Consider the following 139,205-nt stretch of genomic DNA (forward strand, 5'->3'; position numbering starts at 1 on the left):
CTTTCTCCCTTTCCTTTTTCTTTTCTCCCTTTTTGCCCTTTCCTCTCCTTTTTTTTTTTTTTCGGCTCTCACTCGCCTGGCCCGGGGAGGGGGGCCCGGCGACCCTCGCCTAAGCAAATCCTCGCCTAGGTAGGGCGACTCTCGCCTCGCCCGGTGGCTGGCAAGGGTCGCCGAGCCCCTCGCCAGCAGGCCACACGGGAGAAAAAAAAATGGGAAAAATAATTTAAAAAAATAAAAAGGATGCAAATGCCCTTGATCAGCTACTGAGGTTAGTGCTTCTTTTTTTTTAAGATTAATATGGCAACTTTAAACCCTTATTTGAAATAAAAGTCCACTTCGAGGCCTCAGTTGAAATTTTCCCTGATCAAACGTTACATATAATTTTATCGAATTTTACGGCATCTTATTGTAATGAAATTCAACGTAAAATATCTTAAAATGTGAAAAAATTGCGCAACCCTATCTAAAAAGGTTACTTTCCCTTCGTGAGATGTGTATCCCTAAATCGAGGGTCGAGATTTGGATTGAAATATCTTAAAATGGTTGTTCAACTTTGAATTTATGGTATGATGAAGTGGATCCAGTCATGTCACATGCTGTGTTTCACTAGTGCTATAAGATCGTTGAGATATTTAACTTAGCTACCAAAAAAATCTTCATGTACTAGAAAATGTCCATAAATGTCCTTTATGCCTATTGTGGTTCCGTTACCTTTCCTGGGGTAAGAAAATGGGGGCAAAACTCCAGTGTTACCCTCTTTACTTTTCGGACTAACGTTAGATCTACTCCGATGTCCTTGTCAATAAAAGAAATAACCTTTCGGTGGCCTATTGAATGCTTTAGCATCGCTTATATCACGGGATTCAATGACCAATTCGTGAACCAATTCGTGAAGAACCAACACGCACATGAATTCCCTTCCCTAAAAGTATATACGGTTTTCGATCTATTGGAAATACTCTCAGCAGCTTCCAAGCTCGAGAGATGAGTTGTAGTAATATAAATGGCTGATCCGAGCGGAGTGTACGGCATGCGGAGGTGATCGTGAGGGGGGCCTCGAGCCGGCCCGACTTGAATTTTCGGTCGAACCCGCCTTCATAATTATTAATTTTTTTTGCACGTAAATTTCGAGATCGGGCCGGGCCGACCCGGGCCTGGGGTGGGCCCACCCAGCCCCAAAGATCGGGTCGAATGGCAACGCAAGCTAAATCGTATCATTACCGAAGTTGCTATATACAAATATCGTGAAAGGTGGCACGCCAGAGTCCCTATGCTTTTTGCCCTTTCCCCACTAGAACCAAAACGTCCTTTATTCACGTGACTGTAGATCCACATCCATGGGATCGCACGTGGAGGGAGAAAAAAACAAGATTAGCGATTATATATTTTAATATTTACCAACTATTTTCTGTAAAATTAATAATAAGTGTCACGGACGCGGGTGCAAAAAATTAAAAAAGGAAAATTTGGTTTAATAGAGACATTTCTTCTTGTGCAACGGGTAAAGTTCGAGCCAGCTTCCGCGCGCTTCATCGGGTGCGTTCGGGATTTTAGTCCCTGAGTGTTTCGAACGAGCTATGGAATCACGAATGCAAGGAGAGGAACTAGGTATCTTACCATCTAAGCCAACGACTTATCAATTCTACGAGAGACTTAGGTGATATTACAAGATTTACGGGGACTTGATGAATCGCTATTTTTACCCGTTGTTGAGCATGTACAGCGTTGTTTTAGGCAGGAGATTTCATTGGGAATTTCGTGTAAAAGTTCGAGCACGAAATGGGCACGTTAGCACGTGTCTGCTAGGGGAATTTCTCCTTTTTGTTGGGAAACCATTTTCTTAAATCTTGAAACAAAGATGTGTTGGTTGTATTGCTTTCTTCGTAGTCCACGATGGTACCACATTGCGATACAGAGGATTGGCGGGCAACTATGTTATTGACTTGGAATAAGTCGATAAGCCATACGATAATGCCTGCCTCGGATATCTCGGAGCATGTCACTACAATTCCTTGCGGTAGGAATATGCGACTAGACCGGTTTACTCGAGAATCGGATTGGACCCCCTGAAAAACATATCCGAGCACCGGTTTCCGATTAGAACTGATCTGGTTCTCGGTTCCAAGTGTAGACCCAACTAAGATTATAATAGGGTAGGTTTTAGATTTCGAGTCTGGAACCTACCTACCCAGAAGCCGATTACACCTACCCTACGGTGCCATGACCCTTCACACGTTGAATCAAAAGGGTACGGAACGTCAATCATTTGAGTGATAAAGCATTCTTCACCGTTAAATGGAAACGCTTTTAGTTTCCTCGTCGGACCTTATGGACGTCACCAGGCCATGGCAGAAGCCTCGCTTTCCCTGTACAACCCACCCCATCTCTTACGAGAAAGTGCTCGATAAACGTCCAATTAATCTCCCAAGAGCTATGTTTTCGAATAAGAGAAAACCCCCTCCAATCATGCCCCCAATTGGTGGGTCGTAAATGTGGATATCATCGGCATTCAATTTCGCTTAAGTTTATATGTGGGTGATATCCAGAAACTTAACCCACCAATCAGGGATCGGGGTTGTTTGGAAAGGATTGCCCATCTCGTGATTCAATATGAAAAAAACAGAGGATAAATGAATATGGCCGACTAATTGCAAAAAGCATTAGAAGCCCGAGACTTCACATTAAGGCTCTTTTGATTTCGTATCAATCTATGAGATGTCTTGAACTTAATTATTTTATTTTGTGGCAACGTGCCTCCTCGAGCATCGCCTTCTCGTTAGGAAAGCCAATCGGTATATCCAACGTATAAATTTCGTAAGAATACAAATAATATAAAAATGCTTGACGTGAGATAATTGATTTTGAACGGATCTGAGGACCGACGAGCTGGACCAGGGATCCGTGCCCCAACCATGAAATGCATAACATGCGATGGAACTCGCATGAACATACACCGATACGACGATACGATATGACCACGTGGCAAGCCTACGTGGCCCCGGAAGACTCGTGTCCCCGTTCTGCTCCGTCGCCGGGGTCCACACCCAGCTTAATTTCCACCTGGCAAATTCCAAATCTCACAGGTAACATTAATTTAATTGCAGATATTTTTCTGCCATTATGTTTCAGCATCGTGCTCGAATCTTTTCTTCAATTTGATCTTTTTTTTGCTTGCCATCACGTGCCTTCACGATGAGTTGCCCATCCGTCGTTTACATCGCCTCCTCAAATTCGATCCCATCGACGGCGACTTCAGTTTCGTCTCGTTCCTAATTTTGCGCTCTTGTTCGCTTTGGTCTTTGGGCCATGTGGGGGGAAAGATGCCTACATCATGGACCCTTCGCTTTGATAATTGAGGTGGAATGTGACGACGCTTTGTCTCGATCGGATCTCCGCCACCATTTGCGCATAAGATTAAGGGCGATATTTTTCGGTAGAGCATCGCCACGTGGAGACCTGGCTATCCGGAGGCCCATGGAATATCCAGTCAAGTAGGGGTGTGCACGGTTCCTGATTTTAGGGTGAAAGATTCCGGTTTCAGGAACGGAATAAGGAACCGGAACCGGAACCGTCACTCTCTCTCCTACTAAAAACCCTAACTTTCCTAGTTTCTTCCCAAATTTCCCCTCACTCGGTCGCTCCTCTATTACGCTCTCTCTCCCACTCCCCACACCCACGAGTCAACGAGACCCTCTCGCCTCTCCTCGCTCCATTTGGCGTCCGCCTCGGCTCTTCCTCTGTCTTCATCAACCGCGGTCCGGCTCGTCCGCGGTGGAGGTGGGCTTCGCTTCAAGGCTTCAAACGACGTCCCCTGTGTTCGTCTTCGTTCGGGCTCACGCACCGCTGCATGCGGTTAACGGGATTGGAAGAAGCGCCTTTCAATTCCCGAGTTGAAAGACCGAACATCGCGAGGGATCAACAGGCACCTGTATGGAAAAACTTAACTAAAATCAGATGTATGTGATGTCCATATCGGCAAACACCCAATCAATCATAGGTATGATTGGAGCTTTATTTTGCCATTCCTGGTCGTACATAAACCATATAGAAAAAGAAAAAGAAAATCATCCCGGGGATCATACCATCTGGGCTGGCCCAGATGCAGCAAGTGGGTCGTTCCGGCCCAACGTGGCGGGCCGGGAAGATGGGCCTAGCACGAGTCCAAACCCAGCGGCTATGGTTATATTGAAGTAAGCATGATGAGCAGTAGCCAATAGCCATCATCGATCAATGGCCTGTTGGCCATCCTTTAAAAAAAAAAAAAAACGGATCGGGCTTGTCGATATAGTAATCAACGGCCTCGATGACATGAAGTGCCGACCCCGACTCGCTACACAAACGGGCCCGCCCAACCCGCTTCGGCACCCAAACGCTGGGGGCCACGAGCCAGCCTGCGTGGCACATGCAGTCTATTGCTTTCTCTTTATATTTCAATTCAATAAATATAATACGGTGTGCATCGCCCATTTCTCGTTCTCACTTGGGAGCTGTTATATGCAATTATTGCAAGATAATTATTAGGTTGTCGCCGTACATAATACCCCCGTCGTGTAACCGGTTATGGATAACATTATCCTTAACACATTCTTGAATACTATATTTGAATCCATATGATACCATTGTGTCATCAGCTATTTCAAAATATTTGAATATAGCATGGTACACACCTCATGATGTGTTATAACTCGCATGAATACGACATGTTCTATAGCAATTAATCATTCATTCTCATAGTTGTACAACACGCGATCATCTTACCATAATTGCTGGATTGATAATTTATTGACAATGACTCTAATCGGTCCAGTTTCAAATACCATCCCCTCTTTTTGGTATCCAATATATATTCTCATAATTTAAATATTCCACGGATATGTTAAATAGGAAAATTAGTTTATCATACACGGTATCCAACCTTGACCAAAAAAAAAAGCTCTTATGCTACAAAAAGGGCAAGTTTTTAGACTCTCTCCTACCGATATGTATAATAGGAAACATTAGAAAAGAAAAGAAAAAAAGAAAGAAAGGAGAAGCCATACGGATGCCTAGGGTGCGTTTGGCAACCATTCTGTTTTCGAAAATTAATTATGCTAAAAAATGATTCTTTTTTATTCCGTGCCCAAGAACAATTTCTAAGTATTTGAAAGCATTTGGTAACTGCCCAAAATTTCTATTCTTGGAATAGAAAAAGAACAGAAATACGTTTGGTAACCGCACAAAATTTCTTTTTATTAATAATATTTTAATAATATTTTAAATTTTTTAATATTTCTTTCTTTCTTTCCCTTCCCCTTCCTTGGCCTTGGCCTTGGCCATGGCCAGGGTTGGTGAGGGCGGCCCTCACCCAGGCCGTGAGCCGCCCTCGCCGGATATGGCAAGGGCGGTGGCAAGGGTTGCCCACGCCGGATCCGGTGAGGGCTACAATGCCCTTGCCAACCTTGGCCTGTGGCCAGTCGCCAGCGGCCAGTGACCAACCACGGGCCAAGAAGAAGAAGAAAAAGAAAAAAAAATTTCTTTTCCATTTCTGATTTTAAGAACAAATTTTTGTAAATTTGTACCTAAGAACAAAAAATTTACCAAACGGATTTCTGTTCTAAAACTGATCTTAAGAACAAAAGAATAGAAATAGTTACGGTTTGACCGGTTGCCAAATGCGCCCTTATATGGCACAGAGCACTCTTAATTAGGTGAAAAAGATTGTAAAGAACGAGAGAAGAAAACTCCGCCTAAAAGTCAACTGAGTAGATGCTCTTTCCATATTCGTCGATCGAATGACTGAAGCTAATTGCCAAAAGTCGAGATATTACTCATCCAAGGGTGTGTTTGTTTCAGGGAAAGTGTTTTCCAGGAATCCGTTTTCTAGACTTTTACCCGTTTGGTTTACCGAAAATGATTAGTCAACAGAAAACACTTTCCGGAATTGCTTCCCTTTACTGTTTTAATATTTTATTATTTTCTTTCTTTTCTTTTCTTTCATTTTTTTCTTTTTCTTTTTATTTTTAAAAATAAAAATATTTAAAAATTCGAAATTTTGTTTTGCTTGAGATAAAATCATGGGATTGAAATCATTTTCCAAATGAGATCCAAACACCAGAAAATATTTTCGATCACATATCATCAAACAAATGAAAACTAACTATTTTCCTGGAAAATGATTTTCCGGAAAATATTTTCCAAAAACATTACATTTTCCGCCAAAAAGGTCAACTAATTAGATGCTCTTTCCATATTCATCGATCGAACGAATGACTCTGATCACCAAAAGTCGAGATATTACTCATCTAAGGGTGCGTTTGTTTCACGAAAAATGTAACGTTTTTGGAAAATGTTTTCCGAAAAATCATTTTTCAGGAAAATAGTTAGTTTTCATTTGTTTGGTGATATGTGATCGAAAACATTTTCTGGTGTTTGGATCTCATTTGGAAAATGATTTCAATCTCATGATTTTATCTCAGGCAAAAAAATTTTCGATTTTTTAAATATTTTTATTTTTAAAAATAAAAAAGAAAAAAAGAAAAGCAAGAAAATAATAAAATATTAAAAAAGTAAAGGGAAGCAATTCCGAAAAGCGTTTTGACCTTCTTAGATTATGGAATTCACTTTCCTAATTTTATACATGAATATTTTCCTTGACCGGAAAGTATTTTCGGTTGACTAATCATTTTCGGTGAACCAAACGGGTGAAAGTCCGGAAAACGGATTCCTAGAAAATACTTTTCTTGAAACAAACGCAGCCTAAGCAGCATTTTGAATCGCTTAAAACACCTCTCACTCTTCACACTTGCGGGGTTAATAAGAAGGTGGGTGTAGGGGCAAAATCCTTGATTGAGCAGACACCCGCTTTTTCAGGCAATAAGCTCGAAGCTTGCACGTCTCAAAGCGTGAGTGTGAACCGCACGCCACCCCCTAACCGGGCCCAAATTTAGCAACACTTTGCAAGTTTTTGCGAATGGGATGTTGGGGAATTAGCCTTTGAATTCGAATTGGCCCCCCCCTTTATCGCCTTTGCATTGCATCCACTTACAAGCCACGCATCTTCACAAGGGTCCTTTCACCCCCCCTCCCTCCCCAAATGTTGACCGCTTAAGACAACGACACCTCCTTTCTTTTTTTACACAAAATCGGAAAGGAGACAAATAGCTTATTTCGAGATAATTGCCCCGGCGATTAAACTATTCGATGCATTAACGAGAAGGGTTGGCCGAGCGATCCAATTGAGGGTTTGAAAGATTGTATTGGGAATGGCATTGGACTATGCAGCTTATTTGCGTCGCGGGGGCTTCCGATCGATTGGTCCGTGATTGGGGTCGGGTCACCTTCGGGTAACTCTAGGGAGGAGAAAACGAATGCGCAAGAATACAAAAGCCAAAAGGGTGACAAAAATTAAGCGAAACGGGCAAAAGGTGTACGCTTCGCCCACCGCGGAGCTCTTTAAATTTACCGTCCCCTTGGGTTGTACAAATAGGGCCTCGCTGCTTTAGTAAAAGGGTCACTCGTATGCCCTCATCTCAGGTTGGTGATCAGTCACAGATCTCGCAGCTGCTACTTCTTCTAGGGGGAGAGAGAGAGAGAGAGAGGGAGGGAGGGAGGGGAAGCGATGGAGAAGATGAGGGGGCTGAGCCACCTGTTCATGACCATATACCTGCACAACTTCTCGACGTTCATGGTGATCCCCGCCATCACCGACGTCACGATGGCGGCGATATGCCCCGGCAGAGACGAGTGCTCCCTGGCCATTTACCTCACCGGGTTCCAGCAAGCGGTACGTGAACTCTTCTTCTCCGGCCAAGCGCCATCTCTTCTCCGTCTTGTTCGATGCGCATGAATTTAGCGCGGTTTGTTTTGTGAGTGGAACGGCGTGTTTGCGATCTGTAGATTAGCATCCCCCCTTTCTTGATTTCATAGTCATGGTTGATATGGACATGAGAGGAAATGCAGTTGTTTTAACCTTTTCTTTTCCCCTTGAACGAGTATGTTCATGGCCTTCTAGACCCTACTAGTTTCATTGATCATGTTAAGTGCAACAACGAGTGAATGACCTAAATATATAGTTTATCTACTCACGAAAGTGAGAAATAGAATCTGTTTCGCACCCGTAATCAATCCGCACATAATTTTCGTACCCCTCGAAATTGATTTGCTAGGAAGAAAGCATCTCTCCTTGAGATAATATAGACATGAGAGGAAATGCAGTTGTTTTAACCTTTTCTTTTCCCCTCGAACGAGTATGTTCATGGCCTTCTAGAGCCTACTAGTTTCATTGATCATGTTAAGTGCAACAACGAGTGAATGACCTAAATATATAGTTTATCTACTCACGAAAGTGAGAAATAGAATTTGTTTCACACCCGTAATCAATCCGCACATAATTTTCGTACCACTCGAAATTGATTTGCTAGGAAGAAAGCATCTCTCCCTGAGATAATAGCTCTTTCCTTTTCCCTTCAAGATAATCCACCTTTACGTATCTTGATTTCTGTTGGCATTTGTTTTCGAAAAAAATCACGGGCTGTATTGATTGGATGCGCATTTCGGTTTTTATCTAAGTCATTGAATTTGACGGGTCTCACGTGTGAAGAGGGCGAATCCTTGCTATTATTAAATGGATCAAGTGAATGCTTCCGATGAATGGAGCAATGTATGCCTTTTGGGGTCACATCGACGCTAAATTTTAGCCACAAACTTGACTAAAACCGCATCAAGTTCATGTCCAAATGTGCTGTTTTCCGGATGGTGATCGCGCCTTTAAAATCACTGCTGCACTATTCCAGTCTTTGGACAAAACTTCTCGCACCAGCTAATTGGGGGACAAAGCTTGAATTCGTGAGGTACAAACGAAGCATCTCCTTGAAAATCTTGTCGTGACCCCATCTTTAACTTCGAAGCTTCCCAAAAGTTCGTATAAGAACGGGACAAGATTATATCAATGTCACGGGTCGAACGAACGTCTTTCCACGATCCCAACTCGGCTCCAACAACATCCGAGTCATTTTCGTCGAATCATACATCCGAACCGTCCCGTTGGGACAGTCGCGCATATTGACTTCTCAGACCCATTTCCTATCATCAGACCAAATCTCTGGTGTATGCCTTTTTGGGACCTAATACAAGCTCGTGGTTGATGGGACGACGTGCTTTCTTTCTTTCCAACTAGTGCACGTTTGGCGTGCTTTTCGATCTCGCTACATGTCACGTAGCGAAACTTCCTCTTCGCTTCGCGCGGTGAGGCGCTTTGGAGCTCTCTGTTCCCAGTTTGCATCGGGTACCATCATCGTACCCACTTTTCAGGGCCCGCAATGGCATCTTCGTCGACCTTCTTCCCTCGCTCTTAGTACGAACAGTTCGAAATCTCGGGAAGTGACGAAGTAGCTCTTCACAAATTGACAAACCTCCTCCAGCCCACGACTGAGGCCCAATCTCCAAACTCTTCTCAGCTTCAACATCCACGGGCCTTTGTCCTTCAGTTGTCGCCAGTTCTGTTGAGTATAATAAACTCTTTCTCTTGCTTCCAAGCATGTCTTGTCTCGCTTCCAAGCGCCGGTGTCTCCTCCTGTGGAGCCTTCTGTTGAAGTTGACCCTGGCTTAGATCCAGACTACCCCACATGAAGTGATCGACAATGGATAACCTAATCGCCCGCTAGAGCTATCTTAGAAGTCCTCCCCCAGCTGGTTTTTAACCCAAACGAGCGAGCCACGGAGGTAGACACCGAGTACAAACTCCAAACGGGCCGGTTCTTCGAGTGAGACACACGTTTTCGTTCTTGCTCGAAGAACTCGCAAGCTGCGTCGACATCGCTGTCTCGGCGACCGACCGCGAATTAGGGCGAAGTGCGTGGGGAGTGCATGTGCTCGTGCGACCATTGGCATATGAATCCGAAGCGTGTCCGAGGCCAATAACCTTTTACCACTTCGCGAGTATTGATACGTCAAGAGCAGTAAGGTTGGGACTATCTTTAATCCCAGAGTGGCTCTCATCAAACTGTCGACTCGCATTAATTACCGTAGAAGCTACCCCCGTCATTATCCACTTTGCTGAAGCACTTTCGAAAACGACGCGCTGAATAAAGAACTCGCCGGCGATCGAGTCCATCTTTTTCTTCCTGGTTTAACGGATTCTCGCAGCTTCTTCAGATGCGTGCCTATAGCAAAAGCTAGCTCCTTTCACTCCTGTTCCGTATCTGATCTTGATCACCACAGTCAGTCACTCACTCTTCTGCTCGCGCGCGCGAGAGAGCGAGAGAGAGAGAGAGAGAGAGAGAGAGATGGAGGAGGGGGTGGCGAGGTTGAGTCATCTGTACATGACATATTTCCTGGGACTATTCTCGGCGACCATGGTGTTTCCGGTGATCGCCGACGTGACGGTCTCCGCTCTCTGTCCCGGGCAAGATCAGTGCTCGCTCGCGATTTACCTCTCCGGGATCCAACAAGTGGTAAATTCTTTCCTTTCTCTTTCGTTCTGCCCTCCACTTTCTTGGCTCTCCCTGTAAAAATACCCAATCTTTGAATGAATTTCCTTTGCATTCAAAGCCTCTAGTATGTGCAAGTCGGAAAAGTCGGACCCGCAGCTTAACAAGGGGTGTTGTTGTTCTTCCATGTCCAGGCCATTTCTTTTCTCTTAACATGACACTCGGTTGCTTCCTAATATTAGTCTAGCAAAGTATATATGTTATACCGTTGCAGGTGAGATTTACGGCATGTATGATATTTGCTGCATCACTGGGATTATTCGGTCATGAAAGCTTATAAGGGTATTTTTTTTAAAATGTTTGGAATAACTTCTTGAGCTGAGCTTTGAAACCCCATTTAATATCTCTTTCTCTCCATTCGCTGAATCCGATATTCTAAAAAGCTGTTCGTGAAAGATGTTCGGTATTATAACTGTGTTGTGTGATAACTTATGTGATTGACAATACATAATATTTGAATACGGGTTTTTCTAAAAAGCTGGTATAAGCGATGTCCCTTCTTTTTTTTAACAGCTAGGAAAGCTACAATGACATGGTTTTAATGTACATATCATACTCGATCACCCATCAATTCATCGTCTCTCTCTCTCCCTTCCAAAGATTTCTTTCCGGTGTAAAACAAGCAAACATTTGTACGATCGGTGCGAGCGCGACGCGACTGATCTTAATCACCAAATCACGTGAATTAATGAGATCCACGTGATTTAGCGGTCGAGATTGACCCAAACAGCCGAGCTTGTATGAACTCGGGGCATGTAATAATTGTATCCGTATCTTTCTTTCGGGGCATTTCAACGAGGGCGGGGGGGGGGGGGGGGGGGTCCCATGGTTTAGAATATCGTATCTCCTACCTCGGTATGGGTGGGACCCACACTCACATCCCACGTGTCAATTCATTCCTCCCGATGTGGAGCCCACCCCCCACCCTCAATGGACGGTCCCCCCCAGCTTTGGGCTTTTGGTCAACCATTTTGTTTTTGTTTGATGGTCCATCGACACCCTTCTTTTCAACCACATTAAAGCGCTAAAGACCAAACAGGTCTAAAAAAACAAGTCGCGAAATGACGATATTAGCCCCGCCCTTTTGTGCCACTTGTGTCTTGTAAATGGTTGGTCCTTTGCGACCGTTTCTTCTTTATTTTTTGACTTTTTTTTTTTTTTTTGGTTTCGATCCAAAAGAAAAAAAACAACTAATCCTTTTGCAAATTTCTTTTTTCTACACATTTTTTTTTCGAGGAAATAACGAATTGCTTTTTGCAAGAGCGGAAAATAATAAGTTTATTACTCCACGGGAGTTGAAGTTTCGTTGTGTGGGCATTTTAACTGCACACGATACTCTTCCTAGTCCTCTTTGGTCGTGACATTATTAGGTTCTAGAGATAATGTTTCTCAATGATTAGGAAGTCGGTTCGTACTTAAAAATAAATATTACTCCAGACGAATCGAAAGTGGGAAAGCTTAAATTTTTAGCGTGGCAATGCATTGGATGTCATCCGGTAACTCCTTAATATATACCCATGAATCCGTGGCAATGTATTGGATGTCATCTGGCAGCTCGTCAATTTTTAAATGCATGAAATCACCGTTCCAAGTGTTGTTGTTGTTGTTGTGGGAATAACCGAATTTGAGAGTATTTTGGGTAAAATTGAGGGGAGGCACCGATTTTAAAAAAGTTTTCTTTATAATAGCATCGACATATGTAAGCAACTATAAAATGCACTCGTTGAACTACATCCGTGCAATTTAGACGCAACATGTCCAAAGAATATCATCCCACAAAAATTTTTCTTTCATCATTTAATAACTTAAAAAACTAATTCTCATTCTCTCGTGCATGAGCTTTGATTGATCTATGCTTTGACTTGATATCTCTAGTGATAGTGCCCAGCTATTAGTATTTTGTGCATTTATTTGGTTTGAATCACTTTGTTTATTGGGGTTGCACTTGCAGATAGTGGGATTGGGCTCACTGGTGATGATGCCATTGATAGGGAACCTCTCAGATAAGCATGGGAGGAAAGCTTTGCTCACCATTCCCTTGGTCTTCACCGTGCTTCCCTTGGGTAATGCTCCATCCCTAAGTTTCATTCCCATAAAATTGCAGCTTCAATCTTTGCTTATAGACCCATGAGGGTGGATGAATCTAAGGTATCTGCACGAAATGGTCACTTGATATAATCGTCGATACCGACGATCTAATGAAGTGGATTTTCGAGGTGCCTTACACGTGACAATTTCCGGGTTGTAGCCATCTTGGCTTATAGCAGGTCGAGGAATTTCTTCTACATTTACTACGTGCTCCGGACTCTGATCGCCATGTTCTGCGAAGGAAGCGTTCACTTCCTGGCCCTCGCTTATGTGGTAAAACTTCTCCTTTCCCTTTGAGTGCACACATTACCCGTAGCTCCATATGTATTTGCAAAATCAGTCGTAAGGAAAAGTTGGTCATGCCCAATGTGTAATTCGGTTTATTTACAAGCTGGCCCCTTTAATATTCTGAATTTTGCGCATATGAGTCCTCAATCCCTTTATATCTCAATTTCAAAATAGTATACGAAAAGAAAGGGTAAAAATTACTAAAAACTCTAAACTATGCTCACTGTGACACTTTTATCATGAACTTTTTTTTTTTGACGTCCAAAACCCAAATTATGCCTACCGCGATACATTTACCTTAAAAAATTCCAAACTTGTACCTATGCGACACATTTACCTTCCGTTAAAATTCCGGTGTTTTTATTTCATTTTAACTCACGTGGGCGTTATATCAACACCGTTTGCCTTCCGACATTCACGTAATCAGATTTTTTAATGGTACTAATTGACAGAATCTTGATAAATGGTAAATGTGTCGCGTAAGTAAAATTTCAGGATTTTTCGTTAGGACAAATATGTTACCGCGGGTATAATTTGGTATTTTGGGCGATTTTTTTTTCCCGAGAAATGTCGTGTCCCCTCGGTTTTCGTATCGCGCATCGAGTCGCGAAGCGCTGTTTTCCCTCGCTTCGAGCTTCGTTCATGGCGGCATCACGCGTTCCATTGACCCCCAGGCGGACAACGTTCCCGCCGGAAGAAGAGCCTCCGCCTTCGGCATCCTCTCCGGCATCGGATCCGCCGCCTTCGTCTGCGGCAACCTCTCCGCTCGCTTCCTCTCCACTCCCTCCACTTTCCAGGTCTGTCGGTCCCTCCCTCTCCCTCTCTCTCTCTCTCTCTCTCCGCTCGCTTCGATCTTCGAGTTCGATCTTCCTCACGATCGCTCGTCGCCGGGCAGGTCGCGACGGCGGTGGGGGTGGTCGCCCTGGCGTACATGGCGTTCTTCCTCCCCGACTCCGTCGGCGGCGGCGGCGGCCATCCTCTGACCGCACCGATCGTCTCGAAGGAGGGGAAGCTGGACGGTGCTTGCCCCGGCGGCGATTCGGCAGACAAGGCGCAGGCGTTTAAGAAGGCGGCTTCCTTGGGGGACACCGTCTCCTTGTTAAGGAGCAGGTCAGTTGAACTCTCCAATCTCTCGTGACTCCTCTTACTTCGATGTTGAATTCCTAAGCAGAAGAATTTGAGGCGGCGGAAAGAAAAGAGCATCCATCTCTGTACTTGACAGACTTAACGCGAATGGTTAGGGACGTAATGTGGTTTTGTGATCAAATGCCGCAGAAATTCGCCTACCTGTGCTTCATGATGTATCTCTGTTTTGCAGCTTACAACATGTAATGGTGTAATTAGGTCCATCTCTTGTATAACCGTGCAATTGTTTTGCAGCCTGACGTTTTTGCAAGCAGCAATTGTCGCCTTTTTTGGCAATCTCGCCGATGTTGGTCTTCATGCTTCGATGATGGTACTTCTCGGCTTTTGTTTATCTTCAAGTGTCGATTTTTCTTATTGTCCATTAACATACATTGATTTTTCCATCTGTTTGGTCAATTGTGACGAATTTAATACAACGGCGCGAGATTCAATCTAATGTCGAATTATCCCGTCCTTTGAGTGTGTGGTTGAAGAATGAGAATAACGAGTACATGAGTAGTCGATGCTTGACTTAACTGGTAATAGCAAGACCTTTAATTTGTCACGGGCATTTAGCTCACTGGAACAATTTTATTTTTTGGTCACGCAGTACTACTTGAAGGCTCAATTTCACTTTAACAAGAATCAGTTTGCCGACCTAATGGTGATATCTGGAATTGCGGGTACTATTTCTCAGGTATTTCTGGCTCTAATCTTTTGAAGAATTCGTGCGCGTCACCCTTATTTCTCTGCAATTTTATGGTCAATACTCCCCCTTTGGCTGATTTTGGTACTGTAACAATTCTGCAGCTGCTTATCATGCCCCTTTTGGCTCCTGTTATAGGAGAGGCAAGACTGCTTTCGATAGGGCTATTTTTTAACTGTGCACATGTACGTACCTCTCTCTCTCTCTCTCTCTCTCTCTCTCAGTCTTCATCTGTGTGTGTAACTGCATCTTGCCGAGTTATTGAATCTCTGATACATGTGCGAAAGACTTGTATTGTGATTGCTAACTCTCCTTCCCCTGAAATGTGTTTCGCATGCCATGATTGCAGATGATTCTTTACAGCGTCGCCTGGGCTTCTTGGGTAATCCTGTGCCTTCTCTTCCTTAGTTAATTGTATGCATTGTCTGACTTTGCCAATGGCGAAATGGGGCTGACACTTTGGAAATTGATAGGTTCCTTATGCTGCTGCTATGTTCTCTGTTCTGTTCGTCTTCACACAACCTTGTGTGAGTATCTTATTTCATATTCCATAGCTCTTTAGCAGATGTTGAGTGTTAAGTGTTATTTCTAATCAACCTTTAATGATTGCAGATGCGGACTATCGTGTCTAAACAAGTTGGTTCGTGCGAGCAGGTAATTTTAAGTGGAAATAATGTTTTCAAAATTTTTTCTCTAAACTATTGTAGGTGCTGACACCAAAATGTTACTTAATTTACATGTGAATATTTGCGTACCTTCTCTCACTTTGAGTGTTAAACACTTTCTTTTGGGATGAAACTCTTCAGGGTCCGTTGGTAACGACGGGATGCCATTTTACATAGGAATGATGAAGTGTGGGATACGAGTTTGAATCGACATACTTCTTTTCTTGTGTTTGATATGGAACTTCGAAGAATAGAATGAAGATGCAGTCATAATGTTCAAAAGCTGTGTGTTCAAACATGAAAAAAAATCATACATGTTATCTTTATGTGTTTTTTGTGGAGTTGGGAGGAATAGCCATTGCATTGGTAGGTTGCATGACCATCGCATCAGGAACTTCCTCAATAGCTAACCAATCATGGGATGGGAATTTGAGCTAGAATGATGCCTTCATCCCATGTACCAAATGCAAAATTGGGTCTTGTATACAGAGTGCCGGCAGAAAGTTCAATCTTGAAATTCATGAACATGTTAGAGTATCTAGTTACCTCTTAAAAATGATGAAAAAAAGCTCATCACTTGTTATGTCCATTGGTCCTAGTATTTTTTTTTTTCACACATTGGTCCTAGTATTTGACGAGTCATATATCATTTGCTTAATTATAGGGCAAGGCTCAAGGATGCATTTCAGGGATTTGCCAACTTGCCAATGTCGTCTCTCCCCTGGTTTTCTCCCCATTGACAGGTAACCAGAATATTCGAGGCTAATCCTAATGCCTCAATGATATGCTAAGCTAACTAGATTTTATTCATTTGTTGTGCCAGCTTTGTTCCTCTCCGATAGAGCACCCTTCCATTTTCCTGGTTTCAGCATTATGTGCATTGGATTCGCTTCGGTAAGATCGTTAACTATGATTCAACGTACCTACAATGAGGATTCATCTCATCGCCTTATATTGTGAGCATAAGCTCGAAAAATGAGCAAGAACGAGCTAGCCAAACAATCTAATGTGGATCAAATTAAACAATTGAGCTTCCATGAACAGCACAAGAAGTTTTGCAATACATCTTACATGACAAGCTCAGTTCCTTTGAATGTATATGTATTATATACTTTATAGTTGTCACACAATTCCCCAATTTTCTTGGAATGAATGTATTAACAGTAGCCCAAAGGGATCTTGCTCGAGTTCTCTCCAGATTATGGTTAGGCGAAAGTTGTTCATTTGATATAAAGTTGTCTATTTGACTTGGGTGACCTTTAGTGAGTCAGCTTATTATAATTAAGTGTGCGGATAATACTTCCACCTCAAGTCACATGCTAGTCCTGTTGAAAATGAATAAACTGTTAATGGTTGTCTTTTGTCCTATGAGCTAGTTAAATTGATTCCTGATGCTTATTTCTGCCGTACATGTGGTGTTGGTTAGTACTAAGTAGTAACTAAATGCCTGTTTGGTTCTTTTCGATAGCTTATTCTACATTTCAGCATCTCCATCTTGTGAGATCTACATGAGTTGGATTTAAAACACAGATGGTCAGTTGCTTAACATGCCATGCTAAAGCAAGGAAAGGAGAATGCTGTAGAACTTGCTATGATATTGCTGAACCCCTTTGAGCAATGTGCTTGATTTGCTGTTATTTTGCCTGCAAAATTTATGTTGAATCTCATTTTTGTTGTAGATGATAGCCTTTGTCCAGAGTGTCATGATGAGAGTGGCTCCTCCAATATCAGATGGCAGAGTTAGCAACTGCCATTTGCTGGCCTAGATTCTGAAGATCTGAATGCCCGGTAACGAATGTCCTTTGGTCAATTCCAGGGTAAGGCATCAGTCCATGTAAGTTACACCTGGAAAATAGTGTCCTAGGGTCAAGAGTATGTATTTTTTCTGATGGGGGCAAGTTTTCTGCAACACCGTTAGCGACATTGCGCTCATCATAGCTTTTAATCTTTAGAGTTAGTATTAGTTGGTGTTTGAATTCGAATCAGAAGGTATAGCTGTGCCTTAAGGGGTAGAGAAAATGGATCTAACAGCATTATTCTGGTCACCCATGATTGACGGCAATCGTCGATGAAGTGTATTTCTGGGAAGCAAGCTGTTGGTTTATATATGGTGGAAGATGGGAAAGCTTTGGTCTCCAACTTACAGATGAGATGTGGCAGTATCTTGTGATCATATTTTAGCACTTTTACCAAAACATCAAGACACGCAGGGTATCCTCAAGGACGATTCTGATGATCGCTGCGGGAAATCACCGATTGAATATCCGTGATTGGTAAAATTCATTGTATGATAGCAATTTGTTGAACGTATTAGTAAGTATCCGGGTGGATTGTTTGGTCTATTACGTGTTAAGAGGTTATTGGCTTCCATTTGAATTTATCAATTTCTTGAGTACTTATTTGACTTTTTACCGTGGTTATCAAATATACTTATCGCTATATACGAAGGTAGAGCTATGAATAGATAGAGCACGATTAGTCTTTGCTTGGCTCTTTTTCGGCAAGGAGGACTAAATTAGCAATATGAAGATACTGTAAATGTTGGAAGAAATCTCTAGCTTACATTATAATTTATCAATGTTTGTGTTACCAACTTACTTCTCAATTTTGTCAACAACTTAATATACCTGTATTAGAAATATCAAGCTGTTGTATGTTTTTGTAAGAATACAATTTACATTTGAATTTTACCGGTGGTTATCAAAATTTATTAGTTTTATCGACTTTAAGCTACTGGATGCGTTTGTTTTGTGAAAAATGAATGATTTGAAAAATATTTTCCTAAAAATAATCGTTTGTATCGTTTTAAAAAACGAGTGAATGAAAAATATTTTCATCGTTAACAAAGATATCGAGAAATAAATTATTATCGATAATGAAAATATTTTTTATTGATTAATTATTTCAAGTGATATAAATGATCGTTTTTAGGAAAATATTTTTCCGATCATGCATTTTTCGCAAAACAAAGAGAGTCTATGTAGATAACAAATATAGCAGTTTACATTCAGTTTTCCAGTATTATGTTGCTGAAAATGTTTGAAAAAGTTATAACCAATGTGTTGTGATGAGTATGTTACACCTTATATGTAAATTATATCAGAGGATTAAAATCTATAGTAATATTTGGAAAGCAGCCCATAAACAGTGAAATTTTCCAAATGCAAAATTAACACGTGAATTTATCAGTGTGTATTGTCAGTGTTCATTGCCAAGCTACAACAAAATGTTTGATAAGATCACCTTCATTCAAATTTGACCATACAATCCTTAATTTTCTAATTAATTTTTATAGTTTGATATCGATAACCACCAAAAGGTTTTGATAGCCACTGGCAAAGTTTAAATACAAGTTGGTAAATTGCCGATTATATACATTAGTAAATTCGAACAAAAGTTGAAATTTAATGAAATACTTTCGGTAGCTTAATGTTAGATATGATCACGGGCCTAGTGGCCCGTTGGGCTTGCCTACGTCTGCTCGAGCTAATAAGTTTCGAAGCACAATTTGGAAGGTCTATTTCTTATATATGTAGTTACAACAATTTGAAAGTGCAATTTACGATTAGGCAAGAGAAAAAGGCAAAAAGGCACTTTTTTTTTCTCTTCTGCTCGAAATTCTTTATAAAAAAATCAATATTGTATTGTGAAAATATCATATGTGAAAATCTACTGGTCTAATATGTGGATGTCGTGAAAGTGTCAAGTATTACGAAAGAAAGTAAGTCCTAAAAAGGTATGATGATGCGGTTGGCATATCATCGCGTTGAATTATTTGGATCATTCAACAAAAAAATCAATCAAATCTCGACGTCAAATTTTAAGGTTTTGTCGAGTTCTTAAAATCTTGAGGAAGTGGTCCACCGCGAGAGCATAACCATCTCCAACGAAGGTTATAAGTGGCGGCGATGTTCAGTCGTGGCGTCAAGAGAAGGTTAAGCAGGGTTCGTGGCCATGGCGTTTTGGTACTTCAGGCGAAGAAGATGGTGACTGATCCATCCTCTCCTCTCGTCTCCTCAACCTTCTAGTTTTCAGGATTTTCTCAAAACAACCAACTTCTTTCAAATTCTGCGACATATGGTATTTTAAGTTATTTCGAAACAACTCTACGATTATGGCTACACAAACCCGTTTTTCCCTTGCCCAAAAGAAAATAATACAAAAATCCCGTGGATCGAAATCAGAAAGAAATCGGCCGAGCAGTGGCCGCTTGCATTACAAAAATTTACAATTTACCTATTACACCTTTGTTCTGGTTCGGGTTTTCCCGACAGTCCTTGATTCCTTCTTGCTCTCGTGGAGAACTTATACTCGGTGGACAGTCAATCCTGTGCGGTCTTTGCTATCTGCTGCAAGATTTCCACAATTTCGGAAAACTCGGGTCGCAGGGATGGCTCTCGTTCCCAGCACTCGTTCAGCAGCTTCTCTAGGTCCGGATGAGTATGCTCCGGAATAGTAGGCCTAAGACCCTGAATTGGAAGCTCAGTTGTGAACATACGTTTGCCGTGAACTCTGAGAGAGACTGACTAAAATTTTGCCATCACAATTTGGTATTTTCTGCTTCATTTAGATTTTGTTTTCCTCCAGATTCGTATTGGTAACTAGAATAGGATTAAGAAGATGGGCAATTTGTTGGGGTGTCTTAGATACCTTGTGCACCACACCAATTGCGGCTTGTAAGGGCGTTACGTCCTCGTAAGGAAGCTGCACCAGCCAACAATTACAGTAAATAGTAGACCTTGAACTCACGAAGAAGAAATATCAGGCCATCCCTCGAGGACCAACGTAGCAGAATAACTGCTCATTGTTTGTGAAGAGGGAGTTGAATTGAAGTGGCATCCTCTGTGGAGGCCACTAGGTCAAAGTTGATAAGAAAATATTTGCTCACGTGCATCTGCGAGCCCGAGTTCATGCGAATAAGGCAAAAGCCTGCTATCATTTATTGCTTGAACTTGTGTTAATCATGTTACCTTTCCCGTAAGCAGCTCCCACAGCACTATTCCGAAGCTGAAGACATCAGCCTTGTGATCGTATGGTCTATGTTCGATAACCTTCCAAGTATCAACACCAAACATGGACATGTCACGGGTGCAATGCACAAAATACTTGTGAAGAGTATTAAGACTGATTTAGAGATCCCTCCGACTCATTACCATGCTTATTACACGTAAAGACCAGCGACACTTTGTGCTGTAATGTTTTGTAGCCACTGCTCACATCTTTAATGTTTTAATTTACTCCCGTACTTAAAAGCAAATGAGTACTGCAGTAAAATGTAATCAAAAGAAAAAAAATGACAAGAAAATAAAACTTATGAGCTTGCATTATTTTTCAATCATAAATGAACTGTGTTCTGTGAGATAAACTAAGAGACACCTCCTAGCAGCTTGAATGAAGCAATTGATGGCATTCTCCCACCTACCAACCTTAGAAAAATACTCTTACAATTACCGATCATACATATGCTAGCACCTTTGAGACCCATCTACATTTTTGCATGGAGAAACATATACCTGTTCCTCAACATGTCTATTTATATAACTCTCTAACATAAAGCTTGCCATGATAAATCTGTGACAAAACTTTTACTGGGCATAAGTAACTGGATAGATGTTAATATGATAAAAAAAGGAACTCTGACTTTTAAGTAGGTATTTTTTTTTGGTCGAATTTTAAGTTGGATTTCATTAGCTTGCATATATATATATATACATGGATCTAAATTGACATTTAAAGTGAATGATTTGAACAAGATAATGACATTTTAGGACATTTTAAATGAGTAAAAACTGTATCTATTATTTATATAGTTGGTTTACATGTATCGATGCACAAAAAATCAAATAATCTGGCTCTTATGCCGTCTCCAACATCAGAATGGTCCTCCATAGGATGCTTCTTTTGAGGATCTATTTTGCCTACGGATACAGAGTGCGCAAGGAAAGGTGGCAAAATAGTGGCAGCACTAGGAGGGTGGCAATGCACTCTTTCAGGCAAAGTAATGATGTAGTCAAGCTTCTGTTGGGAAATTAACCACAAAAAGCTTTTTTGGGAAATTGAAGAGTACTTTTGAGGGATGGTTCAATATACAGTCCAGTTCTTTCACTCCATTGCACAGATTTCTATCAGAAGAGTCGCAACATGTCATTATCTGGTTATTTTAATCATTTGATTCAAACACTTCTACTTGATCGTTTCCTTCAAGTCACAAACACATCCTCTAGAAAAATCCATATTAACATCTAAAACTTGTTTTAGTCTCTATAAGGGATATCCATATGTGGTCCCGCATCAGAACTCCATTTTACTTGGTGAGAATTCGAGTCGTTATTTATCAGGACTATCGTTTTTCCAATAATAACATGCCTTCTGGCTCTGAACTCTTGCGGTACTCTCTTTTGTGAGGCAAAAGGAGATAAATTCTTTTCCCTTGACAATGCAAGTTAATCAAAATCAATTTCGATCTCTACCCAAGGGAACCTTTTTTCTCGATTAATATCAACTTCTCATATCCCAGCATCAGTAAAGTAGAAAATGCAGTCCTCAATGTTGTAGCTAATTTTGGAGGAAATGGCCTCAACAAAAAAAGGGAAGGTACTAGAAACAATATAAAATAATTATTTTCGCTAAATGCCTACCTCCGGAGCCATCCAACGGTATGTTCCAGTTTCAGCAGTCATCACGCCGGACTGAGTTTGAACTCGAGCAACACCAAAATCAGCAATCTTAACTACCTGCTGCAGCAGTCATTTAGATACTCACTTTGAGCGAAACCTTCAGCAACTGATATAAGGTCTATAACAAAATCTCTTGAGGAACCAGTGATATAAAATAAGTCATGCACAGAGTCATCCAATTGCCCCTCAAAAGCAGGGTTTACATTGCTGTGGGGCCAACCCCAGCACTTGCCTAAACACCACCTTTACTTAACAACATGCTAAATCAAAAAGCTAAGCACGCATGACAAGTCATTATTACGATGCAGTCTCCCTGAAAAACCTCCACAATGTAAACATTTGACACAATGTTAGTTACAACTGGGCTTCGTCATCCATGATTCCCATGCACGTTGGTATCTCTGTCAATTGGCTTAAACATTTGCTGAATCATGACAAATTTCATTTCAGACCAGACCTGTTATAGTTCATCTCATCTGATTTTCCTGAGTGTGACTCTATTTCTGCATATTCACTTTTACATCACATGATAAGCAATGGTGTAAGCAACTTTGCATCTTCATCATCCAGAACCCAATCTTGATCTTGATTTTAGTTTTCTTTTGCATGCTAAAAGACTTCAACAGTAAAAAATGGAAAAAAAATAAATCTCAACATTCAACATGGAATAGAACTGTATTATGACAAGAAAGAAAGTAGCCCAAAGGAGAAAGTGTCGAGAAAATGAGGTTTGAAAGATAAATATCTTACCTCATTTTCATCCATCAAAAGATTAGCAGCCTTTAGGTCCCGATGGATGATATTGTTCTTGTGCAAGTAGTTCATTCCCTTGGAAACATCAATTGCCAGTCTCAGAACAGTTGAAAGTTTGAGAACATCATTTTGCTTATGTAGAAAGTCAAACAGACTCCCACCAGACATGTATTCTGTGAGGAAAAGGTAGAAAAAAGACAGCTGAACTTCGAAATTTCAGATTTCTTATTGAATTTCAATTCTAGCTAACAAAAAAATGGTGCTTTACTATTGCATATTTCCATATGCGGAACTGAAATAACCTGTCACAATGCACAGTCGTGGAGGTCTAGTGCATGCACCAATGAATTGCACGATGTTCTTATGCCTAATTTTCCTGCAAGCATTGGCAAAGAATGAACAAACGGCACCTCCTAATATGTCAGTGCAAGAAGATGACAGGTCAGGACAGTAGAACAGTAAATAAGGAATTCGATGACTCTCGAAGAAGCAAGTTTTATTCTCTCTCTCTCTCTGAGAGGAAGCAGTTGAATCGCTGCATATCAGAGAGCACATGCGTGTGTGCACGTGACCGTGTGCACCTGCGTGCATGTGTTTCTACATGTGTACGTGAAAATAAAGTGGGAAATGGAAGACAGCAAGCCTTACTTGCTATTCATAGAGAAAAAAGATAAACAGAAATAATAAAGGCGATGATTTTGATACATCACTAAAGTATGTTCGCTAATTCTATGTTGCACTAACGAAAATCTTCTGATGGACAACACTCCTAATAACTAATAAGAATGCGCAACTTAATAAATCAGACAATGTCCCATAATAGGAGAATGAACACTGTAAAAATGGGTGTTGTCCTAAAAAATGCTTGAAAAGGAATCAATAACATCCCTGCCAAATCACGAATATTATGAAAGCAAACCTCATTATGTAGACTTCCTGGGCAAACTCCTGCTGCATGGTTTTGTTTAGATGCTCGGTCCTAAGAAGTTTAATGGCTACATCTTGACTTAGAAACATGCCTTTATACCTATATCAATGAACTAGTAACACTTAATAACCATTTATAAGAGATGGAAGAATGCAGTAGGAAGATAAGTACTCACAACTCGGCATATGATCCAGATGCAATTTTCTTTTCAAAGCTTAACATGTTTACATCAATTTCCCAGACATCTTTTCCTTCACTGGAGACATTTACATGGTTATGGTTGGACTTGATTCCATTCTGCTTTTGCTTGTCTGTGTCAGAACTACCATTGCATTTCAGCTGCGGATGCTTCTGCACCAATATTCAAGAGATCACTTGATGCTAAGATTTGATAAATCAAGATTTTACAGAACAGCAGAACTTGGCAAACTTCCCCCACGAGAATGAAATCATGTATGCTTCTTAACCAAGAGCCTAAACGAAAGTAGATGAAGAGAAAGCTTGCAAAAGAAAATACTTCTGAACTAAACATACCATGTCGCTCCTAAGAAAGATGGAAGCAAGAATACTTTTAAATTACCAATGCTGTAGGCTGTAGCTTTCCATACGTGGTGTAGCAAGCACATAACAATTGCTTTATTGTTCAACGTTGATCAGTTCAAAATTTTCACCACAGACTCAAACCAGTTCGAGCATGAACAGCGAATTCACCCACAAAAGTAGCAGTCGAATGGATCAAAATATTCGAGTCACAATGAGCAGGAACATAAACAGCAATAAAAGATCTTTCAAGATGGAATATATATCCCTAAAAATAGCAGCCAAATGTGTTACCTCAATCTTCAACATTTTCTCTTTCAGTATCTCCTTAAGCTCCTCGGTCTTTGTTAAAGACATAACACATAGGAAAAGCAAGTTAGATTCGATAAGAGATGTTCATGACCGAAATTTTTAATATCAAAATGAATAAGAGTACCTCCCGTTCCCAACCATCAACAGCAAAAACGTCCAAGGAATAGCCATCTGTAGTGGAGAAGGCATGTGCTTCTTGAATGTTCAGCCCAATCTCAGACATCAAGGATGTCAACTGAAATCCACAAACAAGCATGAGAAGAAACACAAGGCAGTGAACAAGCACTCTTCTCCTTATGAAGTACTTTTCTCAGATTGTAGCCTGTGCTGGAGTCGATCTCACTTATACCTTTATCCTTGCTAGTAGTTTAATCTCAGGCAGGCAATAGTATGAATGCCAATATAAAGTAATGACGCCCGCGTAATCTTTGAAAATGATGAGCCTTCTTTTTCTTTCTTTTGGTCGATGGTATAAAATATGGAGGAATGGCAATATTCAATTGTAAATAATCACTGCTCTGACAAGTAAATCATGATCTATCCCCTTGGCCCTTCTCAAGGTACAGGCAGTTCACTCCTTGGTTTATTTTATACCTGATTTGTCCAATTCTGATTTCAATCATAAACTTGGTAAAGCATCATGAATATTTCTTTACACATGTCAAAATGCAATACTACTCCAAACTCTATTTCTTAGTAGCGTGCTCTTCCAGAGTGATCCTTCGATCAATTTAATATTTAGTTAAAAATCTGGATGCAGTAGATTCTCTTGCAGAAGAGCTGGCGGTATTTAGCTACCTGGCTGAGAAATTTCCGCCTGTCATTTGTCGAAATCGTCACTTCATGCATAGTCCTAAAGAATTGATGAAATAAGAGCAGAATATCCCAGTAAGAAAGGATAGCATGTTTTCAAGACCAGACAAAAACAATTTTGTTTGTTACACAGTTAACAAAATTCTTTCAAATAGATGGAATGATCACAAACCGTCAATTTTCATTGGTAAGGGGAGCTCGTTCATAACAATTAAAGAAAGACGTACAAAACCACGTTCTCTCTACCATAAAGAACGAAACCATCACCCACCATACACACCCATATATATCAGAAATTCTTCTCTCGTGTAACCAGGTCCCTTCTATAATTTTCAAAAACAGCTCCAGTAAGAGAAGAATGACGAGGGATAAGTTTGGCTTCAGTCTAATTCCCTCGAATGGGAGCGGCATCATTCCCTTAATTAGGAATTATCGGGGTTTGCTCTCCTCATGCTGGTTATAATTTAAAGCTGTCTCCGACCATCTCTTGAATGGCAATGAAAAATTTGCTGAACTGATCCAGTGTAATCCGGAATCTTCTGAAAGGGTGTTGCTCCAAATTTTTATGGCCGTTCCACAAAGTAGAACAGGAACATGTGGCATAAACAGAAAAATGCAGATGGCATTTGACATCCTCGATTCCCCAGATTAAGTAGTTTAGCAGATAGTTCATGTTCAAGCAAACTTAGTGTATTTAAAGATGGTGAATAAAGGGACAACTAAATTAAATGCTACCGAATATCATCTTAAGTAAGGTCGCATGCAGATCTCGCTAACAGTAGCTAAGCTTCCAGGCAAACTCACCTAATGACCGAATGTTGAGAACCAGAGGTGGGACGATCCCAATTTTGAGTAGGTAAATCAGTGCCTTCAAATTCGACTTCCATTTTAGGGGACAACCCAAAATCAGGAAGTGGATGGATACTGAGGGAGGAAACGTAGGAAAGATCATAAACGGAAAGGATCTGACATAAACATTTTATTGACTAAACAGTGGAACTTTCTGCTAAAGGCCATTTAAGCAGACCTCTGTCTTCTTTTGTAACAAAAGAAATGTGCATCAACATTTCTTGGGGAGGTTGAATGAACAGAATCGCCACAGCTATCACTGGAAAGAGAAGGGACCTGCATAAAATATCGTGAAGAGCATGAATGTTCCGGCTTGCAAGATGCTGCCATAACTGAACAAAATGAATACAATAATTGTTTTCGGACATAGAAAAAGTGAAAGATGCAGGGAATGAGAAGCTTTAGACAGAGAAGCAACACAAGTAGAATTTAAGAATCCATGACAAGATTCTTGAGAGGTTCTATAAAGACCAGGTCAGAATTGTGCCTATTTAATGATTTTTCAAAACTCACTCCAAAAGTGATAAAACAATGTGAAAAAAGGAGCATGTTGTGATATAGGTACTTGCTGTCAACCCTAAGCAAAGCTCGGCTTTTCGCTAAATGCATACAGAGTGGCACCTGCTAAAAAAACAAGGCAAACACGCGTTCCAGAAAACGATTTTATCAGTAACTTAGAAACGCACAGGGATGCAGCGGGATGACAAATATCTGCTTTCTTATTGATCAAATGACCGATTGACATATGTCGTAAATGACATTCAAAGAGCTATAAGACCCATATTTACTTTCCGTAACGAAAGCATATTGGATAAGGCATCGAGGTGAAATGTAAAATATGATGAGGCATCGACTTGATGACCTTCAGACAATTGACTTTGTGAACGAAGCCTGTGACTGTCTACAGCCTGTTACCTGCCCAAGGCGGACTTCGATTGCTGGTCGAGTCGCGGGATTCTGAGCCATGTGAAGCAACTCTTTATGCAGAAGGACATCTTCTGCCGTTTCCACGTTCACATCCAAAGCATATCTACAAGCAACATATCAGATTCCGCCAGAGGAGGCGTCAGTTAACCATCGCCATAAGAACACGAGGAGTTCGTTGAAGATCCTCCAAGTAGTACCAGTCAAATTGTTCCTAACCGAGAAAGCAGTCAGGAGAGAAAGAAAACGGAAAATATACGATGGAAACAGAGAACACACGGGTGCACTCCAGTCAAGGGACCGGGAACCCACCACCCCGTCAAGCTCACCCATCAAATAATTCACAATACAGAGAGCTGGTCCGAGTTAAGGCAAGTAGAGAGCAACATATATTCGTTGAAATGTGAAGTTTTCGTTCACTCCACATGATTCATCGTTAAACTGATGACCAAGAATCGTGAATTCGACACTCAACGATCGCGAAACGGGGAATCGGTCTCTGAACAGCCGGTACGAAGAAATCGTAACTCGAAATGGCGCACGGAAGGAAACGAACAATCGTCGTACGAACAAATTTCGCCTAATTCGAGCAAGAACACTCGAGTCCACTCGTCAATCCGTCCATCTCCGGCTCGCAAAAAAGAAATTTTCCCCTCGCTTTCTCGGAAAAAAGAAAAGGAGAAGAAAAAAAAAAAGGACCGGAAAAGCGAGACCGAAAAGGAAACAAAAGAAAAACTTCAAAAAGCCGAGCGTTGGCGGGCACCTGATCGGCAAGCGGCTGAAATGAGCCCAGAGATCCTCTTCGAACCCGGGGCGCGACGCCTCCTCGTGTCCCACCTCCCTGAGCCGGCGGAGCACCTCGCTGTACACATCCACCTTCCGCCGCCGCCGCCCGCTCCGCCCCCCCGGCGCGCACGAGTCCGCCACCCTGCTGCTGCAGCTCTCCGCCGCTCCCCCGCCGCCGCCGCCGCCGCCGCCATCCTCCTCCTCCTCCTCCTCCCGCATCGACTCGGAGGAAGCGCGCCGCGAGAGCTCGAATCGGGGCCGCGGACGCTCCTCCTCCTCCTCCCGCCTCCCCGGCGCCCCCGCGCGATCCCCGGGCTCCGAATCGCGGCCGCCGCCGCCGCCGATCAGCGACATGCACGCCGTCGGTCCACGCGTCCCGTCCCGCCCGTCCGTTCCCGCCGGAGAGAGGCGAAGAGAGCGAGAGATGAAGAGAGAGAAATTACTAGACCGAGAGTCTGTCTCTCTCTCTCTCTCTTGGTTGCATGTTATTATAAAAGAAAACAAACGGCCCCTCTCTCTCTCTCTGTGCAAAGCTTTCCCACGTTTTTCTTATAAGCGTGATTAGTTTGGAGAGAGAGAAAGGGGGGATATTAGGAGCGCTTAATTAAAGTGCGCCCCGGGGGTGTGGGGGGGTGCGTAGTGCGCACCCCTTGCATAAGCAACCATTTTGCCCCCTCTCCTCCCCCCCGGGCCCCCCCAATGCTTGTCGACGTGGAAGGATTTTAACAACGCTGCCTTGCCTCGCTTATATCACCACCACCACCCCCCCCCCGCCTTCCTTTCCCCGCCTTAATTATATCTTTATCTTACACGTCCCCTAGCGGGATTAGAAGATGATTAAAAGCTCCTTGACTCCCCCGCGGTGGTTGTTTTTTGTTTTTTTTTTTTTTCTGTGTGCTTCTTTTTGTTTGGTTTTTTTTTTTTTTTTTTTTGTCTTTCTAAAACCCTTGGAGAGGAGATCCCCGTCCAATCGCCGTCGGAGCAAATGCCTTGCTTGCTTCCTCGCCATCACCCACCACCTTTTCTTTTTGTTTTTTTTAGAATGACATATCATTTTCATTTCCATTTTCATTTTCCCTTTTTGTATTTTCCGGGGAAAGTCCGACCGAAATCCTTGGAATTACGTGTTGGAGGGGGGCGACCCGTGTATACTAGAAACATATGAATCCCGTAGAAAATTAGCTCGGGAGACTCTGGAAACCTCTCTCGTGTGCAAGGCGGGCTTGGGTCCGGGGTTAGGGCTGCAGATGCGAAATAAATTGGGACCGAACCGGGTTTTGATATCATGTTAGAAACTCTCGAACTTTCAAGTGGGGAAACACAAGTGTATATAAAGAGTATATGAACTCCGAAGAAAAGCGACATGATAGTCTTAATGAACATAGGAAGTGTTTGGGCCGATTGAGCACACGACTGATTTACCAAGAAGGAATATGTAGATACGGTAAAGTAATTTCTTTTTCGGATTTTTTTTATTTTGCGCGAATAACTTACTCATCGACGTGTGACCTCGAGATTAAAAAAAAACGCGTAAATACGGTGATTTGTACACAGCTGTAGAACGAGGTGGGACCCGTCAAATGCACGGCTTTTCGGGTAATTCTTTTTTTTTCCGAAGAAAATGGATTTTTTTAAATAAAGTCCAATAGGGAGTTCCCGTTGCCTCATCACCCACTTATGATTATTTAATTTTATTTATTTATTTAAGGGGGAAATTTATTTTTAAAAAAATGGGGGGAAAGCAGATATTTATGTCACGAGTTGCATTAGCGAGGAAAAAGTATATTCTCCCATTGAATCTAGCAATCAGCTTATCCATATGTGGAGATTCTTTTTCCCTGCGGCGATTCCAACATGTCCAACGTGGATGCGTCCAATCAGAAAAAAAAAATTATTTTTTATTTTATTTTATTTTATGTCGCCTAGGGCCTATCTGGATAATCATTGGCTCTTATTAATCCCGTCTCTTGCCTCCGACGGATCTTCGGAATCAATGCTAATTATTGTTATCTCTAGAAATAATTAATTAATAACAAGTTTTTATTATTATAGATAATAATTTATGTTTAGATTTTTTCGCGGACGATGAAAATATTTTTCACTTGTTCATTTTTATATTCCAAATCATTCATATCCCGCAAAAAAAACGGAGCCTTCATGTCGAGACCTTTTTTTTTTTTTCTGCTTGACCAACCAATACGGAGAACTAATTGCGTAATTTTGTCTATTATTTTTAGATATGATCAAGGTATTAGTCATTTCATTATCTCGTCGAGTCAACGATTAATATAAATTTTATCCTAAATTGATATGGTGATTTTTCGCCATTTATCAAGTTATTAAAAATCGGATACCATTCTGTCATGTTAAAAAAAAAAATTCATCGTCATATGATATACCAACGACTCCAAAAAAACGTTATTTTAGGCAAGCTAGCAACGTCGACTCGTGCGACATCATTTAGGATGTCCACGTGAATTGGTTTTTAATTAAAAAAATACCAAGTCAAATTAAAGCTTTTATTGTAAAAGCCACGTAATATTTTTTGTTGGAATTTCTTGTCGAAAGCGCTTAATTGATTATTTTTTTCTCCAATTTGGCACTTAAGTCCCAAAAAACTTTTGGCATTAAAACGAGCATTATACGAAACTTTTGACACTTCATCTCTCTCTATCTCTCTCTCTAGTCAGCCTTTTGCCCATTGTCACGAGTCCTTTGTGAGCGTCTTTATTCAGGCTTGTCTAGGGCGCATCGACCATGGCTGTTGATGTCAAGCACGCATCCATGAAGCATAAGGGCATTCTAGACTGTTCATATTTTTTTTCGCACGACTCCCGGGCGAAAAAAATGACACCGCACTCTTGATTCTCAAAATAGGCGTCGTTCGTCACCGTCGTTTAACGCTTGAGTCCCACTGAAAAAACGACTCCTTGTAACTGTTGTTTTCTAACCGTCACCGTCGCTAGCTAGCCTTCACTTGCTTGCATACCGTATATGTTGCTCTCACTCAATCACTCGCTAAAGGTTCATCATCCTCTCTCATTCACTCAATTGGCTGGAAAAATTAGGACTCGGTTCTTGGTGTGACTATGGGAACCTCAATCTGTTTAATCAATTCGATGCTAGCTTTGTTGAATTGGCGATTTAGGGTTTATATTTGGGGCAAAACTTGTACACGATATCGTGTTTGGTATATATGCTAATTGGGCACGCCGGTGAGCCACGTCGGTCGAACAAATTAATAAAATACGGCCATATTGGATTTCCAGCGATCCAAATTAAGATTGGCATTTAAGTGATCGTTTTTTATTTAAAGTGGTATTTAAGTAATTCGAAAAACTCTTTTGGCATTAAAGTGAGCATCGTATAAAACTTTTGATACTTCGAATGTTCTTATGCTGTTGATTTGTGCTTGTTAGGGTTTGGGATTTGAATAAATGGTATTCGTGTATTTTAGGGTTTGGGATTTCATTGTGTAGAGAAGAGATGAAATGCGATAGGCACAAATCGGCACTGGGCGAAGGGGTAGGGATGAGAGCATAAAAAAGGAACTCCATCCTTTTATTGTGAGGATGAAAGAACACATCTCAACCATTGAAACTAAAATGAGTATTTCGTGTCATTCATTAAATCGAATGGATTTAGTCTTGATAGGCAAAAGGGTGGGAAAGAATGACCAGTGTTAACGTCCAAACATCATGTCACTATTATAAGATTTCCATACCCTCTATGAAAAGCTTAGGTAGAGCTATAGTTATTGCGAACATCCCGTGACACGGAGTTCAAAATTGATAAGCCCGTCATCAGAGCCCCATCAAAATGATAGCAATTAGGAAGTCTCTCTACACAGGATATGTCTAGTTAGGCGGCGTGGGACAGATCATTCGGTGATTCGCTCACGATGACAATCGAAGTCATGACCTCGTGAAAAGCGCCGTTCCATTTATTTGTTAAGCCAATCATTACGACGGCGAATCGAACGAAGTTATCACATCAATCGAAAGGATGTCCTTTCTTCCTAAGACGATAGAGAGAATCTCGGTTCTTCAACGATCATGATGTCCCTTTAATGGGCGGGAAAAAGATCCAAAGGGAAAAGAGAGAGCAAAAAAAGGTAACGAAGGGAAAACAGCGGTGGCAAGACCTCATTGGCACTCCCAACATGACGTTCCCATCAGATGTCGTCAGCAACCCAAAATGCTTTTCCCCAAAACGAAAATAGATTCCCCTCAGCTTCCTTGTAAAACGACATCGTCCCCGCCCCCTCCCTCTCGCCAAGCTTCCTCTTTGTCCAATAATTAATGATTTGAACGATATTTTTATAAAAACGATTGCTTGTATCGGTTAAAATATCAATCGACGAGAAACATTTTCGCCACCGACAGCAATTTATGTCTCGAATAGCTTCGTGGACGATGACAATATTTTTTGCCCGTTCATTTTTTGTATTTGATATAACCGATCATTATAAGAAAATTATTTTGCAAATCATTCATTTTCAGTGAGATAATTATTTTCCATTTATTCGGCAGTTCAGGGAATGTGACTCCCTCCTTGCCAGTCGGGGAACGTCGTCTTCCCCTAATCTAAACCCGCTGTTTTCAGTCCATGGACAACGTTTTCTGTAAATCGGTTAATTTTCCGTCGTCCAGACACAGAAAAGTCAAAAAATAATTTTCCCGGAAATCGGTTTCCCGTCGAACAAACGGACCCTTAATCTTTAAATTAGAGAGTTAACCGCGGCCGGAGGCTTCTATTCTAGGGGCTAGCGTGCCGGATCGCAATTGGGGGGGTCCAAAAAAACGAAAGCGATGTTGGACCATCCCGTCATCGGCCGAATTGGCGAATTATTTTATGTTGAACCCTCCCCTGCTACGCATGACCTCTCCGTCGCCATTGGGCCCAATTGGAAATCGTGTCATTGGCTTTACCCTTACTTCTATCATCTTTTTCCTTCCTGTTGGCTTCATTTCATCACCCATCCGCCCCCGTCCCTTTCGTAAGCCCCCGATTTCCATATCGTTTGCCCCTTTCGCTTAAATTATAATTTTACCCGTAATATGATATCATAATCTTAAATTGGACCGACCGTCGTTAAAATGCCTAATTCCAATAAAAAGTTCGGATCAAAATCGTCACTCGAGATAAAGTTGGTAACTTTTTTTTTTCGGGGGAATTAGCCCTCGTTGAAATTATGCACCGTAACCCGTGACCGGGAATTGGGTTAATTAACTTTCCGAACCAGAAGGATCTCCAATTTGTGAACTTTTCTTCCTTTGCCGGGTCTATATAAATATGATCAACCGAGCTTTTTTATATGCGCCAAGTAAAGTTTTGTCAATTTGGCCGGTTGGTGTGAATGGGATCTTCTGCTGTGTCATCATGAACCTTGACCAGATTGCCAAGAGACAACCGAATGCTTACACACGGTCTTTCGAATAGCGACGCGCTGCGAGCGATTGGTTTAGGCCGTCGCTACGGCAAACCGTGTGAATCGAGGCGGACGTTTCCAGGGGACAGGGACGCTCGTGGCGTCGCTTGCTTTTGGGGGGACGATCTTCCAATCATCCCGGGGCTTAAACTTCGCGGGATTTACGTTGATGTGAGCCTAAAGATTTTGATTTATTATAGACGATAGTATAAGATATTTGAGCTTCTAAAACTGAGCATGATGCCCTGATGTCGTGCGGGCGACGAGTTTCTCGAGCACGCGTTTTTAGACTTCGAAGTGGGTCGCAGGGAGTCGATTGGCCCGCCGACATGGGTTTTCATGTCGAGCTAGAGCCAATTTTGGCATTTACAAAAGACGGGCATTTTTCTTGGTGGGTCGAACTAAGATGTCTAGTATATTCTGGACAGCGCCTTCGATTTGGGCAAGGAAAGAAAAGGACTAATGTCGAAAAGGAAAAGTCACCAAGCAAAATGAAAAAGATTTCATTGCATTTTGTATATAATATGGAAGTTGCTTTTCGATATTTGTTATGCTAAAATTGTGATACATATATATGAGAAAAAGTCTCGAGTACTACCACAAGTTCTGAGTGGGAATTGGGACTCATAGGCCCGTCCTTGATCGGGAGACTCGGGCCCGGCCTCTAGGATCCTGTGCATGAGCGCTAGGAACTTGGGCTCGAGTGTGGCAACCGAGGATCGGGCTCGGCCACCAATGTCCCAGGCACTGCCGTCGGGGACTTGCACACGGATGCTGGGGACGTCACGGGCACGAGCGTCGAGGTCTTGGTCATTGCCTCAATAGGCAAGGGCTTGGCCATCGGGAATTTGGCCATGGGCACTGGGATTCTGGTCCGGCCTTGAGGAACTCGGGGCTTGGGTACTGGAGACTAGGGTACGGCCTCGGGATGAGACCTAGGCACGGGAGCCAAGCACTTGGCTGCCGAGATCCCCAGCATAGACGCTAGGGTCTTCGACTCTGTCTTAGGGGATCCAGGCTTCGAACATTGCGATCCAATCGCATGTTGAAAAGGGAATTTTTGATTTTTAAAATAGGAATTCATTTTCCTAAATTTAAACGTAGGTTTTTTATTGACTCATTTGCGCAAGTGATTGGAACACTGAAAAATGAGGGGAATACTCTTTCATAATAATTTTTCTTTTTGAAACAAACGGACTCTATCTCACCGGAGAGAAATGCCAGTTAGAGGCAATAGGTTAAAATTATTAAAAGAATACACTGATAGTATAATATATTTTTAATCACCTTTTATCGTTATTGATTTGCACGGTAAGTTATCAAAATATAACTATTTATATCGAGGATGATGAATGTAAACGTGTATATAATATTGAAAGGATAAATGCAATAAAAATCCTATAATTTGTAACAAATACAAGTTTCCCAAAAGTGCAATCAAGAACTTCCGTTAACTTCATTTAGTTCGAGTCATGGAAAAGGTTAACTTAACTTTTTTTTTAGTTCTTTTTCGAGGTTACGTGGTAATAAGAAAGTGGGTTCCACGTAAGGAAAAAAGAAGCCAAAAATAACAAATTAAAGGGAAAAAATAATCGAAGGCACTACACATTAGATCCGTTGCCGCTCGAGCAGGGGTGTTTGACTGGAATGGGGCGGCCCCGCCTCCCCCATGTTCATCGGCGAGGGCTCGTGACCCTTTCAATGAGAAGGTAAGGGCCTGCAAGCCGTCGCTAAGCATATGAAGAACCTAGAAGACTAAACGGACTTATTCGATGTTATTCTAGCCAAAGTTACACAACGGTGAATGAAGTAAACTACCAATTGGCCAAGAGGGATGAATCCTAGGCTACTAATTACTCCAGTAATCTAAATAATATCTCACCTTATGCTTGTTATTCAACTTCATTACGAGATGAAATAACACAATTCGTCATACGTTAACCAGTTTAAATTCGATCTACATTTGATCATGCAGAAACATCAACTAATCCATACATTTTCTCGAGCGCACCTATCTTTTACTCGACTCACATTTAGAGCAGTTTTGTGTTTCGAGGCAATTGCAAAATGCGCGAGTTCCTAGTAAATCTTAAAATAGCCCGGGAAATACCACGATAGTTTCATCAGACCGGGATAACCACGTTGCAAGCGTTTGAGCTCTTTGCTCGATGTCCTGCCGAGCACATGTTACTTTCTTTCGGCCACGGTTTCCAAATGGGAAAATAACACAAATAGTCCCTGAACTTTGACCCAATGTACAATTTGGTCCCTGAACTTTTAATTTGTTCAATGTAGTCCATGAACTTTAACCTAATGTTCAATTTAGTCCCTGAACTTTTGATTTGTTCAATGTGGTTCCTGAACTTTTAATATGTGTTCAATTTAGTCCTTGAACTATTTGAAAATATTCAATATAGTCCTTCCATTAATTCAAGTGCAGAGACTATATTGAACATTTTCAAATAGTTCAGGGACTAAATTGAACACATATTAAACGTTCAGGGACTACATTGAATAAATTAAAAGTTCAGGGACCAAATTGAATATTATGTTAAAGTTCATGGACTATATTGAATAAATTAAAAGTTCAGGGACCAAATTACACATAAAGTCAAAATACATGGACTATTTGTATCATTATCCCTTTTCAAATTTTGAAAACACGATTCAATGTGGTCGCTTCGTTGATTACAACTCCACGTCATATGCTCTTCACTCGCGTAACTCGTTGCCTCGATATATGTTGCGCATGGTCCCGGTCCTTTTCTGAAGCGCGCAAATCGACGCACGCCTTCCAAAATCTTGCTCGAGCCGGGCTCTACACGGATCGGATGAATCATGGCAATTGGATCACGTGAATCTCGATACGTGCGTGCGGCATTCTTACGTTTATGTCGCGTGCGCTTTTTCGACGGAGCATGTTAAGCGTGGGGGGGTAGGAAGGGGATGATGGGGCTTGAACCGAACGACCTTTTGCCTTTTTTTTTTTCCAAGGGTCGTGGCAGTAATGATCAAGGCATCGAGGTACGATAACGATGTCGTGCTGGCCTCGAGTCTAGCGTAGCCTTTCGTGGTGAACGAGGACTCGTTTGGTCAGACCCGGCGAGGCGAGATCCACGTGGAATTTACTCACGGATTTAATTTAGGATTGATAAAAAAAATTAAAATTGAGACACATATGATAAATTTATCTCAAACAAAAATCACAAGCGAGTACACATACGACAAATTCACCCTCCGTTAGTTTTTATTAGATTTTACCAATAAATTATTGAGTTGGAAGATGTACCGGTCTGAGGTTTTACCTTATATTTGTCACAAATGTACAAGTTTGTGATTTTTCATGATAATAATACAATTTAACTGAAACTAACAGATGGTAAATTTGTCACAAATATTTTTTATTGTCAAAAAATTAGTTTGGAGCATATTTGTCATGGGTGTATTAGTTTAGGGTTTTTTTTGTGTTAACCTTTAATTTAAGACATATCGTGTAATAATATATTTTCTAAAAATGAAATAGAGAGAGGATTCAAAAGTATTTGAATACGTGTTTTTATTATAAAAAATGACACAAATGATTCATGAACTTTGATCAAATATGAATGTTATCTGTGAGCTTTTAATTCGTTCAACGTAATCCCTAAACTTTAGCCCTATGTGTAATGTCGTTCTTGAACATTGAATCTGTTCAATGTTGTCCCTAAACTTATGGTATATGTTCAATTTAGTCTCTAAATTATATGAAATGTTCAATGTTCAGGGATAAGATTGAACATTTTCATATAATTTAAAGACTAGATTAGATATGAACCAAAAGTTTAGGAATCACATTAAAGAAATTAAGAGTTCAGAAATGACATTAATTACACATTCAAGGACTAGCTGTATCCATATTTTTCGCTTTTCATCTTTGGAGGCGAAAGAATGAAATGCACGTTCATTCCCGCCGGCGGAGATGCGATGATCCACGTAGGCCGAGCCCTTAGAGATACTTTACTGAGTAGCCAAACAAGGTGTTAACCATTTTGGTGTGGATGTTAGTTTATAAATTATTCGACGGGGTTTCTCCCGATCAACGTGGGTTTTGGCATGGGGCAGGAGAATGCCCGTTTTCGCTCGAGAGTCTCGCCACAACGATCGAGTCGGCATGGAAACCGAAAATGACCGCTCTATTTTGGCCCCTTTTGCGCTCACCATTCACGTAGTCGTGCGAAAAACACTAGAGATGCTAATCAGGTTTGATTAACATAGAATGCAATGGATGAGAGAATGGGATGAGGGATGAGATCAAAACATAAAAAGGAATTGATTGATTGAGGAAATGTAATAAAATGGGCTCAAAGCCCAGCCCATGTTCCTAAGACACAAACCTAGAGTGAAGCCCATTATTTTGTTAGTCTCAGCCCATGTAATTAAGAAACCATCAAGTCTTCTCCATTCTCTCCAGCAAGCTTCGTGAATTACAAAGAAAGAGAAAGAGATAGTTGGACGTTAAAACCAAAGGAGAGCGAGCTCGTCCATGAAGTGAAAAGGGGGAAAGGAGGAGACAAAAAAATCTTCGCGCGTAGCGATCTGGACGTCCTGACAAGACGAATCAACTGCAACTTACAATGACTTGCAAGTATTCAAGCATATTCTTTATTTAATCGGAATAATTTTCGAAATTAGGTTGTAAATCCGAAGTTATGTCAATTTTGGATTATGAGATATGATTAAGGAGTTGTCAAGTTGTGAATATATATGGAGATGATAGTTTCGGGCGTTGTGGAGCTGTAAGTTTGGCAAAAATTTATTCGGAAATATGATTTTTATTGGAACGAATTTATGAAGTTTTGCATCCAAATTATGCATAACGGAGAAAGATGAACTTTTGTTATAAATGAGTTTCTTTGTTAGCGCGTATGTGTCGTTTTGTCAATAGATATGCGTAGTTTAGTCGTATCATTGATTAGATTAGCGTAATACTCGGTTTTTTATATATATTTTTGAATAGTTAATAAGAATATGAGTGCGTCAGCTCGAATAACCATTCTAGGTTGGTTTTCAGCTTTCCTAAGTGAGTAATGCTATATCTTCTATGAATTTTTAAACTCGCGTCTTAAAATCTAATAAAACGATAGAGATTCAATATACTATTAGTTATGAAAGAGCATGTTAGTTGCATAAAAATATGGATCGGACATTTACTACTTATCGATTATTTGTGAATGGTTTAAGAAATGTTTTATAAAAGGCGTTGCGAAAGGTTACTGGTTTATGAGATGAATTCCAAGATGGTGTGAGAAATGTCTTGTAAAATACATATATATTATGTTAGTTGAACGGAGTTGAGAAAATTATATATTTTAGATTTGTGAAACCTTTTTGTGAAAAAATTACAAAAAGCTCTTGATTTTGAGTATGTTTATGAAAGGTGATACGATTCAGTTTGTGAAACCGATTTATGAGATAAATTATGTTTTGATTGTGGGATTATTGGAGAATGACGTTTATGCTTTTGTTGCTATGATTAGAATCCGTTGAGGGGAGAGTATGCATACTCTTGTTAGGACGTCCTTGTCAGCCAAACCACAGGCCGATACAAGTGGTCGACTTAACAAAGGGAGGTAAACTTGGTCACCTTTATCACGGGCATTAGGCATGACTATAGTTTGATATCGAGTATTAGAGTAGTCGATGGAATAGATCATTGACATTAGATTTGAGATTAGCTGATGAAATGGACCATTGACGTGTAAATTGATGAAGATTAATTAATGGACCAGGCCATTGATATTTATTTTGATATTATTGATGAAATGTGTATTTTTGCTATGAATATTTTATGTTGAAATAACATATAACTCATTTTGATTTTGAAGTTTGTTATATTCTGGATTTGGATTAAATGGGCGTGGTATAGTTTTGTAAATATGCAAAGTGGATGTTTAACCTGCTTAGAAGAGATGTATTACTTACTAAGTGCGGTTGCTCACCCATTTCAGTCTCAATCTTTTCAGGTTTCTCGTCTGACGGCCAATAAGTTAGAGCGATATTGCGAGGTGTTTTGGGAGTGGGACTTTGGGTATGGTTCGAGGGCGCGTCTTTTAAGTGAAAGGATGGTTGTGTCATTGCCCATGTTTCTTGTTGAGTTGAGGGCGTGACAGAAAATAAGGTAAAAAGTGGAAGAATAAAAGGGAAAAAAGACAAATGAAAAAAACATTTAAGCGAAGACATGTAGTTCAAATGGTATGATAGCTGAACGAATTATCGATATTGTCTTTGACATAAAATATGAGAACGAAGAGATGCGTTTACACTAGAAAATAAGTGGCACAAGAAAAGGGAAAAAAAACAAAGGATGAAATAACATCACGGTATCGTACCTTGTCACGGTTGAATTCTAATATTCTTCCAATCGAAAGATTTATTTAGTTATAGAGTGACACATCAGAGTGTCATATCTTATTGTACTAGAATTCCATGATTCGAGAAAATAAAATATAGAAGCCAAAGAGGTTATGAGCTAATAACATTATTATATATCTGGATTAAAATCGACGCACATAAACGTAGATTTATACTTATTTTCAGGCGCAATCCAAATTTTTTCTGAAAACTTTCTCATCGATTTTGAAGGCTAAAAAAGGTTCTTTTCTGGCTCCGAGGCTGCCTGTTGACTTTGTGTCCAAAAGAAGCTGTCTATTAGGCTCATTGACTCTCATGAGTGGCCATTGTACATCAACATCGTACCAACCCAATGTCCAAGAAATTGGGCTAGAAAAGAACATCACAAGGCCATGTCCAATCCTCACATTAGATTTTTGCTAACACGGGTTCCGGGGACAATATAAATTTAAAAAGCCCGGTGCGTCAATCTTTTGGCTTAACTTGGCTCGACCTGAAAAATCATATGCGTCTTTTTTTCTATGAGATTGCATCCTCACTAAAATCCGATTCGGCCCGCCCGGTTGATGTGATAGGATCGAAAATTCTACCGACTGAATTTATTGCAATGAAATTCCTGGGGTAAAATGAGCGGCACTTTCCTCGTCCAATTAGGGTGCGCATGGAATGCATTCCGGAATAAAAATTCTGTTCCGGAATGTGGAACAGAATGGCGTTTGTTAAAAAATTTCCGGAATGCATTCTGGAACGATTTTTGCATTATGGAATAAAAATGCGTTTGTTAAAAATACTTGATTCCAGAATGCATTCTTGATTCCAGAATGCATTCTTGATTCCAGAATGAGTTTTTGGCAACAAAAAGAGAAGCTACTTTTTGTAGCTTCTTGATTCCGGAATGCATTCTCCCTATTTTCTCACAAATTTTTTTTTTCAGAAAATGCATAAAAATTGAAAAATTCTAGAAAAATTAATAAAAATTTCCAAAAAATAAAAAAAGTCAGATTTCGGGAAAATATGAAATTTGGTGAATTTTTTTTATAAAAAATAAAAAAAATCAAAAATTTCAAAACTTCATAGAATAGCTTAAAATACATGTGGCCACCCACTTTGAGTGAAATTTAAATTTTTTGAGGTGCAAAAAAAAATCAAAAATTTTAAAACATCACAAAATGGCTTAAAATACATGTGGCCACCTACTTTGAGTGAAATTTAAATTTTTTGAGGTGCCCAAAAAAAAGAAAAATAATAAAAAATAAAAATTTTCAAAACTTCACAAAATGGCTTAAAATACTTGTGGCCACCCACTTTGAATGAAATTTAAATTTTTTGAGGTGCCCAAAAAAAATAAAAAAAATAAAAAATTTCAAAACTTCACAGAATGGCTTAGAATACCTGTAGCCACTCACTTTGAGTAAAATTTAAATTTTTTGAGGTGCCTAAAAAAATAAAAAAATTCAAAACTTCACAAAATGGCTTAGAATACCTGTGGCCACCCACTTTGAGTGAAATTTAAATTTTTTTAGGTGCCCAAAAAAAAATTAAAAAAATCAAAAAATTCAAAACTTTACTGAATGGCTTATAATACCTGTGGTCACCCACTTTGAGTAAAATTTAAATTTTTTGAGATGTAAAAAAAATCAACAAACCAAAACAGATTTCTGTTCCAGAAATCAATTTCTGGAGCAGAATTAGTCATGTTTTACCAAACAGATTTCTCCTCCAGAAATCAATTTCTGGCAAGAATTTGATTTCTGGAGCAGAATGGTTACTATTCGCACCCTTAGTGCTCGGTATGGTTTCTACTTTCTAGTGTACGCTGACTTGGCCCATTTGGGCAAAATACTAATATATGGTGCGTTTGTTTCACGAAAAATTCAAGATTTAGAAAATATTTTTCAAAAAATAAATGTTTATATTGCTTACAAAAATGAATGAATGCAAAATATTTTTATCACTTGTTGAGATAAACTTAGAGAAGTTCCACGTTGAAGAATTGATGTGAGGTGAATATATCCCGGTTGGTTTATAATTGATTAACTTAGTGAATGTGGGTCTAGTCGGATATGTTGACGGGTTCGGACTTGGGCTCCCTCTTAGGGGTCTTCCCGAGTGAAGGTATTGAGTTTTTGCTGCGTATCCCAACAAATGGTATCAAAGCCGATGGTAGATTGGTGGACCCTTCAATCTGCTCTGGTGTTTGGTGAATATCTCAATAAAGGAATCTGGTGACTAACGAGGTTTCTATGATGGATGTGAGGTGAATATATCCCGGTTGGTTTATAATTGATTAACTTAGTGAATGTGGGTCTTGTCGGATATGTTGACGGGTTCGGACTTGGGCTCCCTCTTAGGGGTCTTCCCGAGTGAAGGTATTGAGTTTTTGCTGCGTATCCCAATAAATGGTATCAAAGCCGATGGTAGATTAGTGGACCCTTCAATCTGCTCTGGTGTTTGGTGAACATCTCAATAAAGGAATCTGGTGACTAACGAGGTTTCTATGATTCCAACGAGGTTTCTAGGCAATGGGTGTTGTGATGTAGCAACGCGGCCCCAATGACAGACTTCATGGTTTGGTTTAGAGAGAGAGAGATGAGGGATGAAGTTGGGCATTGATGAATATTCAAGTTGAGATAAGTTGATGCAGTTGATGCAAAAGTATACTTGAATTAAGGGGAAGCATAAGTTCACACGTGAAGGGGAGATTGTTCATATACACGTGTGACTTGCGTTAAAGAAGTCCCACGAGGAGAATTGATAAGGTGTGGAACAGTTATTGACTTAAACTTTTGAGTAAAGGCGGGTCCAATTGGATATGTTGACATACTCGGATTTGGGCTCCTTTTGGCGGTCTCCCTGGGTGAAGGTATATGGTTTTTGCTGCGCGCCCAAATCACTTACAAAAGTATTCTCCATTGACTAATTTTTCTAAGCAATATAACCAATTATTTTTCGGAAAATGATTTCTGAATCGCGAGTTTTTCAGGAAATAAATGCACTCGAAGTATCACTTCATGGGAAGAAGAAAAATAAAAATGAATCGAAGTTGTAAAACACACGCGGTTTTACAAATTACGTCCGTGCTGACGGATGAAGCCCGTGGATCAGCACTTGACTTAGCAGTCCCCACAATAAAAAAGTTGGGACATCATTCTCCTTTCGAGTATTCTTGATGCTCATTCTCTGGCCACGTACCAGAGACTGCAGAGGAACAACGGAAAGAAGAAGAGAATCTCTTGAGATTGATGCTTGAAGTGCCTTATTATTCTCTCGAGACTCACGTTCATGGAACCACAAAAAAGTTTAAAAAAAGAAGGGAACTCAGCTAGACTGATCTGCATACTGTTGAAGAAATGCGCCCTTGATTTAGGATCCGGTGTGAAGCACGCATTGCGAGCCGAAATCGCACGTTCATTTGGCCTGGGATTGGTAATCTTTCTCTAGATGAGCGTAAATGGAGTCGTGATTCCACGTTTATGGCCATCGAAACTCGAAGCTTCGCCTGCTTGAGACCATTGACTTAACTGCTCAAAGATTTGCTTTCCCCACGCAGATCACGGTGCCGTGGTCGCGTGTTCTGTCAATCGATTAATGGGGCTCCATTCATGTCATGATCTTCTTGATGACACTTCAGGTTCTATTTGTAGCATTCCTTTTCATTGGAATCAATTCTTTTTGTCAAGTTCTTTGCTCTACAGTGTTGAAGCTCTGATTAGTGATCTCCTTTGGCGTGTCATTCACAAGAAGAACATTGTACTGAAATCAGACAAACACAGATGTTAAGGAAATGGAGCATATATACTATGACCAGAACAAAAATAATGGCGCATATATTCTCCACAAACGGTTGCAGATCACTTCTCAGGACTTGTAAGATCATTGTCACTTTCAAGGAAGTCCATAAAAGCATAAGCAAGAGCAGAAACTAGGTGAAGAGTGAAACAAGCACTTCTCTTGTAGAAATACTAGCTTTCCAGGATTTCACATGGCTCAGTCCATCAGTTTGCATAGCCATGGAGGAGAAATTGCAGTGAATTTCGAAAGCGGCGACAGCTCGAGTAAAGAAACCATTATGAATAAAAGCAACACTCCCGGAACATTCAAGAGACCCGGTGTCTCATTCCATGAAGTACTAACTGAAGTTCTTCGCCGACAGAGCCAAGACACGTCCGACCAGCAAAGCTTTCAATCAAGATCCAGTCCAGACGACTCTTCCCGCGAGAGCCCATGGACCTCTATCTGGAGCAAGGTGAAGTCTCGGTCAATTCACGTTCATGATAAGGAACCGTGTCAACCAGATGATCACAAGGATGATTGGGCCGAAGATATCCCCGAAGAACTGAAGAAGATGAAATTTGGCGAGTTAATGATTCTCCAATGCTTGATTCTATTAATTATTGTGCTTGCCTTGATTTGCAGCCTGAGTATTCCTAGTCTAAAGAGGCAAACCCTGTGGAATCTTCCGATATGGAAATGGGAAGCAATGACTTTGGCTTTAGTGTCAGGACGCTTAATATCCAGTTGTGTGGTCCGGGTTGTCGTCAAAGTCGTCGAACGGGTTTTCCTACTGCACAGGAGGGTTCTATACTTCATCTATGGCCTATGGAGGGCGGTGCGAAACTGCCTCTGGTTGGGCCTTGTTTTGCTCGTATGGCATTTCGTTTTCAATTCCGAAATGGAAAAGAAGGATGGCAGCAGTGCCTTGTCCTATGTGACCAAGGTTTTAGTATGCTTCCTGGTGGCATCGGTGATTTGGCTCTTGAAGACGCTCCTCGTTAAGGTCCTCGCTTCGTCCTTCCACGTCAATACCTACTTCGAGCGGATTCACGAGGCTCTATTTGATCAATTTGTCATCGAGACGCTCTCGGCGAAAGCAGCAATGACGTACAATGCAGGGGAGCAGGTATGTGGCAACGCTCCCAAGACAACAGAGTTGCAGCATGCTGCTTCAGGTGATCTCAGGGAACCACTTCTACCAAAAGGCAGCAGATCGAGGCAGAGTGGAAGATCGACAAACCGTCCCCAGATTGGAGGAAGCACAGATTTAGCTGGAAGGAGGATTAATCAGAAGAGCGCATCGGCTTGGTGTATTGGGAGGATGATGGACATCATTCAGCACGGGACTCTGTCGACTCTGGACGAGAAGATACTGGATTCAAACATGGAAGATGGGTCTTTGATGGAGATCAGAAATGTGTGCCAGGCAAGAGAGGTGGCCAAGAAGATTTTTCTCAATGTGGCCCAACCAGGGTCCAAGTAAGTGTTTTTTCTCTGGTCGCTTTTGCTTTTTTTTGTTGGGGGTAACATTCTGTATACCGCAACAACCAATTGAGGATGCTGAGTGATCATCAGTTCCTACTTTCACTTTACAGTGTCTTCGTTTTTTTCATCGACAGGCTCATTTGTCTTGATGACCTGACGTACTTCATGAAGAAGGATGAAGCTGCAAAACTCATACGCCGAGTTGCCAAAGACAGTGGTAAAATTGACAAGAAATCTCTAGAAATTTGGGTGGTGAGTAACATTTTCCTCCTATAAACTACAAAGGATAAGTCATCAAATACTATTGATATGATCAAGTCTCTCTCTCTCTCTCTCTCTCTCTCTCTCTCTCTCTCTCTCTCTCTCTCTCTCTCTCTCTCATCTTAAAGCCATGTGAAAATACTGAGAGTTTGCTTTGTCATAGATTAATGCCTACAAAGAGAGAACGGCACTTGCGCGATCTCTCAACGACACCAACACAGCCGTCGACGACCTCCACAACATGCTCGACATTCTCATCGCTATTATCATTGCCGTCATCTGGCTCATCATACTTGGGGTACCCATCATGCAGTTCCTGGTCTTCATAAGCTCGCAGTTCATTTTGTTGGCCTTCGTCTTCGGGAACAGCTGCAAGATGGTGTTCGAAGCTATAATCTTCTTATTCGTGATGCACCCGTACGACGTCGGCGATCTCTGCGAAGTGGATGGAATGCCGGTATGTGCCTAGGAACAGAAAGATCTGTACTCACCAGTTAAATTTTGTGACCATCTTTCCTGTTCTCACTTTTGTTCTGATTCTCAGATGGTTGTTGAAGAGATGAATATACTGACCACCGTGTTTCGGAAGTTCGACAACCTGAAGATGAGATACCCCAACAGCATCTTGGCCACCAAGGCTATAAGCAATTACAACCGCAGTGCGGAGATGCTGGAGACCATTAATTTTTGCCTGCACATCTCCACTCCCATGGAAAAGATCGACAAGTTGAAAACGAAGATTACGCAGTACGTGCACAACTTCATTTTCTTCGTCCTGTCGGGACTTTTACTATGCTAGTGTCGTCTTTAATCTGTATAATATGAGGTTGATCCATGCCAGAGCAGCAAAAACGAATTAGGACATACCCTAGATTACTTAGGAGTGCAGTATCAAAGCATTCTCTGCTTGCTCATGGTGTCCAATGTTGACATTCCTGATCTTGTGCAGTAATGTTGGGTCTAATGTTTCCTTGATGACTTCAACTAACCCGCGCTGATTTGTCGGCGGAAACTGCAGGTATGTGGAAAGCCGGAGCGACCACTGGCACCCGAATCCATTAGTCCTGATAAGGGACCTAGAGGACATGAACAAGATAACCATGATTCTGTGGCTCGTGCACAAGGTCAAGCATCACAACACCAAAGAGAGGTGGATTAGCAGAAATGTCCTGATCGAACACATGATCGAGATATTCAGACAGGACGGGATCGAATACCGGATGCTACCCCTCGACGTGAACGTCCGCAACCTGCCGAGCCCGACTTCGGACCGGCTTCCTTCCAACTGGACAGCTTGTGCCACTGAACATAGAAGTAACTAAAACTTGTAACGGCATCTCTTTTGTTTTGTGCAAGATGAGCGGTCATTTGAAGTTGGGATAGACGAGAGAAACTAATTAGACGAAGGCGGGATGCATTTGAATCGAGACCCATCGGACGGTTGACATTAGCTGTTTCTAATCTGACGGTGGACAATACTTACCGTCCAACGGACATTCATAGGACCACCGAACACATTTTCAACCAAATAAAATGTCGTGAAACTGTTTCTTGTTCTTGTTCTTGTTCTTGTTCTGCATGATGTTTGAATTTCAGTGATGGAACATGATAGCGAAATGCCCTCCTTCATCGGTCCTCTTCTTCAACCTCTCCCGCGTTTACTTCAGAACCCAAAACTACAATCACCCATTGAGGGCTCGAGATGCTCTCTCGCGCCCACCGTCATGCCGGCTTCATTCTTGTTCCGATGCGGACTCGCTCGTGTCGTTTCTGATATCTGCCTTGAGCAAATGCTCCTCCGCGTCTTGCTGCGGGGCGGTTCATGCTCGAGTCCTCAAATCGGTGAGTTACAGCCACGGATTCGTCGGCGATCAGCTCGTGTCGAAGTACGCGGAAGTGGGCTGTGAGGAACGTGCGGAAAAGCTGTTCGACGAAATTCCCGAGAAAGATTTAGTGTCGTGGAATTCTTTGATTTCTGGGTTTTCACGTAGAGGGTGCCTGGCTAAGTGTTTATATGCATTTCATAGGATGAGAAATGAGACTTTTATGAACCCCAATGAGGTTACTCTTGTGTCAGTCATCTCATCATGTGCTGATGTGAAAGCTCTGGCTGAAGGGAGGTCCATTCATGGGCTCTCAGAAAGATTGGGCATGTTGATGGAGGTAAAGGTTGTTAATTCTCTTATTAACATGTATGGAAAATGCGGGATATTGGGTGCCGCTTGTCTCTTGTTTGAAATAATGCCCGTGAGGAGCTCAGTTTCATGGAATTCGATGATTGCTTCATATGCTGAAAATGAGTCACCAATGGAAGGGATCAGTTGCTTTAAATTAATGAGAAGGAATGGAATTCAACCTGACGATGCCACTCTGGTGGCATTGCTTCAAGCATGTGAAAGTGTAGGTTCTATTAGACTAGTAGAGTCTGTTCACTGTGTAATATGTCGCCGTGGGTTCTATGGACGGATGTCGATCGTGACTGCTCTTTCGGATTTGTATGCCAAGACTGGGAGGTTGGCTGCCTCACACCAAGTTTTTCTTGAGATAAGAAATCCAGATAGTATAGCTTGGACTGCAATGCTTGCTGGCTATGCAGCTCATGGATATGGGTCGGAAGCAGTCGCTCTCTTTGACCTCATGGTTAAGAAAGGTATGAATCCTGATCGTGTCACATTTACTCATCTATTAAGTGCTTGTAGCCATTCAGGGCTAGTAGAAGAAGGAAAACAGTACTTCCGAACTATGTTTGAATTTTATGGGGTGGAGCCTACATTAGACCACTATTCATGCATGGTTGATCTCCTCGGTCGTTCTGGTATCTTAAAAGATGCGTACGAGCTGATCAAAAGCATGCCAATGGAGCCTAATTCTGGGGTCTGGGGTGCTCTTCTCGGTGCATGCAGAATTTACAGAAATGCTGAACTTGGAAAGGAAGCTGCAGAGCAATTGATTAATCTGGACCCTTCGGATGCAAGAAATTATATTGTGCTCTCAAATATATACTCAGCGGTTGGTCTATGGAAAGATGCGTCAGAAATGAGAGCATTAATGAAGGAAAATTGTCTTGCTAGATTGCCTGGATGTAGTTATATCGAACACGGAAATAAGATCCATCAATTTGTCGTGGGTGACTGGTCTCATCCATTGTCACATGGGATATACACCAAATTGACAGAACTGATTGAAAAGATTCGCAAGGCTGGACTTGCTCCTAAAACAGAATTTGTCTTGCATGATGTTGATGAGGAGTTGAAAAAGGATATGATCAATGAACACTGCGAGAAGTTAGCAATCTCATTTGGGATTTTGGTGACTAACCCAGGTAGAACGTTAATAATAAGGAAGAATCTGAGAATTTGTGGTGACTGTCATGGCTTTGCCAAGATTATATCGTTGATTGAAAATCGCACCATCATAATTCGAGATCCAAAGCGGTTTCACCATTTTACTGATGGAATATGTTCGTGTGGTGACTACTGGTGACTCACGTTTCAATTTTGGCTGAGTTACTATCAACAAAACTACACCTGATGTAAGTTATTCTTTTAGTCTTTTTTAAGGAGGTAAGAATCTGTACAGCAGATATATAGTTCAATGCAAAGCTTTGTGATTGATTGGCAATTTCTAACTGAGACAGGTTGCCGTTCTGTAATAATTTAGTGTTGGAAACAGAATAAACTTCTTGCCCGCTCCGCCAAAGGCTAGGTAGACATGAACGAGTCGTGAATAAAAACAGGAATCTATTTTCCTTCATATTATGGATATGTGGCTTAGATTCAATGCGGCAGAATTAAATGCCTCTATGATTGATGTCTTAATAACTTCACAAAAAAAATATCCTGGATGTTTTCCTCTAATGACAAATTACCTTTAGAGCCAAAGGAAGTAGTGCTACATTCACCTACCAATACTTAGAAAAAAGTTGGGTCTTCATGGATGGAGATGATCTCCAAAGATATTCTTTGGCATCATTTCCTGTCATAGCCTTAGAACGATAAAATACGTGAAAGAGATACTAGGAAAGAACTCACACATTCTCTTCGGCAGGGATTACAATTCACTTGTTCTTATAAGAAAATAAGTGATCCAAACAAATATTATAGCCATATATTTTCTTACATCACCACTTACCTTCTGCATATAATTCCCCTTCCTCCATTTGCACTTCCACATGCAACCTCGAATGATTCTTCATTTATCACTGAATCGGGGTTCAGTTTCGACCCAAAGCTCGAAACTGCGCAATCCCTTGCGAAGAGATCAGAAGCAGCAAATCTGTCCGCTCCTCCCATAATCGGCATTGGTGCTGTTATTTTGACTCTACTTTGGTAATTTGTCTTGTAGGTCTGCCCAAGTACTCCATCTACACTCTGGCTCAGTGAGTAGAATTTGAAGTTGAGCTCCAAATGGGCATAGCAGTTGTCTTCAGTCACATTATATCCATGCACCCGAGATTCCTCTGCTGTAATAGGTACTATCCGAGCAACTATTGTGAACAACTCTTCCATTTTGACTTCCACCTTGTTATTCGTCATAGGCCGTCGGATCTCCAGTCCTGTCTCTGGTGACCACCATCTTTGGCCCTCGCCTATTGGCACCTTGATTTCTTCTCCATCAAACCGGATCAGCATATTGTTCACCGACTCTTCCCATTTTGAAACTCGTCGTGCACCAATATAAAGCTTATGGGACCCGAACAAGATGCCAACAGACTCAACCCAGGTGAAGTCCCTTCCCCTGCTACTACTTTTGCCAATGAAATGGGCATTGATGTGAATGCCAGGATCAGAAACCAAGCAGAAGTCTTTGTCCTTCTCGCCGTGAAAGTAGAACATGACCCCGTCACCTCCGATGAATCGTGGGTCTTGGCACACAGCCCCTGGCCTATCGCAAGCTAGTTTTAATCCAAAAGAAGTTCATTAAAACATTACTATGAATGCTATAATGTGATTGAGACTATAAGAAGATAGGAACAGCAATGCAAGAACACATAAGAGTGAAGGACGTAGGACAAAATGAGGATCTGAGTCCCGCTCTTTAATTGTAGACCCAGAATTGAATTGCAGTAAATTGTGTTCATTCTAAGGAAATAGGCGGTGCGAATAGTTATCAATTACTCGTGAACTTTCATGAAGAAAGTTGGTAAGGAGGCAAAAAGAATCCAATTCTTACCGCAGTAAGGTTTACAGAGTCTGCAATCTACTTCGCAGAGTCTAGGACAAGCAGGTGGACAAGTGTGGACGATTCCGTAACACTTGCCGAAAAACGGATCGTGGCACGCCGCTTTCCCTGCATTCACTCCGACGGTCACGACACCAAAGAAGCATAGCACGCCGAAAAGCAGCGACGGGCCTCTCATGTTTTTCTCCCTCCTTCCTTGCAATGTGAGTGCAGCTCAAGAGAAGGGTCAGTACTTAAACCATGGGATGCGTTTGAAGTAGTGCTTGGTAGTACTAAACACTAACTACAACTGTGAAGTAGGAGAGTGAGGTTAGGTGGTTGCTTGCGCGAGGACTTTGATAAATTAAAACGAGGCCAACTCCGTGTTCTTTAAGTATTCGATCAGACACATGGAAGCATTGCAGTTCGTGAGCACACGTCGAGACTGTGAGTGAATCTGAGGGTGTGTTTGTGTATGTGTAGTCAACATTCGAGGACTTCCATGAGCAAAACCATTGGAGATGCAAGAGCTGTCATTTGTGTATTTTAACATTCGTCTGCGATGGGGATGGATCCAATGTCTAGGGACGAGAGTTGACCAACAATCTCCATGTGGGGATCCTCACGAGGATTTATTGCACTCCAAGACTTTTTCCATGGTTTCATTATGATCAGTAAACGTTGATTGGAACAAATTTGTGTTGGGTCACGATGCGTATATACACTCGAATCCTCTCAGAGGAACTTATGTCAACGTGCTATTAATGAATCGACCCCTCTTGTCTAGTAATTTGCCCCAACTTGTGCGTCCATCCCAACTTCAGCATCTGGTTTGGTATTCTTAGACCTTGATCTTATAAAAATTGGGGATGTTTGATTGCCGATAAAGATAGAACAATAGTGTATAGTTCTTTGATGCTTTGATGTGCGGTGATGATCATCACTATTCTTAAGGTACTATTTTACCTCCGGGATATATACCAGAGTTACGGAAAAATGAGTTCAACAATTACTCAATTTCCCTTCGGAATTTTACCTTAAATGTGTTGTCAAATTTTGTGTGAGAAAAGAAACGAAAAGAAAAGAGAACATCGCTGACATGGTGATCTAGTCATTGCTGATTGTTCTCCGTGGCACACTGCCACGTCGGCTTGTTCTTGATTTTCGCATGCGCGTTGTCTTGTTCGCCACACATATCTATTGTGTTTTCTTGTAGAGACAGTCATTTTAAAGGGTCTTTCTATCTGCACAAAAATCTCTAACTCTCCTATCCTTTTGAGACTTTTTGCTCTGCCTCTTTTGTAGAACACGGATGTCGAACTCCACACCTATCATACCAACATCCTCGCCTCCCAATTTCCCGGTCACCGGGCCACATCAAACGGCATTATTTTCTCATATTTATACTCAACGTAACTTTTCTTTCTGGCCTCTAACACTCGTTTTTCGGGTTATTAGTGTAACCGCAAAATTGGTAAAATGTTAAATCCCACGCTTCAACTACTTCACCAACTTAATAGATGAGAGGGAATGATCTCAAATGCGGGGGCGGGCACCAAAATTCGAAAGTCTTCTAGATATATATAATATAAGATAATACACATAACTATAGATTGCAAAATTTTTTTATTTGTATTTTATTTTTATTTTGGTGGATAACATATAAGGGAATGATGAATTGGTGGATATATAAATATCGATAGTGGGCCAAGTCTATCTTAAACCCTTGTGACGTTCCCGCTCGTAACGCTATGGACCACGACGTGATCGATGATGGGCCTTCCCTTGTTTCTGTTTTATTTTTATCTTACATCATCTTCTATCCTGCAAAACTTGGGAAAAATGGGTAAGGCTCGCTGACCTTGGGCGAGCTCGGCCTCGCTGGAATTTGGTGAGCTCGAGCCTCGCCGGCCTGAAAATGTTTTCCGCTCCCGAACACCGGAAAACTCCTGGAAAACATTTTCCGCGAAACGATTGGAGCCTAGACTGATTATTTACTTTTTGATCTACTCGTATTTAAAAATGGAAAATGATAAATTCACCGTCCCGTTACTTTACAAAATTGACGGTGCATTTGTCAGCCACTAATCTCAAAGTTGAAAACTGGGGCACGGGCTAGTCCGGTTTTATATTTTTTGTGACTTTGGGTGGGATTTCCTAGTTTGAAAGTAGTATTTGTTTGCGGAAAAAATTTACTATAAAAAAATACTTTCCAAAAATCATTTTTATTTTTCGAGAAATCGTTTTTCTGGAAAATGTTTCGATTTCCCATTTTCCGATTAGGGATTTTGTTTCCCTAACTTTAAAAATGCATTGACCATAAATGATTTTATGTTGATTGATCGTATTCGGCAAATTAAATGAGTAAAAGTCCGAAAAACTTATTCGCTTCTTTTTATTCAAACAGACACACCCGAAAATCTCACCCCAATTTTCGCTTTTACAAAACCAATGGTAGTTTTCATTGTTGTTCAAATGTAGGGGCAAAGAACAAACTCAACACGCGCACACTCACTCTCACTTTGTATTGTGACTTCACTTGAATCTCACCATCGAAAAGCCTTCGAGTTGCTTGGGGAAGAATTGGATTCCGGACAGCATATCCATGTCCTTCATATCCAGCTCCTCGAGAAGCAGCTCAAGCATCGCCAATTCAGCGGCGAGGATAACAACGTCGTTGATTAGGGCATTTCGAGGTTGATATCGTTTTTAGTGAAGAAGCCGCACGAGTGAATTCGTTCTATCCTGGGAGACAATTGTTCAATAACCTTGGGTACCGGTAGAGGGGACAAATTGTCTTAAAGACACAACGTGAATCATTCGTCAGGCTCGAATCATTCGTCGACATTCGGATTACTTGTCAGAGCGTGATTTCAGGTTTGTCGAACAACTCTGTTTTTGCAAATACAAGCACTATTACGTCACAACAATTTCGAGGCTGATATCGTTTCTGGTGAAGAAGCCCAACGAGTCACTGAGGCGAGCCGTCGCCGATTGCCTCTCCTCCGCTTTTGCCTTCCAGAACGCGTCAGATTGCTCTTGAATTTCGGTTCTTATTTTTTGTTGGTCTTGCTAACTTGGTTAGATCTTGCCAAGTTTTAATTTTGGTCGCAGAGGATGGTGTTTGGAATTCTAAAAAAATTGATAGAAAGTCAAAAAATTTGAAACCGGTCGAACTAGTCTCCCATTTTTCCTCCATTAAAAATTGTGGCCGGCATTCGACGGTCAAAAATTCAATATAACGGCACCGTTATCCTAGCCACTCCCTTTAAAAATAGGATTAATACCATAAAAAACCTCAAACTGAAATATCCTCGACAGATTTATCCTAAACTAATTTTTTGACCACCAAAAACTCCAAACCGATACACTTGTGATAAATTTACCTTCCGTTAAATTAGATCAATACCATGAAAAATCATAAATTGGAAAATCTATGACAAACATAAGGGTAAAATCCCAAATTGGTATATTCGTCAACCGTTATGTGTCATTTAACTAAGTAATTTGATGGTAAAATTTAACGGAAACTAACGGAGGGTAAATTTGTCACATATGTACCAATTTGGGGTTTTTAATGGTAAAAAACTTAGTTTATGGTAAATTTATCACAGATTTATCAGTTTTGGGTTTTTCTTGGCATTAACCTTTAAAAATATTTACGATGAATATTTTAGGGAAAATATACCATAAGAAAACCCCAATTATACCTGCCGTGATATAAATACTTGAAACTTTATTTTGCGTAATAAAAAATGCCAAATTTGCTTACTGTGACATTAATGCCCCGAACTTTTTCTTCTTATGCTTCGGGATTTTTTGCGACAAAATAAAAGCGGAGGACATAATTTGGGATTTTTCTTTGGTGGTATTAATTTAATATTTTATTTCGAGAAATTGATTTTCCATCGTTAGCGATACGGTAGGAACCTAGTTCGCGGGGGACGAGAAAATATTCAGTGGTTGCTGCTCACCACGTCACCGGCCCACATGGCATATATGAGCTTAGTTGGCTCCACTCGGAGAGTGACACATGTCCTCTGACATGGACATGGAAAGAAAATAAAAAATTAAAATCCAAAGCTTTCTCCTTCTTTTCCCTAGCCGGCTAGTAGACTGCAGAGTGGGTGAAAAAGGACACAACAATAAATGATAACCCGCTTAAAACTCCCTCTCTTCTTTTCAATTTTCAGGAGCTTCTACCTTCTATACCTTTTCTCTCCTTTTACGTTTCTAAAACTCTCTCCCTTCTTTTCTTTTCAAGAGCTTCTTCACCCGCTCTTTCTCCTCTTTTGCGTTTTTGTTTTACCTTTGAAAGATGCAGAGGTGCTCTTTCACGCTTCCAATCACTCAGTATTTCGAGTGCTCCAAACAAGCTGGCTTGGTCCGCTCTTACTGCTCTTCTTCTTCTTCTTCCGGGGAGTGTGGTCGTCCGCAGCCACATGTCATTTCTGGTTTGTCTGAAGAGAGACATCAACGTCGTCGTCGTCATCCTAGTGCTGCTCCTCTTGGTGTTCCTCCTCTACAAAATTTCCCGACCTCCTTCGCACCACCAAGGGGTTCAGTGTCTCTCTCTCGCTCCCTAGTTAATCGCCTCCAATTTATACGGTCGATCTATTTACGAAGACTGTGGCTTTGATGAATGCCTTGACACCTTCCGTCTCGCATTGGTTCAGAAGAAGACGCTGGGATTCATCTCAAGATGTTTGTTCCAGCTTGCTCAGCTAAGCTCATCGTCCCAGTGCTAGTGATAACTCAAGAACGTTCACACTTATAGTTTCTTTTATTATGGTATTGTTTTTTGCCGAAAAGTTGTGGAGAGAATTGATATATACATCGAGTATAGATTGAGGACGCAGAAGTACATTTCTGGATTCCAAGATGGCTACACTCCAGCCATGTGGTCATTCTTAATGTACTCATTTAGGAGCTTTACAATTGGATGATAGCGATGGTTAATTTGAAATTCAGTAATTGAGTAAACAAAGAGATCGAAATAGTCGAGTTGAATAGCCTAACGAGCAGACTTCATTTTGCTACTGTCGACACTCGAGCATGGAACAGTTCGAACTGGTTTCAGGTCAAATTGAAATTGTCGATCTGGTTTTGTTCAACTAGGGAGGACTTTCCCAAGTTAGATTTTTGAACTTGAATGCGATCAAACTTCGAAGCAGGACTTGTTATTGTAGTTGCAGGTAGTTTCATTCGAACAGCAATTCCTTCTCTTCCAACTTATGCAGCAGCTCATGAGCTTCACTTTGGTTACAAGCCCATATTTGCACCGCACCGTCCGTTCATACATCCACTCGTGCAACTATTGCATCCAAAGAAAACGATAATTTCTCATAGCAGTTTTGGATGTTGACAATGCCCGCGACATTGAGTAAGATGTCGAACATCACGATATCAAAGATGTCAATTCTCATGTTTGATGCATCCCAAAAATGCCAACGCATTCCAAGCTGCTGATGACCTTTCGTGAAGGCCATTGCGCGAAAAGTAAACTAGCAACCAACGATCATAAGCTATCATGTCACGGGAATAGATTCACTACAGCTAGAAGTCCGATGTTGTGAAAACAACCGATGTAGTGCTTTCCTGGGAAAAACAAAACTTTGGGACGCTCTATGACCTTGTGGTATCCGTTATATTTGCGACGAAATTAGGCTCCTAGTACACATCTGTCATTGTTAATGCTTCTGCGATCATTCTTTTTCAAAATCAATCCCCCAGGTAAAGAAACGAAAGAAATATTACATTAAAGAACATAAAGTCTTCAGACATAAAGTCTTTTATTTTTTAAAGTCAATTAAGGGTAAACTCCCATTATCAAATTGATAGTCTAACCATAGTCACCAAGTCAAGTGCCTCCTCATTTCAATCCTTTTTAGTATGTCAAGTGCGATTGATAATCGAGTAAGTAAATGTCGTTTACCATGTAAAATGAAAACACTCTAAGTACCGAGTGATCGGGAGCTCGTTTGTGTAATCCCAGTTCCCAAACGCCAAAATCTGTCACTCCTTTTGTGATTATTCTCCTTAGTTGTTGCACCGAACACAATAGAAAAGAAACTTTAGACCCAAAAAAAGAAAAAAACACTTGGTGACAAAGAGACAGATAACACGAGTCAAATGATGGAAACTCATTTCTATACCACACACCCCGGCACAAGAAGCCAAGAAGAGAGAGGGGAAGACAGAGCATGAGAACAGAGAAAAAAAAAAAGTCGATCTTTTTGTTTCTTATTGACAGTCTTGTTGATCTTGTTGCGAGCCAGTTACTTGTAGCGCTGTTCCTTTGACGGTTTTGTGACGTCACCGTTGCGAGAAAATATTCAGTGGTTAGCATACACCAGGTCATCCGCCTACGTGGCGCGCATGAGCTTAGTTGGCTCCACTCAATGGGAGACACGTGGCGTTGAGTTGGACTTGCTGAAAAATTAAAAAAAGGCTTTCTTTTCTCTATGTGGGGACAGAGCTGAAAAATTAAGTTCCCGCCTAAAACATCCCCCCCTCTCTCTCTCTCCTCTTTTCAATTTCCAAGGCCCTTCTTTACCTGCACTCCCGGGGAAGAACAGCCAAAACACTGTCTCTCTCTTTCTCCACCGCCTCCGCCTCCGCCTCTCCCAAGAGCCCCGCCGGTCGCTCCGAGCTCAGATCTGCGCCCAAGAGGGAGAGCCCGCGTCGGCTGCGAGCTCGGATGCGCATCGGCACGTCGCCTCCCCCAAGAGCCCCTCGCGTCTCGAGCCTGCTTTGGATCCCAAGCCCCTCCGCTCCGCCTCCGCCGAGCTCAGATCTGCGCTCAAGAGGGAGAGCCCGCGTCGCTCCAAGCTTAGATCTGCGCCTGGCACGTCGCCTCCCCCAAGTGCCCCTCCGTCGCGGCTGCTGGACTCCGAGCCCCTCCGCCTCCGCCGAGCTCAGGTTTGCGCCCAAGAGGGAGAGCCCCGCGTTGCTCCGAGCTCAGATCTGCGTCTGGCACGTCGCCTCCCCCAAGAGCCCCTCCGTCGCGGTTGCGCAAATCTGTTGTTCCGTCTCTGACTTTATGTATTGTGTCATAGAATAAGTTCATTTCGTACAATTTGGTATTAATTTACTTTGCTGCTCAAGCACACAGTAAAGAAAACTCAACATATGGGGGACTCAAGATAAAGAACAAGAATGTTTGTGCAGTAAATTAATACTAGCAACATCCTCTGTGCCGCGGCAAAAATCTTCCACCAAAGCCTTCCATCCCCTGCAATGAAAAGAATCTGAGTATGAGAGCAGGACCAAATTATACGAAATGAACTTATTTTATAACACAATACAAAAAGCCGGAGACGGAACAACAGATCTGACGCGGCCGCGACGGAGGGGCTCTTGGGGGAGGCGACGTGCCGACGCAGATTTGAGCTCTGAGCGACGGCGGCTCTCCCTCTTGGGCGCAGACCGAGCTCGGCGGAGGCGGAGGGGCTCGAGTCCAAGCCGGCGCGACGGAGGGGCACTTGGGGAGGCGACGTGCCGGCGTAGATCCGAGCTCGGAGCGACGCGGGCTCTCCCTCTTGAGTGCAGATCTGAGCTCGGCGGAGGTGAAGCGGAGGGGCTCGGGATCCAGCAGCCGAGACGGAGGGGCTCTTGGGGGAGGCGACGTGCCAGATGCAGATCCGAGCTCGCAGCGACACGGGGCTCTCCCTCTTGGGCGCAGATCTGAGCTCGGAGCGACCGGCGGGGCTCTTGGGAGAGGCGGAGGCGGAGGCGGTGGAGAAAGAGAGAGAGAGTGTTTTGGCTGTTCTTCCCCGGGAGTGCAGGTAAAGAAGGGCCTTGGAAATTGAAAAGAGGAGAGAGAGAGAGAGGGGGATGTTTTAGGCGGGAACTTAATTTTTCAGCTCTGTCCCCACATAGAGAAAAGAAAGCCTTTTTTTTAATTTTTCAGCAAGTCCAACTCAGCGCCACGTGTCTCCCGTTGAGTGGAGCCAACTAAGCTCATGTGCGCCACGTAGGCGGATGACCTGGTGTATGCTAACCACCGAATATTTTCTCCACCGTTGCACGTTCTAGATTGCTTTCTTGGTTCCTTGACATGCGCAATATACTTTTCCCTCACTCTTACCTGCTATAGAGACGGATCCCGTTATAACAATTTTTACATTGACAAAAGAAAATCAACACTGGCACACCATTGGTAAGGTTACTGATCTCTTCGTAACATGATCTATGCTTGAATATTACAACAAAATCTAAGGCAACCCAACCTTTCGAGGAGGAACACCAAGAGGAGCAGCACTAAGATGACGATGACGACGTTGATGTCTCTCTTCAGACAAACCAGAAATGACATGTGGCTGCGGACGACCACACTCACCGGAAGAAGAAGAAGAGCAGTAAGAGCGGACCAAGCCAGCTTGTTTGGAGCACTCGAAGTACTGAGTGATCGGAAGCATGAAAGAGCACCTCTGCATCTTTCAATGGTAAAATGAAAACGCAAAAGAGGAGAGAGAGCAGGTGAAGAAGCTCTTGAAAAGAAAAGAAAAGAAGGGAGAGAGTCTTAGAAACGTAAAAGGCGAGAGAGAAGGTATAGAAGGTAGAAGCTCCTGAAAATTGAAAAGAAGAGAGGGAGTTTTACGCGGGTTATCATTTATTGTTGTGTCCTTTTTCACCCACCCTACAGTCTACTGACCGGCTAGGGAAAAGAAGGAGAAAGCTTCGGATTTTAATTTTTTATTTTCTTTTCATGTCCATGTCAGAGAACATGTGTCACTCTCCGAATGGAGCCAACTAAGCTCATATATGCCATGTGGGCTGGTGACGTGGTGAGCAGTAACCACTGAATATTTTCTCGCGGGGGACCGGCTGATCAGAGCGGCGGGGCGCATCGCAGCCGTTGACCAGCACGAAGCTCTGATCGGGAGAACCACCCGAGGGATTAAACCGCCCCTCGATCCACCCCTGTAACGAAGACCGAGATGAAAGGCCCAGGGGAAGGGGGCCCACACCGACACGTGTCAGATGGAGATGCCGATCATTCTTTTCTCCTCTTCTTTTTTTTTTTCCTCCAAAAAATTGAATCTGCGAGTAGGGGCAGTAGAATCCAGGAAAAACTCCGGTCCAAACGCGGCATATGCTTTGGAATATTCTCTCTCTCTCTCTATCTCTAAAAATGAATATAAAATTAATATGACTAATTAAAAATATCCACACGATCATGATGGGGCCCAATAAAACGGTTCCTGCGACGCGACACGACATAATACGCTGATCTGTCTGAAATTTTTGATCCATATATGACACGATAAACATGTTGATGCACGATTACTTTTGTTAACGCGTGTCCTAGGCAATGAGTGTGATTCCGCTTCAAAATAGTCTGAACTCTGAAGATAGCATCTCTTCCTATCTAATGACTATCGCATGGTGTCGATATTTTTAGAAATTCTTATTTTGATTTTACCTTTTCGGATCGTGTTTATGTTGTTCATAGACTAGTTTTGGACAGAGCGTGCCGTGTTGGGGGAGACGGGTACCAAACACGGGAAGCAAAAGAGTGCGGATCACTTTCACCTTCAAATCTGATCCCATTGACTGTTGACTTTTTGGGCTAAATCTCGTGTGATCGAGCTAGTGCATTGAACATCTGAAGAGTAAATAAGAGGGGTGTGACAAAAGATGACAAGGACAGATATTGTTACGACAACTGATGAGGTTGCGTCTGATTGTGGGTCTTAGTGAGATAGATCATTGATGCGATGGAGATATCCCCGTTCAACAGGATTGGTACTCGCGATGAAATTTACTCGTATATAAACCGGGTCGGTGAAAAAGAAAATACCCATTATCGCAATCGATGCGTACATAATACTAGATCATGTAGGTTTTAAGCGAGGCTGGTAGAATTTGGTATCTCGATGTTCATATGGATCGATGGATCACTTGCATTGAGATAGAGCGCGGCTCACACGATAAACTCTACTAAATAGTAAATACTGCTGCTATCTTTGAACGCAAGCCAATGAATGGTCGGTCGCGATCACATCTCGGTGGCTGACCTCATCGTGATTCGCTCTTTGGGGTTGAGACTTTGGCTTGGACCACCTCCTGGCATTTTGTTCTCTACCATGTGCGTATTAATGACCGGTGGTCTCAGGTCACAATGCCAATCTGCGTTCACCACCGTATATATATCATCGTAATGATCAATGATCGGACAATGTCTACATAGTTTGGGACTCTCTTTCTCAATTCATATACATGTTTATAAAAAAATTTGGCACTTTTAGCATAATCCCGTTCGATCGCGAGTAACCGAACCGAGTCCCATATTTTCTCGAGTGGCACCGTCGAAATCATTTTCTTTGAATAAACCTAACATTACTCCGTTCATGTACTAAATATGGTAGTACGGCAAAACGAAGAAACCGATGCGTATGACATACACATGGAAGGATAAAAAAGAAGGCCAATGAAAAACACATAGGATAATTCGATTTTAAGCCTATTATAATAAGTTGGGGCAAATCTCTTAATTGATGAATTGAGAAACAATTATTTAATCAGTCTTAAAACTATTTTACGGATGTCAATTCTGTCCTAAACTTCCTAAATTTGTCAATTCAATTCTAAACCATTACCCGAAATTTCAATGTAGTTCTTCAAGTCAATTTTCGCCGAAAATCGTTGATATGGCAATCCAGTTATCGCCGGCCGTCCTACATTAGCATTTTATAGAGAAAATTGATCGGAAGGAGTATATTGAAATTTCGATAAAATGTTTAGGACTAAATTCAAAAATTTAAGACTAAATTGACAAACGTACGATAAGTTTATGTCTGATTTGACAATTTTCCCAATAAATTTAGAATAATTTTACATCTCAATAAAGCTGAAATTCCCATCTCATTCATATGATCAATTGATTATCACAAGTAAAATATTTTGTTCCACACTCAATGGTACGAGAAAGCTAGTTCAAGCTTTTTCATTTCAAGCACCAAAACAAATCATCCACAACAGATTACCATCACAATACCTTCTCGTATAACTTTCTGCTATTGATACCTAATAGCTAAGCATATGCATTTTCTATCAAGAGGAAGCAGAGCGATAAACTGAACTGCAGAATTCCAGACGTCATTCTCACTCACACAAATTAAACGGCATGTAGAAGTTCACGGCTTCCTCCAAAAAGAAGAGCCAAAATTATGCGATTCCGTTGCAATCTCAGTTAGAGATGACTGCACCCTGTTCAACCTTACAGATGTTTAGCGACAGTTGTAATTGCGATAACAGAAAACAATACCAATATGAACATAATGTCAGTGAGTGGAGTTTAGTCACTATATGAATGCCCTCTGGTTACAATATGAAATTGGCATCACCAAAAACATCGTTGTCAAGGTCAGTCTTCAGCCCCTCCCCCAGACCCTCAATGACAAATTACAAACCTAGATGCAATGCAATCGATGCACAAAGAGCTCCGGCCGTTCATAGATGTCTCGATCTCAAGATAGACACGATTAAATGACATGTTTGGCTTAAAGAAATGGCACAGAAAAAACGTGATTGCAGCTGACTTGCCTGCTTCTCATGCCACTGCGGAGCATACATAGGAAAGATGTAGAATTTCGCAAAATCGCACAAGCTTAATCTGATTTTTAGGTTTCCAAACTATTCTAAGTAACAAGAGCCTTACATAGGATAAGTGTCAGGATCAAATACCAAAGTCACCTGAATGTGTATGGCAAAACTGAGTGGCAAGAGCATCTCGACGAGAAGCATCCTGACACGTTGAACAAATGAATTTCACCACGTCCACATCCATGTCCCTTATTCACTGCTCTTATTTTCTGTCAATTCTTGCTTATCACCAGCACGTAAATCAGGATAGTTCCGATAATTCAAGGAATGCAACCAGAGAGCCACAACTCCTTCTTTGCGCTCTGTCAAGCCTATATGGGAGTATATGTATTTCATTTTGAAGTCTTCTGCCTCTTTCTCATAGTCTTTCATGGAGAGCTCTTCATGGCTATCCTTCCATTTGTTATTATATGATGTGAAGAAGCACTCGTCCAGGTATAGGCCAACTTCAGGAGCTGTTGGCACGTTGATTTTAACGTCCCTGAGGAAGATAACTAAAAGTTCAAAATAGCAAAATAAAACAAAGAAAACTGCACTGCAAAAACATATCATTCACCCAAGGAGAAGCAGTGACCGTACTTACTTCTGCAAAGCATTCGCAATCAGCGTCTCCGGAGCACAATTCCTCATGATTGCCACCGCAAGTCCCATCATTTTCCGTATCTGATGAAGCATGAAACTCTGACCCATGACCTCACACTTGACAAATTCGATACCTTCAACGGTGACTACAGCATTCGCGTCGAAAGAAATAATGTATCGTCGTGCCGAGGGATCCTCGGCTTTTGTTCTGGTGGTGAAGTTGTGGAAATTGTGAGTTCCCACATAATACCACAAAATTCTATTGAACCTCTCCTTCTCCTCCTCTCCATAACAATACCCACTTCCTGTCACTGGTTTCTCCTCCCCATGTACTATAGTCTCTGCAATTTCGCCGTCTAATTTAACCACTGAACTAGTATCCAAATCAGCAGGTGCGGTGTCCGCAGATACTACATTGTCCACCACACTGGAAGTGTCTACCTTGTTGATGACATTGGAATTGGATTTATCATCAATGCCATTGCTCGAGGAATCAACAATACCCTCTTTAACTTCAGTTCCCACGACTGCACAGCAGTCGTTCGACGTAATGCCCGACTCGACTTTGGTCTCATCGGAGTCAATAGTGACCTCCCCAGACCCATTCACATCACTGACTCCACAGCAGTCGTTCGACGTAATGCCCGACTCAACTTTGGCCTCATCGGAGTCATTAGTGACCTCCCCACACCCATTCACATCATCGACCCATCCCCTTAACTGGAAATTGCGCTTACCCATCACCCCAACAACCTTCCGCCCTCTCTCCGAACACTCCAAGCACTTGACGAGCTCATTCCCAGACCACAGACTAGCCGCCACGCTCTCCCTGTCGCGGTGCGTGCTCGGATCAAGCGCAAACACCGGGATCAAATACACGTACCTGCGCCGGTCGCAGAACTTCTTGGCATTGAACGACGACGTCGCCCTCTTGTACCCGAAGATCCGAATCTGGGAGGCGAGGTTGGAGTTGAGCCGGTCGACGAGCCCGGGCGGGTCGATGTAGAACCGCCCGGAGACGACCTGACCCGCGGCGCTCACGCCCTTGTCGGTGCGGGCCGAGCGGGCCCAGTCGTAGCGCTTGGGGCGGCCGCGGTCGGCCTCGGGGACGGCGCCGGAGTGGAAGAGGGCTTCCTCGAGGTCGCCCTCGATGGTCTTGGCTCCCGGGTTCTTCTGCATGCCCTGGTAGCCGACGCCGCAGTACGCGAAGAAGATGGCGACCTTGCGGCGCTTGTACCTTGGCTTCCTGCTGGTGTCGTCGGCGTCCGCGGCGGCGACGGCGGCGGCTTCCTCGTCGTCGTCGGAGGTGGTGGCGGTGGAGGACATCTTGGGCTTCTTGGGGTCGGGTTCTTGCTGGGGCGGCGGCGATCGCGGGGCCTCGGCGGCAGGGTCGAGCGAGGGAGGGTCGGGATTGGCAGAGGGCTCCATTGGCGGTTCTTTAATGCGACGGAAAGTTGCGGAGGTTGTCGTCTGGTGACTGATAAACCCTAAGCCCCCGAACCATCAGCGTAGCAGAGACATTCGGAAACGACGTGTCGTGTGTTCTCACGGGAGGGTATGGTGCGGTGTGCAACTTTTGGGAAGAGATTTACGACAGGAATCGAATGAAATTTATGCATGCAAATCCACGGTTTATTTTTCACGTCAATCAATGTTGCGATAGCTTAAAATCGACGAGGCCCAAAAGATTCTCATCCAAACCCAAGACTTAATTCAAAGGGAAAAAAAGATGTACATTAAGAATTCATTAGGTAAAATAATACAAATAGTCGCTGAATTTTGTCTCAATGTACAATATGGTTTATAAACTTTTAATTTATTCACTGTGATCTCTGAACTTTAACCTAATGTGCAATGCGGTCCCTGAACTTTTAATTTGTTCAATGTCGTCTTTAAACTTTTGGTACATGTTCAATTTAATCACTGAACTATATGAAATTGTTCAATATAGTTCGGGATCTACATTGAATATGTACCAAAAGTTTATGGACCATATTAAACAAAGTAAAAGTTCAAGGACCATATTGAACATTAGGTTAAAATTCAAGGACTACATTCAACAAATTAAATATTCAGAAACCACATTGCACATTAAGCCAAAGTTTAATGACTGTTTGTGCCATTATTCCGATTTATTATTGACATGAGTCGAACTTTCCGGGTCGTGACTATCAAGTAAGAAGAGTCATTTCTCATTCACTTCATGAAATCTACTAATGAGGCCCTGTCTAGAAGTTCAAAGGGTAATTGCATGTTGAGTCTTTGCATAATAGTTCGGTACGACCGAGATAGGATGTGCGTTGCGCCGATGATCGAGTGTAGCTGATATTCTAAGTGTAACTGAGACGGTGGATTATTAAGGAGGAGAACTCTCAACCTAGTGTTCTGATATGGACTGTAGGAATTCATCCCTTGCCCTGCCCCCAACTTAAAGAAACCAAAGTTTCACAGAATTTGTACACGACACGCGCCATGGATCAGGATGGAATCAGATGTTTTTTTTTTTTCCAAATTGTTGTTACAAGAGGATCTCTGATTCAATCAAGAAAAATAGAAACTACAACAGTTTTTCTCAGTGTAAGATGGGATTAGCGTGGGGTACCAACTACGCGAAGCACATCTCCCCCATCATCTCCTCGTCGTCTGAACATGAAACGATCGGTTTTAACGAATCGGGGGCTGGTTGATAACCTTCATCCTTCATTTGCTTGCTTATAATTCGCAATTCCGAGCGTATTTCCTGTATCTGCGGGTGCATCTGGTCACCGACAACAAACACGTGAACCCCGCTCTTCAGCTCGATCCAGCTACATCCGGGCTCTTTACATACCCCCTGAGCTTTCATCAACCTCCTAACCCGTTCCACATCATCCCTCTTGCCCAAGGCGGTATAGATGCTAGACAGCAGCACGTAGGCGGATGACTCTGGCGATCCTAACTCCATTAGCTTCTCTCCAGCGTACGCTCCCAACTCGTAGTCATGGTGGTTCCGACAGGCACCTAGTAATATCCGCCATAAACATAAACCGTGATCGACAGTTGCTGATTCGATGAAGTCTTTGGCTTCATTGAGCTTCCCAGCACGGCTCAAGAGATCAACCATGCAAGCATAGTGCTCTACTCTTGGCTCTATGCCAAATTCATCGGACATCATCTTGTAGTAAGCCCAACCTCTATCTACCAGTCCCATGTGGCTACAGGCAGAGAGAACGTTCACAAACGTTACATAGTCGGGCTTTACACCTTCCATCCGCATTTCCTCAAAGAGTTCAAGGGCTGCGCTGCCCAAGCCATTTTGAGAAAGCCCTGATATCATTGCGTTCCATGACAATACATCCCGGGACGGCATCCTCCTAAAAACAAGGTTCCCATCTTCAAGGCTTCCACACTTTGCATACATACTTGACAGAGCACTTCCAATGGGAACTTTGAGACCCAAGCCTTGCTTAATAATTCCGGCATGGATTTGCTTGCCTTGCTCCAAAGCAGCAAGGCTTGCGCAAGCTTTTAAAACACTAGCCATGGTTAGCTCATTAGCAGCGATCCCTTCACTCTGCATTCTACAATATAAACACAAAGCACTTTCGTTTTCCCCATTTTGTGCATACCCTCCAATCATGGACGTCCACAGGACAACATCGGGTTCTTGAAGATAATCAAATCCTTTCCTAGCATCATCAATGCTGCCGCATTTTGCATACATGTCAACCAAAGCTGTCATGATATATATCTGCTCCTCGAATCCTAGTTTTACGCAATAGCAATGGGCCTGTCTTCCTTCTTTGACAGCACCAATGTCACTACAAGCATTGATAACACCAACAAGAGTGAATTCGCTAGGGCCAACCCCAGAAAAATGCATGCTAGAAAATAACTTCAAGGCCTTGTGAGATTCACCACTTTGTGCATAACCAGTAATCATCGCAGACCACGTGATCGAATTCTTAGCAGTAGAAAATTCAAATGCCTGAAGTGCATCCTCTAAGCCACCACATTTCGCATACATTGTCACAAGAGCGTTCCAAACAGATGCGAATGACAGCAAACCCATTTTAGCAGCAAGACAATGAATTTGCCTACCACAGTCAACAGTTTCAGGAACTGTCAAAGCACTAAGAACACTAGTGAAAACAAACTCATTTTGATCTTCCCCTTCCTCACGCATCAACAGAAACAGCCCAGCAGCCTCAGCAGCCATACGCAGTGAGGCGTACCCAGAAACCATCGTGGCCCAAGAAACCGAGTTCCTCTCGTGCATTCTATCAAACACCTTGCGTGCATCACCCACGAGCCCCGCCTTGCAATACATATTCAGCAGAGAGCTCCCGACAAAGACATCGCCAAAGCTCGCGGTCTTAATAGCCAACGCATGCGCCTGCCTGCCACCGGAGACATCGACAACATTCGAAGCGGCGGTGAAAACGCCGGCGAAGGTGTGGGCGTTGGGCAAGACATTCTCTTCCCGCATGCGCAGCAGCAGCCCCATCACGAGGAACGACCCACTGGGTCCCTTCCGAGAGTACCCATTGATGAGGCAGTTCCACGAGACGACGTCCCTGTCGGCCACGCCGTCGAAAACGAGCTCGGCCCTGTCCAACCGACCGCACTTGGCGTAGAAGTTGATCAGGCCATTAGCGAGGTAAGTGACGGTGGAGGCGCCGCTCCTGATGAGCTGGGCGTGGAGGGATGTCCCGCTTCGGAGGTCCTTCTGCTGGGTGTACGTGACGAGCGCGTCGAAGACGGAGCGATACCGAGGAGGAAGGAGACTCATCAATTTCACTCCTTGTCGTGCGGCGGAGCACTGCAACGCGACGGCGCATTGGTCGAGAGATCATGATTCATGTGGGTGCAACGAAGAGACACAATTCGAAAACCACGAAGCTCGCATCGGAGTTCGAAACGAACGGCAATGGCGGTGGAACTCGAGAACACGCGACGGCGAGAGGAAGAAGACGGAGGAGCGCCCGTGGGCTTGGGCCGAACCGGATCGCCTAATCATTCGGTTGTCCTTGGGCCGGCCGGCCCATTACATGTCCGGCCCAGGCTGGTCTTTTTTGTTTTGAAGCCCAAGACTATTATTATTTATTACGAGTTATACGATTATTATTTCGTAAGTCAAAAGGGTTTATTAATTAATTAAATTGACTAAAAGACGTGTACGTAGTAACTTCGTGCAAGGAAAAGCTTCGAAAGCTCGTTATGTAAGCATCGCGTCATCATGGCGTAACTTGCATGGGCGTGTTATGAATCCGTTTGTTTCGTTAAAAATGAATAATTTGAAAATTATTTTTCTAAAATATGATTGCTCATTTCGCTTACAAAATTGAAGAAATGAAAAATATTAATGTTTAGACATAAATTGTTGTTGATGATTAAATATTTTCAATTGGCTAATTATTTCAAATAATACGAGTGATCATTTTTAGGAAAATATTTTTCAAGTCATTCATTTTTTGCGAAACAAACGGAACCTAAATGATCAATAATTAGGTTCCGAGTTCGGCAATTACTTATTATAAGAAAACTTGATATTGCAAGCATACATTATAAATTTACTTGTTTTTATAAAAACATTTTGACAACCAAAATTGATTAGAACAATAAAAAGTGATATCTAGTTTTTATCAAATACGGTAATTTGAAAATAAATTACCATTCTGATTTTTTATACTTTATTTCAATATTTCATATACGTTTTCATTTCCATTTTCTCATAACAAAATGACACTGCGGCGAACTTAACTTCAAATCATCTACTACATAGAGAATTTCGGTTTTCTATGATTCAAATCATCTACTTCATTTTTCACGTATTAATTATACATGGCCCTGGACGACCGGCAAAGTAAAAATTATATAAAAAAAAAGAACTCTCTGTTTAATAATTAATAAATATCTAAAAAGTACTCGTCAACAAAATCCATTTCATAGTGGATTTTTTTCTGGAGGGCACGGCTCTAGCAAGAGAGCAAAGTCAATATGTCCTTAGGGACAATGATGATTCTTTGAATGGATGAACTGCCAAATTCAATTGATGTGGAAGAGTTGGAGGCGTAAAATCTCATTCAATTAATGCGCTAGAGTCAATTCATTGGGGCTGCCATAGTAAATAACATGGGGATCCAATAATTTTCGCGTGTTATTGACATTTTGAAAATTAAAATGTTCTGATTAGAAATGATTAGCGAGCACCTTGAACATTCCTTAAAACATCATTTACAAAAAAAAGTGCACAATTTGAAATACGGATCTCGGTAACAAGTCTTCGAAAAAACATATGTCGAACAAGAAATGTTTTGACTTTTGATGTATTGGTTATACAGAGCCCCCGAGAAAAAACAATGTGTTGAGAATTTCGAAACTCTTTTTATTTTATTAAATTAAAGAATGTTTTCCATTTTAATTGCATCGTTTTTTGTCTCGTGTTATGTGCAATTACTATTTCGAAAATTGAGATATTCTTCATTAAGCATGCTTACCAAGTGCTCCGCGATACTTGTTCACAAGATGATTTTATTATCAAAACTTTTTTTTGTTGTGAAATACAAAATTTCTTTTATTAAATCGATTGCGAACGGTGCATTATTTTGAAAAAAAAAACGAATTAATTGTTAAATATGTTTAATCAACGTGACTCTTTTTTGAATACGCTCTTTAAGGAGGGTCCTAGCCGCGACGAGGGCGACGTATCGGGCGACAAAATGGAAGGATTTCATTTCATTGTTCTCCTGCATGAACAGGATGGAGGCAAAAGAGGATGTGCAGAAAAAAATAAAAAATAAAATCCACGGAATTAATTGCTCCTCTTTGCTTTTAACGAGACGAGTGTAATACAATCGTATTTACACGTCATTATTTGATAAATAGATTTATCATAATTGGCAAAAAAATAGGAAAAAAGAAAAGAAAAAAAGGATCCATCGTTTTGATACACGAGACCCGGGTAAATATTTGACACGTCACGTAAAAAAGAAAATCTTTATATAGAGATCTTCTCTGAATCTCTACCATTTATTTTTCTTTGACTGTACGGATATCTAGAAGCACTTTGGACTTTAAGTAGGGATGTTAGACTAGTAGGGATTTTAGACTAGTAAATAATAGCCAAAAGCCACAAAAAAAAAAATACAAATTATGTCTACCGTTGCACTCTAAAATTGTTCTCGCGACATAAAAAACTCCAAATTTATACTTATGTGATATATTTGTCCTATGTCAAGATTCAGTTAGATGATTTTTCAGCCAAAATAACGTCGTTTTTATTTTACTTAAGTCACATAGATGCCATGTCAACACTATTTGCTTTCTAAAGTTTCATGTAGGCAGATTTTTTATGGAGGGTAAATATATTATATAGGTATAAATTTGAAATTTTTAGTATTACAAAATTTTTTTTACAGTAAATATGTTACAGTGAAAATAGTTTGAGAGTTTTGGTGATTTTTGGCAAAATAAACTTTTGGTGTATTGATATTATATATAATATATATTTATTTATTGACTCAAAAGAAAAAGGAGACATCTAATACAAACCGGCAATGATTCAGGCACTGAAAAAATGAAAACACGAAGAAATCTATCCACTCATGATGAAGCCATTGAACACACTTTCTGTTTTTAGCATTTTTCTACAAAAGTGACCGCATGAAAAGACATCACTCATCAGTCATCTGATTGCAAGCTAGCCGTTGAGGTGCATGTACATGATTGCACTTTGCCATCTGCGATTGCAATGTTTTGAGATTCGTAGGGTGTTCTTGTTCACATTATTAACATATGAGAAAAGCTAGAATGGAGAGAAGGAATTTCAATAGGTTGGGATATCGATAGGTAAATACACAAGAGAAGCGATTTCGAACCTGATAAATACAGTCATTTCGGATTAGGAATTTCTAGTTCATGAATTAGAGGCATTTTCAATCAAATGTCGTAAATTGCATTGTAAACTTTTTCAGTTAGGGTCACCTATATAAATAAAAGAAATGCACTTGATCAGTTTATGAGACTTGCAGGGTGTTTTAAGGACTTCTACATAACCGAGCCTCCATGCATACCCCTACACTATTAAAAGGAAAAACACTCAAATGGATTTTCATCGTGGAAAGGAATACATAATTGTCACGATTTCCTGAACCCATAAAGAAGCTCCCCCTTGCTAATATACCATCCAATTTGACCCTCTCTTCCTTTCCTTGCCATAAAAGACCTTATCTCTTCTAGATAATTTTTGGGTCCAGCCATTATCCTACTAATCGTATAAATCAGGTAAGTCATCGGCTAAAATCTGAATAAGTTATAAGTTATTTACATAATCGATGATGTGGGGAATCAAACATATGACGTGCACTTTAATATGCAAATCTCTTCGTTCCTTAACCACGAACGGTGGGGTTACAATTTGTGAATGTTTTAATAAGCACACTAAAAAGCAATACCTTATTAATAGGATTGCATTACCTTCTATTGAAAATACAAGAGAATATGGCTGCATTTGGTTTAGCTTTTTCAAGGGTTCTAGGCCTCTAAAGTCCATCGAGTAAAAGTCACAACTTTTGGTAAAAAATTTTTGGACTACTTTGGGAGAAAGTAAGCATTGACAAATCCTAAAGCTCAAGACAGGACTTGCCTTGTGCTTTCAACATTTTTGGATAGCCATCTCTAAAGATTAACGAAATTTTTTTCTTCCAAATTTACCCTCACTATTGTTTTTGAATTCCTATTTGGCCTTCATTTCTAATGTTCATCGTCTCTACTTTAGTCTTCACCCTCATCGTAACAGAGTCGACGGAGCTTCGTTGCCTCGCTAGTGATGGGATAATTTGCCAGGAAAGTGAAACAACCATCGTTTTTTGTCGACTTTTGTGGGAATCCCACTCTTCGACATCTACCTCAACCCAAACTTTTAGGGTTTCGTTTTGCTCTCAATTGCATTTCAACACCCGTCACTCCATATTCTGATAGACGTGAGCCTAGAGTCTATGGTCGCCGGGGGACAGTCGTCGAGAGTTGAGTGTTGTTGAGGGTCGACGATCGGTAGTCGCCGAGATCTGGGTACGCGGGATCCGGGTTCATGTTCTCCCTCGCTGAGTTCCAAATGTGAGTGCAATGGGTATTCCGGATCTTAGTACACATTTTCAAGTTTCCAATTTTGTTTCGATGGGTGTGTTTTCCCTAATATCCATTCTACAGTTTTGCTTTGGTGGGTATTCTTCTATTTTCTCTCATTCTTTACTTTAAAGCTCAAAACTATATCTACTGAGATACATTTACTCTAAACTTTTTTGGTGACACCATAAGCCCTAAACTTGTATTTATGTGCACATTTACCTCAAACTTTCTTCCGTGACCCTAAAAATCTCAAACTTGTAACCATGTGACACATTCACCCAAACTTGTACCCGTGTGACATATTTACCCTCCGTCAAAATTCTGTAAACAAACGTTGTACCTAATGGTCGACGGAAAGTAAGCGGTGCTAACGTGGTAAAAATATGTCAACTCATTGTATGTTTTTTTCTCATTTTCTTTTTCCTGTTTTTTTGAACCTCCTCGTTCGTTTTCTTCTTTGGTTTGATGATCGTGAGGAAGGGCAATGGCGGTTGTGAGGGCAATGGTAATGACGAAGGAAAAAAAAAAGAAAACAGGAAAAAATCTTGATGAAAGGCAAATGTGTAGCGCAGGTTTATATAAGTTTGAAATTTTTTGTGTCAGTGAACAAAAGTTTGTGATAAATATGTTACATCAAGAGTGTCATAAAAAAGTATGGGGTAAATATGTCACATGAGTATAAATTTAAAAAATTTAAGATAAATGTGTTTCGGTAACTATGGTACGAGATTTTAGGTGACTTTTAAAGAAAAATATATCGCAATTCATTTAAACATACGATATTTGTGTTGAATAAATGAACCTTAAGTCAAAGATCTTTCGAGAAATGTGCAAAATCATTTCGTCGAAGCTCCCCCAAGCGCACCCCATATATACGCTCATCACTTCGTCCAAGACTAACAATGGAAGATAGAGAGGAGTTTCATCTGATACTTATTTCATGAGGGTATCGCAAAGGGTTCCCAACAGAGTTCATTGGCATTCTGTCCACCTCCCACCGATCTCATCTCAAACCCTCCCAGAAAAGTAAAACAAAACAAGGGGATAACAAGGAAAGATTCTTTATCAAGTCCCCCTTGTGATCTCTTGAAGGTGGGCGGACTGCCAACTGAGCTCTGTTTGGCTCTCTCTGTGAAACCCTTCATGAATCATTCTTCTTGAATCATTTCTTCATGTTTTATCAGCTGATTTCTTCAAGCTTTTTGATAGAGTGAAAACAAGGTAAACACCACCAAACCCTCCCTCTCTCTCTCTCTCTCTCTCTCCTCTCTCTCTCTCTCTCTCTCTCTCTCTCACACACACACACACACACACACACACACAAACACACATGTTCTCACTTTTTTCTTGTATTCATTTATTGTGGATGCAGGAAGTTACCACAACTTTGGTTCTTGTAGATTTGCAGAAACATCTCTTGGTGTTGCCGCTAATTTCTGGTTTTTTTAGTTCCTTTAAAGAGGAGATGATAGACATGTTCATGAGTCCACTGGTCTCGGCGTTTGATCTTTCTCTTCTCCTCATTTTTGCTGTTTGGCAGGGCTTAAATTTAGCTGTTGACACGTCTCGTGCATGGGTGTGACCTGGAAAACAGAAGAAGATGGATTCATAAAGTGATGACCGTCGCTCTGTGATCGATCGTTTGATCTGTCCACTCGAAACCCTAGTTCTTCTTCCTGCCCCATCTCTTCATTGTTCCTGGAAAACTAGAGTTAAAATCCCTGGTTTCTTTCCCAGCAAACAAATATGTATATCATAGTTTATGTTTCCGTTTCTTTTTGTGATCACATGATTCACATCTTCCAAGTCCTTTATCTAGGGTTATCTCAGTTTTTTTTTCTGAATTTTTAGCAGAAGAAAGTTAAAAAAGGCAAAAAGAAAAAGAAAAAGAAAATTGGAGGGGTTGGCTAGCTAGATAAAATGGAGTTCTTTGGTAAAGATTGGAAAATGAAAAGTAGAGAAGAAATAGTAAGTACATTGATTGACATGAAGTAATTTCACTTTGTTAATTACCGTATTGGCCATGGAGCTAGAGGGTGGACCATGATTGAGTCAAGGTGAAAGTAATGAGTGGTGGATTCAGAAAGAGCCTGGCCTCTTGCATGGAAGAGCCCAATTTTTCACCATCATTTTTTGCATTAATTATTCATTAATTCTGGATCCTCCTCTTTCTTAAATGCACACCGTGATCTTGAGTGTAAATCTTTGGTGATCCTTATTTGCTTCCCTGGTTTTGTCAAGATCCATCCTATGTGTGAGGGGGAGTGTCAGCACTTTCATCTTAGACCTTAAACTTTCGAAGAGTTGGCAGTGATCACACAAAATCTCTCAGTGATATGTGCTTATAATTATAATTATAGTTACTTTCTGAACTTAGTTGAATAGATTTGGATAATAATATATTTAGAAATAGTGATAATCATGTTGAGTAACACTAAAAGATTATAAATTCTTATACGTATTTTATATTATAATTGATTTATTTATCACGTCATTTGTTAATCGGCCGAACGCATCTGATAATTTTTTTTTTGGAAAAAAGCCACCAAAAATCTCAAATTATGTTCATTATTACACATTTACCACAAACTTTTTTCCGTGACACAAAAAATCCCAAACTTATACCCGTATAACATATTTACCCTCCGTCAAGGTTCCGTCTATGAACACCGTTAAAAATCTGCTTATATGGTCGCCGGAAAGCAAATAATGTATGGTGAAATAAAAACAGTGTTGTTTTGATTAAAAAATCATCCGACGGAACATTAATGGAGGAGGGTAAATGTACTATATAGTTACAAGTTTGGGATTTATTACGTCGTAAGAAAATTTTTTAGATAAATTTATCACAGTGGGCATACTTTGGAGTTTTTAATGTAAAAAAAAAAATTCAAAATAAATATATGACCGTGGTCATAGTTCCAGGTTTTTTGAGATGTTTTTTTTTTATATTTATGAATGTATTTGGATTATCGACCAAGAAAAAAAAAATTGTATTTGGACGATCGTGGTCAAGGAAGTAAATGGCCCTCCAAAAGACCATGATTGAAAAAAACTGACAAATGCCACACCATCATTAAGTGCAGAGACGCTGCTGTGGCACCGCCGCCATTAATGGGGCTGAGGAGGGACAGTTAAAACCACAGAGGCGACGTGAATTCGAGCTTTCGAGTTAAATGGGAGGGAAGCCAAAAATAGGGGGATGTGATTTTGATGGAATTGTCGTCTAGGCTTTTAATTACGTCGACCCACCTACTCGTGGTCAACAAGATGGAAAGAGGTCCAACTCTTACTGATTATTATATAAAATAAAATAAAAACTTTATATCATCTAATATAGGGAACATATTATGAAATTTTCTCTATAAAAAAACACTAATGTGGTATGATGCCACGAGAGCTCAATTCGTTTGCCAAGATCGCCACGCGACGGTTTATGATTCGTTAATCCGATCTCATTTGGGATTTTTTTTTTCTCTCGAAGAAAATGAGATTTTCCAAGAATTGGTCTTTTCTTCCCTTGTTATTTATTTTTCTTGTTTATTGTACTTTTAATCTAGTCAAATAAAACTTCTCTTTTCTTTTTTTGAATTTTCTTGTAAATAAAAGTTTAGGTGAAGGGGAGGTTACCCCGTGCCAAGGTCAGGGCATATCACAGGCTTAGAAAGTCTTATAGTGAATTTACATATTGCCTACCAAAGGAGATTGTTGACAGTGGGATGCGGACTTGGCACTGTTGTTCAGAGAATTCGAACCTTACCAGCCGAGCCAACTCATTTTGGCTTTTCTTTTATTTTCTTTTGTTCCCCAACTTATCATTTTAGCAAATAATCCACACATAACTATTATGAATTTTTTTTTATTTAATGCGAGCTTATTTTTTTGATAGACCTTCAAAAAGTAATTTGGAATCAAATCCATATCATGAGAATTGGTTATATTTTTCTTGAATCTATTTATTATGTGGTAATCAAATGCGTGGTAATAAAGATAATAATTCTTTAATATTATTGTCAAATAGTAGAACTAACATCAATAATCTTAATCCTAATTTATTTGCAGTTCACTAACGGGCAGGTCAAGAAATGGCCACTTATGGTTGCTCGTCTTAATTTTTTTTTTTAATTTTTCCTCGCATCATTAACAATAAATTTCGAAGTATATACGTTTTTTATGCTGTCTAAATACAAAGTATATAACCTTGAAAATAGGAACAGCGTACTGTCAAAAATATGAGGAAAATTACTATGTATGGAAAATATTTGGTCATCAAATCATTGTAGAAGAAAAGGATGACCGATACCATAAAACGATTATATCACATTATTACCATCACAGGCCATTAGAACCCAAGTAGAATGATGTAGGAGTGAACGACTGTCTTAACCAAAAAGCTAGTTTATCGAACCCTCATTAGCTTGTGACAGTACCAACGTTATCGACCTTCCTCGGCGCTCTTGAAAGTGTACTCAAGCAAATTGGTCATGCTCATGTCTCGACAGGGGACGAAATGTCATTGCCCTCCGCGAGATCAGCACGGAATCAATCAATCACGTTCATAAATACGATATGAGCATATGATCTCTCGCTGCATTTAAAGCCATAAAGAGACAATGTCTGTTTTTATAAGGTATTTGGTAAACACCTCCCAGTTGCAGCAGCTCATAGCAGCTTAAGGTAACGCACACCTTGCAACATAAGTACAACTAACCCATGGTCCAAATGATGTAAAGTGCTTTGTTATTTGTTGATGAGTATTTCCTCTTAAACAGTTGTTAATATAACAATCAACCAAAGTATTTCCTTCCTTAAGCATGCTTTCCACGACTAAACAAAAATCTCATGAGACATCGTCAAGAAAACCAACCAGTCAAAAGTAGGAAAAAGTACATAATTCTTTACGGACACTCCACATATACTGACATATTTTCCATACTTTCATAAGCCGAGTTTTCTACCTAGGCAAAAAGGTCATAAAGAACCAGAAATGGCCATTCTAAGTGTAAGTGGGTTGCGTTACTTTGTTATCTGTAATGACAATCAAGATTTTCTGCTGCAGAAACCGTCTGCTTTCGCTTTATGGACATGCCTCACGAGATGAACTTCCTTAACATACGAAACAGTCATATGCTGCATCTGATTTAAATTATGATGAACAATATCCGAGAATGAAATGGTTTACAGTAAGGTACTACTAGCTGTCTGTAGATATCTTATTTCTGATTCCTCTTAAACTGCCTTTTAGAAGAACTAGTAACAGCTACACAAGCGATTGATTTGTCGAAATAACACATTTTCGCTCTGACCTAGTTTACAGTGATGATGTCCAACGATGAAGTTCCACATATCCAGACAGCACAATGCGATTCCTTTCTTTGACCCTTGTCTGATATATGACCCTGCACATTGTAGCAGCAAAAATAAGAAACCAAACCCTTTTAAAAAGTAATAGTCTTTTTCAGAAAGACAAGGTTTCATACCTCGAACCTTCAACCCACATTTCAGTAACCAGAGTTTCCCCAGGGTACACATGTAGAAGAAATCGCCCTGATATGCTTTTCACCATGTCTGGGTCTCCTTTGCAGATGCACTTGATGATTGCCCTGACTGCGAACCCCAGTGTGCAAAGACCATGCAGTATCGGCTGGGAGAATCTTTAGAGAGTTTAGATATGCATCAGATGCTAGTATATATAATTAAGAAAATTACCACTGAGATAGTACACTAAAATAAAAAGCCCAAAAATTACTCTCATAATTAATGAAGCAAATCTGTTATATACAAACCGTGTTATTTTAGAGAAAGCAACTATATCACCACTCACTCACTCCCCTCATTGTGCACTCTTTTGGTAACATAGGGGAGGAAATGCAATTGCATTTCGTAGTTAAATTATGCTACTGCCATATGTCAAACATGCCTTTCCCTAACATGCTTGGATTGAGGGAAGTGGAAGAAATTGAAGGGAAACAATAACCTAAGGCATTCTCTCTCTTGTTTGGCCGATAAAATAGGAGGGAAACGGGAAGTAATTACCTTTGACCCACATTTCTTTTTCTTTTGGAAGGTGGGGGATATTGAAGGAAGCACCACGAGTAATCATTATTTCCAAAGCTACCATTTACTTTGCTTATAGATATGAATAGGATATAAAACATATTTTTTTTCCGTTACCATTTTCATTTCCCACCATATAAATTCCCTTCAATGCACACTCAAACAGGAGGAGGAAATTATTGCTTCTAATTCACTTCATTTCCTTCGATTTCCTTTCTCTTCTTTTCCCTCCGTTTTCCTCCTAACATATATTACCAAGCAGAATGTCGTAACATGGCTAGGAAATGTCTGAGGAGATAGATAGCATATGAAAAACCTACAGCCCACTACCCCATGAGTGTGCAGAACCTTGCAAAGAAATATGAATGATAAGGTCCCTCCCAATGCTATAAAAGCCAAATTAAAAGGTACACGAACACTGATTAAATTTGATCTGCATCACAGATTTGAGACTGACTCATGAATCAAATTCCAACTTGAATAAATCACTGAAATACTCTAAACTAGGATCTTGAGTGAAAAGCAAAAGCAATTGAAAGTCTCAAATTTTTTTCTAATAATATGAAGTCTTCTGCTCCAAATAACAAGTTCAACACTTCTCAACTGACTGAATGAGATCTAATAAATTTCAACAAGATCTCTAAATTACAGTAGCCAGGAAATTAAGATTAGAAGTAGAAAGGAACTGACCCTGCAACTTTGGCAATCATTGGATCGGAATGCAGAGGGTTATAGTCCCCAGATAGCCTATATAACAGAGCCTACAGAACAGCATTAAAATGGTTAACGAAGAATTATCTAAAGAGACATCTGATAAGATAAAGGCAGTAATTGCAATTCAAATTGTCATTGACTAAATACTGATAGAGTAGTCAATTAAAACTACTTTATATCAAGATCAACCCAGTAGACTGTAATAGAAGAAATTTTCACTTTGTCAGTCTTAGCAAGTACTTGACATCAACATATTGTAATAAGTGCTTGCTGTTCTGAATAGATGTCCAGGCTAGCTAGGCACAAATTTACCATGTAAAACCCTATGCGAAAAAGACGAATTTAACATATTTTTTGGAGACAAAGATACAAGAAGCTGTGGAATAAAAAACTCAACGGAAACTAGAGGAAACTGGAAAATAAATTAGAAAGATTTTACTTGACACGACCAATCGGATCCATTCTTCTATAAAGTTCAGCATGGATACATAAGAAGAAACTTAAGCTTTCTATGACAGGCAAAATGAAGCTAATCTTTCCAGAAGAGATTTAATTACATATATCCAAAAAAATGCTGAAATTTGAATAAGTAGAAATCCTATACATTTTGAAATGATGAAATGAATGATAGTATGTACATACCTGTGATGGTTGAGTACAATCCTCAAAAACAGAAAAGGGTTTATCCTTGGGGATTTTCACAGCTCGGACTTGGTTGGGTGGATAATTTGAGTAAGAAAATGGTTGAGATGATTTTGAAAAGCCACCAGCTCCACGGAGGTAAGCAGTCATCCTGCTCATCAACATTGTATTACATGATGTCATATATAGTACGAGAACATAGTAAGTATGAATAAGTCTACAGGGTGCAGATCTAAAAGTTCAAAACATAAATTTTATGACACAGAGATAAACTACACAAAGAAAATGGGATTCAGCAACCAATGACAATCTTTTTCTCCAATAATAAGTTGAAAGAATAATTTCCAAAAGTCACCCAAGAGTATCCCATTATCCAGTCAGAAAACTCAAATCTTGTGCTGGCCTAACTTGAGCAGGTGGCTGGAAGTGCTACAGCATGTGTGGAATTTTGAGAGAAATAGAAAGACCTGACCTGTTCATGCATAATAATTCACCCGAAGATTGATCAAAAGTTTTGGTTTCTACCTCCAAAACAGCAGCCTTACCTGGAAAATGAATTACAGAACAGAAATAAAAGGAAGAAAAGAACAATCATTTCTCTGCAAGGCTGGAGAAAGACGATAGAAAGAGACAAAAGATACGGAAATTTTGGAGTAAATTCCAGGAAAATATGTATATACCAAAATAATAAGCAGAAGTATAAAATATGCTTCCCTTACAGAGCGCTTACATGGATTGTTGACTTGTTAAGATTACTCATGTTTTCCACACTCACATAGGCAATAACCAATATCTTCACAAAGTACCGTTATACTTGTTAATAAGAAGAGCCTTGCCATATGTTTTTAAAGTCATCCTAGCACTAGCACAGAAGTCCAATATGTGCTCGCTCATTGAAATGCCACTTTCCTAATTCTAGATCGAAAATAGTCCCTAGTAAGAGAGTCCATTCCTGTAACTGATTAGTGGGGCGACAATGCTTTCAAATAGGGCTAGCAACTTTTGACATGACCCATTTACGTGAGTTGTCGTAAAGTGTGTTCAAATTAAACTTACTGCGTTTGTGTAACAAACAGCTGTGTAAGAGACCCTTTTAACCTATTTATGAAACGCTTAAACATGTTAAACTAATTAGGTTAACATGCTATTCTGCGTAACATAACATATTCAGATACATTTAAACACATTTGTCAGTTTCTAAAGGATTATGTATAAGAGTTCGTGTTTAAAAGGAGCTACACGTATTGTGTCATGTAATTCAAACAAATGGGTCCTTGTCATGTTAAGATTTGAAAGTTATGACACAATTAATAAATGTATCGTGTTCGGGTTTCATCTAAAATTGACACAATTCGATAATGACACCAAAACATAAATTGCTAGCACTACTTTTGGGTCAACCTAACTCCATGTAAATAAGAAATATTTCCGCTAGTAAGACCTACCTTTATCATGCAAGCCTGCAAGACTTACCTTATGTTGTAACTGCATCAAAAGATACAGTAAAAGTCAAGTTTGGACTTAACAACAGCAAAGCACAATGTAACATAGATCTAATATAAGCAAAGAGTGAAATTGCACATCTGACTATATACAAAAGAGGACGATCACATTGAATGGATTGACAGAAAGCATGTCTATAGAAATTTTATCAGTTTGCATAACAACAGAAACAAGGGCCTTCGAAGAATAATTAAGTTCAGACATGTTCAACCAATTCACACTCAAAAGTATCAAACCCAGAAATCCAAAAACTAGTGTTGGACTCAATCCAGCAATCAAATAACATTCACATTATTCTTGTCTTGAAAAAATTATTCATCATGTTTGTTTCCTAAATCCATTCACTCTTCATATAGGAAATTATTCCACATTTCACCTCCATGTCTTCCAAACATCTTTGTTTGTTGATGGCAATTCTCGGTATCCAGCTAACCAATCATACAATGATCAATTTTAGGATTTTATTATGGTTGATACGCTCTTGATTCTTGAATAAACTGGACCTCAAGGTCCGCCGGTTGAGTATCCTTACACATGCTCTATTTATTGTAGATTAAGACCTCCCAAAAAACTTCATCTTTCGATGATGACATCTCAGACTTTTTCAGTTATATTATTCCCAGGGACGAACTGATTGTCCATTTTCATCAAGAAGCAGGCTCAAGTCAATCCATCGGAAGATAACTGCCAGTTGACCTTTAGCAGAATTCTTACATGCGCACTGGAAGGAAAAGGCTTGTACAGTTCTATGTATTGCTGTCCATGCAACAAAAGCCGTTGATCATATCTGTGAGAAATGGAAGCAGAAACCAGAATGAGCCTTCCTCCTTTTACTCAATTCCAAAGCGGAAAACTAAAATTGGCAAGACAACGAGAGAGAGAATTCTGTGGCCTGGAGTCCAGTAATAAAGAAACTAAAGTACATTAGATCCCACATGGTGCCGTAAAATTGCGCATTCTACCAAACAGACGTGATGGGATTAGTCTCAAGAAGATTCTCAACAAAACAACACTTACTGCAAACCCGGAAAACGCAATCCATCCGGCAAAGATTGCAGGCAGAAAAGAGCAGCAAACGTTGGCAATACCTGCAAAATATTAAAAAAAAAAAAGACACAAGTGATAAAGGACGAATTATATGCACAAGGCGATGCAATTAGTAATACAGAAACTAACTGTTTCGACAGGAAAATGCAAAACTAAGATAATCTTCTTCTCATCACCTATACAAGTTACCAAGACAACCGGAACAACGGACGCCCCTCTGAGGCACGATACCTTAATACACTGCTGTCCATTTTCATGGTAAACATACTTGAGCTCGTCCGCGTCCAGCGGATCACGTCCACAGGCTCCGATCCCCAAGGCATACAAGGCCGCGTCTCTGCACAGGCATCCAATCCAAAGACGGAAACAAAAGCAAGCACGCAGCTCTTCAACGAATCGCGAATTTGCCGACAAAACAACCGGTGAAACAATCCCGATATGCTCGATCGCGGTGGGCAGGACGTGAGCTTACCTTTCCGTATACGCGAACGATGTCTGCAATCCGTCATCGCAGAGCAGAGCAGAAGAAACAACAGAGCGGGCCAGAAAAAAAAACAGAATCGATCAGAATTGTCGAGCAACGGGAATCGAGAGGCGACGGGGAGGCGGGCACCTACCTCGGGGAACTTGTGGGCGAGGAGAACCTGAGGATCGGTCTCGGAGCTGGCTCCCGCCATGTCGAAGCAAGCCGCTAGCTAATCCGAAAGCCGTCGGCGGATTCCTCTTCGGACGAGGCGCGTTTTGATTCAGAGAGATTCGGACACCGAGAGAATCGGAGCTTCGAGGGAGCGCGGCGGCGGCGCAGATCGCGACGGCGACGGCGACGGCTACTTGTGGACACGAGCAGGAGCTTCGGGAAGAGCGGGTGGGGATGCCTTTTGACTTTATGTGATCGGGGTTTATCGCCGAAGCCTTTTTTTTTTTTGTTTTTGGTTTGGTCGCATCGAGATGACGATTCGCGTGTCCTGTTTTCTCCAACCCACAGAGACTCGAAGGTTAACGCCAAATTTTGCTCGTACGTTGCTAGAAATTACCGTACATTCAATTTGTTAAAAATTACGCCAAATCTCTAGCGCATAACTTGAAATTTTTACTGGGGAAAAGTCAATAAAAATCCTTCGAAATTATGCACATTTATCCTAAATTTTAAGTGATATCGAAAATCCCAAACTTATATCTGTGTGGCACATTTTACTCTCCATCAAAATTTTGTTAATGAGAAAAGCAAACGATATTGACATGGTGCTCGCAAAAATAATGTTATTTTTTGGTAAAAATCATCTAACAAAATCTTGACGAGAGGTAAGTATGTGACCTAAATATAAGTTTTGAGATTTTGATGTCACAAAAAAATTCATGTGAGCATAGCTTGAGATTTTTTGCGGCTTTGCCCTTGACCTTTAACGTTTTCCCGAACTGCTTGTATTTGTGCTTTGTCCATAAAGCCCCCCATAAGTGAATGAATTTTTTTTTGATCGAATATGTGAATAATTGACGTCACAATAAAAAAAATGGGTTTATAATCGTCCCTCCATTCTTTTTCTTCTTCCAAATTTCCCGATATGGTTTTTTTTTTTTTCCGAAATGCGTTGCCCCTAATGATCCTGAACCTCATGCTCTCTCTCTTGCTCATCTTCGTCTCTCCTTCGAATACACGACACCCGCAAGCAGCTCGCTAGATTTGAGGCTTAAGAGCGTGACCGCCACATCGTGGTGGTTGTGAGCTTTGGCGACGGCAACATCGCACGTGGCGGTGGCTGTTGCCTGCGCTCTCTCTCTCTCTCTCATGTGGCGCCTACTCAGCACCAATGAGCCAGATCATGTGCCAACAAGAATGCGACGCGTTCTCAACTCGTCCCGTTCAACATTCCAGCATCCAGTTAGCAGTCCGACAGCATACTTTGCCAAAACGACCGGTACAGAAGTCAGCGATGACATTACCCCCAAGAAAAACATGTTCCGTCTTCTCATCGCCTTTGTGCATTAGCGCATGTTTCTTTCTCACGTCCTTGCAAGAGTTCCTCATTTTTTTGTTCCGTGTCGGGCCGGCAACAGGACAATTATCCGTGTCGAATGCCTAGCTTTTGGAAACATATCGATCGCGACAGAAGCATCGATCCTATCAGAGAGAGGCTCACTTTTTGTTTCCCCAAAAAAAATGCGCCTTGAAAATAATTGAAATGTTGCCAAAGAAATTATGGTAGGCCGCATCACCGTGCTCTTAAATCACCAAGACATTAATAGGTACGTAAAACAAGAAACTATCACGCAATAAAAGTTACAAGGTTTTGTAAAGACAAAACTCCAAACCTCGCAAAACTGATCTTACCGTGAAACAGTTCCCAGGGTACCAAAATGAGCATGCTAGGCTCCGTAACCACGAAAGGAGCGCCTGGAGTCCGTTGAAACAACCGACTCTTATCTCCTCCATCCAGAATTGGAATGAGATGTTGCAGAAAGCAAAGCCATGCATCCGACTTCATACCATCGAATTGGACAACTGCCCCTTCACAATAAGAGACATTGCCAGCCATTTCTTTCTTTCGGTCCCCTTTATCACGTTGGTGCAGCACATGATCACAGAAATTGACTTAACCTACATAGTATAGCTTCTCGAACTAACTATACTCATCTTCACATTCTGTCTTCTCTCTTACGTGGAGCACAAGTAATGATTTCATCGACCCTCAAAATCATCTCAGCAGCCTCAGTCGCAGAGAGCAGTATGGCCTGCTTTACTTTAAATGACTCAGAAATCCCCAGTTCCACCATATCTCCCACCTGCCACAAGTTAAGATCACAGTGTTCAGTATTCCGGAGCTAAATGTGTTGACTGTCAGTGAGTTCATTCAATTCTTAAATGGACAAAAAGGGGACGAAAACATGCTGTAGACAGGTCATACATGTCTCCCTGTGCTCAAAGGAGCCACAACATTTTAAGGCCTAAATTCTAGTTCATTTGGCAAACTTTTCTACCCCATCTTCTCCACATAAGAAGGGTAAAGTGCAACTCCTATCATCACGAGAGAATATTCAAAACAAAGGTCCAAGAATGAAACAGAGATTCGCAACCGAAACTTACAGAACCGGAGATGACATCAATCCCTGCGGTGCATCCTTCCTTGTGGTGCTCTGCACGAAGCTGAGAAATCAGCTCGGCACTATCCAGACCGGCATTATCTGCAATGATTGTTGGAATGGCCAACAGTGCCCTCGAAAAAGCTTCAATAGCATGAGACTTCTTCCCAGGAGTCTTACGAGCCAGCTCATCGACCTCCTTTGCCATGACCATCTCAGGCCATCCCCCTCCAAGTATAACCCTACTATCATTTACTGTCTGAGACAGCACGCACAAGGCATCATGCAAAGATCTCTCAGCCTCATCCAGCACATGATGGCTGCCATACAGTTGAAGACATGAATGAAAAATCAAGTCGAGCAAAGAAGTGACTGTAATTTCATCCTCTTATTATATAGTAATGCTGTGTGTACTAAAACCGGCATGCAACTAAGTGATGTAACAGACTACCAATGCACCTTTAAACATGTGGATCGTATTCCACATTAAAAAAACTCTGCCACATCACTTAATATACCAATATACCATACGATTGTCCGTATATCTAGTATTGTCCACATATGTTATACAGAATACTCTAGCGATCGCTTGTTCTAGACAGCAGTCATTTATACACAGATCACAAATAATCATGGGTGACGTAAGATTTTTTAGATCAATCTCTCTCATTATGGAAAGAGAGAGAAAAATAAAAGAAATTTGTCATATTGTAAAAATGGAAAAAGATGAGGCAGAAAAGTACAATGCCATACCTTGCACCTCGCAATACAATTGTACATGCCTGACCCATTTCAACACCAGAAAAGTGAATCAGCTTGTCCTCGCCAATCATAATTTCCTCGATGAGCTTGCAGTGTCCAAGCTTAACTGACTCTGGATTGTCAAAGGTTGATGCAATCTCACCACCAGTCACCAAGGCCAGGCGCTCAATACCATCAAAATCAGCATGCTCAATTGCAAGTATTCCAGCATCTGCAAACAGCTCCTCTGGAAAATTGTATATCAACTGTCTGTTGATAAAGCAGTTAATCCCATGTGCTATGATTTTCTGCACCTTTTCCCTCATCTTCTCTTTCTCAGCCCCCTCAATCTCAGCAACCTTAGACATAGAATTGACACGAACACGAGCCCCATAGATCTTCACTTTATCAGTGTCCATTGCAGTATTTGCCACCAAAATCTTAGCATTCTCTATGCGCTTTGGTTGTCCAATACCTATTTTCTTGTCGAGAATAAATCTGCACAAAGGTAGAGCTCCAAATTAGTTTTGTTAAGCATTCTCAGACGTCAGGTTTGAGTTTACTATGCAAATAAACAGCAGATGATGTTACTAGACCATATACAACAGCAATTGCGTGTCGATCATGTCTATGGTTGGAATACAATATAGAATTTTGATGAAACATTCCAGTACCAAAGAAAATACCAAATATGTGTGCATCAAATTGATGGAGGGAGTTTTTCATCGACTTATTGCCTATTGTATTAGATGTCTGGTGGATAGAGCCCCCATGAGAACTAAGTTAAGAAGGGAATATTCAGTAATCTCACCCTTCATCCAAGAAAGAATCCTTTAAAGATCCTCCTGGTTTCTTGATTATCTGTATAGCTTCTAGGTTAGTACTACCCTGCAAGCGCCAGCAGAGAAGTGGCATCAGATGGTGGAAATCGAGACAACAATCCATATATCGTATCACTAATCTCATCAACATAAAAGTTAACAATGAAGAGAGCATCTGAGGACAACATAACATTAATCACACTGATCCTACATCTATGATCTTGTGGTCAAAGTTTAAGAAATCCCACAGATGTTAAGAACAAGACCAAATCAAGATTTGCTAAATTTCAAAGGGCAGAAAAAGCCACTCATCAGAGAACCTATCACAAAAAGTACATTAGATTCATGGACTGGCTTAAGAATGGGCATTCCTAATAATATCCATGTCTACCAGCTTGAAACTCATAATGAACAAATCCAGTGAATATAGAATAACCCAATCAAGAAAGCACATGATTTTTTTTTGCACAGCTATGGTTTGAACAGTTTCGTAAAATACAAAAGTTTATAAGTTAGAGAATATCCATTAACAAACTTAAATCCAAGAGTTTGTACGAAAATCCCAATAAAGAATTGCTAGTGTCCTGAAACTATAGATATAAAAATTGCATTCTGACCTCGTCCATCCAGTTTTGGCCCCTAGTTTGAAGGGGATTTTCCAACTCAATCAAAAGGCTCTACCTAAAGTGCATATGCGCAAAATTTCTTTCATGCACAGATAAATCGAACAGTAAAACAAAAATGCCAAATATTCACATGAGAGAAGAAGAGATTAGGATCTTAAATCATAGCTTACTGTTAGCGTCTACCCTTATCATCAAGGACAAAAAACATAGCTCACCTTTAACCTCATAACGGCATCCACAGCCAACTTAGCAAAATGTTCTTTGTCTTGTGACAGAATTTTGGAACTCAAAGTAGTCATTGCAATTTTCATCAAGTCTGACGTAAATTTCTCTGCATCATGCAATGGATCAGGCGACAAACGGTATCAGAAAGTGGAATGCAAATAACTGGAGACCTGCATCCCTCAGAGATATTAGCATCCACAACCTAGGACATAGAAAATTGCATGGTGTTGGGATACTTGGACTAGTAAACTTTATACACGATCATCACTTTCAGTAGACAATTTATGTATTCAGTGTGCACTGTGCAAATTCTTGATAAAAATAAGGGAAAAAACTTCCTTGAGCAAGCCAATGGATCAAAAGAAACGCAAGGGACACAAGAAAGCAAATAGAACAAGATGTGACAGGCAAACCTGCATCCTTTTTATTATCCATAACCTTTTGCAACAAAGCATTACGAGCACATTCAGCTGCCATCCGAAAGCCTAAAATTGAAAAGTGAAAATCCACCATTTATTATTGGAGGATACAGATTTCACATTCACGGAACAATAAAAAAGGAACAGAGATTTGTAAACGTTTCAAAAAACTTAATTTCGACTAGTGAAAAGCAAATTCTTTTAGAATGGAGATCAACTATTACCAATTAACCAATCAACTGAAAGATGAAAGAGAACCTCAACAAAACTTGAAAGTGATAGCATGACAATATATTTTCACGAATTTTATTTGAATGAAAATACCACTGCAATTAATTACAATCATGATGGACTTCCTGCATACAGTAGGCAAAACTTTTTAGAGATGATTGACCATACGTAGCACATGCGCATTTAAATAAGAGGCCCCCCAAAAAAGTAAAATCACAGAAAGATACGAACCGGATATTATTGTCATGGGATGGATCTTGGCTGCAACCAATTTTTCTGCCTCCCTCAAAAGTTCCCCAGCCAGAACAACGACTGAAGTTGTCCCATCACCCACTTCATCATCTTGCACTTTGGAGATATCTAGTATTTATGTTAAGGATGATGATCACATTACACAAAATGAAATCTCAGCTTTGGATACAAAATAAGGACGTCCTTTCTTTTGCTTGAAGAAATATCAATACCGCCAACAAATGTCTACAACTTCAAGGATACCAACTAATACTTTAGCAGCCGGATTGTCTATGTGAAGAGATTTTAGGATCGTCGCACCATCATTAGTGACAGTAACTTGATGCCCTCTACCAGTTGATTGCAGAATTTTATCCTACTCCCAAACAGGTGCCACAAAATCAACTCGAGGCAAGTAATACACCTAGCAAGTGAGTAAGTCCTCTCTGACATCAAATGACACACTGAAGCAACTGAATCCTACCATTCCCTTCGGCCCCAACGTGGTTTTCACCAGGTCCGCTATAGCCATGGCTCCGACGAAGGAGGCCTGCGGCAAAACAAAGCGAACTCCTATCAAGTGTCAATATCTTTTTCCATTCATACATCATCAACAAGAAACACATTCTCAGTGAGAAAGCGGAAAACACACCATTCTGGCCCGTTCCCCTTTCTCCTCGCTCGCTTCATCTTTGAGAATCCTCTCGACCTGCAACGTTCACCGAAAGAAGCCAAAAAAAAAAAAGAAAAAACAAGAATCAACTCCCACACCAAAAGGCGTACGGATCCAGAGTCGAGCTCCGAGGCACCGACGTACCGCCATTCGAAACCAAGCTCGGAGCCGAAGCGGGAAACCTGCAGCGACGCGACCGGAACGATAGGGAGGGAGAACAAGGACGGATCAGGCGACGAAACAGCGCGCAAAACGGTAAGCATTCGGGGAGTGCAATTCAATGCTCAAACTCCCATCGCCACCCGACCGTTTCCTCCGCGGGGAAAAGAACCGAGAAAAGGTACGAGACCACAGAGAAGCTTCACGCGAGTACGAAGTTACCTGAGACGAGAGACGTCGGGCCAAGGGATGCGACCGAGATCGTCGAAGGGTGTAGGGTTTCGATGGAGAGAGTATGGCGTTCCCGCGGGAAAGCTAGCTGCAGAACGAGGAGGAACGAACCTTCTCGTCGTTGCCTTGCCACCCCGGCGGAAGAGTCGCGAAGGCGCCGACGTGGTCCGGTTCGCTGCGTCGCGACTTGAGCGGTTCGGCTTGGGGCCGTGCCGGACCGGGAAAACCAGACCGGGTTTCATGCGTGGTCCGGTCCACCGTCCGTCCGATGTTTTGAACGATGTTAATTTGCTCGTTGGCACACGCAGTGATGTGCTGACATTATGGATTTTGTAATTCTCGTATCGTTTTTCCTTTTAAATAATTGCTAACTAGTAGTTAGTAACTACACATGGAATTTAGAGATTCGGCGAAGCGACGGACGGAGGTGAAGGAGCACACAGAGCTCGTGACGCCAGTCCAAATGAGAACTTGATGGAACTTTCCGGACTCATCCGATGTAACCACCGTGTAGGTGTGAGCACGGACGGGAACCGGTTTGGATTGACCTTAGAAATTGGTCTGATTCTCAGTTCCTGGACTCCTCAATCCAGTTCTATTTGGAATTGAATTGTACGATCCGGCTCTCGAGTAAAACTAAACCGAACCGAATTAGTAACCGAAGAACCGAACCGAACCGAGATAATTCGAAAACTAGTAGAATCGATGGATCTTTTCAACAATTTTCATATTAATAGTACTAAACTTCAGAATTTGGAACATCATTTTATTACTACTGTTATTAATATACTCTTCCGTTACTTACTTGGATTAGTTTTTAACTTACTCTAGTGCAGGTAGAAGATATGTACATTTTGGAATCCACTTGCAATATATATATATATATATATATATGAAATCCAATATACTATACACTATGAAAACTCAAAATTAACTACTCACGACTCTTTTACACGTGCTTCTAGTTTACTCTTGAATTTGCCCATTTCATTCTTTACATGCAATACGACTTCTCTAGTTAGGTCTGACAAATTACTTAGGATAGATAGTATTGTTGATGAAATCCCATCTATACAAAGAGGAACTGACCGGTTTTCAGTAGGTCGGTTTTAGGTTTCAAAAACTGGGTACCGGTCCCGATAGGGAATTTGAACGCATTCTAGAATCGCTCACCTCTACCGGCACATTGTTCTCCAATTTGCTGTGACGCCATCGTGCTAATTAGTTGACTTATGTACAACAGGAAAACGATGGAAACGCTGAAATTGTTAAGCAATCGTTGTTCAACAGAGGGAAGGAAACCTGATTCTCACACTTCTGAGAAAAGCCTTAAACCTGACTTGAGCATATTGACTCGGTAATAATGATTTGATGTATCGGTACGAAAAAAGTTCGAACAAATAAATGATTCTGTCGCGTAAAAGAATGAGACCTCGAGCTGAGGTCGTTCCGGAGCTTAGAATGGTCTATCGTCCCTAACGAATGACGCCCAAGAATGATGGAAAACAAATGAAACTCTGCTATTCGTAAAAGTTTCTTCCTACTGAAGTGTCGCCGATGATGTCGTTACGCCGCTCAAAGGGGTCGCGTGTGCCGCCCGCTCGCCCTACCGCACAGAAGCGCGTTCTTAGGAATCGGGTATTCGTCTCTCAGTGAAGTCGACGTGGTGTAGACTTGCAGATAGAATTGCTGCCCGAGGTACTGTCTCGCCCAGAACTCTGACCGTAGGTTCCACATTCCGACGTTGTCGAGTGGAATGTAAATCGCCGACCAGGACTTGGGGTACACCTGCATTCAGCAAGTGCAGGAGAGCGTTGAAGTTATGTCTAGGAATGGCAAAATATTTAGCAGAACTACAAAATTGACTTCTTTTTCGGTTTTCGCAGCACATAAGCACTTAATCGAGTTGAACAGCTTCATGAGAATTTTCTCACCTGAATGTTGCAACGAGCGACTCCATCTCGAAGATTGTACTGATTCCTGCTGGCCGGCGTCCATTGCCCTCCGTCCATACTGTAATATCAGGCGAATCGAGGTCCAACATAAGCAAGAGATGGTTGGATGATCATAGACCGATCAATCAAGAAGGAAAACATAGGTGACATCCTTACCCGACTACAAAGAAAGAGTAGCCATCGAGGTGCCAGCTTTGTAAGATGTCCTCATTGTTTTCGAAGACGATCTCGATATAGGCTCTGTAGTCAGCTCTCATGACCGACGTGTCGAGGTATATCCCGCCGCCTGTAGGGTTGTCAGAGATGCTCCCGACACGATAAACTCCATCGATCTTAAAGTAGTCGGCGAGCTTTAGAGGAGTATCCGCTGGGACGAAGGACACGCTGTTGACTGCATATCTCTGTTTCCCATTGACAGGACCAGCAGAATTGGCAATTCTTATTGTTCTTGTTGTGTTGACCATGCCGTAGTGGTATGAACCTTGCGGATTTGGCCTTGGTCCACTTGCCGTAAGATTCGTCCTGAAACAAACCCGTTTAAATGCGATGATAAGAAGGACGAATTTGGTAAGATCTTTCAACGATTCTTTTGTTCATATATATAGGCCTGGAACACAATTTACCGGATAGATCGTGCCTGGTTCAAGGACCAGTCAACCTCGGTCGTCGGACCACCGGGAATAGGGCCTGAGACGGAGCCAGCGGAGTTGCTGTAATGGAAGACACCTGTAGTGGTCAAAACTGGAGACGTGAAGCGAGAAGAGACCACGACATAATAGTCTTGAGCAGGCTGGTCAGCTGTTACGAGAACTGATAGCGATTGGCCCACATGCACATCGACCGACGAGTAAGTGTTTTGAACCGTATGCGTTCCCTCTACCTCGACGAGCACCAGTTTGTGGCCTTGGATGCGGAAGTTGAGGGAATTCATCAACCCCACGTTAGAAATCCTAAGCCTGTAGGTCTTTCCTGCAATAGATACAGAGGAATCAAGCTAAAATACCAAATGCGGGGTACCGCATGCAAGCTAAGAGAACTCAAGGTACAATGTCTTCGACGTCTAATGATAGTGTTGAAATTAAGATTTGTTTCATTCTCGAGGAAAAAGTACCGAAATATCAGAAAGAAAGAGCACATTGGACAAGATCCTTAACATACCTTTTTCCACAGTGAAAGAAGCTCCGCTTCCGCGGCCATTGATGAGTATACCATCAGGGAATGGCAGCATGTTGCCATTGTCAAGAGTGGCCTTCAAAGCCTGCAATTGCACACGCGATAAGGTTATCTTCATGGTTCAAGTGCACGATCTCAGTAGGGAAGTTACTTCGATGCACTCGTACACTACTGTCAATTAGAATACTAATTGCCTTGGGGACATGGCCGGGATGGAGTGAAGTGATAGTACCATTTCCTGAGATTGATAGACTTTCCTCATTAAGCTTTAGTGAACGGAATGCAATATGAAATGCAATATCGGGCATCCTTTTGATTATAGAATCAGCACAGATATATCAACTCACGAATGGAGGAAACTGATCTCAGCAAATAGGGTTTGAACTGATTAATGAAGTTAGCAATGTATCCACCACAGTGCAGTGCAGACATCTAAAGAAGTTATTATTGGCTGCATATGCACATTTATCAGCCCGCATTAACCAAGACACGACAAACAAGCGCGACTTCACAGACTTTATTTGTGGTGCAAGTTTGGCTCTAATCCACATAACGTGCCCTCGACAAAAGAAGCCAGTGGTTTCGGAACATCTCATTGTCATCAATTGCACAGGCCTTGTCAATCCAGAAAGAACAGAACAATGTTTGGTAGGGGCCCATTGCTTAAATCATTGGATCACCGTTCATTTCCTAATTCTTGAAAATTGCTGCTATAATCCAAACTAATTTGTCTCCATTGTTTCATCCTCTACCCTACCTATTCCCGCTGATTATGGTGTAATAGCAAATCGACAGTGAAGACCGAGTCAAGAAACTTAGCTGTCAAATGAAACAGACTTCTGCAATACCATCAACAAATCAAACAGTGAACCAATGGTAGAAGAGTTGGAACCACTGAGAAAAATTACAATGGACAGTGGATATCTATCCAAAAAGCTACTTGTGTTTTTACAAATTACGGTAACACCCATTAAGATAGGTACCATTTGCCTTTAAGAACGTTCTAATCAAATCGAAATTCACCCAATAGAACTCAATTGAGTCATTTTACCGACTTGTCCGAGTTACCGAAAGGATAAGCTAATAGACACTCCAGACGACGATGGCTTTTTTTTCATTTTTTGGTCGATGACGACGATGGTTAGTTCATAGGTAGTACACGAAGCAGGAAAAGTGCAACTTTGGAACAGAAAACAAAAAGAAGGAAAAATGCAAGTAAACAGGGAGGAGGTGTATGTACCGTGTGATTGGCCTTGTACCAATCTCCAATGAGGACGGTGTAATCGCCAGCAGGGGGCGGGAACGGGACTGGTATCAGCGGCCGGCTGAGGATCCTGATGCCGCCGAACCCGCCAGCAGCCTTGTGGAATGCGAGGGAGGGGAAGTAATAGAAGCTTCCAATCTGGTCCTTGACTTGAAGGATGTAGGTGAAGTTCTGGCCTGGAGGGATTGGGCATGTGGTTCCATAGACTCCATCCTCATAGGAGTTCCTCCTCTGTTGGATTCCATTCCTGCATATTCATGTTTTTTAGCACCCAATTAGTTCTCTCTTTAAGTAGACCTCAGATCAAGCTAACTGGGTAACTCTGGTTTTTTCTCACAATAAAGACAAACATCAATTGGAGTATAAATTATTGCAAAGGGTCCATTTGGATGACTATTGAATTGGAACACCGTGGTAGCTAAGCTGTGACAACAAGTCAATGTGTATGTTCCCACTTGTCTGTCTTGAAATGCAGCAGTGGGGGGAGACCTAAGATTGAAGCTGGACCACACAATTTGAATGTGTAAAAGATTGGGGAAGCTGTTCGAGGTGCGCATTTCAACGAAGCAGCTACTAGCAGCCCAACACAATGACAATTCATACACGATCCTGATTGCGAAAAACATTGATTTGATTGGTGATATCACGTTAATAAGCTTTTCATAAAGATAGGAAAAGAAAAAGAGAGCATATTCCTTTTCTAGCTCATAAAAATCGTTACTGTTTCTCTGATTAGAAGGACGGGTCACTTTCAAAAGACAGACAAAACAGAGCGGGAGTCGGACTCTCTCTTACTTAGATCCCCGTGACGACTTAATATGGGCCTAGGCCCAATCACAGTGCAAATCAATCATTATGTAATTTGAGTGCTTTAGGTGAGATTTTGGTCTGTGGGGTCCCCCGCTCATCACGCCAATGCATGTAATGTGAATCGACAGAATGAGCAAAAAAGCTTTTACAAATTAATGATGCACACGCAACATGTCTGTCTGAAATCCAGGCAATGTGAAACGAGCACCCAGAAAGAAAATGGATCTGATATCTAAAGAAAGGGTCGGATCACGTGAACCCCATTGATGTGCACACCCATTCTCTTAAAGGACACGCGTCTATTGAGTACTGAGGACTCAAAGATGGAGAATATTTGCTATACTCATGAAAGTTCTGCACCATCACACACCCATCAACAGCTGTTGATTTTAGAATAAACCGTGCTCGAGTAATTGACAAATTAATGCTGCAAATCGCTCTTAAGAATGAAAATTTCACGAGGGAGAGAGGGATGGACCATGAGAGGAGGAAAGGCTCGGTCAGGCTGTTGATGACGTTGATGATGAGGTTGTCGTTGGTGACGGAGAAGATGTCAGGACCCGGGAATTGTCCATTGATGAGTATGCCCTGCGAAAAACGGAGAGAACATCACTACCCATCATCGTTATACATCGCATGTGTAAAACATACAGAGACCTTCATTTTCAAGATCCAAAACGGTTTCTTCATCTTCTTCGTATGCATATATCAGGGGATAGAGAAAGAAAGAATCAAAAAGAAAGAGTCACCTGTTGGCGAACACCAAGTGGGTAAATGTCTCCATAAGTCACATTCCAAGTGAAGAACCTGTAAGGGTCATCAGCTCCTGCAATGGCGAGGACAGTGGCGCACACGCCCAAGAACAGGGCGCCCGCTCCCTGCCTCATCCTTCTTCACACAAAGCCAAACTACGAAAAAACACTCCTCTGTTCTCTCCTTCTCCCTCCGTCTCTCTGTCTCTGTCTTTGGGTGGTACTTAAATCTGTGCAACAGGGTGGTCTAGGGGGAGAGATTATAAAAGGGAAGAGTGTGGAAGTGAGTGTGAACCCACAAGATACGAGCAGCGTAAAGGGAAAGAAGAGCCCAAATTAGTAGCCGCAAAGGAGGAAGGAGGGAGGAAATGGGGGGAAGACAGAGAGAGAATGAGCGGCGAGTTCGTGTGGACAAAACAAAGACGTGTCGGTGGTGGGGTCAAAGGAAATGGGTGGGGGGTGGGGAGGGATTAGATTAAAGGCAAAGCTCGCCATTTGAACTGTGCCTTCTTGTCTTCCCACATGGATTGTGGGCTGTTCTCTGCTGTTTCTTTGAGATAGATCAATTAAAGACAGGGAGAGATGATTGGCAAGTGGTAAATTTCCCTTTTTTTTGGTGATCTTCTGGGTAATGTTGGACAGTTGTGCAAGGCTTTGACATTGGAATCTGGTCATTTTCCTGCTCCATTTTTTTGGCATTTTTGGTGGCAAAAATTTACCATTTTTGCCATTTTTTGGGCCACATCACATGTCCAATTGTTGCATATTTCCCTACTAATTAGGTAAGTCACGTTCATTTTATGTCAAACCAGCTCAAGATTAAAGGGAATGCAAGTGCAGAAACAGTAAGCTAAATTTCTCTTGGCCATCTGTTTTGTTGCTGGTGGATGGCAAGACTAATCTTCCTCCTACCATATAAAGGGTACGGCATCCGCATTTGCCTTTTGGTCGTAATCTTGCCAGTTTAGGGACAATCTCCGCCCGCGGCTCGCGACGAGAGGAGCCCGATGCCATTTAAATCTCTCTCTATATCGGGGGTGGTATTCATGCGAGGCTCGCCGTATCCGACGTTCTTGCGGGGATTAGAACGGCGAGTCGTGCGATGGGTTTGGAGCAAAATGGGCTATCGCTAAACAAAAATGATCGATTTGGACGGTGTCGCAACGATGACGGGGATTAAATTTTTTACCTTTGCGACTACTAATGCTATTAGGAATGCACTCGAGAGAATCTGGCCATTAGAAAATGGTCACGGTGATGAGGCTGTTTACTTATTAGGGAGAAAGACACAAATGGTTCCTGAATTTCAATCCAATGTATAATTTGGTCATTGAACTTTTAATTTGTTCAATATAGTCTCTGAATTTTAGCCTAATAATCAATGTGGTCTCTTGACTTTTGGTACATATTCAATTTAGTCCATGAACTGTGTGAAAATGTTCAATGTGTGCAAATTAAAAGTTCATGGACTACATTGAACATATGGCTAAAGTTCATGAAATACATTGAACAGATTAAAAGTACAGAGATCAAATTATATATTGAGCTAAAATTCAGAGACTGTTTGTGTCATTATCCTTATTTTTTACGGTCAAACGATCCCAAGTCTTTTTTTTTTCTTTTGTAATTTCACGTGACAACTTGACCATTAAAGATCACTGACATAGCACTCCATGTAGCTCAAGGTAACAAAACAACAATATCGCGGAGGCCCACCCTTGAGATTTGAGATGGATTTAATAATATTATGGTTCAGGTTCATTAGTAACGATACACGCGAAAAAAAAATGAATTTTACTCGGGAAAAAGAAAAATGTTAAAGAGTGGCCAAGAGTCATTAATCGTGTTTCGGAAAATTGTAATAATTTGTATTAGAAAATGGATGGGTATTTCGAAATTCGGCGATATATTTCTCCGACCACCCTTCTGATTGACGAGCGATAACGTGGATGAATTGTGGATATCTACCCTGCACGCAAGATTAACCGGATGTATGTGATGTCGATGGTTGCAATTGGTGTTCTTGAAACGGTGGTGCATTTTACTAATAGGAAAATGAAGCTAATACTGAGAAAAAAAAAGGAGCAAAAGCCACAAAAAAACTTCAAATTATGCTCACGCTAAAGCGTTTACCATAATTTTTTTTTCTATGACGCAAAAAAATCCTAAATTTGTGCTTGCGTAACACATTTACCTTCGTCAGAGTTCCGTCGACGAGAACTGTTAAAAATCTGCTTACATTATCCCGGAAAGCAAAAGTCGTCGACATGGCGCTCATGCGGCTCAAGCGAAATGAAAATGACGTTGTTTTGATTGAAAAATCATCTGACGGAACGGTAAGTGTATCGCATAAGTACAAACTGTGCCATAATATGGAACCCGTGCAACAGAATTCTGCTACCATGAAACAGTTTTGAGGCGCAAATCAAAATCCGAAGGAGGGCTTGGAGGCCAACGGGCAGTGTCCCTTCAGTAGACATACGAGGAGCTGTCTATACGTGGGATAGCATATCTGTCACAACCCTTGTTTTTCGTTTTGCCTGATTTGTATCTTAGTACTCTTATAGTTTGGAGATTTTTCCTGGCTTTTTTTTTATTAAAAGAAAAAAAGTGAAAAAGATTAGGCGCTCAAATGCAAAGAAGCAGCCCATCGATTTAAGGACAGCGTTTTTTTTCCCACGACGATGCAAACTTGAGTGAAGCAGGAGGGAGTGCGCAAATATGAAGCGTGGCCATCAATACGAATAATTAATGGCACCGCCTGGGGACCGGACGCTGACTCACCCACGCGCATTCACAACATGCCCACGTTCTTACAGCCTCGCAACGCGGCAACCGCGAAGAACAGTACCACGTGCTCAAATTGACAAAATCTTTTGCGTATCCATGAACCTCGACGCGCTTTCTGTAAGTCCCGTCCTTCGTTAATGTTGTTCCCCGCGGCAACGTCCGTGCGATGTATTGCCGAAACTATGGGCATGGGCGAAAGCTGCGGCGGGGTCAAGAGGTCAACTCTCCCATTTAAAATTTGTAACTAGTGTTAATGGATCCGGTTTTTGGCTCTAGGTGTGGACCGAATTACTCGGACCATTTGAACCGGACTGATAGTTCTTTTTTTTTTGTTACCAAAAGTCCAAAGAAGAGAATAAGACAACATTTATACACACACACTTAACACTCTCCAAGAGCGTTCCGTTCAACTCCGTTCTTTTTTATCCCTTATTTGGTCCAATGTTCCATTCCCTACCAAGAAATAAGGATAAAAAGAAAAAGAAAAACGTCACGCGAGTTTTTAAATCCACTTAAGAATTGGATAGGTCCAGCGATTCCTAGACCCGCCCAGGTATGAAACTGGTCCGATTCCAGGATCAAGTGGACTGGTTCCCAGTTCAACAAATTGGAAACTGACCCTTCTGATCAGGTTCCTGATTTCAGAATGGGAACCAACCCACCCTGCAACCAATCCACTCATACAAGATTGGCAACAAGAACAGAAGTGTTAGTCCTTGCTGAACAACCTCGGTTGTTCTCTTCTTAACGCTGACCAAAAAAGATAGGAATGGACTGGAGTTCGTGGACCCACCGGCATTTTCCGTACGCCCTAGGCTCAGTGCGGCTCGAGCATCTTATGGGAGTAATTCAAGATCTCGTGAGACCAAGAAACAACCGAGAATTCAATTCTAGAATCTGGATTGTCTCAATCAATCAGAGTGAGTTTCGAGCCACTCGGTCAACCATTGCCATGGTACAAGCTCAGTTTTTCTCAATCTCTCGCTTTTTTCTCTCTCTATGCGACGATGCAGACATCCATCAACTTAACCGGGAAGAACCGAAGGCCAGTACATTCTCAATCTACTGGTTTCTAATACATCAACATGCTTCGTGACCATATCCTGCCATCGTCTTGGAAAAGAAATCAATGCGGCCGTCGCATAAGAAACTATCCTCTAGAAAGTACATTGTCTATCAAGACTTCCCATATGCGAGTTATGAGCTACTGTGGCAGACCAGCATCGTGAAGGATGATCATATCTTGTGTTGAAGCGAAATTTGACTGCCTAAGAAGCTGTAAATGGTAGCAACATCCAGATATTCATGAGACCACGGTGCAAGACAGACACAAGTTGCTTGTCCAATGACGTGAGACACCAAAGCTAAACTGACTTCCACAAATCAAGAATCCTCTGCCAAAATATGGCCCCAACATAAGCACACTACCTATATTCGGGGATCTCTATTCCGAAACTCGACTTTCAAAATCTCCTAAGGACCCCATTGGCAGTTAAAACTGCAAGTTCAGAAACGCATACAGTAACATAATCTCAAACGCATGCGACTATCGTTTGAAAATTCACTGCTCCATTTACTATGCTCACTAGCAGCCTAGGAGCACAGGAAGAAATCAAACCGTAACAGTAAACACCCCATCAGACAGATCATACTTCCACGGTCTATTTAGTGCCATCTTCCACGATTCTCTCAGATGAGAGAGAATGTCACATGTATTCTCACCATGTTGCATAATCTACCACCGCACCATATGAGAAGCTGACGAGCACCACCTATGAGCAGCACCAATCGAATGAAGGAGCTAACATCATGTAAAAAGTAACAGAGAAGACGAGCAACTAGAGCCGAACGCATCCCAAGGTTAAGCCCGCCTTCTGAAGGCCCCACCGAACCCTCTCACAGACAAAACTAGAGCAAAATCCAGAACTCAAAGGGAACAATGTATTAACAGAAAATATATAAAGGTACACAACAGCAAAAGGCAACCGTTATAATAAAATATACATCAGAAAAGCAGATGCTCGGGTTCACTGACACCTATATATGACTACATTGTTAATTCCTACAAGCCTGAAACATATCTGTACAAAATCTTTGAATGGAACCTCATGAACAATCCAAAGTGGCCTCAAAACTAGACCAAATCCATCAAATTTGCAAAAAGGTTGAAGATCTTGACAGCAATTAGCGGTGCTTACACTTGCCTTGAGTCACCCTGCAGCCGCTGCCGCACATCACGACGCAGCAACTCGATATACTCCTGCAAAATGCACCATCGTGATTAACATTTGAGCTTGAGCAATATGCATGTCTTTCACCGAGGGCAATATTCTCAATGAAACGGAGAACAGAGGTCTGTACATGCATCAAGATTATATCTTCATCAGAAGAGTACTCACCCTTGCTAGATTCTCATCCCCACGAAGTGCGACCACAATGTCTTCGGAATCATTTCTGCTGCCATACAACCGACTTGCATTTTCAATCATCGAGTTAAATATATCTAACGGAGGATGTGAGTCTTCAATGTTGCTAATTACATGTTCCAGGTTGACCTACATAGAACCCAATGCAAACGACATGTTAACATACAAGACATGACCAAGAACAGGAATTTCCTCATTAAAAAGATGGAGCTGCCTATCTGTTGAAAGCATTAGAAGTGAAATGAATACCAGAGTAGACCACGTAACGTACTTCAAAAAAGGAAAAAGGTTATTTTTTGAGTGGAGGAATGGGTGAGGATAGGTTTTAGTGGAGGAAGTGGCTGATGCATGGTAGATGGGAGTTTATTTGTTAACTTTTGCTATTATTTTATGAAAAGTAATTTTGGAAGGGACAAGAAGTGAGACCAAAAAAAGTCGTCCAGTTATATATTAGATACATTAGACAACAAAATCAGGCGTAGAGGAGGTTCATTTGTTAGAGAGGGACAAATCCTTTTATATTCTGTTCAAACTTTTGCCCTTTAATTTGAATGTAAATGGCTCTCCACTGCCTTCAAGGGTTATATAGACTTCTAGTAACCAGACAAGAAATTATGTTTTAGTGCAGCCAAAACAACCGACTTCAACCAACCGTAAGACTATTACAGACACTTAAACACTACATGCAGAACTCAACATCCTTACTTCATTGTCCAGGTCACACATACATGAGACTGATTCATGATATGTCTACATCGGCAAAATCACAAAACATCAAATAGGTAAATTCAAGAAACAAATTCCCCTAGCCCTATAGCATATATCGAAGCAAACATAATGAGGGAAAAGCTGAGGGTATTTATCTACAATCGTCAATCTCTCTAACAAGCGCGTCAAGAGTGAACAGGACAGAGCATGCGACCCCTGTTGCTAGTTCTTTAGGTGCAATGTACAAACCTGATCAACAGAATCACTGGTCATGTAGTCTCTGTTAGGTCTGTTCTCATTGGAAGGTCTCTGAAATTCAGATTCGAATTCTGGGAACAATGAACTGCCATTTGAGACACCACCTAAAGCTTGAGACACAATGGGCATCATCTGTTGGACCATCCGAGACAGATCAATTCTACCACCTTGGCCTCCCATCCCGGCAAACACACTACCGAGATCTTGGTGGTCGACCTGTCTAGCAATCTGATTTACAGCGTTCATCATTACAGGACTCTGAGTGAGCTGTTGCATCATATTTCGCAAGGCATCAGGAGAACCAACCCCAGTTTGCTCCGAAACCCCTGAGAGCAAACCATTTAATGCAGGACTATGCAGAACCTGTGACATAAGACCACCCATATCAACCTGGCTATCAGGATCTTGTCGTTCTTGTGATGAGTTTTCCGTAACTTGTGTGGAAGCAACAGCTGATGCTCCCATTGGTTGATTATTTGCCTCTTCTCTGTTTACAGACAGACCTTGAGATAACAGAGACTGCAAAATCTGTTGCCCACTCGTTCTGATGAGCTGATCTTGATCAAGAGGAGCACTTGATGATCCATTGTCTTCCTTGGCTGGTGGTTTTGATTGCCTCCCCCGCCGCTGGTTCAGTGTTCGCCATATCAGTTTACAGAGTATGTGTGTGTGAACAATTTATTGCAACAGAATAAAAAGGACGACTTTCATATGAAGAAGAAATCATTAAAACCTTTCACCCATTTGGAAAATGCATATTTTCGCATCCAAATTTATGAACAATTATTGCACTCCTACCAAAAGAAGAAATGTTGATTCAAGGACATCAAAATGCTGCAGAACCAATGTTCCCAAAATGATGATCCTTCCAGCCAAACAAGCAAGTAATTTTGACCAGCAAAAACAATCATGGTGCCCAGGGGATGCAGACCCTATAAAGACACTAATAAATATATCTAACTTATCAACATCTACCGATCTAGGGTTGCGCTTAAAGAAAGAGTTATGAAATAAGTCCTTTGCATGAACAAAATCACAGGCCATCCAGCATGTTTGATGGGAACTGGTTATAAGTGAGAATATATCATAGACAATGTACATCAAATGTCATTCTAACCTTCCTCTCCAAACTTCCAAGCCCTAATCCCTTTGGGACATGCGACTCCTCACGGACATCATGCTTTTCATTGTGGCTCGCAGCACCTTCTGACTTTATACTAACAGCATCTTCACTTGAACACGTCGGAGAGCTTCCTGATGGACAGCTAGGTGGACCTCTTGAAATCACGTCCGTCGACTCCTTAAGATTTGTCCCATGTTAATGACAAGGCTATACATTTTGACTTATTAAAATGCTTTAAAACTATCTAAGACAACTAAAAGAGTTTCCAGTACAAGGGCATGCGTGCAGTGGAACTTTCTGTAGTCCGTACCTTGTGTTCACTTTCCTCAAGTGACGCACCTGAGGAAACAGCAGGTTCCCCAACTCGATCGACTGCCATATTATCTAACTGTACAGTAGCCTCAGCAGATCCAACAGCTGGATTCTCCACATTCAAGTCTGCTTGAGCTGCTAACCCAAAAAGGTTCAGTATTTTCAAGAAGTTGAACATATTATGATCCTCAATTGTAAATAATCAACAGGAAACTACCTGACTGCATCTGGTTCCTCCCTTCCTGTATATTGCCAGCTAAGTTTCTAAGGCGGGAGTTAATTTCAGATATGAGAGACGACGCTGGAGCAGATTCAGAATTTGGCTGTGTAGTAGAAGCAGCTACATTGGATGGTGGTGCATGTGAGCCTCCGAGACCAGTAGGTCGTACAGGAAAAGATGCTGCAGCAACACTACTAGCAGGACGTGATGCCCCTGAACCACCAGAACCAGTAGTATCTCCACGTTGACCCAGCATTCCTTCTGAATTATTCGCCCTGCTACCAAGAGCCGAAACAATTGGAGCAATCGAGGAGCCTGGCAAGCAAGATATAAAATAACTTTTGACTGTTGGATGACAAAAGCAACAAATAACACTAATGTACGACTATTACCACCGGCATGAATATGAATGTTTATGTGCCTTGGAGGACTCCCAATGCCAACAGGACCAAAGGCTACTGGGTTTGATGGGGGAACTGGACCCCCAAAAAGAGAGTTGGTCTGAAGGGGAAAAGGCTGAAAGAAAAATTTCAAGAGTCAAGACTACGTAAGGAATATAGTCATTCGAGGGAAACTTGAACGATACTTGCAAATCTCTGTGCTTATGCTCCCAACTCTCGCTTTGTGTACGAGAAAGAATCCATATTTCCTTTTCATGCAAACAAAAACCCTAGACTGAAATGGAATAGCTACAGCAACATGATTGCCACAATATTTTGGAAATGCTTAAGTCGTACTGTTTCTGTTTGTCCAAGATTTAACTAGCTATAAGCATCATCATGCCCAACTTATATTTCCTTTCCGATCTGATCAAAGTGAAACTCAAAGGATTGGAAGTCATTCTCGTCATACTTCATTCTTAAACTACATCCAATCAAATAAAGCTATAATACAGTCATGAGCTTCTGAAGAATAGCTACGCTAGCTAGAAAAGATATCCACTCCTAATCCTACCCCTACACCTGAAAGATCTAATTACTAAAGCGATTGGACTGATACATGAAAATTAAATCAAACCATTAGATTGGACATCAAAACAAAACTATAAATAGCTGGCAACACTTCCAAACCTGAACCATAATAGGGTTAGGCCCTGAAGGACTGATGTACACTGCAGGCCCAGCATTCACAAAAGCTTGCCCCTGTGAAAAGAAAAATATTGAACATCAGGGCCTGTTTCTTTCAGCTTAAACAAAGCAAAAAGCACTTTTCCTTCCCACCAAAATTTAGAATAATATTCAAATTTCTAAAGATTAAGAAAGTTAAAAAGGAATCTACTTGTCGATATTTGCATTTTATGAAAGTTTCAAGTGTTTTAAATTTAAAAAAGTCAAAGTGCGCATGTCACAAGATTTTGATTAGGCAAAAGGCAAAAGGCAAAAGTAAAAGACAGTCCAGACAAACTTAATAAATGAACTAATCCAACAAAGTGAAGCATTTTAAAGTTCATACAGGAGATTGTCCCATACGCAGAGTCAGCATAGTTCGCCCAAGCTCCAGAAACAGAGCACCTAAATGTTGCATTGCCATCCCAGTTTGAGATGCCTCTGCTTGTATTTGCCCCCTCACTGAAGGATCTGAAGATCCTCCCTCTTGCTCCAAGCGCCCTGCAATATGCTACAAGTTGCAGCATTACAAGTACCACAATCAGAAAAGAGGACAAAAGTGAACAGGAATCCCATATCCGTCATTAGTAAATCATCTTAAAAGCGTTAGCACACCAAAAGTTATCTCCACCAAGAAATAGAACGGACTATAATCACATCTAAACCCCGATTAATCAAAATTATCATAAAACTATATAATACATTCATGAAATTGAGCAGCACTAGCCAATTCAGGCAACAACATGCAATTGATTCATGTGCATTCCAGTGAAAACAGAAAAAAAGAGCACGTGTTCATCTGGAGACATTGTCTCCACGGCACATATCTTGCCACTTGAGCTTGAACTTCCAGTGACAAAAAAACAAATTCCATTTCTCATCTATCAAGCACATCTATGAACAAGTCCATTGTAAAAAAATTAAATCAGTGTAAAAACTTTGAATAAAAGGTCGGGGAAGGGGAGGCAACCTCTTTCCCCAAAGAGCTTTTTGTTTAATATTGTTTCATCCAAGAATTGTTGGTCGGCTAAATGAAAACTCACACACAGCCTGTGAAAAGAATGAAAGAAAACCCATGACGGTCACCAATCAGTGTAGCAATAACCTCAGATCTGAGTAGAATATAATTTCCTCCTCTCAAGCCAACAAGTTGAAAATTGATTTGTACAAAGCATACACATGGGACGAATGCAAAACGAATAATCACACGAGTGGAGAACTGTTAGACAGCCTAAATAACGAGCAAAGCATCGGGTGGCAATTGCATGGAAAATCATTGCCAAAGACACCATTTATACAAAATGAGCACGAATAAAGTGCAAGAGACAATGCTCTGGATAAGAGCTTACAGAGATTGCCGCAACCGACTGACCACCGAGAAGCCGCTCAGCATGACGCAGAACAATGCTTAATGCTTCTTGAGAAGGCAATCCCCGAGCATTGGGCCCTAGTTCTTCTAGATTGGGGGAGGGTGAATTTGGTTGATACCCTGATAAAGCATATATCCATTCATTATGGACTCTGAATTTACTTGAAAAGACAAAAAAAAACAAAAAGGCAATGTCCTAGAGATACCATTTTGTGCGAATGACTGCTCCATGCGGGTCATGAACTCTAAAAGTGTGTTCAAAGAATCAGGAAGTGGCTGCATTTCAAGAAGAAAGAACATTCAAATCCATCATCTAACCTGAAACAAACTAAATTTTATATACTACCGCATTGAGTGAAGGAATAGGTATTGCTGCTGTTGCTGCTGCTAAGGGAATTTGCACAACTTGAGGCGTAGACTGAATTGGTTGATTGGAAAATGATTGTCCACTTGATGGCTGATTTCCAGCTTGGTTTCGACTGCCAGCACCAGTCGCCTCAGACTCAATTCCATGGGGACCTCGACCAGGAACATTGAACTGTGAGCAACCAAAGATTAGACTAAGCAGGATTATTTCTCAATGGTCGAATATTCCCCAAGAGATCTGATTTTTCAAGTTCCATGGTCAGAATCAGCATGCAAACTATAGCACCAAATACTCAAACATAACCAGTTCTATTAATTTTTCACTTTTTTTTGACGGTTAAGAAAGTACTTTTACTTGCTTGCAGCTGGAAGCAGTAGCTACCACCAAATGCATAAAAGAAATTGCTCTGGAACCAAAAAAAGGAGACATGGCCTAAAAGGAATAGGAAGCTGCATGGACCCTAATTAGATGGCTGAATAAGGACTTCATGCAATTGAAAAACAATGCAGATCAATGACCAAATACAGAATTCCGTCCCAGTGTAATCAACACAAATTGTCACTGAAAACAGACTTGTGCAGAATGGTAGAACCAGGAAAGCTAATAATGTACAGCACATCAGAAGAATCACAGAAAAGGCTCAAAAAATGTAGATTAACTTTTACACAGCTTTGTCTCAGTCAAGATTAGTATGATTAAGGAATGCAAAGAGCTGTCAAGGATGGTCACAAACGTCGTAAAAAAAGCCCACGAGAAAGGAAAGAGTGCTTCTGTAGCACACCAGCAATAAACTGCATAGTCACTTTTACATCCCACACGTGTTCACCCCACCCAAAGAGAATCGCTGATGCAGCATAAGGTTAGTGGAAAAAAAAAAAGAGGTAATTGTTACCCACCGACATGGGGGCTTGAATGTTGCCACTACCATTTGCAGCATTTAGACCACCAAGTCCAATAGAATTGAGAACAGCACTAATGACCTGCAAGTAAGAACCAAAAAGAATACAAAGAATTGGAACCAAGAACATAATTCAGGATAAACTCTCATATTCTAACAACGATGAAAAAAAAAATAAAGAAGCAATTTACCCGAGAGACATCCGGTACAGCACCTTCACCTTGATCCCCAACATTGAAGGTCCCAAGAACTACACTGTGGGAGATTTGCCCAATACGACTCCTGGGGGGACCAGCACTTGTATCACTCCCTGTAAATTTCCATCAAATAACAAGTTAAAGTTTACCACTTGATTTCATTTGAGACTTTCCAAATATTACAATACCCAATTTCTTGTAAGTTTGACAACTTTTTCCACACTAACATTTTCAAGGAAATGCTTAGCAAAATTCATGCCCTTCTTCGTTAAAATATGTCAAGATACTCCAAAGACAGTTAAAAGTAACAAACGCGTCAAGGTCCTTAAGACAATGTTTTAAAAAGTTGAAACTACATAATTTTATGGTTGACGAAATAAGATTTGATTATACAACCAAGGGCAGACTTCAAAAGAAGCACTTTGTCCTAACAAGCACAGTAAACCAAATTTTCTCTGCATTAAGCATTGTATTAAAAGGGCACACTAAAGTCCGCAAGAATAAGTGAAGCAGTAAGTGGTGCATGAGATTAGCGAAATTCTGAACATCACTATCGAGAGCTACCTAACTATATGACTCAGCAAAAAGACGTGTACATCCATATACCAGACTATGGATCGTAGATGATATGGGTTAACAGGTTACATGGGGCATAGATCACTCCAGTACGCCGAATAAAAACAGGATCGCAGAACATCAACATGTCAAAGGTGTGGTACGATAGGGGTAGGCTTCTTTTAATTATATGTTAAAATAAGAAATGATATTTTAGTTAAGAATAAGATAGATAGTATACTATACTTCAAACATATCTAAGTCGCTAAGTCGCACAATCAAACAAAACTTTTCATGTAAAAGAACTTGCAATACAAAATATAAGCATAGAATAGATATCATGTGTAAGTAACATAATTATTTGTATCGGAACATAGGGAACACTCATTTAAGTCTACCAAATCGCCACTGTACCATAAAACGGAACGTGCGTACCAAAACATGGATCTCTAGTGAACTAATACTTTCTGGTAACCATAAATCCTCTCTCGTCTTCCTTTTCATTTTCTCATCCCTTTTCCCTCTCTCTTCTTTTCTTTTCTCAGGTTTCCTTTCTTTACATGTAGTTCTAATCTTGCTCTCCACAGCCGTCTAAAGATAAATTACGGCACATGTTACAGTGCTCACAAACATTAAATCAAGAGTATTAGAATACAAGCAGATAATGACCCGAATAGGCTATAAGGTGGCACAGTAACTGTAATTGAGCTTAACATAGTTTAGGAATAACCACAACTTAAATGCCTTAATGAGACTAATAAATCCAAAGACAAATTCAATGATACAAAACGAAATTTCAGGTATACATTGACATAGGCGTTGAGATTAAGGAAAACATCCAATTTATCACTAGATATTATGAAAAGAATATGGAGCTGATGTACTTATTAGTGTACTTATGGACGGTCTTCATCAACCTATACCAAATTATTTGTCTCTACTGCTTTTCCCCTATCATTCATGGAGCTGATGTACTTATTAGTGTACTTATGGATGGTCTTCATCAACCTATACCAAATTATTTGTCTCTAATGCTTTTCCCCTATCATTCATGGAGCTGATGTGCTTTTTGGTGTACTTTTAACATTTTTACAACCTTGGCAATGCACTATTTTTCTTCAGATCACATGAATACTACAGAGAGAAGAAGGGAGGCAAATGTAAAAAGCTTACATATCATCTTATGTCATCAGAAAGCTATCCAAACTAAGCTTACTCCTAGTAAAGATCCTTGCAAGAGTAGTATACTCCAAATTTCCCAGTACAATAGGCCATGGAGACCGCCCCTTCTAAAATCCATACTAATTTTCGGGATGTGTGAGAAACCCATACGGAATTTAAAATTTTAGTAAAATCAAGCACATATCTATAGATTCTACTCAGGTAGAAATAACTAAAGAAAAAGAACTAAATAAAATAGAAAGAAGATCTTCTATCTCATGGTAACCCGCTCCAGTTCCCTCGTAACACTTTACTAATAGGAAAGCCATAGACCTCACATGTCTAGCTATTCACATGGCCTCGTCAAATGATACAAGTCTTGGATAAGAACCTAACACACCCCAGAATTACAAACAAAGCTTCCAGTATCTTGCAAACCATACATGTAGAAGAACAGGATGAAAAATATGTACCTTGGTTGACATTACCACCACTAGGGTCGACACCCCCTGATGCAGAAGAAGGCTGTGACTGTGTTGGTTGTCTTTCAACTAAATGCAAAGTGTCACCATTTTCCACATCTTGTGCGCATTAAGGACTAGCATTATAGCATTCTCCATATAAAAGAGGAAGTGAGTATATAGATAATAATCCATGCATTTGCATCAACAGTATTTACTCAAATGCAGCAACTAGTTTCATCGTTGCAAAAACCATAGTAGCATCAACATAAACACTATTATTGTAAAGCAAAAAAATTACATACTATTGCTCATACGGTTTAACCATGCCACTTCTATCAGATCGAGATGAATGCAGCTATCACGTTCAATTTTCCAGTAAATGAGTCAACTAGTACTCGCTATTGTATGAGAAGTAATGCCTAATGAGTGTCATTTATGTTTGATGAAAAGTAGGATACGGTACTCAGAAAGAGGATGCTCATCCTTCAAAACCTTCCCCCTGAAAATCAACCTCTGCTGACCTACCGAGATGCCCATTGCATTGGCTATTTTTTCCTTGAATGCTGAAACCGGCATCTGGAACAGTTCCACATTAATTATCAAGAGATGATTGATGAACTATACAATTCTCACACCAGGCATTTATCATTGTGTTTTCAGGCCAAAAAATTGTTACGTGACATGCATACATGGAAAACTTCATTAAATTACAGAAAAGCATAACCTCAAGAACAGAAGTGTAAAAGCAAGCTGCAACTAGCATATTGTCAGAGAGAAAAACTTAGTGAAGCAGACAGAATGTCCACTTGAAGATGGGATAGGTACAGAACAGACTTAAGGTTTAGGTCGCTGGTCAATCGAGCAATTAAGGATTTATTTTCGTCAATCGAAGACTTAAGGTTAAAATATTCCAAAATCAGGTCTTGAGGTTGCCATCAATAGATTTCTAGTGTTGGAAATTTGGCATGCCTCCCACATGGAATATTCGATCATTTGCCATGTGTCACTTCCGATACCTGAATTCCACCAACGGCAAACTCGACACCTGATTGTGGCTTTTCAAAAAACTTAAGTCTTCAATTGTCCCAAAAAAAAAAAAAAAACCTTAAGTCCTAAATTGACCATGGCCCAAAACCTTAAATCGTGTTTTTGCGCTCTGGTTAAATTGTGTAAATACATATCGTTGAGAACAAAAGTTTAACAGCAAGTGCAACTAGCATATCGTCACACAAACAACTTAGTGAAGCAGACTGAGTTGATCTTTGGTTGCTTACATTTCTGTCCACCGGAAATTTGAAAATTCGTGAATCTAGAGTCTTTATGTTCAGCTCAATATTTGAATCTGAACTTTCCCCTGAGAAAAAACTGGTGCTGGAGGAACCCTCACCACTGAATTGTTCAGCCATGCTACCTGTGTAGCAACAGATCCCAATCACAAACAGCATAACAAGAAATTCCATGACGACAAAAGGTCAATACAGGAGTTATGTCATGCTAAGGACAACAGCCAGAGAAAATAGAGAAAGCAATGGGTACGAGTGGATAAATAGTAAGTAATTACTGTACCCATAGTCGCTCACAAAAAGTAATGATGGCAAGAAGTCGTTCAATGGAAAATTGAACTGTGCCAAAGTAATGAAGATACGATTAAGCGGAAAGAGCAAAACCCACATAAGTATCAGGCGAATGAGACGAAAAGAGAAGGGAAAGGGGTATCTTTTAATGCATAAAGCAAAGCCAGTGAAAGGTGATCTTTCCTGAAAAGTTTATGAAGCTCGACAATGCAGACAAGACACTCCAAAATCTCTGACTTGAAAGGATAGCTCGACAATCATGTCTTTCAATCAAACGCAAGAATTGGCATAATGCATAGTTCATCCCAAACACCAAACAAAAAGCATTCCGGCAGGCCGAAATTCTTACGCTGGACATTAATGATCAAGCACCATCAAGTTTCACGCGTCGCATACCATCAACCACTAAATGACCGTACATTAGTCGCGAAAATTTATCGACATCGGTTGCCTTCTAGGGCTTCATTATCGGCCATCGCCGGACTAAAACTGACTATAGTCGATTCCGACATCTAAAGAGCCAATAGCCCTTGCTCGGGATGGCAGTACTAAAACACCTTAAAAACCGATAAAAACCAGAACTAGGGCTTCATTCCGACCACAAGCCTCGTGAAACTACTAACGCGAGCAAGTTCCATCATCCAAAAAGCCGATACCATTTCTCCGCAGGGCCGTGCTCAAACAGCTCGATCGACCGATGAACAACCAGGCAAATGACGAACCATTTTCTCCCGAACCAAAGCTCTGGGAAACCTCTACAGTAGCACACGATCGAACGGAATTTCGGGAAAAAAAAAAAACAAGAACAAACAAACGTGCAGGCCGACACGAACCGTGCCCGGAGAGAAACCACGCCCGGCGAGAAGCGGCGCCGATCCTGCGGAGCGACGAGGAGAGAAAGAGCCGAGGCGCCGAGCTCCCGATCCCGATCGCCGAGAAGGGAGGGCGGGCGTGCGGCGGCGCGGCGGCGGCGCGGCGGCGACTCGGTTGGACGGAGAGCGAGTCGAGTGGAGAGCGGAGGATCTGGGGGTTCGGGCACGATCGCGAGGAGCTCGTGTCGCACGGTGTTATCGGTAGGAGCGCTGCTTATGAGCTCCTCTGATTCCAGAAGGATCTAGAACGCACCCCCGCTCTGCGTTTCTTTTGAAGAGTAAAGCCAACGACAGAATTTTGATGTACAAAAATATTGTATAGGAAAATGACACGAATAGTCACTTTACTTTGGATCAACGTGTAATGTGATACTTTTAATTTGTTCAAAATGATCCTTAAACTTTAGCCCAATGTTCAACGTGGTCCCTGAACTTTTGGTACATTATCAATATAGTTGTTGAGTTACATGAAGCCAACGACAGAATTTTGATGTACAAAAATATTTTACAGGAAAATGACACGAATAGTCACTTTACTTTGAATTAACATGTAATGTGATACTTTTAATTTGTTCAAAATGATCCTTAAATTTTAGCTTAATGTTCAATGTGGTCCATGAGCTTTTAGTTCATATCCAATATAGTTGTTGAGTGATATGAAAATGTTGAATGTTAAGCTCGTGTGCATGAGCTTGGGATGAACTGAGTAAAGTATCATTTTACCCGCACCCAAAGGCCCGATCCAAATTTCCTTACTACCTTATCAGGAAAAGCCGTTACTTACCTTGCTAGCCGTTTTCCATAAAACTTTCTAGCTGTTAACGTGTGAATTTTTCTTTTGGGGTCGGATTAACGTGTGAATTTAGGTAGCCATCTTTCTCACATTTCTCACTATAAAATACCGCCCATTCTCTTCCTTATTTAATACACCGAAAAATGACATGCGAAACACTTTATTCTCTTAGGCTGCGTTTGGTCGTCCGGATTTCTAAACAGGATAGGACTCGATAGGATAGGATAAGAAATCCTGGGATTTCTTCATATCCTATCCACTATTTAGTGGACTACGGATTTAAAGTCGGATAAGATAATTTTTTTTTTTTTTGCTATTCACGGGTCCGGAGGAGTCGGTGAAGGAAAAAAAGCCGAGAAATTTTTTTGGTGAAAGCGCATAAGGGTTTCTGGAAAAATAGACATTAGAAATCCTATTCAGATCTATCTCACCCCCCTCGGATTTTTTTATCCGGTCTATATCCGACCTTATCTTATCTTGGACCACTACCAAACACAGGATAGGATAAAACATATCATATTCTGGCTTTTATCCGGTCGACCAAACGCAGCCTTACTCTTTCTATCGGGTCTACATTTTTAAGCTATTCCTGTTTTGCCCGAACAGTGGAGTGCACGCTGATAGGAAGGTCTATTGAGCCACGGAGGATAGCCCTGTTCTCCCTTTTGTGCTCTTCAAGAAGCGGAAATTATCCTTAAAGAAAATTATCCTTAAAGAGAATGCCTACGCAAACCATAGTTCATCATCGGGATCAGACGGATAGAAAGCACCAAAGCTTGGAGAAATAGAAGATCAATGTAGATGGGGCTTCTTCATAAGAGGAGAAACGATGAGCTTGGGGCTTTCATTGTTAGAGATCACGAAGCAAACATAATAAGAGGAAGACGCAAAGCTTTCCTTGCAGCGCGGGAAGCTCTCACTTATGTTGTCCATCGAAAGAGGAGAGAAAATCTTCGAAATGGACAGTAAAAACTGTCTTTTTGAAGTACTATATGGGTCAAAGAGTGCTTCTCGTTCACCACATGGTACGAGATTACGTAAGCTTTATTGAACAAATGGCCAACCTAACCTTACTTTGGTGTTTTCGAGAAGCTAACTTGGCAGTTAACTGGACCGCAACTCGTGAGAGGATGGGCACTTTAAATGCTTTTTGGTTATGAGATGTACCTCATGGTCTTGAGCTTATTCCCGACTCAAAAAAAAGCTTTTATGTACTCTTTGGAAGATCTGTTAAATGGGTGGGTCAAGTTGAAAATAGTCCAATCCAAATTGATCAATTTATCCCATTTTGATCAATTTTCAAGTAATACAAATTCGGTGATCCATATCTCATCCGACCCATATCCGACTCGAACTATATTGTTAAAACACTTTAATATTATACCAATTCTAGAAAAACTCATACCCAATTGAGGTGAGAGCGCGGATGAGCGAGCATAAGATCGAGTGATGGCGAGAGAGAGAGAGTGAAGAGAGAGTCTCAAACGTGTGTTGGGTGTAAACAAGTTGCAAATCCAATTAACACCTATTTGAAAATTTAAGCGGGGGAAAGATAGAAACAATGATGGTTTGCCAATTGGTTTGGTCAAGAGGACAAGAGCATTTGGGCCGGCAATTTCTTGAAAGGGTCCGACGGAGGATTCGAGGGTAAATGCATTGATTTTTATATGTGGCTTGGTAAACAAGCGCTATAAAGCAGAATCTTTCTCCGGTCCTTTCATAGATAAAGTTTTTGACTTTCGGTGCAATAACTTCTTGTATGCTGCGTGTAAAGAAAAAGAAAGAAAAGAAAAGAAAAAAAACTCCCTTAGACGAAAGTGCCTCCGGGCTCAGGTCATGGCTTGGAAAGTGATAAGCGAGATGCATACGGTCATCCCCGGGCGAAAATTTGGCCGGCTGGTGAGTCGAGATACAGTTTGAGACTGAGAATTGCCTACTTCAATGCCTTCTTTGAAATAAAGTACATTCCGGGAAACTTTTGGAAAAACAGTCCCACATCGTCACCTTATTTGAAGTTTGGGTTAATACCATAAAAAAACCCAAATTAATATACTTGTGACAAATTTACCCAAAATTAATTTTTTAACTATCAAAAACCTCAAATTGGTATACTTTACTCTAAACTAATTATTTAATCACCAAAAACCTCAAACCTGTATATTTATGAGAAATTTACCCTCCGTTAAATTTGATTAATATCACGAAAAATCACAAAATGGTACACCTGTGACAGACGGAGGGTGAAACCCCAAGCTGGTATACCCGTCAATTGTCACGCGTCATCCAATTAAGAAATTTGACGGTAAAATTTAACGGAAAATAGAGAGAGTAGAATTGTCGTCGGTATACCAGTTTGGGTTTTTCGTGGTCCAAAAATTAATTTGAGGTAAATTTGTCTTCAGAATTTTTCGTGGTATTAACCTTTGAAAATTTTCCTATCTAAGATATGAACCAATTAACTATGCTTGCCATGCGTGGACATTTGTTGGCATAACCATTATCACCCATTATACTACTATAATCTCTGCTTATGATATATTGAAATTGACAAAAACATCTATTCCTTATTATTATTTGATAAATACAGATATTGTCTTATTTTAGGCAATGTTGATATGCTCTAACACCATTAATGAAATCCGAAGTACAAAGTAAGAAGATTGATAGAAGCTGGATGGAGCTTCTCAGAGGGTGAACAAGTCCTGAAAATAAGAAATTTGTGAAAACTTGGAGGTGTCATAAGCGAGATATAAACTGAATAAAGTCTTGATCACTAATGTATTAAGAAAGTTAAAATGGATGGCAATTTGTAAAAACAACTACAGACTGACGAGAAGCTCATATAAACAATTCACTATATTAAATGTGGGAATATATTCTTCACGTGATTTACGCAATCTAAATAAGAAGACCTATATATTCTTTTGACTAATATCGTAGGTAAAAAGGAAATTAACAGCTAGCTTCGGGCTTGGAAATCCATAAGGAATTCTTGAAGCACAATCAAATTGGTCATTATTGATTTGGTAGATTGGGTTATTACAAAGTATAGCTAACTCTATTTCGGAACCTCGCCATTACCAATAAGATATGATTGTATGGGTGACCAAACCTATGCTCATTGTGTTTGTCATCTCCAACAGCATATCAATCCTCTTGATGGAGACACTGCAACGGAAAAACTGAGAAAGCTACAAACATTGATATAGTCGCACGCTTACTACAAGTGATATATGTGTTACTCATGATTTACTCCATTGAGAGTTGTTATTTATAATACAATATTTTAGAAGTGTACAAGTGTGCGAGTAGTGTTGAGTTATTCATAGTGTGATCTATCGGTTTTGGGTAGAAGTAGCATGTGCTAAGTTGTAACACTTGAGGGACAAATTGTTGGATTCTCCATTTTAGTGCCAAAAGTTTTCGCCAGATCACTTAAGTGTCAAATTGGAGAAAAAACGATCACTTAAGTGCCAACGGCGATAAATTCCGGTCAAAATTTATACGTGGCTTTTATAATAAAAATAAAGGTGACGTGGCATATTTTTTAAAATGCAATCCATGTGGACTTGGAAAACGTCGTCGTTTTTCTATCCGACATGGCTCCAATAAACGAAACGACATCATATATAGCCTCTGGCCAAAACGAAGTTGGAGAAGGTGGATGAAATTAGGGTTTCTGAGGCAGACCATCTTCTTCCTGAGGAATGTAGCAGTCCCATCGCGATTCTCCCATATTTGCATACATCAAAATCCGACTTATGTCGCTCGAGTCTCTTGTAGATCTCAATCTCCATTTGATCTGACGCTTTGTTCTGTTTCCTTTTCTTCTCAAGCTGGCTCTGTTTGTTTTCGTTCGCTGTGTATCCTGCATCATTTTTTCGATTCAAATTTTTTTTTGGGGCGTTTTCTTCTTTGAATCGGGGAGTGAGTTGTTTTGTGGAGAATGAGGGAGGGGCTCTTGTCTGGGGGGCTGAGTAGACGATGAGAAACGATGTGATTGAATACTAATTGCTTCTGCCTTTCATTTGCAAGTTTGAGCACTTAATTTGGGGGCCAAACCCAAATAGGGTGAATTCAGCCAGTTAGGGTTTTCAATTTGGGGATTTAGAGTTCTTATTTAGGGGAAATAAGCTACATTATGTTGTTTTTAAGTGTACATGCTAACTGGACCTCTGGCAAGCTACGTCGGCATAAGAAACTAATAAATCGGATTTCTGGCCAATCAGATCTGAGGTGGTACTTAAATTATCGTTTTTCAAAAAAATTGACACTTAAGTGATTCAAAAGAAACTTTTGACACCAAAGTGAGCGCTGTACATAACTTTTAGCATTTGTAGTGTCCTTCCGATTCCAACTTGTTGGTGGTTGTAAGTTTGGAAGAGTGAACATAGGCTTGGTTATAAGCCGAACCTTTACAAGCTCTGCATGCATCATACTCTCTCTCTTTACTTAAGCATCTTGTATTTGATATTTTTGCATATATATCAAACTTAACTTGTCTTATCCCGCTAAAACTGTGAAGTGTCTATAAATTGACCCTTATCCCCTCTAGATTCCATTGTTAGCTTCCATAATAATGAGATCGAGACGGCATTAGGATAATGTGACTTCCAATTAAATTCATATTGTCCTCCGCTTAAAGCCGTCGTTAGATAACCCAAAACCGTCTCTGAAGAATTCACTAGATAATAACATAGTTTTTAGCGACAAAAGCACCAAAACCATAGCAAGCAATGCTGTTAGCTAGAATTTTACGGTACTTCTGGCGACCGTTTTATCACTTTCCTAAAACCCTTTTGAAATTCATCTGTAAAAAAGCAAATTTCTAACCTCAATTTTAGTTATCGGGAAAAGTGTTACAAAAACCGTATCGATTTCGACAGGGTTTTCAATCTCTAATGAAGAATCATTCTGCATTTGAGATTTCAAACATTTTATTCCGAATTTGATTTGCTCCATCCACCCCAATTGATTGACTACTTGCTAAATAAATGTTGCCAAATCAAATGACATTCGATCAACATTCAACACAAAAGGGCATCGTAGATGGATGAGTACAAGGAGGGTGTCCAGTCTACGTAGTAGTTGGCTCTCTTTGAATATTTCTTGCACTGAGAAGGATGGAGTACCAGACTTCCCAGTAGCTTAAGAAAACTCTTCGAAGAACTCTTACCCTTTTCGTTGCGAACGTTACATAGAGAATGATCCACTAAACAAAGTTCTAAAGAGTAAAATAGCACAGCTTTTCAAGAAGAAAATATAAGAAAAAGGGTCTATCGCGTGCTTCCTCTAATCCATTGTTAGATTTCACATCCCTTCATTGTCAATAAGATGTTCTAAATGTTGATTCCTAAGTGTTTGCATGTGCAAAAACAAAGTTGTTCGATAAACCTTAAAGCGCAGATGAGTAATCCGAATGTTGACGAATGATTCGAGCCTAATGAATTCACGTTGTGTCCTTAAGACAATTTGTCCCCTCCACCGGTATCCAAGGTTCTTAAACAATTATCTCCCAGGATAGAACGGATCGCCTTTCCTATGAAGCGGTACTTCTTCAAAGGAAACCTTTGAACGTAACTTTGCAGAGATTAATCGCACAAAAATGACAATAACGAAGAATAAGAGAGCAGTAGAAAAATGCCGCGCGAAAAACACAAATGTTTTTTGTTTTATTTAAAACAATGAAGAGTCACGAAAAAACTGAAAAGTTTCGTTCGGTTCACGAACAGACATATCTGTCCGAAAATAAATGAGCGAACAATCACGACCAGACATATCTGTCAAAAAATAAATAAATAAATAAAATTCCGGGTGAATAACAAAACTGTATGAATCACACTTCTCATTCACCTTCTATGGGATTTGGATACCAAAATCCCAACACTAAATCATTATTTCCGGGTCAGCATAGTATATCACATCTTCTTCTCCATCGAGCCTGGAAGAGCAGCAGTCCCGCCTGGTAATAATTTCCAATATCTATGTTCTCCATGCATGCAACCAAAGGTTTTTCTGGCACACGAGGGTCAATGAACATGGTTGCCTATCTCATTCCCCACCAATGTTGAAGTTATGCATTTCTATACTCACATAGTAGGAGTGTGCGCTTACACTACTACTATCATCTAATGTCAACCTAGGCTGTCCAGATGAAGAGCTTCCTTCTCCCCAGATTCTAGCACTTGCTCTTCTACTTATGCAAGCCCTTATATTACCTCAATTAGATGTTTGCCTAATGACAGTCGGGTTACAAAAACATTCTATCCATCTGGTGTCAAACCTTATGCCTTCATTTATAGCACCTTAGGTATTGCTCCTTGACCCAAGGGTATCACGCCCATCATTTGTAGCTCTCCACTTTTCACGGTATCCAGCTACAACTTTGTAGATTCAAATCATGACTCATGCTTCTTTTCCATGTTCGGAAAACCTCTTGATTGTAACCTGTTTAACCTTTTGTTCCTCTCTTTCTACACAAAGCTTGTTTGCAGCTTCCGGTCGGACTAGTGAAGTATATGGTCAAAACAAGTAGTAAAACACTTAAGTGAGGCTCTGATACCAATTGAAAGGCATACGTGTGTCTATAGATTAATTAATATCGTTTCTAGAAATCCTTATAAGAATATCCGCAGGAACCCAGTGAGTCTTATTCTGTCTGTCTGAAGTGCAAGTACTGTGCATCTGATATTTTGCCGAGTACATCTTCGTTACAGCACTAAAAATGTCTAGCAAATAGGCAGTCTTTATGCAATACACATGAATCGGACCTGACCATTAAGGACAAAAATACACTAGAAAAACAATACGAAAGCAAAAATTGCAAAACAGGGAGCACGACTGGCATGTAGGACCACAACAGTGGTAAATCCAATTAGAAAATGGGTCTTATTAATTTTCCGGCGAGGGCTGGCGAGGGTGACCCTCGCCGGCGTCGGGTGGGGGCTGCCCTTGCCGGCGTCGAGAGAGGGTCGCCCTCGCCAGATCCAGCGAGGGCAGCCCTCGCCCGACGCCGGCGAGGGTCGCCCGACGCCGGCGAGGGTCGCCCTCGCCTGGGCCGGCAAGGGAAGCCCTCGCCCGACACTAGCGAGGGCTGCCTTCGCCGGATCCGGCGAGGGCGACCCTCGCCGGAAAAGAAAAAAAAAGGAAAAAAACAACAGAAAAAGGAAAAAGACGAAAATGCCCATGGCCAAAGTATTATGGGGTAAATGTGTCACAAGTGGTATAGTTTGAGGTTTTTCGTGTCACAAAAAAAAGTTTAGGGTAAATTTGTCACAAGTGGCATAGTTTGGGGTTTTTCGTGTCACAAAAAAAAGTTCAGGGTAAATTTGTCATAAGTGACATAGTTTGAAATTTTTGGTGGCATTTTCCCAAAAAACAATACAAAAGCATTAAAAAATTGCAAAACATGGACCACGACTGGCATGTAGGACCACTAAATCCAATTAGAAAATGCACAGTACATACCGTATGCCATCATAAAATGCAATTGATATATGTTGATTTGGACAAAAAGAGACAGAATGCACTCAGAAATTCAACCAAACAAGCTAAAGCAACACTAAGGCTCCGTTTGTTTGGCGGAAAATATTCTCCTTTTGGAAAATATTTTCCCGGAAGTCATTTTCCTGAAAAATATTTTTCCGGAACGTAATTTTCCGGTGTTCGGCGACCAATATGAAAAAGTTTCGGAAAATATTTTTCGCCGGCGACCGGCGGCGGCCGGCGACCTTAGTGAAGAAGAAGAAGAAGAAGCAGCTCCGGAAAATGATTTCCGCTTTTGAAGAAGCGGAAGTCATTTTCCATAGACTTAGGCTATTTTGTGAGGGGGGAAGGAAAATATTTTCCCACGGAAAACGTTTTCCGCCCCCCGAACACCGGAAAATCCGGAAAATATTTTCCGGGAGAATATTTTCCGCCAAACGAACGGAGCCTAAAAACAGAAATATTCCTCCTCACTGTCACCAATGTAATTGCTGTGGTATTTCACGACATGCCTACACCTTATCGATGTGTTGTTTGAACAAACTGCAATTGCTTTCTCTTGGACGAACAAAGGACCAGCTACACCAATTTGAACAAAACTAACCTTGTTTAAACGTGAGTGTTGATTGAAAAGAATCGCCAACCGAGGGAAGATGATGGAGAATCGAGACCCTCGGTTGCCCATGAGTGGAGATCGAAAGTGCCCCTAATCCGACGTAATCTTCAATTGGATAATGTAGAGCGGAAAGAAACGAAGCAATTTCGGAGTATTTTTGTTTTTAGGGATTGCAATTTATTTACTCGAGGCCACCCAGTGGGTATTTCGGTTAGTTAGGCCGTACTTGGGATTGTGTGGTTAGAAGCTTGCACGGATCAAAGTTCGATTCTCATTGACGACTTGTGATTTAAGGAATAGTCGAGGTGTGCGCAAACTGGCCCGGACACCTGGGTTATCAAAAAAAAAAAAAAAAAATTTACCCAGAATATTTTTGACGTGTTCGTGCCCATATTTGGGACCGATTTAGCCGTTTCACTCTTTTGAGAAAATGTCTGTCGCTTCACATCCTTAATTGAAGCAATGACAATAGAAAACAGGGGTTGGAATGTTGTACATCGTACTTTCTCAGATTCCCTTTAGGACACTCCGGTCGACTAGAAGAAGACAGTGCCAACTTCAGATTCCTCCTTGGATAGAACAAAGGCGGGCGGCGGTTGGAGCCCATACATAAAGTCAGGAAGGAAAAGTCGGAACCTTTCGTCATCCTCCTCTGGCATCAAGTCAAAACCCGAACCTTTTCGGTTCAGCAGAATGCAAATGCAAACCCCCCTTCAAGATTTTCTGCAGAAACGGGCTGGGAAAACGGGGTGGGTGACGTCGGGGAGGGGGACCCCATCCATGACCATTGCAGCAGCAGCTTCAGATTATACTACAGCCGTTGACTCGTTGCTTCCAACCGAGCGCTGTCCCCTGACGAAGCGTTATCCGCTGCAAGTTTCAGATGGCCCATCATCGTCCCCGTCTCTCCACCCATTGGCCTTCGCAGTTGTTGGTACCGTCGTGATCGCGTCTCTGTCACTCCCCTTCCCTCTCACCAACCCCCCTTCTCCTTCTTCTTCATCACCAAACCGTTCCTGTTCCTAGTCAAACGCCAGAGCGTCGTAGGCCAAGAGGGTCGAGCTGGTTCGTCGTGGCAATGGATGCCGGGAGATCGCCGACTGCGGGGAAGCCGATCCGATGCAGAGGTAGGCGTCGTGATCCTTTCGCCATTTTTCTGGAGCCGGTTTCGGCTATTGCGGGTTGTGTTAGTTTTTCTGGAAGTGATCGATGTGGCGGGTGTTGGAATTAATGAAAAATTTGCAGCCGCCGTGGCTCGCGAGCCGGGGGAGCCTCTGGCGATTGAGGAGGTGATGGTGGACCCGCCGATGCCTCACGAGGTTCGGATTCGGATCATTTGCACCTCCCTCTGTCACAGCGACATAACGTTCTGGAAAATGAAGGTAATATCCATTTCTCTCTCCATTGTCACCTGCATGCTTGTATATGTACGCAATCTGCTGTGCATAAAGCATGCTTTGCCTGCGGATTGCAGGATCCTCCTGCATATTTCCCAAGGATTTTTGGGCACGAGGCGGTGGGGTAAGCTTGATGACTCCGATTGTTTGTTCTCTTCAAATTATGTATTTGGCACTTTAAGTTTCTTCATCTCTGTCCACTGCTCTATCTTGATGAGTAAATGGGTCAGAGCGAGGATTCAAGGAGTCCAGTAGATGCTCGGAGTTGTCTAAGCTCAGCTCAGCTGTTTAATGTTTTGAACGCGTCTGGTGTAAATTGCTGAACTACAAAGAAACTTTTTTTTCACTCGAAGTTTTATCATCGACGCCACCCGGCATTTGGAAAGTATTTCGGAAAGTACACATTACCGTAAATGAGAGGGAAAACTTTGTCTCTAGACCTATTTTTGACACTAGCATGGTGGACAGAGCCAATGTTTAGGGTTTGTGTCTTTTTCAGTTGAGGCCAGTCCAGATCTTATCATTAATTTCTTTCAGTGTGATTGACTAGGTCCGCTTGAACTAGTTTAGGCAATATCTTTTCCACTCTAGGTTTATGATTGCTTTCTTGAGAACAGTTTGCTGTTTTCTTACTTATCATTTTTAAGAATTATTTCAAGAAAAATACATGTAAGAGTCAAACTTGCTAGATATCCAATGGAAATGATGCACATATAGAGCAAAAGTAGTATATGCTGTGAATATTAGATCTCTAAACGGATGCTCAACTCTGATAAGGTGAAGTAGTAGTATTTAAATTGGATGAATTTGAATCTAGGGAAACATTAAAAAGGTAAACTGAGTTCATCAATGAACATTGAGGATTTTCAGCTCCATTCAAGGATGGCTGTGCAGCAATCCATGCAACAACAACCATATTATCTTCCTAATATAGGCAGAATATTCTCCAAAAGGCATACCTTTATTTGATTTGATCCGTGCCCAAATAAGTTCCCAGACAATCATTGATCTGCAACTTTTGCAGGTTCTTACTTTCCCATATATGTATAGTCTAACCATATGATTCCAAATAGGCCAAGACGTTTTTTCCATAATGCTTTGTCTAATTTTTCATCACTTCTACCTTGAATTAATCCTGCTAGTTTATGAGCACCCCGATATGATTTCTGTAGAGTAGCACTTCTTTTCTCTGATATACCTTTCCCGAAAGCCAATAATCGTGTAGCTTCTGCTCACATACATATAATATTTGCTGTTAACTGTTAATTCTGACTTGCCAGAGCATGGGCTCTATCTTTGTATTTTTTTTCTCTTTGTTGATGTTAAAGTTTACGCTCTTAGGATCAGTTTGTTCTTCATTTTGGGGAAAAATGACACCAGAAGTGTCATGACTTTCGTACGGCGCTCACTTGGTACAAAAACTTATCGTCGGATCACTTAAGTGCCATTTTTTGAAAAGAAACGATCACTTAAGTGCCAACTCCGATTTGGGACGCTAGAAATCTAACGTGGCAATATTCTAACATTTCTTTCAATCGACGTGGCTTGCCGGCGTGCCCAATTAGCACTAATGGCCTAAACAATGCAATTTAACACATGATTGCCCCAAATCACAACCGTGTATTTGGGACAAAATTAGTAAGTAAAACTTGCAATAGAGGTTTGCTATTTCAATTGTGTGATTTTATCTCACTTGAATTGCAATTTTTAGAGTGGGATTTTGAGGATGGATAGTAACAAAAAACCGTGATGAAGGTTCAAAATGCTGGGAAAAAGAAATATAGCATGAACATGTTTAGATTGAGAGAACGAGGGACCACTAATTGGTGGTAGTGATGACGGTGCCGAGGGACATGATGGCGAGGTAGACGATGGGAAAAGAGATGGAGTTGGGGTCGAGGAGGAGGATGGCGTGCCCTTGCGGATGCCTATGGCGGAGAGGCAAGGGAGTTGACGGAGCGCCAGAGCTCACGGAAAGGGGCGTGGAGGCCGGAGGAGGCGTCAATGAAGGCGGTGGAGCTGCAGTGGGAACAGGAGGAGATGAAGGTGGTGATGTTGAGGGAGGGGGAATGGGTTGCACTTGCTGATGAAGGTGGAGTAGGAGCTGTAGAACTAGAAACCGCTTTTGGGGTCGATTTGGAGTGGATTGGTCACTATTGAAGATGAATCCTGACTTCCTAAGAGCTTGAGCTTCAAGCCAAGCGATCTCTTTCTCGGATTAGAGAGAGAAGAGATGAGTTTTAAGGCCAGGTCATCGTCCAAGTTGGACTTCCTTTTTTTATAAGAAAGCCACAGACATTAAAATTTCATAAAAAAAAAGTCGCGTGGGACTAATTGCCATAATTTGTCTCCAAAGGCACTATCGGTTTTTCTCCGATTTGACACTTAAGTGATCCGACGAAAAGTTTTGACAATAAAGTGAGCGTCGTATGAAAGTCATGGCACTTCTAGTGTCCTTTTCCCTCATTTTGGTATCCTTGAGATATTGCATTCAAAATTTCCTTGTCTTCAGGATTGTGGAGAGCATCGGAGAAAATGTTGACGAGGTAACTGAAGGGGATGTAGTGATTCCAACCTTCATGTCAGATTGTGGTGACTGTGCAGATTGTAAGTCAAAGAAGAGCAACTTATGCTCAAAACTCCCCTTCAAGGTGTCTCCATGGATGCCTAGATATGAGACAAGCAGATTCAAGGATATTAATGGAGAGGTTCTATATCACTTTCTGTTCGTGTCGAGCTTTATTGAGTATACCGTGGTAGATGTTGCCCATGTAACTAAGATTGATCCTGCAATTCCTCCAAATAGAGCATGCCTCATTGGTTGTGGGGTCTCAACAGGTGAAGCCCATTTCCTTTTCAATCTCAGTAATAGTAATTGCTTTCCTCATAAGGTCAAGACTTCTTGCAGCTGTTATTTTCATTTTGACTTCACACGTGATAAGAAGGAGCTGATGTCTTTGGCTCTTTATTGTTGGTTCACTGTTTTGTGGGTGGCTCTTCCCAAGCCAACTATTGGATCTTCCTATTGGTTTGCATATTCTCATGCCAATTCTGTCCATTCATACTTCTGTAAAGCTTTTACTGTTGCTGTGGGGCATTTCAGCATTATGCCTACAACTTTACTTAATAAATGATTCAGGTTTTAATGTGCCTTTTGATCCCTCGAGTAGAATATGCGTGCTTTGGCTATTCAAATGGCTGACACAAATTAGTCTCTCTCGTTGCTTTACTACCAGTACTGGTCTTTAGGGATGGTTGTATTGAGTCAGAAAGAAATTAGATTGAATGGGTGGGCTTTGAAAGGTCTTGTCTGATTGCATATTTGTTCTCAATTTCTTCGTGTTTCCAACTTGCATGAGCCTCTTGCAAAAGAACTATCTTAGCGAATTTTGACTGACATAGCGACAAGTAGTGGATACAATAAATGCTGAAAACTGGTTGGTTCTGTTTAGGGGTTGGAGCTGCTTGGAGAACAGCGAATGTGGAGGCAGGATCAACTGTTGCAATCATTGGACTTGGTTCAATTGGATTAGCAGTATGAAATATTCCAATATTATGTTTTCTTGTCATACTTTTCCACAAATCCCTTGATCCGAGAATTAAATTGAAAGGACAAGTTCATACCGAAGGATTATAAGAGAGATAATGGCTTGGGATTGTCTCTGTAGGTTGCGGAAGGAGCGAGATTGTGTGGTGCTGCCAGAATAATAGGCGTGGATGTGAACCCGGACAAGTTCGAAATTGGTAAGACATGTTGACGAGTTTGCAGTAAAATTATAATTCAAAAAGTCTTTTGATTACTAGCAGTGGCCAATATGCAGTAATTTTATATAATAGCAGTTATCGTGGTAACAGACTGCAAGTTCAGATGATAGACAAAGATAGAAGTGAAGTTAGGATTAAGAGCTTGGAAGGACCAAGTTCAATGTCATTTATAAAAGTTAATGCTTCTCAGAAAAATATCAAGGTCTGCATGCCCATACATACAATTTGTAAACAAGAAACTACTCTGCTCATTGAAGAATGTGTGACGTCTAAACATTGGATTCTAGGATTGTCTACTCCAAAGTTAGATCATCATATCTGAATTGATATCTCAAACTTATGGCATATGTACCCCCTTTCTGTCCCCACAAAACAGAAAGGAAAAGTCCAAAATATAAAAGAAAAGAAAAACTCAGATTAAGGACCTGGGTATACTTGCATGTAAAACCATCAGCATCAGTTGTTGTCCCGAGTGTGAAATTCTCGGTCTGCCATTGATCAGAGTATCTTTCATTGTTTTGAAGTTCAGTTCCTGTTTTTCCTTACTGACACAGGAAAGAAGTTTGGGGTGACAGATTTTGTCAATGCTGGAAACTCCGATAATAAATCGCTAAGCCAGGTTTTTTCCTAAACATCTGATCCTTAAGTTCACGGCAATAAATGGTTACTGGTTGCAAGGCAACATCTCTTATCTTTGGCAACAGTGATCCTACATATTTCATTTTGTTTGACTTCTGGAAGTATAACTTGAAATGTATTCATGCACTGGCATGGTGCTCTGTTTTTCTGGACTGCTCTAGTGCACTGTACCTACTTTGCAGTAATAAGGAAGATAATGTAAGATGAAAAAATAATAGCTGATTATCAGGCTTTATATGTTGTTTTCTTGGCCATGTAAAGCTCCTCTACATGTTAAACTCTTTACTTCATCACATAGTTTAAATTTCTCTGATCTCAATTGAACAGGTGATCAATGAGATGACTGGCGGGGGAGCAGACTATTGCTTTGAGTGTGTTGGTTTGGCATCATTGGTGCATGAGGCCTATGCTTCTTGCAGAAAGGTCTCCCTCTGTCTCTCTCTCTGTCTTTGTCTGTCTGTCTATCTGTCTCTCTCTCTCATGCTAAGATACATGACCTTTTAGACAGGCCACAGAATTCTGTGGTTATTGATCATCTCTTATTCGCTTGAGGTTCAGGGTTGGGGAAAAACAGTTGTGTTGGGAGTGGACAAGCCAGGGTCACAGTTGACCTTTAGCTCCTTTGACGTCCTTCATAGCGGGAAAAGCCTTATGGGATCTTTGTTTGGAGGTCTCAAAGCTAAGTCAGATATTCCCATCCTCCTGAGGCGCTATGTGGACAAGGTGACTCTTCTTTTCTATAGCTACTTGTATCATATCTTTCCTTCCTTTGCTCTTAATCCTAAGTTGATTGGAAAGCACTTTTGCATTATCATCACACACATGAAGCTGTGCAGCAATTCCAGGCAGCTGGTTGTGCTATTTATTTATCTGTGCCTAGAGAGTTGAAAATGCCGAGGAAATATTTCATTTTTATATCAGTTCTCGTTTCAAATCAGAGTCTGATTCCAGATATTCGTGATGATATGCCTTTGAACTTCTCTCTCTTTCCTCTTGTACTTTCAGGAGTTGCGGTTGGATGAGTTTGTCACACATGAGGTAGGCTTTGAAGATATTAACAAAGCTTTCGAGTTACTCATCGAGGGAAAGTGTCTTCGATGTGTGATATGGATGGGCAAATGAGTTGACTTTTGCTGTTTTTTTCCTCTCAGAGCAAAAACTCTACATTATTCCTGCATGAAATAGTGTTTTATTTGGAATATATTGTTCATCACATTCTAAGGTGGCAAACCCTGTAAATGTTCCGGAATGCTGAAATTTTCATTGGGACTCTTTGGTGATAATTCTGCACATGATACTACAACACTGAAAATGCACTGGACGCGCCAGTGAAGTACTCGGTGGGAGAGAATATCTTCTGAGAGGAACCATAGTGCCTCAAGCGGTAAATCCCAGGCTTAGCCTCCTCCGGAACTTCCCACTCGATGGTTGCCGAACCATATCCATAGTCTTCTGACTTCCACTTGAAAAACAAGCAGAAGTCATCATCATCATGTACCGGTATCCACCGTTCCCCCTCAAGCTTTTCTACGACTGCAAACGTGCCTTCTGTTAATAGGTCGTGTCTCGGGTCTGCACTCCAGAACGTGGCGTTTACTCTGTCTCCCCTTTTAAATGCTTTACTTTCTGGTAGGGTGACGTCTTCATTCATGTCGCCGAAATTAATGCCTGGAGGAGGAGTGTCACCCAGTGGGGGAAGCAAGAGGCTGAGCTGTACAGAGGAAAGGTCGGGCGGTGACAGACCTCTCGTGGGGACCTTTTCTCCTGTTGCCATGGCTTTTGCTAATTTCTTGAATTCTTGGATATAGGCTGATAACGTGTGGGGGCCGTAGAGCGTAGAAGCAGCCTGCAACATAAGTTAGCAACTGTAATGCAGAAAGCATATGGATGCTATCTCACAGAACAGCGAGTTCTGGTAGTCCTATGACGGTAATTCTTCTCGGTTGCCCCTCCAAGTTAAATCAATTTAGCATCATGGCTGCCTCAAAAAATCTATTGAGATATGCCTCATCTCTACTTATAGAATTCTGCTGACTAGATAGTGATTGTTGGTAATGTCGTTGGAGCGCTATCATTTGCTTTTATGAGCTGCACAAGAGAGTACCTCGTATCGCTGTTGTGTGTACTCTTCGAAGGTCGCCACATACTGCGAATAAGTGTTTGTAAGGCCTGCAATCACAACCTGGAGATCCTCCTGCAATTCTCCATTCCCATTGCTTATCAATGTCTCCTTCACCGCCTCCCTCAGTCGCCGGCCAGCCATTGTCGTGAATTCTGTAAATTCCGAAAACAGGATTTTGATTAGCTTGTATAATAAATGTCACCCTGACAGCTCAAGGTTTCCATCTAGCAGTGCTACTTCTGTTCTGGCATAGACCAGAGTCTCCAAATATCGTGTTTGGGACATGTTTAATGAACTTTAGGAAACCCATATACGATCAAAACCTGTTCTCGACTGAAACTGCTTTTCTTCGTTAACATGACAAATTATGGGACTTTGTCATCCATCTTGACCCAAAAAAACGTCTTACTTAAACCACCTGTGGAATTACTTTTGGAATTTCCTCTTTAGTGTCTAGACGTGGGTCTTGAGATACTATGTTCAATTTAGATATGTAGTGGCCGCGACATTCCCGGTTGAGCATGATCTATTCCAGAAGAAGTCTTAACACTTCCATACATGGAGGAATGGACTATTTCTAAGCAAACCGAAGCTATGGCGTGAAATTAAAATTCGCTGCATGAGGGAATTGGAGAGAAACGAACCTCCTGGTACAGAGAGAATGATAAGTTGTCCTAGCCTGAGCATTTGAATCGGAAGGATCGCTGGCTGCATTACAGTAGAAAAAGGACTGTTGAGACATTTGATCATGCTTGTCTGTGGTGATGTTAAGATAATGTGATCATCACACGCAACCCGTGACCGCACATTGTTGTTGCATTAGCTATTAATCCTCTTAACAATTTATCAGCACTTGGGCTAAAATTATCTGGTAACATCCATCTAGCACCTCCTACTTAAGCGTATTACTGAAGTAAACCAGCTAGGCAACACTGAAGGATCACAAGATGTGAGCCAGTAGAGCATATGCTTCTATCAGAAGAAGTGGATTTCAATACTCTGAATGCATTAGTTTTGGATCTGGTATGCTTCAAGCAGGTTGCAGCTCATGGTGAAGTTAGATAAGTCCATTAGAACAGCTGGCTCATGTGAGATTACTATAACAGTGTGATTGGATAGGGAGACGATCATACCGCCCAAGCATAGGGATCGAACATTTCGCCGGTGCTGAGTAAGACGGGCTTTGGCTTCTGGCATTCCTCCTGATACGCACTCGGTTTTTTCAGCATATTTCTCACAAGCTTCCAAAAGGGGTTGATCTGTAAACACGTGAGACATTCACGTGAAATGAGATAATAAAGTATAAGTCGGATTCTAATCTGGCTGAAACTTGCAAAGTATCATTGCACGGTAAATGTGGTATGCGCAATTGAAATTACTCGAAAACCGGTGGTAGCTAACTTAGGAATTTACTAACCTCTGTATCGCCTTGCTGGAAACCGAACTGGCCAGGGCCATCAGTGGTTCCGGCGGCAAAACCTGCACCTAGGGCCGCCGGACACGTTTTAACCACCCGGTTTCCCTCTAACTCCACCTCAATATCTGTGAAATTTACATATGCATGACGATAGTCTATCTTTCCTGTCAGTTCTTCTTTAGCAGACTCGAATAGCTCGATGGCCATCTTGAGTTGCCTGTCACCTATGATCTTGGTGCTTAGTATTTCATCTGGGTACCTGTAACCCAGCATCACGAACCCTCATATCAATTTAAGCTAAGAAGCTTATGGGCCGTTTCACAACCACCACACAACTAAAGAAATGCCCGACGATGATTAACTTATTCCGGAAGCAGTTAGAGAATACCCAGGTCCACGCCCCACGCAGAGTGTGTCATCCCCGTTGCATGAAGAGCGGTTGAAATCGCACGGTTTTCCCGTATCGGTGCAGAACGCTCCGAGCACGTTCGGGCTCACATCCCCTACGTTGGATTGGCAAAACGCAGCCACGAACAAGGAGCCATCGTTTATCCTCACCTTGGAACTCCGGCTGCTCATTTTGCTGCAAGGCTTCCCTCCGGTTGGGCCTATAGTTTGTGCCTTCTCGACCGACGACGAACCATCTATGTCTAATCTCACGAACAACACAAACAGAAAAAAACTGTAACGACAGACATTACATTAGTTATAAGAACTCGTGATCATCACTATTGCCAAGTGTCTAATTACACAATGTTACTAGGAGTGCAAAATCGACCATGAACGTTTAGCCTCGGTCTATTGAGTCATCTAACATTAGAAAAAATGCGCAACCAGGGCTTCATCTTGCCGTCGTAGGGTTCCTGATGCTGTTGATCTGTCGTGTCTTGCACGGAACCCTTTTTAAATGCCCTGTGGCCCTGAACCTCAGAGATATGTAAGATTTCCAATCTCGGAAATCCATCGATGGCGAGCACAGACTTGATTACACATTTTTTAAAACATTAATGAATGATTCAGCAATTAACCCAATGAAACCAAAAAATCCCTTGAAAAGCTTATATAAAGGCGCGATCCTGGAAAAGAAAGTGAGCTTACTAGATCGGTTAACCGGTTTCCCCTTCCCCGAAGCAGACCGGTACCAGTCCTCAAAGAACCTGGCGGCGGCTCCTTTGTTGTCTCCGCTGATGAGCAGGTTGTCTCGGCTCATGGATGTCCCATGCGTCGCAAACCAATTGAACGCTCCGATGCTTTCCCTGCTCTCGCCGTCGACAAACTTCGACAGTGTCATTTGCGTGTCGACGTTGGTCGGGTATCGAGCTCTCTCCTCGGCTGGATTGAGCAAGTACGCGCTCGGGCTCCGACTTATGCCCGCATTATCCACATCCCCTATAAAAAATAGATCATATCAGGATCGCGGGCATGATTCGTCGATCAACAAAATGCCACCCATATTGAGCTACGTACCTTGGTTAATGAATATTGAACCAGGCTTGAGGTGGTTATGAGCTTGGACGATGCTTTGCTCGACGGCGTCAACGATGGCGTCAAATGATTGTTTGACGAATCCGAGGGAGGTCACGATGTAGAGCACGTACTGCAAGTAACCTCCAGGACCAGCGTGAGTGTGTGTGCCACTGATTGCAACATTCTCTTCGGTGTACATATCTCCAAACCTTTCAACAAGTTGGAAATGAAAAAAAAAATGTGTTCGCTAAGATAAAAACCTATTACGATATTAAAATACTCAGCAACTGTAATTGGAATATCAATCTACTAGACAGTCTAGACTAAGTCCAGGCAATGACTCCTTCGCAAACTCTCTCCTCTTACCTCGATCTTAGCCTTTCGAGAACCTTAATAGTGACGAGCTGCGAAGCCATCCCCGCGTCGAGATTGACAAAGGCGAACCTCGTCCCGTGCGGACTTTCTGCCACGACAAATGCCCTTGCTCTCAACCGGAAGTGAATCCCCGCCGTGTTCTGCTGCATGTTCCCGTAGCCCATCATGTTCACATCGGCGGCCGGTCCCGTCGAGTCGTAGCTCCCGACTCCGACCAGGTACTCCCCATCTACGACTCCTGAAACTACAAGCGCGAGCGAAGAGAGAAGAAGCAAACACCTGTGCCCTTTGTTGCTCATCCTCTTCACCGTCTAGCTTTCATGTGGGATTAAGATTGTTGCTCAATGGCCTAGGATTCCTAGGAGATTGGCGTTGTAAGTTCTTACATTGTAGCGACTGGGATGTAAGATGATGTTATTATATAATAATGTTGAGAGAATGATGTCGTGATTTCATGTGTTATTTTATTTTTGGATTAATGAGAAGGAAGTTTTGGGATAGTTGGCACAAGAGAATCTTTGGATTGCTCGATCTGTTCGGAGAGATTGACAATGCAATGCCTTGTCCATTTATTGTGCGGATTTATGATGATGGTCGAATATCAGCCCGCAATTGCAACAGACAAAAGAAAAAAAGAAGAAGAAGAAGGGTGTTTGCATTTGGCTATATTATTCATTTTTTAGGCGACGCGAGATATTGAACACCCCTCTCACGTGCTCGACACATGAAGAGCCAAGGGGAAAAGCTTATGGATGAAGGGAGACCACATGGATATAGATATAGATAGTATATAAAGCCCGTAGACAAGGGACATGGGATACTTTAGCAATACTAATTAAGGAGCACATGGACCGGCTGGGCAGCCTTTGTCAGAATTGGAGGTAATGACATCGCAAGTACTTGAATTTTTGTTCGTTTTACAATCGAGTACCAAACTTTTTTTTTTCAATCAAGTATCTCGACTTTCCAAGTGTTGGTCAATGTGATCATCTGATAAAATTGTAGTCGGAAAATGCTTCTTTTGTTATTACAATGGCTAATGGAGCGAGCCATTAAGGAGACAACTGCAAGGGAACAGACTATTGCTTTGAGTGTGTTGTTTGGTTGCTTCTAGAGGCTTATGCTTGTTGCAGAAAGCTCTCTCTCTCTCTCTCTCTCTCTCTCTCTCTCTCTCTCTCTCTCTCTCTCTCTCTCGAATTCATGCCGAGACACACGTGAACATGCACGAGCCGCAATATTCTGTGGGTATGAATTCCCTGAAGCCTGAAGTTTCCATTATGACCTCCTGATGATTCCTGCAGTGTATATCACATATCACTGGCCTGCAGTTTTATGACACCTTAAATGCACTGGATGCACCAGTAGCCGACGCGAGAGAATAGTGTCGTCTTATAGGAACCATAGTGCCTCAGGCGGTAAATCCAGGGCTTGGCCTCCTGTGGAACTTCCCATTCAATGGTTGCTGAACCATACAATCCGTCGAAGCCCGAATCTCACCTGAAATACAAGCAGAAGTCATCGTCATCGTATGCCGGGATCCCCCGTTCCCCCTCCAGCCTTTCTACAACCGTAAACGTGCCTTCCTTTGACAAGTCATATCTCGGGTTTGCGCTCCAAAATGTGGCGTTCACTCTTTCTCCAATTTTAAACGCTCTGCTTTCTGGTAGGGAGATGTCTTCTTTCATGTCACCAAAATTAAGTCCAAAAGGAGGAGAGTCGCCCAAAGGAGAAGGCAAGAGGCCGATCTGTACATCGTAAAGGTCGGGTGGTGATGGACCTCCTAGAGGAATCGATTCTCCTGTCGCCATTTCTTTAGATAATTTCTTAAATTCTTGGATATAGGCTGATAACGTGTGAGGACCGTAGAGCGTAGATGCAGCCTGCCAAACATAACTTATCAACCTTAATCTGCTCATATGTGCCTTGAATTGAGTCTCATCCTTATTCTGTGCAGATGTGCTTCTTGGCCCCAACTTTAATCTATTCAGCTTGTCAAACACTAGATAATGATCCCATAGTATTATGAACGATGCAAAATTTTTGAAGGAAAAATGATCTTTTGTGATACGAGCAAAATATCCTATTTGGACCAATTAGAAGACTGGAATTCGACCATTTTTTCCTCCTAATGTATCCCAGTCGACGGTAAGAAAAAGCAACTATGAGTGTTGCATTTTGTTCTGGGTTTGATGCTGATTTGCTTCTATAGTCTGCATAGGAAATACCTCATATCGTTGTTGGCTGTACTCTTCAAAGGTTGCCACATACTGTGAATAAGCGTTTGTCAGTCCTGCAATTACAACCTGGGGATCCTCCCCGAATTTTCCTTCTCCATTCAGTATTAATGTCTCCTTAACTGCCTCCCTTAGTCGCCGGCCAGCCATCGTTGTGAATTCTACGAATTCAAAGAGCTTTGGAAAACTAAGCCTAGATGTTTAAGTTGCTTCTAGGGCACATGTTGCTGTAAGGTGCTCAAGGTTTCCATACAGCCGTACGACTTATTCTGATACAGTTAGCTCTCTCTGAGTCTCGCAATTTTTGTCGGGACATCCTTAATCAACTCTGGAATGCATACCTAAAGGCCGTGCTTCAATTCTTGAATCTAATTGTGCGAAAGTTTCTGCATACTGACATATATGGGTTCACTAGTCACTCCAATTGTGTGGTTATTTATATCATGTCATCGGAGCGAAAGATACTCTATCTTACTCAGATCTGGAAAAGTATTTACATTCCGATTTTAGTTAGTAGACACATAGAGAACAGAACTGCTTGTGTTGGCTAACGTTATGAATTATAGGGACTGTCATCCAGCTTGAGCCATAAAATAGTGTTAGGTCGACCAGTTGCCGAGTTACTTACGGAGTTTCCTTTGTAGTCATTATATGTGGGTCTTGAGATTCTGATTCTAATTTAGGTACAGAGTTGCAGACACATATTAAGTTATGACAGTTCCAATGGATGGAACAATGGACTCTTTCTAAGGAAACCATTGCTATGACAAGAAATTAAGATCCTCTGATGGTATTAGAGAGAAACGAACCTCCTGGTACAGAGAGAATGATAAGTTGTCCTAATCTCAGCATTTGAATTGGAAGAATAGCTGGCTGCATTGCAGTAGAAAGAGTAGCGCTTAGGCATTGGATCATGTCTATGTGATTGTCATAAAGGCGAAAGTAATGTCATCATAACAGACAAACTTGTATCTGTCCTTTTAAAGCATGTTTCCGAAGAGATATGATCCCTGTTATCATGTCCTTTTCAGTAGAGCTCATGGTTTTTATATTTTGATGGAGCGTGTTAAGTTCGGAGACTTCTTTGGCAGGTTCATGTCTAGTGGCAAGTTAGATAAGCCACTCTACAAATAAATGGATGTGCATAGATAGTATGTCATGAAGTTTGGTTAGAGACTCCTACCGCCCAAGCATAAGGAAGGAACATTTCGCCTGTGCTGAGTAACACCGGCTTTGGCTGCTGGCAATCTTCCTGATACTTGCTTGGTTCTTTCAGGAAATCCCTCATAAGCTTCCAAAAGGGGTTGATCTGTGATCATTGGAGCAGGACATTCCAGTGAAATGAATCAAACTTCATTGCACGATTCAAGACGGTCGATGTCGACATGGAGGAAGTGGGAAGTTACTGACCTCTGTATCTGTTGTATAATCGACGACGCGGCGGAAGCGGATTGTAACTTTGCAATTAAATCGGGAGCCGTAGAAATTTGATAGAGAAATAAAACGAGGAACAATAAAAGGATACGAGAAATTCACGTGGTTCGGTCCGAATGTCGGAACCTACGTCCACGGGCAGAACCAGCAAATAATCCACTAATAAATTGAAGAATTACAGGGTTACAATTACCCACACACTCGAGTGTTTCGCAGCCCTAGTAGATGCCCAATACTCATAATGTTTAATAACTCAACTCGATGATCTCACTCTCGGCACAAATCTCTCCGTCTCTGGAGAGCTCTCTCCTTCGTTTCGTCTGTGGAGCTCTCTGGAGTCTGTCTTTCTCTCTTCTTCCGTCTCTTGCTTTTATAGAAGCGGGGAGCAATTTCAAGAGAGAAGAAAGTCAAGAATGCGCCCATAATCTTTGAAGATAATCATAAGATGGGGTGGGTCGCCGTCTTCACAGATCTTGTCCATCGACGTTCAGCTCCTTCAATCAATGCCCACATGGAAGCTTCATTGTTCATTCCTTTTGTCGGTCTCGACTGAATGAACTAACAGAGAAAAGAGACCAAAGGAAGTCAATGAACAAAGACAAAACAAGCCCACAACTTTTACTTTTGCCTTCATCTTCAACGTCCATTTATGGGACATGCAGGCACATGTGCATGCATTTAAAGAAGTGGGAAATTGATGGACTTGAAAGACGTGCACATCTTTGACAAATATAGGCATGTGCAGAGGACGTTCATGCTTTGCTTCTTGATTGTCAATTTTGCTCGAGACTTTGAGCAATAAATGATCTACGTGTGTATCGGATCTCATATACGGGCTCAAACTCGAGACATAATTTAACAGTATCGCCTTGCTGGAAGCCGAACTGGCCAGGGCCATCGGTGGTTCCAGCGGCAAAACCTACGCCGAGGGCATGCGGGGCATGTTTTCACCACCTGGTTTCCTTCTAACTCCACTTCGATGTCCGAGAAATTTAGATATGCTTGTCGATAATCTATCTTCCCCATTAGTTCTTCCTCGGCAGAATTGAACAACTGAATGGCTGTTTGAAACTACCTCTGTCCGATGATCTTGGTGCTCAGTATCTTGTCCGGGTATCTGCAGCACAAGAGCATGAGCCTTGTATCAGTTTGAATCCGACTTCTTGTACTCAGATGACAAACCAACACGCTAATGCTGATTAAGGCTGTTCATGGAGAATGTCCTTTCCACCAAGAGTGCTTACAATATGTAAAAATACTTCCGTATTAATTTTCTACAAGTAAGAAGTATCAAATCAATACCCAGGTCCCCGTCCCACGCAGAGCGTATCGTCGCCATTGCATGAGGAGCGATTGAAATCACAAGGTTCCCCCGTATCGGTGCAAAACCCGCCGAGCACATTGGGGGACACATCTCCGACGTTGGATTGACAAAACGCTCCCACAAACAACGGGCCGTCGTTTTTCCGCACCTTGGAGCTCTGGCTACTTGTTTTACTACAGGGTGTACCTCCGGTTGCTCCGATTGATTCCGCCATCTCCGACGACGAGGAGCTGTCCACGCCTTATCTCACAAAAAAAAAGGGGGGGAAAAAGGCACTATGCCCTTAACATTTGGATCAATTAGTAGTTTAGTAAAGACTCATGATCGTCATTGTTGCAAAGTCATTAGTTGTGCATTCGCTGAAAATCTGTTTCAAAGCTTAAGATAATTGATAAAGGCGTTCTGTTCCGATATATTTGACAACTCTAATGCTATGGAAATGAGCTCACCAGATCCATTGACGGATTTCCCATCGACTGTCGAGGCGAACCAATCCTCGAAAAACCTCATGGCAGCTCCTTTGTTGTCCCCACTGATGAGCAGGGTGTCTCGGTTCATGGATGTCCCGTGTGTCGGGAACCAATTGAATGCTCCGATGCCTTTTCCGCTCATGGTGTCGATGAACTTCGGGAGTGTCATTTGCGTGTTGACATTGGTCGTATATCGAGCTCTCTTGTCAGGCAGATTCAGTAAATACGCACTCGGGCTCCTGTTTATACCGGCATTATTCACATCCCCTAAGAAAACGCAAACGCTGTCATTGCAATTTTTCCTAGCAGGTTGAGTGAGCATGCATATACAGAGTCATGCACCTTGGTTGATGAACACTGAACCGGGTTTCAGGTTATTGTGAGCTTGGACGATGCTTTGCTCAACGGCGTTGACGACGGCGTCAAAGGATTGTTGGACGAATCCGAGAGAGGTCACACTGTAGAGCATGTACTGCAAGTAACCTCCAGGACCTGCATGAGTGTGTATGCCACTGATTGCCACATTTTCTTCGGTGTACAAATCTCCAAACCTGCAACAATTTGGAAAAAAAGGAGCTTGCTCACGTATTAGAATCGAGAAATTATCAAATGTTACGTCGAATGTACGCAACAATCAGGCATATTGTTACATTTAAGTATAGTCAAAATCCACACAACGTGCCTGATTATGAATCAATCAAGATAGACTCGACCAGATAGACCAACCCTAATCTAAGCCTTTCGAGAACCTTAATGGTGATGAGCTGAGAAGCCAGCCCAGCGTCGAGATTGACAGAGGCAAACCTTGACCCATCTGAGCTCTCCACCGCAATGAACTGTTGAGAAAACTTTCTAATAGATTTTGATGATGACAAAACCATCCATAAGTAAAGTCTAACATATGCTTTTGAAATGTTCTAAGTCCAGGCAATTACATTATGGAAATCCAGACTTTAAGAAGAAATCCAAGTTCTACACCGCAAAAGACAGAGTATAGACTTCATACAAAGAAGTTGGAGTACCTCAGTTTATAGATACTGGAATCAATATATTCAGAATCTACCAAACAAACCCCCATAATGTCAAGTTTTGAGTACAAGGACCTTATCCAGATTGTATCGCTTACTCGGAACGTAAACAACAGCTAGTGATCTGGTTTAGATTTCATCAATGGAAAGAATCGATTGATTCGATCTTAAAAGGCTATTTTGCAATGAATATTTATATAGCAAGTTATCCTAAATTGATTGACAATCAAAGCCCACGACAAGTTTATTTCTAAATTGGAGAAGCTCTACTTATGAAAGCCAAATCTCTGGTTGTATGGGCAATCAGATTTAGCGAGATTCTGATTTTATCATTCAACGGCTACTCAATCATTTCTATACAAATTTGTCCAAGATGAAGATTGGAAGATGATCCTCTAAAGACCATCCAACGGCTAGTTTGTGTCTTGCTTTGCCCATCGTTTACAAAGTGTCCACATTCGTTATTGATCAAATGGTCATTGAGGGACTAAACTAGGGAAAAGTGCCAAAGAAGTCCTAAACCTTTTGCATTGGTGCCAATTTAGTCCTAAACCTTTTTTTGGTATCAATTCAGTCCTAAACCTTTTGCATTGGTGCCAATTCAGTCTTAAACTTTTTATATTGATGCCAATTCAGTCATAAACCTTTTATTTTTGTGCCAATTCAGTCTTTTCGGCCAATTTTGGCCGGATTTTGCTGATATGAACACTGACTGATCGGCAGCCGGTCACCGACGCTGACGTGGACAACTTTAATAATATTTTAATATTTTTTCAAATTTTTATTTTTATATTTTTCCCCCTCCCCTTCCTCCTTCCTCCAGCCGGTCGCCGGACCGGTGATCGGCCACTGGCGAGGGCGGCCTCGCGCTGGGCGAGGCCCGACCTCGCTAGATCCGGCGAGGTTGGGCCTCGCCTAGCCGTCAGCAAGGTCAGGCCTCGCCTAGCTGCCGGCGAGGCTCGCCTTCGCCGTCGCTGGCGAAGGCGAGCCTCGCCAATGGCCGGTGAGGGCGAACCTCGCCGATCGTCAGTCTGGCGACCGGCTGGAGGAAGGAGGGAGGGGAGGGGGAAAAAAAATAAAAAAATAAAAAAATATTAAAATATTATTAAAGTTGTCCACATCAGCGCCGATGATCGATCGCCGGCCAGCCGGCGTCCACGTCAGCA

General features: G+C 41.4%; 14 protein-coding genes, 1 long non-coding RNA gene and 1 pseudogene across 25 annotated transcripts; 5 read left to right on the forward strand and 11 right to left on the reverse strand.

The window, feature by feature from the left end:
* Positions 1 to 7,472: 7,472 nt before the first annotated feature.
* Positions 7,473 to 17,749, forward strand: LOC115669716 (uncharacterized). 4 transcript variants are annotated; one of them, XR_008818784.1, is made up of 15 exons: positions 10,025 to 10,430; positions 12,418 to 12,529; positions 12,715 to 12,827; positions 13,517 to 13,639; positions 13,738 to 13,952; positions 14,223 to 14,298; positions 14,578 to 14,664; positions 14,778 to 14,858; positions 15,023 to 15,055; positions 15,147 to 15,200; positions 15,286 to 15,327; positions 16,003 to 16,081; positions 16,162 to 16,232; positions 17,018 to 17,155; positions 17,413 to 17,749. XR_008818784.1 is itself a non-coding variant. In XM_030590865.2 (14 exons), exons 1-14 carry the CDS (start codon positions 7,598 to 7,600, stop codon positions 17,102 to 17,104), a joined length of 1,338 nt encoding a protein of 445 aa, XP_030446725.1. In that variant the 5' UTR covers positions 7,473 to 7,597; the 3' UTR covers positions 17,105 to 17,749. The 4 variants fall into 4 exon arrangements, 3 of the variants coding, with proteins under 3 accessions (XP_030446725.1, XP_056177145.1, XP_030446718.1); XM_030590865.2 differs by lacking the exon at positions 10,025 to 10,430 and adding an exon at positions 7,473 to 7,762 and having other exon boundaries at positions 17,018 to 17,749; XM_056321170.1 differs by lacking the exon at positions 10,025 to 10,430 and adding an exon at positions 9,680 to 9,935 and having other exon boundaries at positions 17,018 to 17,749.
* Positions 17,750 to 19,450: 1,701 nt separating this feature from the next.
* LOC115669933 (serine/threonine-protein kinase STY46-like) lies at positions 19,451 to 28,094 on the reverse strand. Its single transcript, XM_056321169.1, has 15 exons — positions 27,898 to 28,094; positions 27,126 to 27,240; positions 26,389 to 26,486; positions 26,166 to 26,285; positions 25,347 to 25,401; positions 24,673 to 24,783; positions 24,531 to 24,578; positions 23,872 to 24,047; positions 23,688 to 23,795; positions 23,071 to 23,144; positions 22,766 to 22,941; positions 21,977 to 22,072; positions 20,309 to 20,389; positions 19,989 to 20,042; positions 19,451 to 19,807 (listed from the first exon to the last, which is right to left on the reverse strand). Exons 2-15 carry the CDS (start codon positions 27,174 to 27,176, stop codon positions 19,661 to 19,663), a joined length of 1,395 nt encoding a protein of 464 aa, XP_056177144.1. The 5' UTR covers positions 27,177 to 27,240; positions 27,898 to 28,094; the 3' UTR covers positions 19,451 to 19,660.
* Positions 28,095 to 43,410: 15,316 nt separating this feature from the next.
* LOC115669992 (mechanosensitive ion channel protein 6-like) lies at positions 43,411 to 46,688 on the forward strand. The gene is made up of 5 exons (XM_030591170.2): positions 43,411 to 44,994; positions 45,135 to 45,252; positions 45,425 to 45,718; positions 45,806 to 46,008; positions 46,280 to 46,688. Exons 1-5 carry the CDS (start codon positions 43,724 to 43,726, stop codon positions 46,581 to 46,583), a joined length of 2,190 nt encoding a protein of 729 aa, XP_030447030.1. The 5' UTR covers positions 43,411 to 43,723; the 3' UTR covers positions 46,584 to 46,688.
* Positions 46,689 to 46,859: 171 nt separating this feature from the next.
* On the forward strand, positions 46,860 to 50,948 carry LOC115669993 (pentatricopeptide repeat-containing protein At5g40410, mitochondrial). Of its 4 annotated transcripts, none has more exons than XR_008818811.1 (3): positions 46,860 to 48,793; positions 49,606 to 49,983; positions 50,451 to 50,948. XR_008818811.1 is itself a non-coding variant. In XM_030591171.2 (2 exons), exon 1 carries the CDS (start codon positions 46,867 to 46,869, stop codon positions 48,742 to 48,744), a length of 1,878 nt encoding a protein of 625 aa, XP_030447031.1. In that variant the 5' UTR covers positions 46,860 to 46,866; the 3' UTR covers positions 48,745 to 48,793; positions 49,606 to 50,948. The 4 variants fall into 4 exon arrangements, 1 of the variants encoding a protein (XP_030447031.1); XR_008818812.1 differs by having other exon boundaries at positions 50,472 to 50,948; XR_008818810.1 differs by having other exon boundaries at positions 49,606 to 49,732; positions 49,799 to 50,948.
* LOC130140860 (uncharacterized) lies at positions 49,230 to 49,892 on the reverse strand. Its single transcript, XM_056321394.1, has 2 exons — positions 49,393 to 49,892; positions 49,230 to 49,236 (listed from the first exon to the last, which is right to left on the reverse strand). Exons 1-2 carry the CDS (start codon positions 49,890 to 49,892, stop codon positions 49,230 to 49,232), a joined length of 507 nt encoding a protein of 168 aa, XP_056177369.1.
* Positions 50,949 to 61,671: 10,723 nt separating the features above from the next.
* Positions 61,672 to 64,171, reverse strand: LOC115669891 (uncharacterized). The gene is made up of 2 exons (XM_030591048.2): positions 62,615 to 64,171; positions 61,672 to 62,512 (listed from the first exon to the last, which is right to left on the reverse strand). Exons 1-2 carry the CDS (start codon positions 64,039 to 64,041, stop codon positions 62,221 to 62,223), a joined length of 1,719 nt encoding a protein of 572 aa, XP_030446908.1. The 5' UTR covers positions 64,042 to 64,171; the 3' UTR covers positions 61,672 to 62,220.
* A 795-nt stretch (positions 64,172 to 64,966) lies between these two features.
* Positions 64,967 to 67,552, reverse strand: LOC115669890 (pentatricopeptide repeat-containing protein At2g33680). Its single transcript, XM_030591047.2, has one exon. It carries the CDS (start codon positions 67,382 to 67,384, stop codon positions 65,219 to 65,221), a length of 2,166 nt encoding a protein of 721 aa, XP_030446907.1. The 5' UTR covers positions 67,385 to 67,552; the 3' UTR covers positions 64,967 to 65,218.
* A 5,025-nt stretch (positions 67,553 to 72,577) lies between these two features.
* On the forward strand, positions 72,578 to 73,521 carry LOC130140840 (uncharacterized). Its single transcript, XR_008818851.1, has 2 exons — positions 72,578 to 72,942; positions 73,094 to 73,521. It is a non-coding gene; the product is annotated as an uncharacterized LOC130140840 (long non-coding RNA).
* A 3,307-nt stretch (positions 73,522 to 76,828) lies between these two features.
* Positions 76,829 to 82,443, reverse strand: LOC115669980 (enoyl-CoA hydratase 2, peroxisomal). Of its 2 annotated transcripts, none has more exons than XR_008818832.1 (11): positions 82,302 to 82,443; positions 82,157 to 82,179; positions 81,916 to 82,021; positions 81,655 to 81,725; positions 81,352 to 81,424; positions 80,580 to 80,619; positions 79,607 to 79,679; positions 79,135 to 79,285; positions 78,469 to 78,539; positions 77,202 to 77,365; positions 76,829 to 77,120 (listed from the first exon to the last, which is right to left on the reverse strand). XR_008818832.1 is itself a non-coding variant. In XM_030591153.2 (11 exons), the coding sequence occupies exons 1-11, from the start codon at positions 82,359 to 82,361 to the stop codon at positions 77,033 to 77,035; spliced, it is 930 nt and encodes a 309-aa protein (XP_030447013.1). In that variant the 5' UTR covers positions 82,362 to 82,442; the 3' UTR covers positions 76,829 to 77,032. The 2 variants fall into 2 exon arrangements, 1 of the variants encoding a protein (XP_030447013.1); XM_030591153.2 differs by having other exon boundaries at positions 77,202 to 77,375; positions 82,302 to 82,442.
* A 1,436-nt stretch (positions 82,444 to 83,879) lies between these two features.
* LOC115670056 (T-complex protein 1 subunit beta-like) lies at positions 83,880 to 89,239 on the reverse strand. Its single transcript, XM_030591252.2, has 12 exons — positions 89,111 to 89,239; positions 88,874 to 88,911; positions 88,709 to 88,765; positions 88,541 to 88,606; positions 88,321 to 88,432; positions 88,057 to 88,185; positions 87,589 to 87,660; positions 87,166 to 87,281; positions 86,315 to 86,391; positions 85,516 to 86,001; positions 84,767 to 85,082; positions 83,880 to 84,465 (listed from the first exon to the last, which is right to left on the reverse strand). Exons 2-12 carry the CDS (start codon positions 88,877 to 88,879, stop codon positions 84,319 to 84,321), a joined length of 1,584 nt encoding a protein of 527 aa, XP_030447112.1. The 5' UTR covers positions 88,880 to 88,911; positions 89,111 to 89,239; the 3' UTR covers positions 83,880 to 84,318.
* Positions 89,240 to 90,434: 1,195 nt separating this feature from the next.
* Positions 90,435 to 95,456, reverse strand: LOC115669785 (L-ascorbate oxidase homolog). The gene is made up of 8 exons (XM_030590909.2): positions 95,071 to 95,456; positions 94,800 to 94,909; positions 93,488 to 93,758; positions 92,233 to 92,332; positions 91,698 to 92,043; positions 91,231 to 91,596; positions 91,054 to 91,132; positions 90,435 to 90,907 (listed from the first exon to the last, which is right to left on the reverse strand). The coding sequence occupies exons 1-8, from the start codon at positions 95,206 to 95,208 to the stop codon at positions 90,695 to 90,697; spliced, it is 1,623 nt and encodes a 540-aa protein (XP_030446769.1). The 5' UTR covers positions 95,209 to 95,456; the 3' UTR covers positions 90,435 to 90,694.
* Positions 95,457 to 99,786: 4,330 nt separating this feature from the next.
* LOC115669784 (ubiquitin-like domain-containing protein CIP73) lies at positions 99,787 to 111,742 on the reverse strand. 3 transcript variants are annotated; one of them, XM_056321140.1, is made up of 18 exons: positions 111,435 to 111,742; positions 110,302 to 110,438; positions 109,486 to 109,603; positions 109,037 to 109,144; positions 106,842 to 106,960; positions 106,649 to 106,732; positions 105,732 to 105,923; positions 105,592 to 105,661; positions 105,366 to 105,505; positions 104,363 to 104,527; positions 103,981 to 104,052; positions 103,303 to 103,426; positions 102,908 to 103,225; positions 102,689 to 102,828; positions 102,373 to 102,552; positions 101,247 to 101,882; positions 100,263 to 100,418; positions 99,787 to 100,123 (listed from the first exon to the last, which is right to left on the reverse strand). In XM_056321140.1, the coding sequence occupies exons 2-18, from the start codon at positions 110,431 to 110,433 to the stop codon at positions 100,058 to 100,060; spliced, it is 2,820 nt and encodes a 939-aa protein (XP_056177115.1). In that variant the 5' UTR covers positions 110,434 to 110,438; positions 111,435 to 111,742; the 3' UTR covers positions 99,787 to 100,057. The 3 variants fall into 3 exon arrangements, with proteins under 3 accessions (XP_056177115.1, XP_030446766.1, XP_030446768.1); XM_030590906.2 differs by having other exon boundaries at positions 102,373 to 102,555; positions 111,435 to 111,741; XM_030590908.2 differs by having other exon boundaries at positions 102,373 to 102,555; positions 102,689 to 102,825; positions 111,435 to 111,740.
* A 9,323-nt stretch (positions 111,743 to 121,065) lies between these two features.
* Positions 121,066 to 127,438, forward strand: LOC115669821 (alcohol dehydrogenase-like 7). 2 transcript variants are annotated; one of them, XM_056321280.1, is made up of 11 exons: positions 121,066 to 121,301; positions 121,394 to 121,494; positions 121,613 to 121,749; positions 121,842 to 121,888; positions 124,277 to 124,602; positions 125,217 to 125,299; positions 125,433 to 125,508; positions 126,084 to 126,148; positions 126,496 to 126,591; positions 126,727 to 126,891; positions 127,174 to 127,438. In XM_056321280.1, the coding sequence occupies exons 2-11, from the start codon at positions 121,446 to 121,448 to the stop codon at positions 127,288 to 127,290; spliced, it is 1,161 nt and encodes a 386-aa protein (XP_056177255.1). In that variant the 5' UTR covers positions 121,066 to 121,301; positions 121,394 to 121,445; the 3' UTR covers positions 127,291 to 127,438. The 2 variants fall into 2 exon arrangements, with proteins under 2 accessions (XP_056177255.1, XP_030446816.1); XM_030590956.2 differs by having other exon boundaries at positions 121,066 to 121,494.
* On the reverse strand, positions 127,410 to 132,165 carry LOC115669820 (neutral ceramidase 2-like). The gene is made up of 9 exons (XM_030590955.2): positions 131,541 to 132,165; positions 131,175 to 131,383; positions 130,806 to 131,096; positions 130,096 to 130,357; positions 129,708 to 129,966; positions 129,424 to 129,549; positions 128,935 to 128,998; positions 128,273 to 128,442; positions 127,410 to 128,014 (listed from the first exon to the last, which is right to left on the reverse strand). Exons 1-9 carry the CDS (start codon positions 131,846 to 131,848, stop codon positions 127,466 to 127,468), a joined length of 2,238 nt encoding a protein of 745 aa, XP_030446815.1. The 5' UTR covers positions 131,849 to 132,165; the 3' UTR covers positions 127,410 to 127,465.
* Positions 132,166 to 132,716: 551 nt separating this feature from the next.
* Positions 132,717 to 135,195, reverse strand: LOC130134609 (neutral ceramidase 2-like; annotated as a pseudogene).
* Positions 135,196 to 136,084: 889 nt separating this feature from the next.
* On the reverse strand, positions 136,085 to 137,892 carry LOC115669936 (neutral ceramidase-like). The gene is made up of 4 exons (XM_056321395.1): positions 137,738 to 137,892; positions 137,375 to 137,562; positions 136,991 to 137,278; positions 136,085 to 136,334 (listed from the first exon to the last, which is right to left on the reverse strand). The coding sequence occupies exons 1-4, from the start codon at positions 137,890 to 137,892 to the stop codon at positions 136,315 to 136,317; spliced, it is 651 nt and encodes a 216-aa protein (XP_056177370.1). The 3' UTR covers positions 136,085 to 136,314.
* Between the last annotated feature and the right edge of the window lie 1,313 nt (positions 137,893 to 139,205).

Source organism: Syzygium oleosum, unplaced genomic scaffold (assembly GCF_021117445.2).
Source record: "Syzygium oleosum isolate NSW1041296 unplaced genomic scaffold, Sole_v2.1 Sole_v2.22, whole genome shotgun sequence".
Lineage (NCBI taxonomy): Eukaryota > Viridiplantae > Streptophyta > Magnoliopsida > Myrtales > Myrtaceae > Syzygium > Syzygium oleosum.

Coding starts and splice junctions, on each gene's coding strand:
- LOC115669716 (XM_030590858.2), top strand. CDS start 10,263: ATGGAGGAGGGGGTGGCGAGGTTGAGTCATCTGTACATGACATATTTC. Junction 14,665..14,777: donor TTGCGGGTACTATTTCTCAG/GTATTTCTGGCT, acceptor ACAATTCTGCAG/CTGCTTATCATGCCCCTTTT. Junction 16,233..17,017: donor TGTGCATTGGATTCGCTTCG/GTAAGATCGTTA, acceptor TTTTTGTTGTAG/ATGATAGCCTTTGTCCAGAG.
- LOC115669785 (XM_030590909.2), bottom strand. CDS start 95,208: ATGAGGCAGGGAGCGGGCGCCCTGTTCTTGGGCGTGTGCGCCACTGTC. Junction 91,597..91,697: donor AACCAGGCACGATCTATCCG/GTAAATTGTGTT, acceptor GGTTTGTTTCAG/GACGAATCTTACGGCAAGTG. Junction 90,908..91,053: donor TCGCTCGTTGCAACATTCAG/GTGAGAAAATTC, acceptor TGCTGAATGCAG/GTGTACCCCAAGTCCTGGTC.
- LOC115669784 (XM_030590906.2), bottom strand. CDS start 110,433: ATGGCTGAACAATTCAGTGGTGAGGGTTCCTCCAGCACCAGTTTTTTC. Junction 105,506..105,591: donor GCAGTCATTCGCACAAAATG/GTATCTCTAGGA, acceptor ATGCTTTATCAG/GGTATCAACCAAATTCACCC. Junction 100,419..101,246: donor CCAGTGATTCTGTTGATCAG/GTTTGTACATTG, acceptor GGTTCTATGTAG/GTCAACCTGGAACATGTAAT.
- LOC115669890 (XM_030591047.2), bottom strand. CDS start 67,384: ATGAGTCTCCTTCCTCCTCGGTATCGCTCCGTCTTCGACGCGCTCGTC.
- LOC115669820 (XM_030590955.2), bottom strand. CDS start 131,848: ATGAGCAACAAAGGGCACAGGTGTTTGCTTCTTCTCTCTTCGCTCGCG. Junction 131,097..131,174: donor TTCAATATTCATTAACCAAG/GTACGTAGCTCA, acceptor TATTTTTTATAG/GGGATGTGGATAATGCGGGC. Junction 129,550..129,707: donor TCCAGCAAGGCGATACAGAG/GTTAGTAAATTC, acceptor ACGTGTTTACAG/ATCAACCCCTTTTGGAAGCT.
- LOC115669992 (XM_030591170.2), top strand. CDS start 43,724: ATGGCTCAGTCCATCAGTTTGCATAGCCATGGAGGAGAAATTGCAGTG. Junction 45,719..45,805: donor GCGAAGTGGATGGAATGCCG/GTATGTGCCTAG, acceptor TCTGATTCTCAG/ATGGTTGTTGAAGAGATGAA. Junction 46,009..46,279: donor TTGAAAACGAAGATTACGCA/GTACGTGCACAA, acceptor CGGAAACTGCAG/GTATGTGGAAAGCCGGAGCG.
- LOC115669891 (XM_030591048.2), bottom strand. CDS start 64,041: ATGGAGCCCTCTGCCAATCCCGACCCTCCCTCGCTCGACCCTGCCGCC. Junction 62,513..62,614: donor ATTGCGAATGCTTTGCAGAA/GTAAGTACGGTC, acceptor TATCTTCCTCAG/GGACGTTAAAATCAACGTGC.
- LOC115669936 (XM_056321395.1), bottom strand. CDS start 137,892: ATGGTTTTGTCATCATCAAAATCTATTAGAAAGTTTTCTCAACAGTTC. Junction 137,563..137,737: donor CTCGAAAGGCTTAGATTAGG/GTTGGTCTATCT, acceptor AAATTGTTGCAG/GTTTGGAGATTTGTACACCG. Junction 137,279..137,374: donor TCACAATAACCTGAAACCCG/GTTCAGTGTTCA, acceptor GCGTTTTCTTAG/GGGATGTGAATAATGCCGGT.
- LOC130140860 (XM_056321394.1), bottom strand. CDS start 49,892: ATGCTGATCCGGTTTGATGGAGAAGAAATCAAGGTGCCAATAGGCGAG.
- LOC115669980 (XM_030591153.2), bottom strand. CDS start 82,361: ATGGCGGGAGCCAGCTCCGAGACCGATCCTCAGGTTCTCCTCGCCCAC. Junction 82,180..82,301: donor TCGCCCACAAGTTCCCCGAG/GTAGGTGCCCGC, acceptor GACGGATTGCAG/ACATCGTTCGCGTATACGGA. Junction 81,726..81,915: donor ATGGACAGCAGTGTATTAAG/GTATCGTGCCTC, acceptor AATATTTTGCAG/GTATTGCCAACGTTTGCTGC.
- LOC115670056 (XM_030591252.2), bottom strand. Junction 88,433..88,540: donor CGTTGGGGCCGAAGGGAATG/GTAGGATTCAGT, acceptor GTTTGGGAGTAG/GATAAAATTCTGCAATCAAC. Junction 86,392..87,165: donor ATGCCGTTATGAGGTTAAAG/GTGAGCTATGTT, acceptor TGGCGCTTGCAG/GGTAGTACTAACCTAGAAGC.
- LOC115669933 (XM_056321169.1), bottom strand. CDS start 27,176: ATGGCTCAGAATCCCGCGACTCGACCAGCAATCGAAGTCCGCCTTGGG. Junction 24,784..25,346: donor GGCGGAAATTTCTCAGCCAG/GTAGCTAAATAC, acceptor TGTGGATTTCAG/TTGACATCCTTGATGTCTGA. Junction 23,145..23,687: donor CAGGAAGTCTACATAATGAG/GTTTGCTTTCAT, acceptor CAATGCTTGCAG/GAAAATTAGGCATAAGAACA.
- LOC115669821 (XM_030590956.2), top strand. CDS start 121,446: ATGGATGCCGGGAGATCGCCGACTGCGGGGAAGCCGATCCGATGCAGA. Junction 121,889..124,276: donor TTTGGGCACGAGGCGGTGGG/GTAAGCTTGATG, acceptor CCTTGTCTTCAG/GATTGTGGAGAGCATCGGAG. Junction 125,300..125,432: donor TTGGTTCAATTGGATTAGCA/GTATGAAATATT, acceptor TTGTCTCTGTAG/GTTGCGGAAGGAGCGAGATT.
- LOC115669993 (XM_030591171.2), top strand. CDS start 46,867: ATGATAGCGAAATGCCCTCCTTCATCGGTCCTCTTCTTCAACCTCTCC.